Here is a 137,432-nt window from a genome sequence, read left to right as displayed (position 1 = left end):
TCGCCAAACCTGTAAGGTAGTGTACTGTACTGTTTATATGTTGGTTGAAATTAAAGATATGTGTAGTTTTGGTTTTCCAAATGTGCAAGGTGTTGTAATTAATGCAGTGCTTACTCTGAATCAACACTACAGGGATACGGAATAAGAGTTTTTCAAATAAAAATAAAGTAACTAAAAAAGTAACTTTAAAAGTAAAATAACTTTAAAGGTAAAGTAACTAAAAAAGTAACTTTAAAAGTAAAGTAACTAAAAAAGTAACTTTAAAAGTAAAGTAACTAAAAAAGTAACTAAAAAAGTAAAGTAACTTTAAAAGTAACTAAAAAAGTAAAGTAACTACAAAAGTAACTTTAAAAGTAAAGTAACTAAAAAAGTAACTAAAAAAGTAAAGTAACTAAAAAAGTAACTAAAAAAGTAAAGTAACTAAAAAAGTAACTTTAAAAGTATTAAAAGTAAAGTAACTAAAAAGTAACTTTAAAAGTAAAGTAACTATAAAAGTAACTTTAAAAGTAAAGTAACTAAAAAAGTAACTTTAAAAGTAAAGTAACTTTAAAAGTAACTAAAAAAGTAAATTAACTAAAAAAGTAACTTTAAAAGTAAAGTAACTAAAAAAGCAACTTTAAAAATAAAGTAACTTAAGTAAAGTTATGACTTTTCGACATGGTACACTGACTTTTTCATGACTTTTTTCGATATCCTATACTATGCTGTTTATAACTCCGCAGCAACTCCCTTCATCAATATCGATTGTCTTCCTTCAGGATGGAGTCCAATCGCCAAAGACGTTGCACTATTCACATTTGTACAATGTGTAATAAATTATTGTGAAATTCTAATGAAGTCTCTCCTGATTGAATGACTTTTTTGACTGTTTTTCGACTTTAACCCCAGTAGAACAAACTGAAAAAACACAATTGGGTTTCATCATTAAATTCTTTTCTTTACTGCATTTGCACATAATTCACTGAACACACAGAAGTCCAGAAGCATCCAATACATAAACTGACCGATGAAAACAAGGTAAAAACAATACGTCTGTAATAAAATACACTTTCATGTTCTTATATGCATAATATAAAAACAATAAAGGAAAATATTTAAATTGCAGTAATTACTATTTACAAAAGGCATTTTCTTTTAAAAGGAACTTTTACAACTTCAGTACCTAAAATAAATCAAACTATATGCAGGTCAGGTGCAGTAGTACAAAAAGGCTTTGATATCAGGAGAGTAAGGTGACAGTTTTACAGCAGGACAGAAAGGCGGGATAAGGCCTGATGAACATTAGGTAGCCTGGAGGAGTTCACCAATGAGGAGCGAGTGCTTTTCCTCCGTTTCGTCTCTGGCCGGTCCAGGTTGCCTTCCAACCCAGCTGATATCACGCAGAAGTTCCAAATCATCAAGGTTGATAGGGTGAGGTCATCGCTAACGGAAATAACGAGCCTGTTGACGAGGGCAAACATATCAATAGTACAAACTACTAAACTTTTTCCCCCAATCATGTCCTACAGCCCGTCAACGGCCTCCCTACTGCACAGACCTGCTTCTTCCTGTTTCGCCTGCCCCCTTACACGAGCCAGGTCATCCTCGCTGAGCGTCTGCGTTACTCCATCCACAACTGCCCCTCCATCGACAACTACATGCTGACCCACAACACCGACGCAGCAGACAGCTCCGACACATAGGAGTGAAGCGGCCAGCTGTGGTCAACCTGGTGATGAATGTATCTTCTCCCATGCCATGCACATTATGCACTGAACACAGACTTCTATTCGCCAAACCTGTAAGGTAGTGTACTGTACTGTTTATATGTTGGTTGAAATTAAAGATATGTGTAGTTTTGGTTTTCCAAATGTGCAAGGTGTTGTAATTAATGCAGTGCTTACTCTGAATCAACACTACAGGGATACGGAATAAGAGTTTTTCAAATAAAAATAAAGTAACTAAAAAAGTAACTTTAAAAGTAAAATAACTTTAAAGGTAAAGTAACTAAAAAAGTAACTTTAAAAGTAAAGTAACTAAAAAAGTAACTTTAAAAGTAAAGTAACTAAAAAAGTAACTAAAAAAGTAAAGTAACTAAAAAAGTAACTAAAAAAGTAAAGTAACTAAAAAAGTAACTTTAAAAGTAAAGTAACTAAAAAAGTAACTAAAAAAGTAAAGTAACTAAAAAAGTAAAGTAACTAAAAAAGTAACTAAAAAAGTAAAGTATCTAAAAAAGTAACTAAAAAAGTAAAGTAACTAAAAAAGTAACTTTAAAAGTAAAGTAACTAAAAAAGTAACTAAAAAAGTAAAGTAACTAAAAAAGTAAAGTAACTAAAAAGTAACTTTAAAAGTAAAGTAACTATAAAAGTAACTTTAAAAGTAAAGTAACTAAAAAAGTAACTTTAAAAGTAAAGTAACTAAAAAAGTAACTAAAAAAGTAAAGTAACTTTAAAAGTAACTAAAAAAGTAAAGTAACTAAAAAAGTAACTTTAAAAGTAAAGTAACTAAAAAAGTAACTAAAAAAGTAAAGTAACTAAAAAAGTAACTTTAAAATTAAAGTAACTAAAAAAGTAACTTTAAAAGTAAAGTAACTAAAAAAGTAACTTTAAAAGTAAAGTAACTATAAAAGTAACTTTAAAAGTAAAGTAACTAAAAAAGTAACTTTAAAAGTAAAGTAACTTTAAAAGTAACTAAAAAAGTAAAGTAACTAAAAAAGTAACTTTAAAAGTAAAGTAACTAAAAAAGCAACTTTAAAAATAAAGTAACTTAAGTAAAGTTATGACTTTTCGACATGGTACACTGACTTTTTCATGACTTTTTTTGACATCCTATACTATGCTGTTTATAACTCCGCAGCAACTCCCTTCATCAACATCGATTGTCTTCCTTCAGGATGGAGTCCAATCGCCAAAGACGTTGCACTATTCACATTTGTACAATGTGTAATAAATTATTGTGAAATTCTAATGAAGTCTCTCCTGATTGAATGACTTTTTTGACTGTTTTTCGACTTTAACCCCAGTAGAACAAACTGAAAAAACACAATTGGGTTTCATCATTAAATTCTTTTCTTTACTGCATTTGCACATAATTCACTGAACACACAGAAGTCCAGAAGCATCCAATACATACACTGACCGATGAAAACAAGGTAAAAACAATACGTCTGTAATAAAATACACTTTCATGTTCTTATATGCATAATATAAAAACAATAAAGGAAAATATTTAAATTGCAGTAATTACTATTTACAAAAGGCATTTTCTTTTAAACAGGAACTTTTACAACTTCAGTACCTAAAATAAATCAAACTATATGCAGGTCAGGTGCAGTAGTACAAAAAGGCTTTGATATCAGGAGAGTAAGGTGACAGTTTTACAGCAGGACAGAAAGGCGGGATAAGGCCTGATGAACATTAGGTAGCCTGGAGGAGTTCACCAATGAGGAGCGAGTGCTTTTCCTCCGTTTCGTCTCTGGCCGGTCCAGGTTGCCTTCCAACCCAGCTGATATCACGCAGAAGTTCCAAATCATCAAGGTTGATAGGGTGAGGTCATCGCTAACGGAAATAACGAGCCTGTTGACGAGGGCAAACATATCAATAGTACAAACTACTAAACTTTTTCCCCCTATCATGTCCTACAGCCCGTGAATGGCCTCCCTACTGCACAGACCTGCTTCTTCCTGTTTCGCCTGCCCCCTTACACGAGCCAGGTCATCCTCGCTGAGCGTCTGCGTTACTCCATCCACAACTGCCCCTCCATCGACAACTACATGCTGACCCACAACACCGACGCAGCAGACAGCTCCGACACATAGGAGTGAAGCGGCCAGCTGTGGTCAACCTGGTGATGAATGTATCTTCTCCCATGCCATGCACATTATGCACTGAACACAGACTTCTATTCGCCAAACCTGTAAGGTAGTGTACTGTACTGTTTATATGTTGGTTGAAATTAAAGATATGTGTAGTTTTGGTTTTCCAAATGTGCAAGGTGTTGTAATTAATGCAGTGCTTACTCTGAATCAACACTACAGGGATACGGAATAAGAGTTTTTCAAATAAAAATAAAGTAACTAAAAAAGTAACTTTAAAAGTAAAATAACTTTAAAGGTAAAGTAACTAAAAAAGTAACTTTAAAGGTAAAGTAACTAAAAAAGTAACTTTAAAAGTAAAGTAACTAAAAAAGTAACTAAAAAAGTAAAGTAACTAAAAAAGTAACTAAAAAAGTAACTTTAAAAGTAAAGTAACTAAAAAAGTAACTAAAAAAGTAAAGTAACTAAAAAAGTAACTAAAAAAGTAAAGTAACTAAAAAAGTAACTAAAAAAGTAAAGTAACTAAAAAAGTAACTTTAAAAGTAAAGTAACTAAAAAAGTAACTAAAAAAGTAAAGTAGCTAAAAAAGTAACTAAAAAAGTAAAGTAACTAAAAAAGTAACTTTAAAAGTAAAGTAACTAAAAAAGTAACTTTAAAAGTAAAGTAACTATAAAAGTAACTTTAAAAGTAAAGTAACTAAAAAAGTAACTTTAAAAGTAAAGTAACTTTAAAAGTAACTAAAAAAGTAAAGTAACTAAAAAAGTAACTTTAAAAGTAAAGTAACTAAAAAGGCAACTTTAAAAATAAAGTAACTAAAGAAGTAACTAAAAAAGTAAAGTAACTTTAAAAGTAAAGTAACTTTGAAAGTAACTAAAAAAGTAAAGTAACTAAAAAAGTAACTAAAAAAGTAAAGTAACTTTAAAAGTAACTAAAAAAGTAAAGTAACTAAAAAAGTAACTTTAAAAGTAAAGTAACTAAAAAAGTAACTAAAAATGTAAAGTAACTAAAAAAGTAACTTTAAAATTAAAGTAACTATAAAAGTAACTTTAAAAGTAAAGTAACTAAAAAAGTAACTTTAAAAGTAAAGTAACTTTAAAAGTAACTAAAAAAGTAAAGTAACTAAAAAAGTAACTTTAAAAGTAAAGTAACTAAAAAAGCAACTTTAAAAATAAAGTAACTTAAGTAAAGTTATGACTTTTCGACATGGTACACTGACTTTTTCATGACTTTTTTCGACATCCTATACTATGCTGTTTATAACTCCGCAGCAACTCCCTTCATCAACATCGATTGTCTTCCTTCAGGATGGAGTCCAATCGCCAAAGACGTTGCACTATTCACATTTGTACAATGTGTAATAAATTATTGTGAAATTCTAATGAAGTCTCTCCTGATTGAATGACTTTTTTGACTGTTTTTCGACTTTAACCCCAGTAGAACAAACTGAAAAAACACAATTGGGTTTCATCATTAAATTCTTTTCTTTACTGCATTTGCACATAATTCACTGAACACACAGAAGTCCAGAAGCATCCAATACATAAACTGACCGATGAAAACAAGGTAAAAACAATACGTCTGTAATAAAATACACTTTCATGTTCTTATATGCATAATATAAAAACAATAAAGGAAAATATTTAAATTGCAGTAATTACTATTTACAAAAGGCATTTTCTTTTAAAAGGAACTTTTACAACTTCAGTACCTAAAATAAATCAAACTATATGCAGGTCAGGTGCAGTAGTACAAAAAGGCTTTGATATCAGGAGAGTAAGGTGACAGTTTTACAGCAGGACAGAAAGGCGGGATAAGGCCTGATGAACATTAGGTAGCCTGGAGGAGTTCACCAATGAGGAGCGAGTGCTTTTCCTCCGTTTCGTCTCTGGCCGGTCCAGGTTGCCTTCCAACCCAGCTGATATCACGCAGAAGTTCCAAATCATCAAGGTTGATAGGGTGAGGTCATCGCTAACGGAAATAACGAGCATGTTGACGAGGGCAAACATATCAATAGTACAAACTACTAAACTTTTTCCCCCTATCATGTCCTACAGCCCGTCAACGGCTTCCCTACTGCACAGACCTGCTTCTTCCTGTTTCGCCTGCCCCCTTACACGAGCCAGGTCATCCTCGCTGAGCGTCTGCGTTACTCCATCCACAACTGCCCCTCCATCGACAACTACATGCTGACCCACAACACCGACGCAGCAGACAGCTCCGACACATAGGAGTGAAGCGGACAGCTGTGGTCAACCTGGTGATGAATGTATCTTCTCCCATGCCATGCACATTATGCACTGAACACAGACTTCTATTCGCCAAACCTGTAAGGTAGTGTACTGTGCTGTTTATATGTTGGTTGAAATTAAAGATATGTGTAGTTTTGGTTTTCCAAATGTGCAAGGTGTTGTAATTAATGCAGTGCTTACTCTGAAGCAACACTACAGGGATACGGAATAAGAGTTTTTCAATAGAAATAAAGTAACTAAAAAAGTAACTTTAAAAGTAAAGTAACTTTAAAAGTAAAGTAACTAAAAAAGTAACTTTAAAAGTAAAGTAACTAAAGAAGTAACTCTAAAAGTAAAGTAACTTTAAAAGTAAAGTAACTTTAAAAGTAACTAAAAAAGTAAAGTAACTAAAAAAGTAACTTTAAAAGTAAAGTAACTAAAAAAGTAACTTTAAAAGTAAAGTAACTAAAGAAGTAACTAAAAAAGTAAAGTAACTTTAAAAGTAAAGTAACTTTGAAAGTAACTAAAAAAGTAAAGTAACTAAAAAAGTAACTTTAAAAGTAAAGTAACTAAAAAAGTAACTTTAAAAGTAAAGTAACTTTAAAAGTAACTAAAAAAGTAAAGTAAAGTAAAGCTTTGTTTTTCCTCATCACACCGGTGATCGCTGTGGTTTGGACCTATCATCAACCTGTTGGGTATAAACAGTACGTGTCATGTCGCTGCTGTGGCAAAGCTACAGTCCAGTGTTACCTGATCAGAGGGACACTTCTTGCAGTGGAGGTAAATGGCCGTAATAAGCCGCCGGAGCGACATACGAGCCGTGGGGAAGATCGGTGAATAAGAGGAGTGAATAAGAGTCTTTAATGATGGGGATTGGTGGGCACTCTGGTCGCCTTGGCATTCACATTCGGACACATCGAGGCACACAGCAGTAATTGGCAGAGGAGGAAACAGGGCTGCCGAGGGCCTGGGAACAGCTGCCCCCCGGGAGAACACACACACTTTTAGCTAATAATTGTAACAAGAATGGGATTAGATTAATCAAAGGGTAAAGAAATAACTTGCACACACATTTGAACGCTTTCTGCTGGTGTTCTTGAATCAAAAAGCATAGAAATATATTTTACCAAATAAGCAAAGTTAATCAAATTCATATCATCGAGAGACTCGAGGAAAAAAGGCTGCAAATCCAATCAGACATGTAATCGTCATTTAAAAGTGAAATTGTGTTGCTGCAGTAGGAACTGAAATATCTGCCTCTACCACAGTCAGTGAGGGAGAAGTAGTGCTTTGTTTTTGCACAAATTAGTTCATTTTCTTTCCATAACACCTGCCGGGCTCCATGAAAACCTGTGTAAATACAGCAGTGTCGTAACCTGACACCTATGCAGTTAGGCTGCAGGTTTGGGAATTTATGTCTTTTCTTCAAAACTGACTCCAAGATGTTTCTGTTTGGGTTGAAGTTCAACCCTCACCTGTTAAATGCTTTTCTGTGTTTATGATTAAAACAAACAAGACTAAATCAACAAAGCCTCTTTTTAAGGCTGCAGTATTTATCACACCAAAAACAGCCCACTCGGCAGGACATTTTTTTTTTTTGCATTTGGTCCTAGGAAGTGATGTTATATATTGAGCAACCGTTATTGAATGACACGTTGGAAGTTACATGGTGTAACGAACGATAGAGTCCACTAAGGAGTAATGGACGGGTCAAACTAACACAGGACTGTCACCCAGTAGACTGTTGATCTCGTCCCATGTGAAACCAAAAGTAAACGTTGACTTTACGCTTTTTACGCAACGTTGTTACGCTTGTTGCATAACATTACACAAGAAGGTCTGGTTGGGGGCGGTTATTGTTTATTTACGGTAGGCATGTTTTGTTGTTATGGTTGTTACATTGTTGTGTTACGTTATTATGTTATGTGTTACTTTGTTACGTTACGTTGTTACATTACGTTGTTATGTTACGTATCGTTACGTATCGTTGTTACGTTGTTACGTTATGTACAATTGTTTACATATCGTTACTTATTGTTGTTACATTAATGTTGTTACTTATCGTTGTTGCGTTACATTGTTGCGTTACATTGTTGCGTTACATTGTTGCGTTACATTGTTGCGTTACATTGTTGCGTTACATTGTTGCGTTACGTTGTTACGTTATGTTGTTGCGTTACATTGTTGCATCACGTTGTTGCGTTACATTAGTACATTAATATTTGTACACAAACCATGATCTTTTTTCTCAACTTAACCAAGTAGTTTTGCAGTCTAAACCTAACCAATCATTTCACAACATGAACCACATGTCATTGTGTGTTTCTGCAAGCGTGATACGAGATATGAAACATATTTATGACATTTTTTGGGGGGTTCAGAAACTTTGACATTCATGAATCCATATCAACAGAGATTGCTAACATGTCTTTCAGTTCATCTCATGGTCATTCAGTTCCCAATCATACAATTTTCAATTCAATACTTTATTAATAACTGGTGCAATTGAAAAGACAAAAAATAAAAAAATCAAGTAAGAATACATTTGCATATTATATCATCAAATCAAAATATTCAAAGTGTTCTAATACAGAATAGAAATGGTACGTTGTTGTTTTTTTCAAACTGGAATGAGAAAAATGATGCACAGCTCTGAAGGCCACTAGTGTAAGTTTGTCCAAACTTCCCTTAAATAAAACCTAAGAACATCAAAACGTGTTTTCTGACCCCAAAAAGCTGCTGTCAATGAACTCACACAAAGCTGTTCGTAATATCCGATCTCCACGTTTGGAAAGACATTTTATTTCTCAAAGTGTGACGGTTGCATTTACACAAGAGCAGCAGAGATGATGTTGAACATTGCTCTCTCCACGTTTTTCTTCACATCTTCCTGTAGAAAGAACCCTATCGTCTGTGAGGTTATAAAGGAGCCATCAATCAACTTTAAACTGTGCAGCAAATCTTGTGCTTTTTTGATGTTGTGCAGGTTTTTCGTTTAGCTTGCTTTGACAGGCTAATATCATCGGCTAGTTTAAGTTATGGTTAAACGCTTTCTTCAGTTTAAAGGTTTTTGGCACATTTTCAAGTTGCTTTCTACCGTTTGGAGAGCTGTGCTTTGATCCAGACAAAAGAAAACTTACCACATTACCACTGACATTTATGATTGCGCAATTGACTAAAAATAGGCCTTTCAACATAAATACATATATTCTCAACAGTATATCGTGTAGTTAACTACATTTGTCTAGTCAGGTGTTTTTATTATGGTTTATTGAATATGTTTAGTAGTTTTAACAAACACTTGCCCAACTGTCCTGACTGACGTGGGTTAAACGTGTCACCATCTTGACATATCGAGGCAAATCCAATGGCTAGCTATGAACATGGATTTATTTGTTGATTTGGTTTTTTTAGCAGATTATTAAAAACTTGGACCTAGAAGTTGGGTTGATCATGTAAAAAGGAGAAACTGCTAGCGCACACGCCCAACACACCGCTATGCTATCATGATAGCTGTAGATTTTTCTTAATGATAACAAATCAGAAAGGGTTACAATTCATAACAAGTGCGATATTTATCTTGATATGGAGAGCCAACCTGAGGGTTGTCGTCGGGTCATTTTCTCATAGACTTCTATAGAACCAGAAGAAGTCGCCCCCTGATGGACACTAGAGAGAATGCAAGTTTAAGTCACTTTCACATTGGCTTCCCTTTTCAGAACTGTTGCTTTCCGCCTGCCTACATGCCAACCTTTCTGGAAATATGCTGCGTCAGATGAGAGTTTGGAAATGAACTTCGCCTCTGTGTGTGTGTGCAGAGCAGCGATAGGTCAAGGCCGCGTTTAGCCTAGCTTAGCACAAAGACTGGAAGCTAGGGGAAGCAGCTAGCCGAGCTCCATCAAAAGAGACAAAAACACACCTGAAAACGTCACACGTCCAATGTAAACATGTCAGATGGCTATTTTTGTCCGTGTAAATGCAGCCTTCAACATGGATATTACAAGAAGCTTTGTGCTGCGTTCCGACAGCCGTAGCAAGAAAAGCATGACCAGAAATAAAATAAATACATTAAAAAGAACTGTACTGTAAAAGGCCAAGGCACAAATAATTTGTAGCAATTAAGATGTCTATAAAATTACAGGTTATGTAGAATGTGTGGATCAGTGCATTGCTTGGTGTGCGATTACAATGAGTGCAACCAGACTTAACAGAATAATCACAGCCAGCACTGTCGCCCCCTTTTGACTACACGGGTGCCATAAAGTGCTCCTTTCAGAATGGATTTCACATACAGACGAGTTCACTCAGAGAGCTGACGAAGGTCACGGACGTGTAGGTACACACACGGAAGTACACACGAAGGAGCGCACAAATGTGTTGAAAATGCTCGTTTTAAACACATACATGCTTCATGTGAGGACCAGACGGGGGTAGGATTCTTTTTTATTTAATCCATCAAGAAAAAGAAGAAATGTTTTGAGCTTGTTTCTACATTCAGAAGAGAATTTCCTGCCGGAAAGCTGCTGAAGGATAAAAAGTGTGAACGTCGGCTACAACAACTGCAACTTCGAACCAGTGTTTCCTCCGTGAAATTCACTAAAATATCGTCAAGCACAGGTACCACAGGTTCAACATATACACTCCCTGATTTAAATGTAGTGTCCCAAGAAAACAGGAGAACCCCAACATTTCATTTAAACTCAATGTGGCTTATATTTGTGTTCCAAACAACACCAGTAAACAAAGAGAAGCTTTGGGGACAATGGGCTCTTTTGGGCTCTTATGGGCTTTTATGGGCTCTTTTGGGCTCTTTGGGGCTCTTTGGGGCGCTACAACCAAAATCAGGGAGTGTCGTCTTTAACCCAGTTCTTTACAGTAAGTATTTAAGAACAGGTTTCTGGTTGTAATGGTGACAGGAACAAAAAAAGAAAACCATCAAATCATGTCAGACTATTACAGTCAGGTTTAGAAATGACCACCCAACAACCATCGCTGCAAAACAAGGAGACAAAACACCACCGGAGACCCAAAGATAATCTTTCATCATTCACTGTAGCACCTATATAAAAAAAAATCAACAGGTTGAAATGTCATGATATGATATTTTTTAAATGGGAAGCCAAATTCTTGAATTCCTCCAGTGGTGGTTGGAGGAGATTCTGAAGAATTCAAACTGGCAGACGAAAGACATTGTAAAGACAAAAAAACAGCTAAATGCTGATTGTCAAATTAAGAGTTAAAGGGTTTGTTTGCTACGTACTGATGCACGGGGAGACGTTTGAGTTACTCAACAACAAAGAGTGTTTAAATCCTCCAGTGACCTCATCGGCCGATTGAAACCTCTCCAGCAGAAAATAGACGTCGGTAAAGAAAACAGATATTTTGTGGACAAAACTAAATCTTCCTGGGAGGAGAAAAGTATTCCCAGAGCTGCTAAAACCTTTTAATGTTCTCACCTTTAGAATAACAAAAACTTGATAAACTGTATGCTAAAATGTTTAGTCCGTCGGTCACGTTGAGAAAATCTGACGTAAAGTGAATCTGTGTGTGTCTGGTCTCTCATACACTACATTAAGTGAAGCACAGTGATGATCTTATTGTATCTAATGATAATTGTATCTTTGTTCTTTTGTTCTGCCTGTAGAGGAGAGGTTTGATGTGAGGACGTCACTGGAGAAACACGTGGTCACAAATATGAAGCGATGAGACGGTACGATGTCGGCCATATTTGTTCGTAAAACACAAAATGTTATCTCTTTCACAAAACCCATGTGGACCAACTGGAATCATGTTTACACTATAAAAAGTAATGCTAGCACTTCATGAGTGAATGGTTTGTGCACACTTAAAAAAAAATTCCCCCAAAAAAATGTCCTCGTCTCAGTTTCCATCATTGGAAGAAATGTCCAAACAAAAAGTAAACGGGATTCTTGAAAATCAAATAATTGATGTCGTGCGATTTCCAGGTTGTTTTCACGTGTTATGAGAGAAAACGTATTTTCGGAGTCAGTGATAAAACGAGTCCTTGTGCTGTTTTTCTATGTTAATTAATCGATACCGGTTCTGAATTCCTGAGAAGAAGCTTCAGGTTTACGGAAGTAATAAATTATAATCTGCTAAATATTTTCGTCAACTGTCTTTGCTAGCATCACTTTTTGTTTCCAGTGCATCTTCGAGTCATGGAAGACAATTTATTCATAACAATTCTCAAAATATTAGGTTGTTAAATGTAACAGTAACGTGCCGATGCTGCTGTAGTTCTTTCCAGTGATTGTTCTTTAACTGTGAGTTTAGAAAGGAATCAATACGAGTTCATGTGAACGGACACACCGGCTCAACCCGACGTAACAAACACAGAAAGAAAAGGAGAAGTGAAACGTTAAAACCTTTTTACATTTCTGTGCGGCTGAAATCATGTCGAGTCTGAATTTCAGCGAACGAGCCAAAAAGCATCACGAAGCTACAAAACAGCATTTTACAAAAGCAAGAGTGCACCGTGTTCTGGTTTAATAAAAAACACAAAATAATACAAAATAAAAAGGACAAACCACAGCAGAAGGTAAACAGAGTTCACATTCATAGATCCTGTGTTGTGTTGTGAGATGAGGCGGCGCTGAAACACTAAATACAGAACGACGAGTCGTTCTCAGAGATGATTCTCGCTTCAGAGGCACAATGAATGAACGTCTACGGGGAATATATCGTCATGTCGTTTCTATATGTGGTGACAATTTGTGTCCGCATCGCAAGATCATTCATTTTTAGAATATATATATTTGAACGGGCTTCAGTAGCAGAAGTTATATCGACTGTAATACAATAAGATAAATAGATAATTGATAATAATATTAAGTGTTTGGTTCACCTTCATTTCACAGACTGTAGCCGCGTCCACACCAGGCTTCAATCTGAGCTGCTGAACGACAGTAGAGCGCTTGTTTTAACCTGCTTGGAGCGCCAGGCGGGTGGAGTTAGTCAGGTAAGAGTCACGGAAGTTTGTTTGATGTTGGCTGAATTTGGTGAAATGATCTCGGTCTTAACCTCTGAGCACGTCTGATATTTGCACAACAGAACTGATGAGATTTACACATAACACCCAAATATGAATGTGTAGTTTTGTGTGGAGTTTAAAAGTATTAAATTAATTTTAATTATTGTATGAATAACAGATACAGAAGTACTTTGAGTAAAAAAACAGTAAATGACTGTAATGTCAAACAGACTGTTCAGTATTTGTTTTAAACTAAATAAATAGAAGTCAACCAAAATAAAAACGAGGATATTTTGAAGTTAAAAAATGTAAGTTTGATGAAATGAACAAAATAATTAGAAGAAGAGAAAAGCTGGTGAATTCTTGTCTTCCTCTTTCAGATTATTATTCCAGTTCTTTATACTTTAAAACTCAACTAAGCGCGGAGAAAGAAAATAAAATCGTCTTTGAGAAGTCAACGTTTTTTTGTCCTTTTATAGTTTTCCGGTCTAGAAACACTGATTTTCCTGCCATGTAATCGTTTATAACTATCGTTTAGTCCCTAACCCTAAACTCAACAAACAGCAGCAAACAGAAAACCATGGAAGCGGTTGAAGTTGCTCTTGAAGCCCGGCGAGGACGCTCCTCATCAACGCTCCCCGGACTCTGAAGGTGCTTTAACATGCTATAGATATAGGTGGTCGTCAGATATTACATTCGGTATCATGGTGGCCCTAAATCTAAAGTATAAATGCTGTTTCAGGCCTATATGTGATCTCCTGGAGAGGTTTTTTTCTGTTGCAGCAAGTGGTGCTCAGACTCGTCTCAAAGTCGCGATGCAGTAGTTTGTGTTTGTTGATGCGTGTTATGAAGTTCCATATAGTAAAGATGTGTTTTTAGATTTTAGAGGAAGTAAATTCACTTTTGTGAAAAGCTCTTCTGCCAAAATTGTACGTTTCTAACTGATTTTTGGGCGTCTGTCGCTGATATTGAGCAACGTTGGCAAGCGTGACAAACACTCAAGGACACACTTATTGCAAAACGTCTCAGATTTTACTGCATCAGGACGATAACTAGCTGGAGTGATTTAGGAATTCCTTCTTCAAATCAGAGGATTATACACCGTAAATAACCAAACATAAATACTCAACGTCTTTTTCTGAATTTCCTGCGCAGAAATAAAAAGTCCAGAATTTGTATTTTGCCAGATTTCAAACTTAAAAACACAGATGGCCTCTACGATCATTACAAACCTCTGCAGGTAATAATCATCCAGTACAGACAGAGCTTTAGAGATTCTAACTCCAGTGTTCAACAGGTCAGCAGGTTGAGATTTAATAGAGAACAAAAAGCAGCTCTGTGCAGAATTTAGAAAATTGTTTTAAAGAAAACATCAGATTTGTTTAAAAACAATAAGAAGACTTTGAGTGACTTCTTCAGCTAATATACAGAATGTATTGAATCTTTGCAGAAGATCTTATTTATTCCTCGTATTTAAAAACCTCTTAATAACCTCTGATGACTCCAAGGCTTTGGTTTCATCATGCGTTCTCTTTGCAGTGTTAATGTTTAATCAAAGCTATTTGTTCTGAGTTTTAATCAAATATTCAAACGCAGGTTTTTTGTTGTGGCCGTATTTTTCTATTCAGGTGTGAGTTTAACACATGGAGCCGTGTGATCCGATATGTGAGATCATTTCATTTCAAATGTTCTACTGTGAGGAACTTCAGCCACTACTCGGCTCCGATAGTATAAATCTTTGATCGTCAGGTCAAATCCTCCAGGAGCGATGAAGACGCTAAACTAAAGACGTACAGGTTCATGTCCCTGAATTCATGTGCCAACAAAAAGCAGCAGAGATTTAGTGTTTCAAATTCTGTCCAATTCTCTCACTAGAAGGTTTGTATGCATAAAGTTGGTGACGTACAACTCAAGAGCACAGTGGTGTGAAACAAAGTGACGGATCAGAGAAGAAGAGATCCTCAGTCAGGATTTACACGACGGGAGAAAAGCAAACAACGGTAAAACTCGACTGTCAGCAACCAACCACTGTTTGTATCCCACATGTCCTTCTTTCCTCTCTCTCTCTCTCTCACACACACACACACACACACACACACACACACACACACACACACACACACATCAAACACACAAAACACAGAGACAGGAGACATTTTGGTTCCGTTGTCGTCCCTCCTACCGTCACCTCTAGAATGGTGCATTATCATGCAAACCATGCAAAAAAACATGAAAATGTATTCATATAAAAAAATAAGTGTTACAAAATGGCATAGCAAGTATATGTATCCATTCAATCGCTTTCTCCGTTTCCTGATATCCTGAACTTTGCAGTGTCTACACTAGAAATCGCATGCGTTACATGCAGTGCGGTTGGCTTTGCAGCGATAAAGCTTTTGGGTGTATATAGTATGTATATTAATGTTCTTTTTTTATTTGAGCTAAATTTTTGCGAAGAGTGCGCTGTACAGAGTTTCACTTTACAAACTGTCTGTTTATTTGTATTAATTGTTTCTGGGCAGACGTGATGCCATGGCTCTCTGTCTGGACGGCGGTCGGTGGAGGAGATCGGCCTCTGAAGGTCGACGACCTCGCAGCATCAAGGCGGATTCGACCCCCCCCCCGCCCGCATGGTTGGGTCCAGAGGTGTGGCTTTCGACCCAAGCTGATTTGGGTTTAGAGGCATGGTTTGGATTCAAGGTCTTAACTTAAGTGTTGCGGTATTTCGGTGCGGTAACGCAAACACCTCTCAGGGTGGCGTGTTCCACACAGCGTCACCAAACCCCTCCCCGGTGGAGGAGAGGGGCAGGGGCCCCCCACTGGGCGTGAAGGGGTCCGTGTCCGTGTCCGTCTCCCCCTCCGCCAGGTAGCTCGGTCTGGGTCTCGTCCAGCTGGCGTCTCCGCCGGTCGCCACCCCGGCCCCCGTCGACAAGTCCCCCGCTTCCTCCCGCTCCCCGGAGATGCTGAACCCGCTCAGCGAGCGCTCCAGCTCCTCGTGGTTCACCGACAGCATGGAGAGCGGCGAGTCGGCCCCCCGCCCCCCTGTGGTCCTGCCCGACCCCGCCGACGAGTCCTGCAGGGAGCTGATGGGCAACACTGTGGGACGCTCGGCGTAGGTGGGGATGGCAGCGGGAGGGTGGCGTTGGTGGAGGTGCGACGGCGGAGGTTGATGGTGCGGAGGAACGTGGCTTCCACCGGCCGACCCGGTCCCCTCTACGGCCCCTCGTCCTCGGCCACAGTACGGAGTCACCTTGCCGACGGGCGTCTGGTACGACATGTGCGGAAACGCCTCGGCGTAGTTGAAGAAAACCCGCCGGATCTCCCCGTTCCCCGTCGGGTTGCAGGTCTCCAGGGTCATGTGGGCGGCGCCGGCGGAGTCCACCTGCAGGTGCTCAGTGTGCTGGATGTGCATGTCCACCAGGAAGTCCAACTTCTTCTCCATGTCCTCCACCTGAGACAGAGACACGTTACACCAGATGATTGACCGGTTCCTACAGGCGTCCCGAGACCTGCATCTGAATCTGACTAAGCTGATATTCCTACAGTTCTCTTTGGTTCAGTGTTAGAAACTAGTATTTATCTCACGAGGTTGCGTTGCGGTTCTCACTCCTCACCTGTCGCTCCACCCGGACAAATCTTCCCATCATGCTTAGGTCTTCAACATCTGGCATGGAGGCGGCTTTGGATAGGTAGGACTCATGTCTGGAACACAGGGACACTGAGTAGACGTGGAACTGCACAGACATTTGTTAAAACAAATTCACCCGCGCAAAAGCAACTGCCTTTAGAAATACAGCGTCACTTCTCGTTGGAACTGTTTACAGACAACCACAAAGTCTGATGTACGACATGATAAGAGAAACATAAACTAGGCTTTACTGTACATTAAGTACAGTAAAGTAAATATAATACGTAAAGTTAATGCTTGAGTGACTGTACCTGGGCGACTGGTTGGACGGGTAGGTAAAGGGCGTTTTCGGAGTTTTCTTTTGTTTGGGGGTGAGGGGGGGTCCAGGGGCCAGAATCATGTCGATCCTTAAAAGGAAGAGAAAGAGGATGAGCTCGAGGAAGAGGAGATTTCTGCTTCACTCAAACAGAGTCCCTCCTCTGCAGTGCAGCTGCTGACCTTGTCTGGAGGTATTTGATCCGACAGAGCATGTCCAGGTGTCCAGCAGAGTACTGCTCGATCACGTCTTTGACGTCGTAAGGCCTCAGAGTTTCCTTAAACCGCTTCTTGTTCAAGAGGAATTGCATGATCCTATGAGACAAAGAGTTTCATATCAACAGTTTGGACATAGAAATGTTTATCAAACTTGGAAAGCAATAGCACTCTCTCTCTGTGATACTATGTATTCAAACAAAGCCGTGAGACCTGAGTCACCGCTCCGCCATGTTCTGAGTCCTCAGAAAACCTTTAAACTTAACTAGGATGCATTCTAACCAGGGGCCAAACCAACTCCACTGGTTCCTGTCCATGGAAGGATTACTGAACGGGCCTAAACCAGGTTCAGGTCCAGGGGCCCACAGTGTCCGGTGGCTCCTGGCCTTCCCTCGCAAAATGTAATTTGAAGAGACACATCTACCGACCAGGAAGAGACTCAAAACGACAACAAAGGAACATTAAACGACTACAAAGAGACAAAAAAAAGACTCCACAGAGACTTTAACGACTATGAAAAGGGGGCAGCATAAACACAAAGAGACACAAAACAACTACAAAGGGATGCAAAACAGCTGCAACGAGACACAAAACAACTACAAAGAGTCGACAGAAAACGACTACAAAGAGACACAAAACAACTACAAAGAGACACAAAACAACTACAAAGAGACACAAAACAACTACAAAGAGACACAAAACAACTACAGCGAGACACAGAACAACTACAAAGAGATGCAAAACAGCTGCAACGAGACACGGAGACTTGCTACGATGATGAAAGTAAATAATCACAAAGAATGAACATAAAATGACTACAAAGAGATGTTAAAAAAACACAAAATTAGCAAAACAACAACAGACCAAAAATAATGACAAAATTACCAAAACAACTACAAAGAGAAAAGAAAAAGAAAAGGAGGCTTTACAACTCCAAAGTCTTTGTGTCTTGCTCCTGTGTAGGAGAGGTGGTGGGGCCCATTGTCTCACAATCCACCGACGTTCACTTCTAAACGAAGAGGCAGCTGCTCATAAAGACTTTGATTTGGATGTCTAAGCTTCTCACCTGGTCTCTGGGTGAACCCAACCACCCTTCGATCTGTGATCTCATTCTTTCGTTGACGACCAAAAGCTCGTGAGAAAGGCTCGAGGGTTGAAACGAGAGCATTGCCTTCCTCCTTAGCTCCACCACAACAGGCAAAGCCAGTAATTGCTGCTGATGAAGCACAGACGATCTCGTGCTCTCTTACAATGAACAAGACACACAAACTCATTCACTCGGGGCAACCTGGTCTCAGATCTGGAGCAGCTGACCGTCATCTCATGGGCGGCAAAATCTATCTTTTGTTAAACCAGCAAGATCGGCCCTCTATCTGACATTTGTCAACCAGAGTCTTTTTCACACTTTACATACTTGTACCTGGGATCAAAGACCAGGAACACAACACTTGTTGAATGTACGTTGGATCAAACCCAACATCTTTCAGTTCGTTGAAGTCGTCTCCCACCTTGAGCCCACCCTGCCGCCCACTGAGCTCCCTCTTTTGTCCCACTTTGAGCTGACTTGAACACGACTCTTCCCAGAGTCGGCGGCGGCTGCTGCAGGGGCTTCAGTGTTTGGCAGAAAGTCTTGGGTCCTGAAACTGAAACCCCGCCAGGTCTGAGCATCCCATTCAGACCCATTCAGACCCATTCAGACCCAAAATAATGGTGTGGAAGGAAGCAGCACTTTCACAGGGTTAATCACTCATCTCACAGGCCCTCACGCGAGATTGAATTCCTGCATTATGTCAACGGTGTGGCCTATAGATTTACCAGCACACAGTAACACGCTCTGGCTTCCTCTGCTCACCCGGCACCAGCCATCCATGCTTTCTGAACACCGGTCGTATTTTGTATCGGCATATTACTTTGGCAAATTATTTTCCTCAAATATTGTTGATCCTGATTTGAATAAACATCTTTAAAATGATTCTATGTGCTGTATTCTTTGTTTGAGGTGTACTGACACATCACTACAGCATATAAAGAAAGCTGGAGTTCAGTGTTAAAATACAATAACTAATTACATCAAAAGTTCTTAGACGAACCCATCGACCCATCCGATCATGCAGCTGTATCTTTTTCTCTTATAAAATAATATCACTTTACATTTCAAGGATTCATGGACCAAAAGAAAAGCTCTAAATGCTGTTTCACTGGGACTTTGCTGGAGGACAGACCATCATGAAATGCACATTTAAAGCTCCTGACCTCACTGCCCTGATGACCAGTTTCAGTGTGGGGATCATCTCCTCCATGAGGATGTCTGGGGGGAAGCCCCGCTCCTCTAAGGCTGTTTCTGCCAGGGCTCCGCCATCTGACCAAGAAAAAAACACACGAAGATGCAAATCCACGGACAGTTAATATGATGATGACCTAAACGACCTAAATCTAATAAACCAAACTCAAACTTTCCACTAACGCTGGTCGTGGCATTTATTCGTATCACCTTCGGAGCTCTGGCGGAGCGTGGAGGCCTTCATGCGGAAGGCGGTGCGGAAGCGTTCCCGGTTACTGAAGCCGGCGGGTTTGGGCTCCTTGGAGGGACTTTCCTCGATGGAGTCGGTGTGACCCGTGAGTCTCTTGCCCGTCCCGATCGACGTCCGCGCATTGGGAAGGCGAACGCGCTCGAGTAAACTCAGTTTCTGGCTGAAATAGGACAAAAAAAGGGGAAAAGAGATAGAGTATGGTAAAGTCATTTCTTTTAACATGTGTCTGTAACTCTTGGAAATAAAGATGCTAACTAGAACCATATCGGGTTCTTTGGCCTTTTGTAAGGTTTCCTCCTGGAACACATTCAGAGTGTTCTTCCTATAACCCAACATTAAGGGTTATAAAGAACCTTCTGTGAAGGTTTGTCCCCAGAATGTCCTTTGAGAGCTTTTATCCGAAACCTTTCCACCTTCTACGGTTCTCAAAAGAAGAACCCGGCCAGGGGGTTCTACCCAGGACATGATTTTATTCCAAGGGTTTCATCTACAACCCACCCAGGGGGTTGACAAGTTATTTAGGCTTCTAAGGTTTTGAGCAGCTTTTTAGGGACCATCTTCTCACATGTAGTATGATGTTGAACGTTGTCATTGAAATCTGCTGAAACCACCGAGAGATCCAAAGTAAACAAACCAAAGCTCAGCCTGTTTGATTGGTTGTGGGTCTTCCTACAGGTTCTAGGGGCATATTTGTGTTCTGGCATTCTGAAGAAGAACCAAATAACACCAGCGTCTTCTAAAGGAATTCCTCTACGAGTCTTTCTAGTCTCTCTAGTCTTTCCTCTCACAGAGGAGCTAAAGTCGTCATGGTCTGCATAACGTAGCTATGCTGCTCTCCTGGCATAAGGAAGCCTCAGAGAGCTGCGAGGTACCGGGGTCCTTTATCGTCCAATAGCTGACAATATTTGGCAGCACAAAGACGAGAGCTCCCTGGGTAAAATAAGACTCCTGTGTGCCTTGGAAGAGGCAGAGAGGCGGGGTAACCGGAGCTGACAACAGCCTGAACGGGGCCTCTGAAACGTGAAGCGCTCTCAGCGACTTTGCTCCCACAGCAGACACACAATATGAGCCTCTTTGTGGCGTCCGGGGCAGAATAGGGACAGCAGATTACGGCGCTGAGAGGCTGCAGAATGGGAAGGTTTGAAGGAAGAGAGAATCTCTTTCTGACCGCTTCTCCACCAAATAAAGAGAAAGAAAATGACATGCGATTATCCCGGTGCTCTCTGCAGACGAGGCGACACAACGGGGAAAAAATAACGCTCCTCAACTCCCACAGCGCCGCCGTCCCAAGACCTGAACGAACCCACAGTGACAATATTAAAAGATAAATTCCACTTTAGTCCACTTTCGTAGTTCTTTTCCCAATCGTTTCAAACTGTTACGATAAAATGGTTTTCACCAAGTTAAATGCTGAGTTCAGACGATCAGACGTCAGACGATCAGAAACACGTTAGAAACAAACCATCAAGTTCTACAGATGATTCTGAACAACGGGGCCGGGAGCACCAGAGCGCCATCCAGTGGGCCTCCGGGGCACTGCCAAGTGGTTTGATTCAATGCTAGTTCTTTTATATGTGTGTTTGGTTAACAGAACTACAGTACACACATTACTGAGCACCTCTCGGCCGATCTGCGGCTCACTTGCAACTAACAGCTAACAGCTAATAGCTAACAGCTAACAGCTAGCAGCTAACGGAACTACTATACACACTGCTGAGCACCTCACCGTCCACTCGGCTCGTTGAGTTTACCTCTGTGTTTGTATTAAGTGTATTATACGAGGACTTTGAGCCCATTGCTTGTGTGTCTGACAACGCTTTACAGCACTGGTTGTATTCAGTCACACAATGCAGCAGCGGTCACACAACTAGAGACAGTCATAGTTCTGGTAACTCCTGCACTGTAAAGATGTAAAGATCCTGAGCCAACCCTGAGAGGAAAGGACGGCCGACTGCACTGACTCTGGTCCACATGTCCTCACGCCAAAAGGTCGGAAACGTGAACACAATGGCAGCAAAACGAGAACACACAAAATTCACTCAGATGGGATATAACTTTCTCTCAGTGCTGTGTTGAGTAGACCACACAAAAGCACCGGATAACTCAGATGAAAGGTCTCATATCGCTCAGTGCAGTGAAACACACACACACACACACACACACACACACACACACACACACACACAGTAAGTGGCTTATCGCCCTCTTGTCGGAGCTGGCAGCTCTGTTGTAGTTTCTGGCCGTCGTCCACGTCTTCGCTCAGAGCAACAAGATAATGTCAGACTGCTAATTTCCCAGCCGCTGATCCTACAAGTTATAACTCTGTCTGCCTCTGTGTGTGTCTCCATACGTCAGTGTGTATATAATACACACCGCTGGTCCTTCCCTTTTGCTTTCTTTTTGTTTCCCTCACTTTCTTTTCCAACTTCTACCTCTTCATCTGTCTGTCTCCCGTTTTCTCTCCATGGTTTCTTAACAGTACGATGGTTTCTCTACGTTGTTAATATATTGTCTAGCAGCTGTGGTAATTCAGAAATCTATGCACCGCGCCTCAAGATTAACTGTCGATGTCACAATCCACATCACATTTCCCACCATCGCACAAAAAACTGGGACAAATGATCCCAGAACAATATGTTTGGACTGAGACCACTAACTGACCCTTTAAGTTCAGCCTCCAAAACAAACACTATCAGCCGGTGGATCAGGGCTCCTGTTGTTGCTGCTCTGAAGCTTTCAGCAGCAGTAACTTAATCCAGCATGTTGAACACGGCGGCTCAGTGGAGGCAGCGAGGCGTCGGAGCAGAACGCTCCAGTGAAACGAGAATGTGATCAAATCAGTGCGACGGGGACGGAGAGAGACGCTGTATGTACGTATGTATGAACGTATGTATGAACGTATGTATGAACGTATGTATGAACGTATGTATGAACGTATGTATGAACGTATGTATGAACGTATGTACGTACGTATGTATGTACGTATGTACGTACGTATGTATAAACGTATGTATGAACGCTAACGGCTTCATGTGGATCAGCCGGCACCTGAACCGGGATGTTTGTCCTCTTTCCAGGTTGTGGCACACTGACGATGACCTTTGATTTACAATGTACGTACATCACGATACAATGTTTACATGCTAAACATTGTATCGTTGTAGCTGGTATCATCTCAGCTTTTCCCAAAATATAGTGGACAGCAGCAGAGTTGTTTTAACTCTCAGGTCACACTTTTGATCCCCACAACCCCAAATAAAATGTGTCCTAATCCAAGAGCGTCTGCTGACTCTGTGAAACACGGAGGATAGATGTGCAGGCATGTCGTTACGCCGAGGTCAGCAGAAACGACATCGTTTCAGCGGCTCATGAAGATGACGAACATCTATTTCACAAATCAAACCTCAGCGCAGAGACTCATTAATGTCCCTCCACGTGATGAAGACAAAGGAACATCATCAAACCTAAAGACCCGTCTCAGCCACTAACTACTCGATCTGCTGTCGTTCATGAATGAAACATAACCGACGGTCTCACTAATCGCTTCCTAAAAGGATCTCTCTGCCTAAATGTCATCAGAGCAGCTGATGTGGAAGGCGGGGCTGTTAGCGGGTCGAGTGGGAGTTTTATATCACCGTCACATATTTACCAAATGAGATCGGAGAGTTATTTGACTCGTGAATTATTAGGAAGCTATTTAAAAGAGGACGGGGGTATTCTGGGACGCCTTCATTAGTCTTTCCAGCGTGTACTGTATGAGGCTCATTAAAGCGCCTTCAGGAAGACCCTCTGTGTGATTCACAGTACAGACGAGACAACAGTCACCCACCTCGCTATGGCCTCCAGGTGATCCTTCCTGTGGACGGAGAGAGAAAGACACGTTTAGAACAACTTTAAACACGCTTCAAATGACTTTTATCTCTTTCAGGTCAAAAGTTACATGAATTCTTTTGTACTTTTGTACTAAAATATAAATATTACATATTACATATATTGTTTATTTGTGTATATTTAACCACTGGGTGCGTAGGACAAAGATGCTAAAGTAGTATTTGATAACAAGGAGCCAATCGTTCCTCAACACGTGACGTCAGACCGGCTCTGAGTATTTGCTGGGAGCGTTCCCTCCATACGAGGCTGTCTAAAGAGACATACGTTACTGATATCACCCTTTAAGTCAGACATTAAATATCTCTACAAATGTGTGATTTGGTTCACATAGTGCGGCCTTAAATGAACTTGAAATGTGGCGAGAGCATCTTTTACGTCCCGACACCGAACGTAAAAACAAAACAAAAACACCAGAGTTAAAAACAAACGTGTTAAACTGATCATAATTCATCTCTAATATCTAATATATATGAAAAAAATCTGCTTCAAACAACTGGATTTATCCAAGTTTCTCACCAAAAACTACATTTTATTAGCTCACATTGGAACACGGATCTTTACTGAGTGGAGCTTGAACGCATCATGATGTAACTCAGTGAAACCTCCGTTAACGTTAGCTGTTATTCATGAATGTGACCTCTGAAACAGGCCCGTGTGGAATATTAGAGGCATTGTTTCACATTTGGTGTTACTGACCTGAAACAGGGGAGAGAGATGATGGTTTCATAAAATCTCCACGTGGCAATGAGGTCGTCCCTGATTGGATTGGTGGAATAGTATCGCCAGGCAGACTTGAGTGAAACAGGAAATAATGTCACGGTTAAACAGCTGTGACCTTGACCTTGACTGATGCAGTCAAACAGCTGATGTCAGGTCTCACCTGGATGAGCCCGGCGGCTGGATGTCTGCGCTTCTCAAAGTGCTTCTGTCTGTGCTGCTCCTGGACCTTCAGGGCCAAGCCTGAACCCAGGATCCCCTGCAGCCACAACACACAGTCAGCAACACGGCTGCCTCTGGATCTGTCTACTGTGAATGAATACTAGCAGGCATGGATGGACTACTGAGCCGGCCCAACGGGCACTCGGTCAAAGAGACTCGTACTCAAAATGTCCACAAAGAGATATAAAATGACGGCAAAGAGATGCAAAAGAGCGACAAAGAGACAATTCAAAGACACTCAAAACGGCTATGAAAAGGGTCAAAAACACCACAAAGACTTGACTTCAAAGAGACCAAAATAACCAAAAAGAGATGCAAAATAGCGACAAAAAACTGACACAAAGACAACACAAAGACACTCAAAATGTCCAAGAAAAGTGGAAAAACCACAACAAAGAGGCTCAAAATAACTACAAAGACACACAAAAAGACAAAATGCAAAACATCTGCAAAGAGACACAAAGAGTCTTACAATGTCTACGAAAAAGATGCAAAACAACCACAAAGATACACAAAACAACTACAAAGAGACACAAAACAACTACAAAGAGACACAAAACATCTACAAAGAGACACAAAACAACTACAAAAAGACACAAAACATCTGCAAAGAGACACAAAGAGTCTCACAATGTCTACGAAAAAGTTTCAAAACAACTACAAAGAGACACAAAACAACCACAAAGAGACATAAAATAACTGCAAAGAGATGCAAAAATGAAATGTATTATGTTTTGTGCTACTGTATTGATTCTCTTAAACACTATATGTATTGTTAATGATTAGTGACGGACAGGAGCTCAGATTGCTAAAGGAGCACCGCTATGATGTTGGACGTCACGGGGACTCTGATGAATGCGTTGGTTTTACTCTGACTTTGATCATGTGGCGATGTGTTCTTCATGCAGTTGTTCTGCTGCTATGAACATGCACTACACAGGAGAGAGAGTACCCACTGCAGGCAAAGCGAAGAAGGACACTCCGATCAGAGCAAAAGTGCCGGCCAACAGTCTCCCGGCCCAGGTCTTTGGGGTCTTGTCCCCGTAACCGATGGTGGTGAGCGTGATCTGAAAAAAAAGAAGAAAGAAGACAAATAAATACGTTTCTAAAAGTTACTTTTCTAAATGTCTGCGTTGACTGTTTGACAGGAGATATTTGTAACAGCAGGAACACAGCGAGAACATACAGCAGTGCTGTAGAGGAACCGTGACCTCTGAATGGATCCGGTTCAGAGTTTCAAAGGGTTCACAACATCGTTTAGCTGTTGACGTTTGAGTATCTTGCTCAAGGACACTTCAGATTTCTGCTGTCATGGAACTTGAACTCTGCCCCCCCCCCGGTTGAAGGACGGTCGCCTTAATGAGGCCGTGCTGCTGGGAGTGCTTCCCCGACTGGAAGGCATTCACTGGAGCATGAAGCTAACAGCTAACAGCTAACAGCTAACAGTTTGTATGTTTTTTATTTTCCAACAGAATATCAAGTTTTTAAGCAGCTGAATGTTGAAGGTAGAGCTTCTCTGCTGGCATTGTTTTTGGCAGATATCATAGTTGTTTCACAGCCAAAATGCTTTTGTCCTCCAAGCTGCAGCCAAATCCACACCGAACTCTGAGGATCTCTAACCGACGAGCCAAGAAGAGGAAATACAACCTCAGAGCAAAACTCATCGATTTAACATCTAACATATAAGATTTAATAAGTTCACTTGTTCTTCAGTTTCAATTGAGGTTGTTTACGGAATGTGTCAGTATGAAAGCATCTAAAACCAAATGATTGTTGGTATTTGTGAGATAATTTCACCCCAATGGAAGATTTGGTCACTTTAATCAAGATACAAACATTTTGCACCATCTGCTTCCAGAGTGTTCAGCAGAAAGACTGCATGGATCTAAATCCAGGTTATTTCGTCATATTGTCCTACATAGAAGAAGACTACACGTCCAATCAGAGCGAGCGGTCTTCCATGAAATGTGCATTTAAAGCTACGGTACACAAAAATAAAAAACGTTTGTCACGTAAGTGTCACGATATGCAGACGGTAGAACATGAGACGGATAAATCAGGTTCCTCTGCCTCCTTCTACAGCTCCTAGTTTGGATTTAAGGAATGTTGCCAGTTAGAAAAAAGTGGATTAAAATGTAGTACGGTAGATAATGTGATGTACGTACCAGCCCCCACCACAGAGCGTCGGCGTAGGTGTCGAAGTCCTGCGGCGTGGGCCGAGCGGTGGGGTTGTCGTGGTTGGGCACGTCCATGGAGACGTCGTCCTTCTCCACCAGGTAGACCAGGAAAGACGCCAGGATCAGAGACAGGAAGCCGATGTACCAGGCTGTGATCAGCTCCTACACACGGACATGATCACACATGTATTTACATCAGTTATCTTCACGCAGCGTTCAGGCGCTTTGTTGGACGTTAGCGGGGTTTGATGAGAAAACACAAAAATGGAGAAAACTCTTTAAGAAGATAAAAGCATTTATGAAACACTGAATCAAAGCTAATGAAGGTAACTGACTTTGTAAACTATCTTCAGGTGGACTAAACAGATTCTCATCCGAGTGAGACTTGTCTGTCTCACATACTCTATAATTACCATGTGCAGTGAACATTTCACTTTGTGTCCATACGAACTAAATGTACAGACACGTTGAACAAAACCGTCTCGCACTCAACCTAAAAGAAAAGCTCAGGATTCACTACTGTGTAGTTCAGTCTTTTCACAGGTTTTCAGCATTTATTGTATAATGTGTGTAATGTGCTTAGAAACAAATCTCAGATTTAACTAAACCCAGACTTTAACTTTAATCCGTCTACTACTTCAGCACCTCGGACAGCGCCGTGGATTTATCAACACACAGAGACTAGAGACTAACTTACTGATGTCTGAGAGACTAGACTCTAACTTACTGATGTCTGAGAGACTAGAGACTCTAACTTACTGATATCTCAGAGACTAGAGACTAACTTACTGATATCTCAGAGACTAGAGACTCTAACTTACTGATGTCTCAGAGACTAGAGACTAACTTACTGATGTCTCAGAGACTAGAGACTAACTTACTGATATCTCAGAGACTAGAGACTAACTTACTGATGTCTCAGAGACTAGAGACTCTAACTTACTGATGTCTCAGAGACTAGAGACTAACTTAATGATGTCTCAGAGACTAGAGACTAACTTACTGATATCTCAGAGACTAGAGACTCTAACTTACTGATATCTCAGAGACTAGAGACTAACTTACTGATGTCTCAGAGACTAGAGACTCTAACTTACTGATGTCTCAGAGACTAGAGACTCTAACTTACTGATGACTCAGAGACTAGAGACTAACTTACTGATATCTCAGATGTTTCACTTTGCGACTCCTTTCAGTGCTTTCACTTCAGCTCCTTTCATTCCTCTTCACCCAGTTTAAACGGTTTCACGCTGAATCCTCCAGCTCGTGAGCACCAGTATGATCGAGCAGAGTTTCGGGTCCGTTCCTACCTTACTGTGAGCGTAGATGGCGGACCCCAGCAGCTTCCAGGTCCCTCCTCTCCGGTCCATGCGCAGCATCCGCAGGATCTGCAGGAAGCGCAGGCTGCGCAGCGACGTGGCCAACACGTTGCCCTGGTTCCGCACCGCCACCACCGGCACCGAGGCAATCAGCACGAAGATGTCTGAGACAGACGACAGGCGGCACAGAGAGATTCACAAAAGGTTCTCCGTGTGTGAGGCTTTTGTCCCGGTCTCTAATGAGTCTGACCCGACACGGTCCTCAGTCCTCTTTGTGGACTTGATGAATGCGTTTCGGTGGAGCTCCTAATTGGCTCCTAATGAGCTGATTGAACATAAAAGACGTTAATAAGATTTAGTTTGTCAGACGTCAGCAGCAATAATTAAGATAACACGTATCCCCCTCAGTGTGTTAATAATGTTAATACTCAAGTTATCGTTGTCTTAATACATTAATCACATTAAACTCTCTCTTTACATTCCAGATCCCAACGTTTCCAAAGAGAGCAAATAAGAGATTATTCTTTATGTTCTTTATGTTGATTCTTGCCTTTCGTTTGTGTTCATGGACCAACAGGAAAACCAACGACCGCTAAAGAGGCTTTTATAATCAATAATCAATAATGTAAATCCTGTGCTGTGTTCGCATGGAGCAGACATGATGTTAGTACAAGCAGCTACTTCTCATTCTCTGTACTTAGAGACGCTGCTCGTCATTATTTTAGGATTGCACACGTTTACCTAGAATACACAGAGGCTTGCGGGCGAACTTCAGCCTCCCCCTCCAGCCTTTGTAGCGACAGCAGCATCCCGCCGCCCAGACCCTCAGACCGAACTCCGCTCCGAAGATGAAGATGGCGAAGGTTTCCTGGACGGGAAGGGAGGAAAAGAGGAAAAGAGGAAAAGAGGAAAAGAGGAAAGGAGGAAAGGAGGAAAGGAGGAAAAGGTCGGTGTTTCGGTTAAACATCAGAATCACAGAGAAGAAGGTTTTACATTTTGTGACATTTTATTTTAGTTTCATGTGAAACTCTTGGAGGAAAGAAAAGGTGCAAAACAAGTTAACTTTATTAATTCAAGTTAAACTATTATCCTTTTTTTGTAAATGTATGTTTTAAAGATTTTTGTCAAATTTGCCTCAGAAATGACAAATGTAAATCAACGATATGGTGCAATATTACACCTTTAGCTGCGTAACTAAACTCTTCATCTACAGTCGAGAGATGAGTTTGAAATGATGCAGCAGACGTCTTCAACATTTCCAATTTGTGGAATAAAAACTTTAGTCAAACATGAGCTGGATCAACATGATGCACAGAATGATATTTTAGACATAACAGGAAAAGATTAAAGTTCAAAGATTAAAGGTTCAACAGAAGGAAAGACGAGCTCGTCGTCCTACCAGGATGACGAGCCAGTGAGCCGACACGTTCTCGTGTTCCTTGAATGTCGTCAGAATGGCCAGAATCAAACATCCCAGAACGATCAGAAACCTGCAGAGACACAAAACAAACCAACAGGGCAGTGAGACACACATGAAGCACATCAATATGTGCTCACTTTGTCCTGACAGGAGGCGATGTCTTCATGCTGCCACTAGAGGGAGCTACATCTCCGCCGCTCACTTCAAAAGTCAAGAACGAGCACTTTTATGTATTTAGTGCTTTCTCTCTTTCAGCTCAGCAATGAGAGCAGAAGCACTTATTTATGAATAAATCACACATTTATGAATGACCTTTCTCTGTAAGACGTGTCGTCAAACGGATATCTGTGACTGAAACCCTCAGAAAAGCTTTTAGCAGAATCATTCATCAGCGTGACTCTGTATTAAATATAATGTGTTTGATACGAGCTGTGTGTGTGTGTGTGTGTGTGTGGCTACGTATCAGAGGATCGAATGAACAACAAGTCATGAAACCCGTTCATCAGATTTCACAAGACAAAACGTAACATGTGTGAACACGTGAAGCACGTCAGAGGATCCACGATGAGGTCATCTCTTCAACATGTCAGAAGGTTAAAGAGACGTTTAGTTCATTACACACATTCAGAGACTCTACAGGTGAAGAGGGTCAACACATGAACTCATAGATATGAACCTTCACCACTTCATCACTCACTTTAACACGCTTATTCATAGGATTACAAGTGTTCTGAAATGTCATGTTTAAATATGCAAATGAGGCTTTATGTAACGGTAACTTATGGTGAATAAAAGAAATGTTTTCTTTCCATCCGTTTGAAAGAAGACGAGTTATGGAAGCGGAATTGAAAGCGATGTAGTTCCTCCTTTCCTTCTTCCTCCTCTGTGCTCCATCGACCCAAATATTCAGTTTCACACGGTTTAATCCTCAATATTAAAAAGATGAATGAGCTACTAAAGCCCCTTTTTAACATCTAAATGTAGCCCTTTCAGAGCTGGATTTAATTGGATGCACACATAGAAGTGGCCATTTCAACGTCCCCGTACGCTGGAGCTCACCCTGGCTGTTAACCGCCCTGCTGTGATATACGACGTGGAGCAGCACTAAATAAACTCAACCAGCTGCACAAAAACGCACAGAAACCACAACGATTAATATTCATCTATAGCGCCGCGTGTCCAATATTCTCCACCATCACCTCCGTGTGAAAAGGTTATGTTCTGTTTGAGCTCGCCTAACTCGGGCCTAGTGCAGCTGCTGCAGAGCGACTCGTGACCACACTGGTGCATTCTGGGAAACAGGAGTTTATGGTGGCGAGCGGTTCACTTATCGATTGTCCCACAGCGGTCAAGCACCGGAAAACTTAACAACGCGTTTGTTACAATGTGTTAACCTGCAGCGCAGAGAATGCCATAAGATAAGATAAGATAAGATAATATGATATGATATGATATGATATGATATGATATGATATGAGATGAGATGAGATGAGATGAGATGAGATGAGATGAGATGAGATATGATATATGATATGATATGATATGATATGATATGATATGATATGATATGATATGATATGATATGATATGATATGATATGATAAGATAAGATAAGATAAGATAAGATAAGATATGATATGATATGATATGATATGATATGATATGATATGATATGATAAGATAAGATAAGATAAGATAAGATATGATATGATATGATATGATATGATATGATATGATGAGATAAGATAAGATAAGATAAGATATGATGAAATAAAAGAATCCTTTCTTAGTCCCACAGCGGGGACATTTGCAGGATTACAGCAGCAAAGTGGACAAAACAAGAAACAAGAGAATAGAAGGTAAACATAAAGGTGTAATAAATAAGTAAATCACAAAAAACAGAACAACAAAAGCTACAAATATAATATAATATAACACACATTATATTGAGTCATATTGAGAAATGTGTCAACATTCTATTTAGAATCGACATTTTCATATAAATACGTGTTTATTTTGCTACAAGAGACGTCCGGCTAACGTCCGGTCATGTTCAGAGTATTCTCTAATGTTCCGGCCGACAGACAGAAGTGATGCTTTTTCAATCTCACTGTGAAAGAAGCGAGCAGAGAAATGAGACTTAGTTCTGAGAAAAGCTGCATTAAAACAACTCATTGCTTGTTGTATTTGTCTGCAATATTCCCAAATATCAGTTATGGACAATAGCTTGTCCATGCTGTATTAAACAGGGCACAAGTTTCAGTTGGTTGAAAGCAGCAGCTGCATTAAAGCTGGCTACACTCCTCCCATCACCTGAACCCTGAACCCTGAACCCTGAACCCTGAACCCTGAACCCTGAACCCTGAACCCTGAACCCAGCACCTCTCCGACATCAGAGGAAGACACACAGACGCATTGTTTAGCTCCTTTTTGTCGTCCTTTTATCTCTCGGTGTGGTCGTGTTGTGTCTCTTTCTAGTTGTGTCACTTTGTAATGGTTTTGGTACGTTTGTGAATAATGTTTGTGTCTGTGGTTGTTCTGCCCTGTTTGTAGTCCCGTTGTGTCTCTTTGCAGCTGTTAAGCACCCGTTTGTTGTTCTTTGTATTCGTGGTCGTGTTGTGTCTACGTAGTTGTTCTGTGAGTGAGTTTGAGGTCTGTTTGTGTCTTTGTGTTTGAGCTGATGTTGTATCTCTTCGTGGTAGTATTGTGTCACTTTGTAGTTATTTCTGTGGTTGTCCTGCGTCTATTTGTGGTCGTGTTGAGACTCTTTGTAGTCGTTTTGGTCTTTTTGTAAATCATTTTTTGTCTGTTTGTTCAGCCTCTTTTTATATTTGATGTGTGTCTCTTTACAGCTTTTCTCCATCTCTTTGTAGTAGTTTTGGTCTCTTTGTAGTCTCTTACAGGTTGGTACGTGTCAGTGAAGGCATAGGGCCCCCGAGAACTTGACCGGTAGGACCATTCAGTGATCCGTCCACGTCTTAATGTCTCAAAAACAAATGAAATACGTTATCAGTGAACATGCTCTTTATAATAAACAACATTTCCTCATCGCGTTAAAAGAGAACGTGATCCTGTCAGCGTTAAGCTGTGTGACCACATGGTCTCCTAACGGGAGCCGCCCTGCAGGACTTCACTGTACATCGGCTCGTTTGCTTCGTCAGATGGAGTCGGACGGTCACGAGTTCTCCGAGGTGCCATCGAGGTGTCGGACCTCTTTTATTTAGAGAGCGAGTTTGGTGTCTGCAGCTATCAGATTAAGAATAAATCCCACTTTGTCTTTTCATAACTGTAATCTTTCATTTATGCACATAAAAGCAACAGTGGAGGATTGATTGCTGTACCTGTTTCTAAATCATTCATGGCCTGTTGCTTTGCCATTAGCCAGCGTCACCGTCTCTGAGAAGTGCTGCACAACCATAACAACATGAATATTTTACAGCCAAACAGAGAGTTTGACATCATTCACCAGAAGGAAACGATAGTCGAGTCTGAGCGCCGCGTGGTGGTCGTCTGTGTGCGTTTCGCCGTACTTCTTCCTGAATTAAATCGGAGCATTTCTCCTCAAAGTTATCCAGAGGACAGAGGTCGATGTTAACTCGATACGATCCGACGGATACTGATCTGCAGCGCAGACGGCTTCCTTTTCAGCTTCAAACAGTTTGTTCAATGAAGGCACACAGAGCGACGTGGACGCCCATCAGACCCGACACGTCGAGAGGAGTCAGTCAAAAAACTCAGAGGAATAAAAGTACAAATTAGTATTGATGACATTTTTTTTAAAGCTTTTACAGGAATTTAATTTGTAGCTTCTTGTGTGACAGAGAACAGACCGTGTCTGGTCAACCTCTTCATTATGTTTCCATTGAAACTAGGCTGAGCGCTTCCTGCTTCACAGCTGCACTCATGCAACACACACAGAGCTTCTTCTTAAGGCTTAAGTCTGATCAAGTCTCAAGTCTGGATGGGACATTGTTAGGATTGTATTTATACTAGAACTCCTATCGATACTCGCTTTGCTTCTATTTAAATATTTTTAAAGAATTAATGAAGAAAAGAATCCACATTTCTTTATTATTCTTGTATGTAAACAAAGTCTTTCTTGAGCAGCGAGACGAGAAGATCCTAAATCTTTAGAATACATTCTCAGCTGAACAATTAGAGATCATATTTTATTGATTATTCTGTTATTCAAACTCTGTATGGCATCGATAACGTTACCTGCAGTAGACCTTATCGATACTACTCTGTTTTACAAATTTGGAACCGGTTCCTGTTTCAGGGTTTCCTGCATCCCTACTCACAAGGCACCCTTTAGTGTCTGTATGAATCCACCTGCTTCTTTATTAGACGCTCAGAGAAACGGACGTACTATAAAGAGCGAAAAGTCCTCTCGGAGTTCGGGGGAGGGGTCAGCCAAACACCGGTTGTTTTATTTAGAGGACCGACGTTCATGTCTGGTGTGAAAGCAAAAGTTGAGTCTTCTGGGATTACTTCTTGAATATATAAACTATATAAACTTACTAAATATAATGCGCCGTAGTTCATAGGTATCCCACAAAATCATTTTTGTATGTTATGCACGTAATCACGAACGAGGAAGTACAAAGATCGCAAAAGACCGGACATGTGGGAGGGAGGTGAGCTGGATGAGTCCAACAAACACGGATCTTTCAGCCAAGAGACGGCTGTTTATTCCTCATGTGAAACAAGAAGTCAATGTTGATCGATTTGTCTTTTATTTTGTGTACTTCAGCGACAACACGTCTCTCACTATTTTAACCCAAACCACGATCTTTTCCTAACAAACTTGTTTCTTGTGCAAACGGAAGTTCATTTTGAAAGGACTGTATTCGTGTAACGAGCGGAAATTGACACGTGTTGCTGGACTTTTGTAGGAAAATGCAGAAAAAATGAGGAGAAACTTTTAGTAAGATATCATACGAACCGTTGTGTGAGGATACCTTTTGAAAAGTGATGGAGCTTTTTACCAAAGTGGTAGATTTTAAATTGGACAGACACTTAATGGGGAAATGGTTCTTTGCTTGCAGAAGGTTATCGATCATGTTTGGTGTTGGTTATTTCCACATCAACAAGAAGGCTCTAATAGAAACAAATCAGGGACAGTGCAGAGGAGCCTGGAGTATTCAATTTAAAGTCTGAAAGCAAAGTTTAACCATAAATATGTTGATATCCTCAAGACTACTGAGACACACCAACTTTACACCAATGCACACAACTCAAATGAAAAATTAACAACTTACAGCACTAATATTGTCTGCTCTGACATCAGTCACATGTTTATGAAACAATATGAATATTTAATTTCAATAATTACAAAAATATTTCAAAATCACTGAAAACTCGATAATAAGTTGAGCTGAACTCAGATCTGATATTTCAATCAGTTCAACTTGAATCCAGCTCTGTGAGATTATTTTTTTTTAAATGTGTTATTAAAGGTTATGTGTTGGTAATGATGAGAGCAGCACAACCTCACAGTCTCTCTCTCTCTCTCTCTCTCTCTCTCTCTCTCCATTAATCCACTTTATATCCATCCCCCCAGCGGAGGCTCGGCCCTGCCGGGCTCCCCGGAGCTGATACCACCCCCGAGGATTCCTAACAACCAATTTGCTGGCGAGATTCAATAAAGGGAGTGCAGACGATGCAATTCTGACAGTTAATTTGCTCGGCGATATGCAAACAGCGGTGGGAAAAGGACAGCGGCGGCATGCGCGGCGTTAATGACTGCAGTCACAAGGACGAGATGAGAGACGGCGATCTTTATGAGAAGAAGTTTGGAAGCAGCTTCACACCGCGGTGACAATCATGGATGATAGCTTCAGTTTGATTCACCGGAGTGTGACGGAGGGTTTTAGGAATGCAGAGGTTGTTGAGTTCAAATATCAAAAACTCTTTCTCCAGAACCCCCGACTCCACCTTTGAGTCCAGAGAGGCAACGCTGTTGCTGTGAAATTAAACCATGAAGCCTAACTATACCTTCAGACCAACTAATGTGGCTGCAACAAAATAGATCTCTGAAAATGTCTCCTGCATATTTTATTTAAAACTTAATTTACTGACATTATAACCGTCGGAGGATGAAAACAACAGCTGTGATCTGAGCCCAATTTCTCCGTTCGTTGATGCATTCTGGGATACTTGGAGACCCAAAGTCCACAGACAAACGCAAGTATTCCTGTACTTCTAAACTCAATGCCTAAAACCGACCCCAACTCTAAACCTAAAAATAATTCTATCCTGAACCTTAAACCTTAAATAAAGTGAGGACCAGCCAAAATGTCCTCATTATCCAAATGAGTCCTCACTCTGTGGTTAAAAATGTTCAGTCCTCACTATGTAGCAAGTACAAGAACACACACACACAGACACACATTCACGTCCTCAACCATCGTCAATGAAAATCGTCTCACTTCCTGTTCTTTTCTATAAGCTACCGTCCTCCTCATCCACGAAGAAGAAGACGTCCTGCACTCTGTTTGACACCGCGAGCCGCTCAAAACCGGCCTTTAGCTTCATTAGCAACAACTTGACACTTGGATTATTTACTATGATGTATTAATGTACGGACAGAGTGCAGCCTTGTAAGCTCTCATGTGATGCTCATGAGTGGCCCCGACGCCACCCCTCACTCTCAACAGGAGGTCAGATTTGTCTGCGTTTGCAACGATCCCGACAGGAGAGCATGCTGGGAGTGATGGATTCCTCCTCCGGGGGGGGGGGGGACACACTCATGGTGCTGATCATGCAGAACCTTGTGTTTGACGAGGAATATCCTTAACCCTGCATGTAGTGTGTGTGTGTGTGTGTGTGTGTGTGTGTGTGGTGGGGGGTGTTCCACACATCAGCAGCCGGACAGCTGACAGCTACCTTGAAGTCCTGCATGCTGAGCTGCAGAATCATCCTGACAACTTAGTTTATGGAGAAGGGGTCAATTATTTCATGGTGTTGTTTTTATTGTATATAAATGTGTCTTTGTATATTGTCTTTTAGAGATGGCCACATGACGCAATTCAGTTTGGATTTACCTTTTTATATTTAGCAATTCAAGATCAATGCAATGTTCTTAAATTTTTCTTAAAGGTCCTACAAACATGGCTTTTTCCTCGAGCACACGGCTGTTTGTTCCTTGTGTGAAACGAAAAGTCAACGTGGATTTTATTTATTTTGTCACACAACCTCTCTACTTCAGTAACGGCACTTCCGTAGTTATTTTGACCAAAACCAGCTTCCTTTTCTAAACCTAACTAAGTAGTTTTGTTGCTTAATCCTAAATTTGTTGTTTCCTGTGAAGACGGAAGTTTATTTTGAAAATACTGTATTCTTGTAAGGAGCATGTAAAGACATACATGAGAATAATATGAGAGTTAATGTAAAAACATCAGTAAACACAGGTTTACTCTCTCCCTGACTGATGTTTGAACAGTACAAACAAAGTAATTAGGCCCACTAATCTGATAATGGAACATTTGTTAATTTAGGCCTCGCAGCACAGAGAAAAACGCCACGGCTAGAAAATCCACATCAGAGAGTTTAGGAGAGAGAACGTAGGAATACGGTCGAGCTCTCACTGAAACGTCTAACTCGGTGGAGTTTGAGCAGCCGGTGGAGCAGCTTTCCCCGTCCTCGGAACGAGCCAATCAAAATGACTCGTGCGGTCCCACCGTGAAGTCATCTGTGGCCCCTCGGCCTCATGGGAGCAAACTCAGCGGTTGGAAGAGATCAATGAAGATCTGGTTTAATCTCTCCTTCTGTGTCTGCTCAATAAAGATGTATGCTGTTCTCTGTGATGTCAACACGGACGTCACTCTGCAGTTTGTTTTTAGCAGCAGTCACGTTTTCACGCTGCTCTCGGTTGTGAAGAGATTTAGTGAGCTGATCGGTCCGACGAGGTCATTACATCATCGACAGGGAGGCTTGACTTTATTTAAGAAAGTCATTGAAATGAAAAATGTATTTCATATATCGAAAGACAAAATATGTCTTCACTACTCAAATGGCAATGAAGTTACAGTGAGGTGTTCTGGGAAAGAAGGAAAGCAGAAAGCAGGTTCACCAAAGATTTTAAAACGCTTTACTGAAAAAAAAATTCTTGTAAATTTTATAGATTATGGACACTTTGAGTTTGCCCTCATTAAGTCGATTAACACAACAAGCTAATGTTGTAAACTTCAGACAAGAACATCTCAGGTCTATCAACAGTCTTTGTAACTGTTTTCCCCCAGTTTCCTCCTCGGGCGAACTGACGCACTTGGATGACCTCATCTTTGAAGAGTTAAGGGCCAAATCTCAAATCCTGAGTGCTAATTATCTTAGATTTCCTGACCGTGTAATTAGGGTCATTCCAAAGGAAATGAGGTTCAGCAACGCCTCTGCAAATATGGCGGCCACAGTCACACTTCAGCCAAATCAGAATGTTTGTGAACCGAAGCAGAACGAGATTAGGTGAGAAAGGAAAAGAAGGGCGGAGGAGGGAAGAAAGGATAGAAAGGACGGCAAGCCAGAAAAGGAAAAGGAAAGATGGGAAAAAAGGATGGGGAGCAATGTTGAAGGATAGAAGGAAAGAAAGAAATGAAAAACAAGTGCCAAAAGAAAGGAGGAAAGGAAGAAGGGTGAATGAAAGGACGATAGAAAGAAAGGAGAAAAAAGTACAGAAACGCCAAACGAAAGAGGAAAAGGAGAGACACAGAAGAGGAGGAGAGGAAGAAGTGTCGAAGGAAAAAAGGACAGAAAAGGAAATGGGGGGGATTTAACAACAGCGAATAATTATTATTATTATTATATATTTTATTATTTCATGTCTGGGGCAGGCGGCAACTTCCGGTTCTGTTGAGTGAAGCAGATGCGGACGTGTCTAATAACTTGCATTCTCTCTAGTGTCCACCAGGGGGCGACTCCTCTGGTTGTATAGAAGTCTATGAGAAAATGACTCTACTTCTCTCTTGATTTATTACCTCAGTAAACATTGTAAACATGAGTTTATGGTCTCAATCTCTAGTTTCAAGTCTTCTTCAATACAGCATGATGTTCATTTAGTAAATGATGGTCCATTTAGAGTCAAACAGACCATAAAGCAGGGGATGCTTTAGGGGCGGGGCTACAGGGTGATTGACAGGTCTCTACCGTGGTACTTAGATGGCCAAAAACCAAAATGGCAAATATTGCTGAACTGGAGGCTTCAAACCTGATTTCTTTAGTTAAATACAAATAAAACGGATAATAGTATGTAAGGCAGCAGGCTTTTATTGTGAAAGGTAGGAAGAGAAGGAGTGGATCTGCTTTTGTCAAGTTTGAGTGAAAGTACAAACAACAGTTTGAAAAAATATACTGACACTTTAAAAAAATGTGTGTAATAACCTTATGAGTTTGAAGAATGTTGAAATCACTGGTCAGTCTTAAAGGAACATGGACATTTCTTTGAGTGAACTGCAGTACAATACATGAGACGTAGAAGCAGATTCGATTGATGAAATATAAATGATCAGATCGGGAATGTGGGCTCCTGAAGAAAGGAAGGACACGAGAGAAATCTGAGCGAACAAAGTAAATGAACCAGACTCCCTGTGGTGTTATGGGCTCTGTGTTTGTGATCCATTCTTCCTAAAGGGCATCGCTCACTCGTCGATCAATACCGTCCCTCTGACACTGTTTCATTCATCAATCAGCCGCGGCCTGCTGTCACACTCGTGGCCTGTTTACAAGTTATTAACGGCGTGATGAAGAAAAATCACGGTATTAAGCGTCCCGGAGGGAAGCGGAGAGACGCTCTCGCTCGTTCATGCAGCGTTTTTTAGATAATGAGCAGCCATTACAGTTTGTTTACCGAAGTTATGAAAACCAGATTTTATTGACCCAAATTACAAAGCCATGAATTATCATCGTGGTCGTCCGCAGAGTGAGCGAGCGTCACTAAGACCAGCTGTCTCTGAGTGGAGGAGAGGGAAATGGAAACAAATGGGATGTCGATCGGTAAATGATGAGGGGAGGCGTTTTATGGTCGGTGCTCACAAGGATATATATATACATATGTGTGTGTGTGTGTGTGTGTGTGTTTTATTTTCTTAAATAACCAGGTACCAGGGTAAGGTTCATGGGAGTTGTAGTTGTTGAATTATATCAAAATAAAGGTCTTTCTGTCTTTGTTTACATGGAGGACGTTCATTTATTTATCCTAATATTGATAATACTTTACAGTGACAGAACCTCAGTATTCGTTTTAGTTTTTCAGAAGGATCGGTGAATTAAACCCTCCATGAAAAAATGCATTGCTAGTATTTCCTCTCTATTTATCTGCCTTTGTCAGTCGTGTGACGGGGTCAAATCACACGATGATTGTGCATCATGTCGGATGTCAGATGTTGGGCTGAGACACTACATACAGTCCACAGCTGTGTAATTCAGCAGGGCCTCCAATGAGCCACAACCTTTTCACTGAAGCGCATGTGATCGGGCCCTGCGAGGGGTTTCGCCCGCCAAGGGCAGCAATTTGTCACCCGAGCGCCCTTGAGGCCGGGGAAGCCATTACTGGACCGGCAGGACGAGATACAAGCAATCAGTGTCAGTATCACACACACACACACACACCTCGGCTCAGTAACTCTCTTCTTTGTCTGAAGGGAAAGAGGAACGTCGCACAATCACAGCAGGCAGAACTTCCAGCGTTCCACCAAAAAGCTCCAGACGCCAACAGGACACACACATGAATAAAAAGTCAGAATTTGGTCCAATGAGTTTAGCAGCTAGCCCGCAACTGAGACAGCGTTTGATGCTACTGCCCCCTACTGGCCAGGAGTACAAACGCCAATAATAACGGCTCCAACAACTCTGACAACACGATGTCGACACTTTGTCAAAACATTAGTAGCTGCACATAATTAAAAGAGTAATTCACAAAGAGTTCCCGTCCTGTATCCTGTAGTTATGTTGTTGTAATTTATGTATGAGTTCGCTTGAGATGTATCTGTGTTTTATTTTGTCTTCTATCAATAATAATACTAATAACTTCATTTATGCAGCACCTTTAAAAACAGAGTTTACAAAGTGCTTTGACAAAAGCAGCAAAAAGAAGACGACAAGAACAACAGAAAGCTCAACAGTGAGGCCCGACGAAGACAAACCAAGGAAAGAGTTAAACACGGATAAAACAATAGATGAAACAATAAAACGATCGATACGATAAAAATAAACTAAGAAATTAGGGAGGGAGAAGTGGTGGATGAGCTCAACAAAATGTGAAGTCAACGTTGATTTATTTGTCACGTAACGTGCACTTAAGTAACAGCACTTCCGTCATTATTTGAACATTATTTTAACCCTAACGTGTAAGTATGTAACGATATTTACCTAAACTTAGTTAAGTAGTTTCCTCTGAAGACGGAAGTTTATTTTGAAAAGACACGTGTCGCTGGACTTTTGTTGGAAAACGCATAAAAAATGAGGAACTTTTGTGACAAAATCCTACGAAGTTGCTAGTTTACTGATGCTCCACCTGGCTCTGGTTTATCTGGAATGTTGAATGGAAAAATGGGAATAAAGAGCAAAAAAAATAAACATATATCTCCATTAAAACGTGGTTGGTTGTGACCGGTAGTGTGTGAGCTGACAATACATATTATATAATAAGTATTTAAATCTTTAAAATGGTCATTTATCTTTAATATATCACAGATGTGAACACAGCCAGCGGGCGCTCATCTGATGAGCATAAATGTTATGTGTGGTTTATTACATTGTTATAAGAGTTGCATTGAGATTGAAAATGCTTCCACTTCTTTTATTTCCAGGTGCATCAGAGCGACTGCAGCAGGACGGATGATGATGTGTTTCTCTACTCGACATTGATTTCTCTCTGACCTCCAGAGATCAATCGGAGCCTCGCGTCGGTCGCTACGCTTAGTTAGCTTCTAATTGAACATGTCGACAAAGTGCTGGAACAAACCTGCAGCCGGCGGTGAGGTCACCGTGAGACACACTGACTGAGTTCATCAGAGCCGTTCAGTCTGCAGATGAAGCTCAGAACACAGAGACTAGTTCTCACGGTAACTAGAAAGTCTCCTTCACTAGAGAGTGATCGTTAAAATATTCTCAAGAGTTTGTCGCAAAAGTACGGATGTCTAAACGTGAAGACGTCGTGCTAGCAGTAAATAAGATGAAGCAGTGAGCGGACGTCCTCTGAGGCGTGTGAGGTTATTATCAAAAACACAGGTTGGTTCATTAATTAACCGTGGGTCCACTACGGTCCGGATCCTTGACCGGCTGGTGGCTCTCGGTTCAAAGCAGAGGCTTGTTACAGAGGACCGAAGCCTCGAGTCCGACCTGACAGCGCCGGGATTCACTGCGCTCCGACCTTGGCCGGGTCAGGGTGGAGACGCCCGGAGGCGCACTCATTAATCCTGGAACATAGTGGACAAGCAGCTCCGTCCCGGCAGAGACGGATGACTTGGAGGGACAGGAAGCAGCAGGACGTTTAAAAAGAGGATGAGGCTGGTATGAGCAGAGCCAGAGATGAAGGTGTGAACAGAAAAAAAAAGAAATAAACTGCTAGAGCTGAAAACAGGAAGATTCTTCTAATCCTGTAATTCAATACAGAGAAAAAACGATGAAAACTGGCGAGCTCGTCAAATGTGAGCGGGATGGATGTATGTGGACAACATGGGCGTTCTGTGACATTACAGCTCACACGTCCTGACAACCGTCCCACACTCGGGCCTCGACCTCGGCGTTCACTCAGCACATTAAAGCTGCAGCCGTACGCGACGCATTTCACGTCTGTGAACGACGGCGTAGCTTCAGGAAAATCTGTCAAATCAGCTTTTTGTGATCCGATGAAATGCAAAAAAAAAAACCTTGTTCTTGGGTTTATTTTGACTCTTTTTTTTTTGTCGAGTCTCTCTTTTGTTTGGTCTCTTTGGTTCCAATGAAGCATCAAATGATATTTTCCGACATGTTTGGAATGAAGTTGAAGTTTAGGAAAAGTACGGACGGAAATTAACCTCAAAGTCTGAACGTTGACTTCAAGACACAAACAGAGGTTAAGAGTTAAAGTCTCGTCTCTCTGTGACGTCTCCGTCACTCATCCTCTCCTTTTTCTTTTGTTCCTTCTCTTTTCTCTCTAAAGTGATCACTGAACTACGACATGAACTTGACTTCTGGAACGAGACGGAACACGATCAGCGGACGTTTCTCATTTTTTGTTTGACATCGTTATCTTGCAGAGTAATCAATGCAGCTCATGAAGGTGCTGTATCAGTGCAGCAATGATCCCCCCCCCCCCCCCCACACTTCATTTCACCAAGCCGTGGATGACATGCATTGTGTGTCTCCATGGCAACAGCTGCTCATTCCACTTCTCTGTGGAGAATCCCTCAGTCTCCAAATCACCATGGCGACACCTGCTCGCAATCCCCCCCCCCCCCCCCCGTCAGCCCTGCAAGGGATCACCAGTCATACTGTGTGTGTGTGTGTGTGCAGTGCGATGCGATTGGTCGGTTTCGGGAGTCTTATTGTGGCGGGTTGTCGGAGCGTTTCCTCTGCAGGCGGTTGAGGAGAGCGAACAGAATCCTCTCTGACTCACCGACGTTCAGTCTGCCGTCAACAACCGTCTTCAATCTGCATTTATAACCGCCAGCTGATCAGACTCTCTGTGAAACCACGCCGCCTCTTTAATGCCCAATTTAATGCTCCATTTTTCATTGTTGCTAGGCAAACATCGAATAAGTGCTAAAGTTAGCTCAACACAAACCACGAACTGTACGCTACCGAACTGTTTAAATGAATGAAAATGACATTTTTTTAGCTCTGAGTTAAAGCTGCATTCTCTCTAGTGTCCACCAGGGGGCGACTCCTCTGGTCGTATAGAAGTCTATGAGAAAATGACTCTACTTCTCTCTTGATTTATTACCTCAGTAAACATTGTAAACATGAGTTTATGGTCTCAATCTCTAGTTTCAAGTCTTCTTCAATACAGCATGATGTTCATTTAGTAAATGATGGTCCATTTAGAGTCACACAGACCATAAAGCAGGGGATGCTTTAGGGGCGGGGCTACACAGTGATTGACAGGTCTCTACTAGAGACGTATACGGCGTCTATACGTCACTCCTCCTCAGTCCAGATATGGTCACTTCCTGTTCACTGGCTGCAAAAAGCCAAGATGGCGACGGACAAATCAACTTGGGATATAAGAGATAAATAAAGGCTTCATAATATTGTGTGAATTTTAAATATACAAACACTGATTTATTCTTGCAGCAGAATGACCTTTCCTCTGGATTGCTGCTGTATTTGCTGCTAACGGGTTCAGATGTCGAGACGCCGCCGGTACAAACTCCTGAATGTTTATCGTCACTGCTTCGTGTCCTGACAGACGTACAAAGGTTCATATCTGCAGATGCGTCAGACACAGTCTGGGCTTCTGCTTCTCTCCGTCTCAGTCTGTCGGGTTATTGAACGGTGGGAGAATGAGGTGAGAGGTGCTGAATCTCTACGTCGGCGCTGCCTTCAGCTGCACTGAGGTTCACTTAGAAACATTCGGAGGATTCTCAGTTTGTGAAATTGCCTCTTTTTCTAATCGTCCTCATAGACTCGGAGGACGCTGTACTCTCCGCTGTATGAGGACACGGCCTGGAGGCGTCTGGAGCAGCAGGGATCTGTTTTCCTGCATCGATGGAGACGCTCTCTGCTGGGAAGCCCCGAGGTCATCCTGGGACACGACCTGCCACAACTCTATCTGTTCTCATATTATATTTATATATATATATAAGTGCCAATTCATCACAACACAAATCCTCCTTTTTCTGTTCAGCCTGAGAGCGTGAGGATACATTAAAGCCACATATTTAGTTTCCTGGAGGTGTGCTGGTCCAGCGTCCAACATGTGAAGCCAGTAAAACACAACCCCGGGTCATCCTGAGAGTCCTGGGTTATCAACAACACGAGGAGATGCATCAACACAGACAAAACCAGATGAGCATCACACAGAGACACTGACCCGACAGGTCAAAGGTCTCTTTGCATTTGGTCCCGTTGCTCTTCTGTATTTAACCGTATAAAATATGAATATATGTTCATAATGCTCTGTTGTCCTTTGTTGCTGTTCTTGCACATTTAACACACACACACACACACACACCTATTGATGATTGAGCTCTGCTCCTTCAACGAAGCAGCAGAAATAATTTAGTAAAAATAAAAGCCGTGTTATTGATACGGATGCGTTCGTCGTGGCGATGGGATGACCATCGATCGAGCTGACACAGTGAAAGAGGAACTCGTGAGGTCAACTGACTCTAAAGTTTCCTCAAAGCAGCTGTGACGTTACTTTACACGTCTGTTACTTCATGTCGACAGTCAACTCAGGCGGCCTATCAGCTGTGCACCACGTACCCTCCTACGTATCCTCCTACGTTTGCTCTTTTTAAACAGAAAACACGATTTTTATTGTGATGTTTACTCGAAATAACGTACAATACAACCAACGGCAAGGAGGGAACTTTCAGGCAGTCTCCCCTCAGCACGCTGACACTATATTTATATATATATTTAGTGCTTTTTAAGAGAAATGAGGAGTTATCGTGTCGATAATAAAGCTGCAGACGACAAGCTCAAGTCCACACAGCCCAGAAGCTCCGCCCCCCTGCAGCTACACAGAGGGCTGTTCCCTCATTTAGTTTATTAATAATGAATGAATGTCAACATTTCTCAGAATTCCACAAAGTGCTGCACGAGGTCCCCAAAAAAACACCCGCCAAGTGTGAAATAGATCAGATGAACTTCATAAAATAAAGATTAAAACTGTTCACAGGGAAACAGCAGAACGGATTCACCTCACGAGTCTCACAGACAAAAGTGCTAACAAGACAAAAGTCATTATTTAATCATGTAAACAAAGACAGGATGAAAGAAATGCACATGAGGGATAAAAAATGCTCATGTGGGATAAAAAAAAGAAAGTTAAGGAGTCGAATGGCTCGGGGAAGGAAGCTGTTGGTAGTTCTACTCCGTGTGATAGAGACTCACAGAGACTCAGTGTAGTTGGATGGAGTGCTGATCAGGGATCTAAATCTAAAGCTGTGTAACTGTCACCTCTCATGTGCTGCTGCTGCGCTCTGTTCGGCCGGTCAGGACGTTGCGTTAGCGTCTGATGCGTAAATACGTTTGCTGCTGTCCGTGGTGCTGATCAGAGGCCGCTTTGCATGATGGGAGTCGGGGCCAATCACAAGGATGCTACGCTGCCGTCTGACAGCGATCACATGGTGAAGTACGTTTCCCTCGCTGAGATACACACAGCACCGCTAACGTACTTCCTTTGTGTGTAAACCATGCAGCCTCTCTTCTTCTTCTATCTCTGCTATAAAAAGACAAATCAAATCTCCTTTTCTTTTCTCCACATGCCTGTGCAGAAATATATTTCCTTCCAGATTATTCCTCCTATCGCCAGGAGAGGAGACCCCCCCCCCCCCCACACACACACACACACACTCCATCCAAACACACACAAACCCACACCGGCGGCTGGGCGAGTGTGATATATGCGCCTGGTTATCTTGGGAAATAAACTGTTCAAAGCGGCAGAAACAGCTTTTTTTCCTTCACAGTCTGGATGTGGAGTCATAAATCTGAGCGAGACGGCGGCGAAGGCGTCTCTGGGTTCGTCAGCTGAGGTCTCAGCACGGCGGGAACAGTTGGGTTTATTGATGTGTGATTACACCCAGAATCCATCTGGCCAGAACCAGCCGGGCTGAGTCTGACAGCGACATGTGATCTTTTACTGCCTGACTGAAATGACTTCATGTTGGTGTGTGGTGTACATACATACGTGTGATGTACATACAGTACATACATGTGATGTACATACATACGTGTGATGTGCATACATACATGTGATGATCATGCATACGTGTAGTGTACATACATGTGATGTGCATACATACATGTGATGTACATACATACATGTGATGTACATACATACGTGTAGTGTACATACATACGTGTAGTGTACATACATGTGATGTACATACATACATGTGTTCTCAGGGAGATTTAGAGGCGTCACGTTAGAGCTGCTTCTACATCGACCTGTATAAAGGTTTACTTTAAATATATTTAACTATGGAGCGCGGTATGGGTCAACATTTCTCATAAATTGCTTTGTCAAATTAGTGATTTCTTCCATAAATAATTCACTCAATGTGTTCATCTATACCCTCAAATCACCTCATTGGTTGAACTCGAATGTTCTTGATTTGAAGACGGATTTGAGTAACGAGCCGTAACTGACTCGTGTTGCTGGACTAACATAGACAAACACATGGCTCAACTCTGGCTAAAAACAAACAAAATGACATTTTTATTTGCACAAAATTATTATTATTATTATATTTATTATTATTATTATTATTATTATTATTTTATTGATATTGCTACTTCAATAAAAGTAAAGTTGGCTCTTATTTCTACTCTGTTCAGCCTTTCATGACAGACGACGGTTTGGAAAACACAACTTTGCATCATGGGTAACGGTGGCTCACATACAACAATAAAGACAAAAGCTTAGCTGAAGACGATGTAGTCTGGGTGCAAAAGGTCAAAATAACTCTGATGATGCTGAAAGTCTTTACTTAGTCTGCAGAAATCTCAGAGCAGAGACGAAACATCACAGCTGTCACGTTCCCTCTCTCTGTGTTCAAACTACTGTTCAAACATCTGGAGCTGTCGATTCTTTTAAAGATTGAGCTTTTAAATCGGCAGCAGGTAAACATTCCTGTGAGTCTGACTGAGCAGCAGAACGCCAACGTGACTCGGCGGAGCAGGTGGAACGCTCGATGTGTCAATAAATCCTCCGCTCAATGAGCCGCCGTCGATTCGGGAGAAAAACAACGCTGACGACGTTTGATTTGTTGTGGTCCAAAGCTTGTATTTGCTAACAGTCAGAGTAAAGGTCATGTATTACCGATCCGGTAATGTGTGTGTGTGTGTGTGTGTGTGTGTGTGTGTGTGTGTGTGTGTGTGTGTGTGTGTGTGTGTGTGTGTGTGTGTGTGTGAGGGTTTTACAACAAAAAGGTCAATATGTTAAATGACTTTAGCAGCTCTAGGATGTAAGTGAGGATGTACGGAGGACTTTTACGGCTGTTTTAGGGCCATAAAGCGTGAACATGTCTTGTTAATGCTCCAGACATGTGATTCAGCTCAAACAATGATCCATCGTTATCAACAGGAAACTTCCACAGTTCATAACTTATACTGAGATTATTTCTGGTGAACTGTTATGTTTAAATATGCAAATGAGGAATGATCTAATGCTAATGCTAAAGCTAATGCTGCCTGGGTGTCACTTTAAACTATTTACACTAAATATAATGTTTTATCTTCAGTTCATGTTGCAGCGGTTCCATCATGTTTGTCTTTGGACTCCAGAGATATTTCCTGTTATTGGTGTCAGTGACGTGAACTCGTCAAGGCACGAGATGAACAAAGTCAAAGTCATTGACACGCTGCCTTGGAGCTATAAATACCACGTGTGTGTGTGTGTGTGTACTAGTTGAGATGTTACGCTGGATAATAAGTAACAAAGTGTTGACCTGCTGGTGTTTTGGTGTGACTTCACACAATCAGTCACTAACACAGGGAGGTTAAGGACCAGCCACATGTTACTGCGAACATACCGGAGGACGGTGGACTCTCTTATTATTCCTATTTAAATCAGATACAAACTAGCTTTCATCTCTGTCCCCGTTTAATCTCATCTCATTTATTTTTACCCCAGAAGACCTTTCTTCTTCTTCTTCTTCTTCTTCTTCTGTGTAACCTGTGAAGAACATCCTGTTCCTCATTTCACTAATTCCCTCCCAGAGGAGACAGGAACACGCTGTTTACGTCTTTAAACCGTTCTAAATGGAGCGCTGGGCTGAGACTCATTCAGCAGAAAGGGAAACTTTACTTCCTTTACTGGAAGCACACGCAGCAGCGCAGCTGAACCTCGTGGTTCTCACGAAGACAAAGGTGTTGCTCAGCTATTGTTGCACATTTAACTTTTATTTCTTAAAGAAACGGTTTCTGTCATCTGGAAGTAGTCTGGCGTCCAAATGCACGGTTTCATGTCTTTGTCTCAAAAGATTGGAGAACTGTTTGATTTCTTGTTACAATTACAAATGTTTTATAAGTGAGTTATGAGTTTTGTTGTGGAGGTGAAGGTCTGAACGTTGTGTTAAAGCTTCTACGAGGATCTTTAACGTTGAGCTCCATGTGGACTAACGCGGTCGTGTTTCTGAGCAACAGGCCGCTGAGAAAACCTGCAATTTGACTGAATCTGGTTGGTATGAATGTGTAGTGGAAGCTCATGCTGGCTGACTCGTCCACCTCAACCTCCCACCCGCCCTGTGTGGGGTCATATACTTCCTGGTTCATGGTTAACATACACAAGGATTTCGTGGGTAATCTACAACATTGCAACGCTTTGTTTTTCCTACAGCTTTGAATGCTGGACGAGAACAGCCTGCATCGTGTCAGGTAGCAGCTCTATTTTCACCCTTCTCCGTTCAAAAGACCAATTTAGGAATCCGGTGTGTCCTCGGGGTGCGTTTAGTCTCCTGTGAAAGCTTCCTAAGATGAATCAATGGGCTCCGTTGGAAGCAGGAAGCCATTATGGAACAACTGACAGGCATTGAGCAGAACCTGAGAGTGCTAGTTAAGGTGCTGCTGAATCAGGAAAGTGACACCAGGAACTGATGCTCAGCACTGCGTCCGCTGCTTCAGAGTCTTCGGTCACGAACAGCTAACCAGAGGAAGCGTGTGCTGTGTGTGTTCCTACGTCACTATTATCAGGAGTAAAGGGCGGAGCGGAGACTTTTTATTTTGAAATGTTGCAAAAAAACGAAATGTAAATCAGGCGTGAGTCCATCGCCTGGTTTGTAGCAGATAAACATCCCATAATAAACATTGTGTTATAGCAGTATGTAACACGTAGAACAGGAAGTAGTTTTTAATCCAATCTGAAGGGCAAAATCAGTCCAGAACCGGCTGCTCACACGGCTTCATGATATGTAATGTAATTTAATGCAACTTATGAACCAAATCAACGTTTTCTCTCTTCTGGATTTTGCAGCTGAATCGTCGAAGGACAACAGTGAAATCAATGAAACCGAGATGGCAAATTAAAACAAAGTGAATCCACTTTATTGATTTGCTGTTGCTTTCCGTGACACATATGAAGAGGCCGGGTCCAGTGTTTGTTCTCCGATCAATGAGGAAACACTGGGAGGAGGGAAAGGAACCAAACGTAGCCGCGAACACAAAGACTCAGGACCAGTGGTTCTTTTAATGTCAAAGTAAAAAAAGGAAAAAGGTTTTGTTTAAATGTCATCCTCGTTTGACCCGACTAATCACACGAGAGAGATAAAGATCAGTTCATGTTCCGACTGTGAATCATTCCGTCATCAGTGACCTGCATCGGATACATCTCAGACCCAAAACTAAAGACAAGCCGCCGTGATCACAGCTTTAAATTCTGCCACAAAAAAACATCACGTTTAGAAAACGTCAACACGAGGAAGAACAGAGAGCGGCCTGCAGGTTTCTCTCTGCAGAGAAACTAATTCCTCATCACGCTGTGGTTGAAGTCCTCTGAGTTCTTCAAAGAGAATTACTAAACGTTGATGACGGCAGCAGTTCATCACGTCATCACCTCCTCCTCCTCCTCCTCCTCCTCCTCCACCTCCTCCTCCTCCTCCTCCTCCTCCTCCTCCTCCTCTTCCTCCTCCTCCTCCTCCTCAAGCATCGAGCTCCTGCTCTCGTCTCCACGTCTTCTGCTCATGCGTCATCTACATGGATGTTTGTAAAAAATCAGGTCGCAGTAATCAGATTAATGTGTGTCGAGCACAACACTTTATAAAACGATGGAAAGTACAACAAAACGTCAATCTTCCGCATATAAAGCTACATTTCTTTAAGAGTCTTTAAAACGGTCAACTATTGAAGTTCATTGGGACAAATGTCAGGTGAGCAGTGCAGCAGCAGCACGACGGAGCAAAAGGAGCGTAAATACACCGTACAAGGGTACAGGCAGACAACAACACCAACAACGACGACACTTCACACAGAGAGGAAATCAACGATCACCGTCAGTGAAACCAAGGAGCTGAGGCGAACACACATCGATGGAGCTGAGGTGGAGCAAGTGAACAGTTTGAAGTTCTTGAGGATTAACGTCACAAACAACCTGACGTGGTCGTCACACATCTCCATCCTGGTGCAGAAAGCTCAGAGGCAGCTGTGTGTCTTAGTTTAAAAAGGACAACATTCCCATGCCGAGTTCTTGTTAACTTTTACAGTAAAAAGCATCCTGACTGGAGAAAAAACTGGCACGAGATGTGCACGGCTCATAACAGGAGGGCAGCGTGTGATTATAACATCTACTGAGCATCAGGGATATTGGTGACAAGAGGTGCCTGCAAAGAACCCAAAACCCACCCAGAACATATCGTCTGCTCGACCTGCTGCCGTCTGCAAAGCGGTACAGAAGCACCACATTTAACTAAGTGAAAGCGAGTCTGTTCACAGTGGTTGACATCAGTGAGATAACTGGACGGTGAATGTTCCTGAGGCTGCGTATTCCCTTCCTGCTGTCTGCTGCTTTATTCATTTACTACTTCTGGAAAACTTCCCCACAAACCTTTCAGTTTAGCTTCCGCTGAACAAAAAGCTGAACCCTAAAACCCCGACAGTGTCAGCGCTCAGTCCTACGTTACAAATCTCAAAAAGCTTTGATTTCACTTTTCATTTCAAATGCACGATGTTTCTTTTTCTAACGACTGCATGCTTAAATGAAGGCCAGAGCCGAGAACATTTCCTTTAAAGATTAGACGTGTGGTCCATTAACTACGCAGCTCCCTAAGCTGTTGCCTCGGATCAGACATGTCTGAGCGAACATCACTTCTTAATGCACAAGTCTTGTCGTCGACTGAGAGCTTCGGCGGTGACGCGGCAGAAAGATCGAGACGGAGACGAAGCGACGAGGCTCCGCACGATGACGAAGCTCACGGCGGAGCACGAGACCGAGGACGGACCGATGAGGACGGAGGAGGGAACGGCATCATGACGACAGGGGAACTGGTCCTCGTACTTTACTGCTGCTTCTACTTCTCACTCAAATAAAAGAAGGTTCCTCAGCGGGAAGCGTTGAGTCGACAACACCACTGAGCTTTTCCTCCAGCAGGTGTTTTAAGGGTTAAACAGTAAAAGCAGTGACACCCAAAGAGGAAAATATTCCATTCAAAGTAGATTGAATCATTCAAAATGCACCAGAGGTCAAGTACTCAACTAGTATTTCACCTTCTCTCACATTTTGCAACATTGCCAAAGGGTTTTTTTATTTTTTATTCTAAAAAACCAATTCATGTCTACATGTATCAGCCTCCACTTCATCTCAGAGTGGAGCTCATTAAGGCCTCAGGTCTTTTTTGGGAACATGAATGAAACAAACACCAAGGAGAGCGGCTCGTAGGTTTGGAGCACCACGGAGCTGCTGCCTGAAAGCCGTTGACAGAACAAAAGAAGGAACTAGTTTAACTGGTATTCACAGGTCCGGGGTCAGATCTCCTAAATGTGAAAGGGCAAAATGTCCAAATAAGGGCGAAGCTGAAACATTAGGACGTTTAGGTCTAGTGTTCCTGTTTATATGGGAACAAAAGTAGGGGGCAGCTTTAAGGTCTTGATCAGACTGTCAGCCCAAAGCAAAGAAACACACGAGGTGATTTTTGCAAATCGGATCCAAAACCACATTTGGAAGATGTTTGACGTCAGTCCGGACGCTCTGCTGAGCAGAATGCTGCTGCTGCCAGCAGAGGCTTTGGACACCAATCCGTGGACAGAGGCTGAAACAACTCGTCTCACGGCAGTTTCGGCAGTTTCCTCCCCGAAACATCACAAAGCGTCACAATCTTCGCTAGAGACGTGGCGCTAGAAACGAGTCGGTTAGTATCGCCTAGCTTGGGCTCCTCTCTTGCATTGAGTTTTTTTCTAGCAACGTTCTCTCTGTAGTATGTGTATGTGAGAATGAAGGGGGGGGAGTATAGTATAGAGTATAGTTCCATGTCGGCTACAGCGAGCGAGCGAGCGCAGTATCCATCGTCGGTTAATCGTGATCGAGCGCTGCTCTGCCGAGGTGTGTTTGAAGCGCCTGCAGCAACGTGTTCGAGGTGCGATCGGCTCCTGAGACGTCCTCGTCCTCGGACTCACGCTATCCATCCGCTGTCATCAGGAACCCTTCAGGGCTAACCTGAACCCTCCACCGTTTCTTCACGATGCGACCCCCCAACAACCGGCCTCAAGCCCTGCAGGCTGTCCACCATCAGGGTCTTCAGGCTCTGACTCCGCCTCCAGCACAGCCTCAGCTCCTCCAGTCCACACACACTTTAAACTAGACCGCCTGCTACTCTTCATGGGCTTAATAGTTCAGTCCAATGAAAGCACTAAAGGGCATTAAGACGAGGTCACTCAACATACTTAATATCAGATGTTCAGCGTTCACACGTCCTTTAGCTTTCCACACACATTGAATCCTTCAAACACCCTCTCGTGTACGCTTACACAGCTACAGGATATTTATTACACACTTCATCACTGTGAGTTCTCGAGGCCGGCCCAGTCAAACCCTCGTGACTCATCAGGGTCAACGCAGGTCAACGAAGGCGCACATATTAGTCATTTATTAATCATTTAGTCTCAATGCTGTGGCTTCATTGTGAAAGTCCTGCCAAATAACTAACGAGCTTAGATTTATAGATGTATTCATAAAAAAAGTGTAATGCCCGTAACTATAAAGACACTTTAATTTGATGAGTTCAGACCTCATTGGCTGAGTTCAGTCATCTCATCTTTATGTGTCGTACTGATGAGTGATGCTCTACTGTATTAGTGGGGATCGCTCTGTGACCCTGCAGAGACACCAATTCATCACCGCCGCCGCCGCCGCCGCCGCCCCGGAGGGAGAAGATAGATTTTGTTGTTGTGTCCTCGGGGTGAGGAGAGGAACACTATCTGGATGTTTTAGGTATCGGGGGGGGGGGGGGGGTGGTAGTTTCCCCTCAGCCGTAGTAGAGCCATAAAACACAGCAGCTCCACAATCTGGAGTAAAGAAGCTGAGACACGACCATCTACTGCAGCTCTCAGCTGATAACTGATCTCTAAAACACAGCAGGTTAACACTGAGGTGAGACCTTATGACTTCACCAGATAGAGCCGTCGGCCACGACGGCAAACAGAGAAGCTTTGCACCTAATTCATAAATTCAAAAGATTTCCAGCGTCCCTGAATACAGCTTTGTATAAACCAGGTCATTTGATACCGGTCTACAGCCAGCGCTGTGTCGATCACCACCCTTGTTTAGTCCGGTTGAACCAGAACCCCTGGAGACCCTCTTTGTGCGTAAACCTCCTCTCTCTAGTCCGCCTCAAAGGTGGTGGAGTTGGACCGCCGTCAGGTGAAGTCTGGAGTGGTTCATTCTCTGGTGTGAACACCATTTGAACCAATCACAGGAAGCGTTTTATGTTTCAGTTCAATGGTTGAACATTTTTTTTTGCTTTTCCTGTTTTGATGACTGGTGACCGAGAGGCCTGTTCGTGTGATTATCAGACCACAAGTGAAACACTACATGAGCGAGCTAGAGGAGTAACGGACGAACCGTTCAGACTCATGTTCTGTAACCAGAGCAGCATGAAAGCATGGTGGGATTAGCACGCTAGCTAGCTAACTAGCCAGCGCTAGAAGAGGTAAACCATTGGAATCCCTTAAACTGCAGACAAGATACACCAACATGTCTAAAACACAGCAGCACGCTCTGCAACACGGCTGTGATTTGTGATAAATGAGCTAAAAGCACTGGATTGGTTCTTTAACCTTGACTGCACGACATCATGATGCACACGTGGCCTCAGATACATGGAACTGTAATACATCATATATTAATATGCAGACTCAAACAAAGACCCCGACCTGCTGCTTAATGCCATTCATCCAATGAATCCGCTGCTGCAGTCTTCACATCTTTGGGTCATTTTAGTTTCAGTTTCACTTTTGGCTCTGAAACATGAACCATTGAATTAGATTAGTGTTTCAGAGGATTGTTTCATCGCGTTTCTTCTTTTCTTGGAGAGGAATTCCTCTGCACACAGCTTTGTTCATGCTCAAGACTCAAACATCAATCACTGAAATGTAAAATCTGTATTAATTAAATCTGTGACAGCATCAAAAGTACGAGTGGAAAAGTTGTCCTTCCGTCTACTAAAGACCAGATGACAATGACGGGATGAATGCCTCATGTGAGGAATACCACAAAGTAAAAGACACGACAGCAGAAAAGTGTTAATGTCAGGCTGTCGCACAAAATAACACTTTTTGCTTTCTTCTGTTATTTGCACTGAGCTGTTGCTGCTCAGCTGCTGTGAGACGCGGATCTGACAAAGACGCCTTTCAGCCACATCACAACACTCAGAGCATCGGTTTGAAGCAGAGAGAAGTTTGCATCCTCCATCACGCAAACATCAATCGAACCCACATCTGATTGGACGAACGCAGCATTCGCCGTCATTGGTCCTTGCTTCCACATGTCAAACTTTAACAATATGGATGCAAAACAAACCTGAAGTAAGGATCCAATACAACACAATACATTGTTATTATGCAAAGCTGATCATAGTATATGTAGCAAGGAGACTCTCCTCCAATGTTAGATAAAAACAATAATCCTTCAGTGGAAGATTGGTCCAATGGTGTTAAAACAGTATTACCTTTGTAAAGGTTAACCTTCATGTAACACGGTGATATAAAAGGACTCATTAACATGCGATGCTGCAGTGGATCCCTGGGCATCTCTGTTCTACTGTATGTTTTATGGTTATTGCACGTCTGATACGAGTGGACGCGTTTCATTCTCGCTGTGCATTCAGTGCGTTTCTACTGTGATTTCTTGTTCAATAATTACTTAAAACGTATAGAAATATGTAATTAGCGATGTAATCAACTTTTAATGACGCATCGCAGCGGCTCAGTTATCAATGTTGCCTTCAGTCGGGTTTTAATTGGTTTCTGCTCTTTAGTTGCAGCTGCTCTGATAAACAGACGTCTACGACTCTGACCACACACGCAGCCTCGCTCACTATCAATTAACTCCTCCGTGAAAAGTCTGCACACCAGAGATTGCTACTTTAATTTCACAACCTTTAATTAGTGTGGGATTATATTGTGTTGTACAATCCTCCCCGTGTTGATCCTGTATTAATGCGTCGGGGGAGCAGCCCGGTTAATCCACCGCACAGCGTTCCCTCAGCGCGTTCTGTTAGCGTTTAAACCAATCAGCATGAGACAGAGAGAGAAACAGGGAAGCATGGAGGCTGTTCTTCACGTATTTAAACGTGTATTTATAAACCTCACACATTCAAATATACTCCTGGCAGCTTTGTTATAACATCAGGTCTGGTGATCGCTACAGAAATAATAAGCAGCGAACTGGCAGCAGCACGTTATTGTTGTTGTTGTTCCTCGAACAACGAAGTCATGACCCTCCCTGTGAACGACTCTAATAATGTTCTGTATATAATGTGACTATTTATAGACCAACAGGCCTTTTTCTGCTAGTTCCCATAAGATAAACACTTATTATGTTCACACATCTTTTAATGTTCGCGTCCGAAAGTTATTTGCATGAAAACAGACAGAAGGAAAAGCAACATAAGGATTTATGGATGATTGAGCACCATAGCTGTGTGTTTCTTTGTGCTTTATAACGACGTTTAGTGACTGTTGATCTTAATTAACCCGTAAAAAGCCGGTTGAATGTGTGTTATAACGGTGTGTTGTGCTAATGCTAGCTTTATAGCTTTTCATGTGCTTTTGATCAAAACGTTGGTTGATGCCAACATGTGTCGTTAAATTGGTCGGGTTTAGAAACAAGGAGCGTGATTGGTTAAGGTCAGAATATCAGGCTGAGCCAATCAGAGGCAGATTCAGAGAGTGAATATCACTAAAGGTCCATTCAGCAGCTGTTCCAGAGCTTTCAATCACATCACTTGAACTTCCTCAGCAGATGGAGTTTACATAACTTTATGTTATGTCATAATAATAATATTATATTTGTATACATTGAAGAGCTGTAACGAAGAATACATTCATCGATCGACAAACATTTAATAACTATTTAGATTATAAATCATCATAAATCATAAATCAAGCATTTTTCTGAACCTCTTTGACAGCTGGTCAGAAAAAAACAAGACATTTGAAGACAAAAGCTTTACATTAAATTAAATGTTTCACCATTTTCTGACTGTTAATAAGCCAAACAAGAAAATATTGAATAACTTCTAATGTAAGATAGTGTCTGCTATAAGCCTGTAAGTGAAGGGCGTGGAGGAGTTTAAAGGGTTAATAAACTACGCATTAGAGTCTTATTAGTTCATCACCTTCAGCTGTGATTCTCTGTAAGAGCAGACGTCTGCTGGCGTCATCGTTACATCACCCCAGACTCTCACTAAAGCTGAGTTAAACCCGAATCCTCTGGGAGGTTCACATCAAGAGCTTCCCCAAAATGTTTGACCTCAATAGATAAAAATTCAACGAGCCCCTCAGCGTTGACTAAAAATAATAAGTCTTATTCTGGGATTTAAAAAAAACAAGATCTACTTCATTAAAAAGAATCAAGCGGAAGCTCTGAAAAGCTTCATCTGCTGTTTCACATCAGAGTTCATCTTCACGTGGAGATCGCATCTCTAAATGGACCATAGTTTACTGAACGAACGTCATGCTGTAGTGAAGAAGACTTGAAACTAGAGATTGAGACCATAAACTCATGTTTACAATGTTTACTGAGGTAATAAATCAAGAGAGAAGTAGAGTCAGTTTCTCATAGACTTCTATACAACCAGAGGAGTCGCCCCCTGGTGGACACTAGAGAGAATGCAGCTTTAACACATGAAGCTTTGGCTTCACCTTTTCAGATCCGGAGGTTAACGTCTGGTTTGTACAATATTCAATATCTTCCCAAAAGTTTTTCCTCATTTCTTCATGCGTTTTCTTACTAAAGTCTACACAGGAAACAACTTGATAAAAATAGCTGCTGAAGTTACGTGACAAATAAATCAACGATGACTTCTCGTTTCACACGAGGCAGAAACAGCGTTCTCCCGGAGCACAGACCGGAGTTTGCTACTTCCTGGTTAAAGATCAAACGGATCACATACGAACGGCTTTCGTGGGATATCTACGAACTACAGCTCGTTCATTTTTTTTTCATAGCTAAAGTTACGAAACGCTGTTTGAGAACGTCCTGCGGGGAACACGGCTACGAAAAAGGACGAATGAACGACTGAAGCGGAAAAAGCAGACGCGTCCATCGTCTGTGTGAACATGTGATGTTTCTGTTATTCTGTCTCAGGTGTGTGTGTGGCTGCTGCTGTTATTCTGCAGAGTCACAGCTCTGACACAGCATGAGAGCATCAAACAATGCTCCTTTTAGTTTCCATGGTGACTGAAACACGGCAGGGTGAGAGAAAGGAAAAGCATTTTGGCCATTACCCCCCCCCCCCCCCCCCCCCCTTTTAGGAGCACAGAGCCGCTCACCACGCGGAGATAAACATGCTAATTACTTCTTTTATTCGACTGGAAGCAGACGTGCACTCTGACTTTCTGAAGGAAACTGCAGCAAACAACAGAATCTGTGCGTCTGAATCTTTATTTGAGGAGAAAAACAACATTCTGATTCCCTGCTGATGGTTTTTATGCCTTTTTGATGATCACAACACTCAGGTAAACGCTGCAGGCTAAACATCTCAGCTGATCTGCTGATCTGCACGGAGATGAACGCGTCGTCCTCTCGGCGTAAAGTGTGTAAAGCAGGAATAGACAGAAGAGCTCGATGAGCTGCTCGCATCAACAACTACGAAGAGAAGACGTTCATGCAGAGACGTGTGGAGGACTGCAGAGTGTTAACCAGGCAGGAAGTCAAACCGCAGAGACAGAAATGTGTCCAAAACAATGAAACGTCCAAAAACAGATTTATAATCCATCGGAAAAAACAAAGACTCAAACATTAAAAACAAACTGAAATATTCATTTCTCATACAAAAGAGAGAAAACTGTGTAAGTAACACTTTGTTGCTTCCAGGAAATAAACTACGCAACTTCCTGATTTTAGGGAAATAAATAAAAATTTATGTCAAAATTTACAAATTTAATCAGCAGTTGTTGATTTGGGGAAATATTATCTTAAAATAAGTGATTCATTTAAAGTTTGTTTTGCATTTTTTTGTCATAATTTAGTCATTATTTTGAACTTTATCTTATAAAAGTTGAATCCAATGACAATTAAAGAATATATATATTATAGTGATCTGATCTGCTCACGACGAGAATACTAAATGTGAACGAATTGACTGGAAGAACAAATCTCTCTCTTTCCACAGCACCAGATCACATCATTCTCTCCACAACACACAGTTCCATCTCTGTGAAGTCCTGCAAACCCGAGAGAACCTCCTCCTCCGCCTCTGTGTAACTCTGCAGCACGATGTCTCAGGACGGCTGTAAACCCCGACGCTTCACTTGATTCACAGACAAGAAATAAAATTTAAAAAGCCTTCAAGGTCGTTCAGCGAGTCCGAGAGAACCCGGAGGACCACAAAGCCCTCGTTTTCAGACCGCGGACTCATTGCAGAGGGATTGTGGGACGCGTCGTGACAGGCGGGAGGCTTTTTAAACCCACGAGAGACTGAATCACTATTTTATTTATTCCATATGTTCTCAGCTGCAGGGTGTATTTCATGGCTTCGGTTCACTTGTTGCGTCCTCGGTGCAGCAGGAATAAATCTATCTGCTTCCTCGTTTGGCTCTGAAGCTTCTGTAAAGTGTCGTTCCGGTGCGTTAGATGAACCGCGGCGGCGTCATCGTCACGCACGTGTGGAACTGATCGACGTCCGGCAGCAGAGCCCCCGTTGTTCCATCGACTTCCTGTCACCCCTTCGACCAGATTGGGCCTCGGCCGACAGATTTGTCATTGGGGATCTATGTGCTCTGAGCCGTCTGATGGATTGATGAGCTCCGTCCCGGTGCAGTCTGGTTTAACTTCACGTCTGTTGTCTCGGACGGTAGTTTGTACTTGAAGTCATCACAGCTCTGTCACGTGCAGAGTCAACGCAAAGACACGACGAAAACTCAATTTTAAAAGATAACTTTTGAACCATAGACTGTAAACACATCAGTTTGTGGACTACAGTTTTGAAGCCTTGTTATTCTTTAGCAACCAATAAACAGGAAGTGACCATATATGGACTGAGGAGGAGTCACGTAGAGACGCCGTATACGTCTCTGGTAGAGACCTGTCAATCACTGTGTAGCCCCGCCCCTAAAGCATCCCCTGCTTTATGGTCTGTTTGACTCTAAATGGACCATCATTTACTAAATGAACATCATGCTGTATTGAAGAAGACTTGAAACTAGAGATTGAGACCATAAACTCATGTTTACAATGTTTACTGAGGTAATAAATCAAGAGAGAAGTAGAGTCATTTTCTCATAGACTTCTATACAACCAGAGGAGTCGCCCCCTGGTGGACACTAGAGAGAATGTAGGTTTAACACATGAAGCGTCGGCTTCACTTTTTAGAACCGGAGGTTGCCGCCTGATTTGAACACATCACAATAAAGTTATACTTTACCTTAATAACACAATAGTAATGTTTACTGAGTAGAGCTTGAACAAATCACAATGTAACTCAATGCAACCTTTGTATGTTAGCTGTTAGCTAACGTTAGCATTGTCAGGAAAAATAATAAGGTTCTCAAGTGTTTAACCGCAGGTGTGTGGTACTAGTTTGCACATGTGCAGTATAGCGATCAGGCAGGATGTACAGATCGGGTATCGAGTGACACATGTTGTTGTTGTTGTTCCTGTGTAACATAAACGATCTGACAAATGATCCGACAGCGTGATATTGGATAGGGATCGGTACATAGACTGTGTGGAAGGCGTTTCTAATGATACGTCAGTCAGGGATTCACAGAGAAGATATCTGAGATAGAAACCAGCTTCTTCTTTCCATAATCAAAGAGAAGTCATCTTTCCGTTTGAGTTCGCAACATAGGATTCATAGAAATGTGTGTTTTCTATGTACACAATAATTATATATTATTACAGTGTAATTATGGTGTTTGTGCTGTTAAATGGAGCCTATAGGTTCCACGGTAAACACATATTTCTGTGGTAGTAGCAGTAAGAACTGGATCTGGTGAGTTAATGTGTGGATCATTAATGCTAATGCTATTCTGGGCTAAGTGGGTATTTTCTGCTTTCTCTCTCGTCCCTCCAACAGCTTCTTTCTTAGTTTTTCTCTCGGTCTCATCAACCAAAGCTGAGCAAAGGTTGACTTTTGTGTTCCTCAGAGAAGAAACATGAACACATGTAGACTGTATCAGGGTGAAAGTGAGACTGATTAGCGACCACACTGACGGTCAGAGGACGTCTGTCTGGGGACGAATGGCTTCTCGAGGCGGTTTGAGATGATTTGTGTTTTTGGGGGTTTGGAGCGGAAACCAGAAAGCCGGCGTTCTCCACCAGGGAGTCCTCTGGGCTTTAATGATGTGGCTCACTCGCAGTCATTCCCACCGACCGCTGTGTTCTTGCTCTGTTTTATTGGTGAAATTTGCTTCTCGGCGAGAGAAAAATACATAAAAGAAGAAATTAAACAGCAGAAAGAAGGCAGCTGTAAGTAAATGAGCAGGAAGTGGGAGTGTAGGACGGGGGGGTCACCTGGTTTCATGCCGAGAGAAAGAGAGGAGATGACTTTGATGACATTTCATCATTTAAATCAGTTTTAAGGAGACAGCAGCCTCCGGAGAGACTCTCAAACTGCTAAACGAGATGCACGGACACGCTCCGTCCTCACAGCGGTGCGTCAGATCTGCTCATCTAAAAACTTTTATATGCAAAGTTTAGAGTCCTTAAACAGCTTAAAATGACTTCATACATCAGGGGGGTGTAACAACTTTTCTTCTCCTTTCAGCCTCGCCAAAGGCAGCGCAGATCAAGAGGGATGAAACTAACCTTCATCTGCATGTTGCTTACATTCTTATAGAAAACATGCAAACAAGAGCAGCTACAACCAAGAGTTAAAGCTGCTTTAGCTGATTCAGGAGTCTCCTCCATCAGAGGACACGTTCTACAAAAGGTGCGTCCTTCAGGACACTGAGGACCACCTCCCCGAGTTAGACCCTCTGCAGAGGATTCATTGAGAACAGCGGCCCCCTGATCTACCAGGGACGAAACCAATGGTGCGTTCAAGAGCTACAGACGGAGCCAAAAAAGCGACTCTGAACACACAGACGTGATCTTCTTTTATTGATTCTAGGTTCAGTTCTGAAGGTATCGTGATCTCTGATGTCCGACTCAAGTCAACAAACCAGAAAACCTGCCTGAAGTCACACCAGAAGAAAGACGCTCCTCATAACTGCAGAACCTGCCTGAGAATCTTCACATTTTTAGGTTTTCTTCGGTGTCAAAGGGATCCAGTGACAGCTGTCTGTGCCTGCGTAAGTCCACTGCTAACAGGAGCTGCTGAGAGACAATTCGGCACACTTTTAACGGTGTCACTCTGTTAACTTACGTTTGTTCAGAGCAGTCTCAGAGAACAAAGCACCGCTGCTGTCTACATCCTGCAGCAGTCACTTTAGAATGGATTCTGGGACACTGAAGGTCTCAACAGATCGGGGAAAATAAATACGTATCTCCTCCACCAAACCTCCCGGCAACTCACATTTCATCGGAACTATCGGTCCCACAATCCGTGAACCAGAAGCTCAGCTCCTCACTAAAGTCCCAGAATGCACTGGGACAGTTTGACTGAAAGTCTTTCCACAGAGTCACAGCTGCTGCTCGTTACATTAATTACAAAGAGGTCTGATGAGGGTTCTCCAATAAACAGCATTGATAATAATAATAATAATAAGACTGAGGGCTGATTATATTCACCAGCTGCAGCTGTGTGAACGCTGCTGTCACACATCTGTGGCTTCATACTAAAACATAAATACTGTCTCGTCTTCATAGATTAACGTGTATTTGTTGCTGTACATGACTTACAGTATATACTGGAGCTCACCCACCAGAGATCGTCTTCTGGGTTGAAATAACTGAGGAAGTGGAGTTAAATAAAGTTAATAAAGATAAGTGACGAGGAGGACAGACGTTGGTTTGACCCTGTGTGTGTTCCTGTGCTCTCAATGCTTCATCATTATGTGGTTTAGATACAAATTACAGCGCTTTACTGCTCGTAGGTGAAAAAGAACATTTTCTAGACTGATTCTTGCGGAGACGCAATCGCAACGATGAACTCTGTCCACAGACAGACAGACAGACAGACAGACAGACAGACAGACAGACAGACAGAGAGACAGACAGACAGAGAGACAGACAGACAGAGAGAGACACAGAGAGACAGACAGAGAGACAGACAGACAGACAGAGAGACAGACAGAGAGACAGACAGACAGACAGAGAGACAGACAGAGAGACAGACAGCAGGCATCACATCATTAACAGACTCACAGGATGAAGACTGAACCTTCACCGTGTTCATAAATCAGCACGTTGGAGGAGAAGCTGTGATCAGATGTTTGTTGTCCTGATCGTCTCGTGAGTTCATCACATTTCCCTTCATGCCTCTAAACGTCTAAAGACCCGAGTAGAGACGTCTTTACCCCCAAACACTCACACACACACACACACACACACACACACACACACACACAGGCAGCACTTCCCTCTGAACAAAGTCACAACAGAATAAATGAACACAGGAGCGATAACACAGGAACACCAGCTACAGCATGAAGAAGAGCCGACTCTCTAAGCTGCTGAGGAAAAAGATTAAATTCACCGTCGTAGTTTTTATATGAAACCATCTGATCAGAAAATAAACGAGTCCTTCAGAGCGTCAGAATGTCTTCTCTTCATAGTTCTACTGACAGATTTCTTCATTTTTGTACTAATAAAAGTGACGACGCGGCTATTTACAGAACGATATTCCAGCCTGACATCACACGACGTTACTGATTATCTGGGACGGTTTGTGTGTGAGAAGCTCCTCAGGGACGAGTCAGCATGACGCCGTCAGCAGCTTAACACTTCTTCTTCTCTTTGTTTCTCCCATCGAGGCGAATCGCTCAGCGTCTCCCGTCAGACACGACACGCCGCCGATAATCAGCTCCGGTGTCACCAGAGCTGCTCGCTGTCCAGCACGAGAGTGGACATGTTGGATGAGAATGTGTGTGTGTGTGTGTGTGTGGCCCTGAGGGAGATGCAGACCGGTGGAAATACCACAGTGAGTGAGACAGAATGAGGAAAATGTCTGGAAACGGAGATCAGCTGGACACAAGCGGCTGCACAGGTCCTCATCATGACGTTTCCACCTGAAGTCATTTACGCGATCAGCTTGAAACACAAAGGGGAACGTTGGGCGCCGCGTTCTTATATCCGGGCGAGTATAGTGCATTCAAACATATTCCTCGTTTACACTCGGTGTGTGACATGCAGAAGGAACGAGCAGACCCTGGTCAAAGTTTATGATATAAGATAATACAAGTGATTTCATATTCTGATAACAATAAATATCATATGTTGTGTTTTCTGGTAGTTCAATACCAGGCAGCTGTAAGTGTTACATCAGAGCAACTCTAGATAGACCATAGTTCACTAAATGAACATCATGCTGTATTGAAGAAGACTTGAAACTAGAGATTGAGACCATAAACTCATGTTTACAATGTTTACTGAGGTAATAAATCAAGAGAGAAGTAGAGTCATTTTCTCATAGACTTCTATACAACCAGAGGAGTCGCCCCCTGGTGGACATTAGAGAGAATGCAGCTTTAACACATGAAGCTCTGGACTCACTTTTCAAACCTTGACTGGTTTTGTTTGCTTCCGCCAACTAGTCAAGTAGCAGTTTACATCCATTTATGTCGAAAAGTGTCATTACTTTACATTTGATCATGTTAGACGTTAATTGGAAAGCGTCATAACTAGCGTGTGAATTCTGTAGCGTGTCTCCTGAAATCTCGTTATTTCAGTGGCTACATGATTACAAACTTGTCTTCTTCTAGTTTCACTCAGTTTCAGAGAGTTCAATGTAGATTCAAAGACTGAACACGCTCTACGTATATAATGTCGGTAGATCTGAAAACAAGAGAACCAGAGAGTGAGTCACGTCGTTAGAGAAGCAGAGCACATCACGGAGGTGGACACCTGCGTGGGTTCAGAGACGCTGCTCAAGTTCTGGACCTCGGGAGACTCTCGTCGTCTGGTCTGAGCCGGACAGAAATACCAACGCTGCAAGGAATTCTGGGCCGTTTTGTTTCATCGTATTTAAGAGGCAGAGAGAAGAAGTGTTGCGGACGGATCGAGGATCAGCACAGCTGACCTGAAATAACTCAAATACAATCCGGAAGCTGTGAACAGCTTTACTAGCAGTAAGGAACGAAAACTAATGTAAATGTGCGGCTTAAATGTGCGGTAGGTAAAACTACTGAAATACAGCCAAAGAACCGTCAACGACAAAAAAACACACAAAAAAGTACTCTTTCGTTCAGCTCTCGTCCTAGTCTGCTGACCTGGACTCTTTGTCTCCCGGTCCTCCACCGAGTCGCTTCAATGCAATTTCCCACTAAGCTGCTGGTCTTCAAACATCCACTGAATGTGTCCTGAATTTCTCTCAAACCCTCTAGAAACATAATGACTCTATCTACAGAGAGGACCAAGAAAAGCTTCCACTGCTTCACTATGTAAAACTTTCCTCTTTGAACCGACACTTTTAAAAAGAAAAAGGCTGACTCGTCAGTATTCAGAGGATGATATCTGACCTCCCTGCTGTCGTCAAACGCCCGTCAAAAACTCAGCCCGGAGACATTTTTTTAACTAAAAGTGCTTCTTCTGAGACCAGATCAGCACTGTGAAGCTTCGGACAGACACTTTGTGTGCTGCTCTGCTCTCAGTGATGTAATTAGACAAGGTCGTCCTCCACCGACTAATTACTCAACTTGGCTCAAACCGCAGTGCAGAGAGGAACTGGAAGGCTTAAACTTGAACTGCTGCCACCGACCTCCGGAGGTCAGCGAGGGACAGTTTCATCTCCGGAAAGTTCAATGTGACGCCAGAACAAGTACTCGGTTAGGTTTAGGTAACAAAACTAGAGATTGAGACCATAAACTCATGTTTACAATGTTTACTGAGGTAATAAATCAAGAGAGAAGTAGAGTCATTTTCTCATAGACTTCTATACAACCAGAGGAGTCGCCCCCTGGTGGTCACTAGAGAGAATGCAGCTTTAACACGTGAAGCATCAGCTTCTCTTTAGAGAAGAGGATGCTGCCTGGAATCAACGCAGAGGTTTTGGCATCCTGCTCCAGGAGTTCAATAGTTTCTTTAAAAGGTTACACAAATCAGCAAGATGGTGGTCCGTGATAACTGTCTCTGCGTCATTTTAAAGAAAAGGAGGTACCTCTTAAGAAATACAGGAGGACAGGAGATACTACGATTTAAAAAAAAGTCCAAAAAGATGTCGCCATTGAAAATGAAGGAAATCTTTGGGGTGTGGCATTAGAAAGACTAGAGTTCAGCAGACCTCTGTCGCTGGCTGCTTGTCTCTGCTGCAGCCTAGAGGCTCACTGGAGGCTCACTGGAGGCTCACTGGAGGCTCACCGGAGGCTCACCGGAGACTCACCGGAGGCTCACCGGAGGCCCACCGGAGGCTCACTGCTCACTGGAGGCTCACTGGAGGCTCACCGGAGGCTCACTGGAGGCCCACCGGAGGCTCACTGGAGGCCCACCGGAGGCTCACCGGAGGCTCACTGGAGGCCCACCGGAGGCTCACTGCTCACTGGAGGCTCACTGGAGGCTCACCGGAGGCTCACCGGAGGCCCACCGGAGGCTCACTGGAGGCCCACCGGAGGCTCACTGCTCACTGGAGGCTCACTGGAGGCTCACTGCTCACTGGAGGCTCACTGGAGGCTCACTGGAGGCTCCGGTTGGTTCAGAGCGTCGGAGGCTAACCGCTACAGCACCGCCCCGCCCGGTAACAAAAAATATCCCAAAATGCATAATCATAATAATCATAATTTGCGTAATATAGCGATGAAGATGATGAACCTGTTTATTGAATGCTCTCTCACTGTGAAAAACCATAACGTCGGTGATGAGGGATTGTGTTCAGAGACGAAGCTTCTCTCCTCTGAAGCACTCACAACTCCTCCAGCTGAGAACCTGCTGCTGCTGCTGCATACACACTATATTTTGGTTAGCGAGTGTTTTTAGATGGGGTTGCCTAGCAACTGGGACTCTTTGTTGTTACATGTCCGTGTCATCGTGCTGTAGCAGACGCACACACACACACACACACACAGACACACACACACTTCCTAATCCGAACAAGCACGCCCACCAACATGCTAAATATAGCCGGCGGTTGATGGAGTCAGCATCCTTGTGTTGTCTCCTCACGGGTTCCTCACGGGTTCCTCACGGGTTCCTCTCGGGTTCCTCTCGGGTTCCTCCGGTGTTTGACCGTCTGCAGCAGCAGCCCGGTAGACACACACCCTCCTACAGCTGCGATGCTGCTGAGTGCATCGTCAACAGAGAGAACAGAGAGAACAGAAAGCGCTGCAGAGACTCAGCAAAGCAGATGCAGATTTAAAAAAAAACGACTTCAAACGCAGAGACGAAAAACACAAAAGTGAGTGAAGGACTGAAGCAACACACAGCCCCCCCCCCCCCCTCCCTTTGTGTGCCCATCCAGAGGGGTTACTATGGCAACGAGTCACATGGTTACCCTTGGTAACCGGTGCAACTGGTCCAGATGCCAGCAGGGAGTTTAGAGAGTTCGGGGGGGGGGGCAGCAGAAGAGCAGCAGACGGAGGTGAAGGGAGATCAAAGTGTGTTTTGTTATCTTTTGTTCGCAGGTAGAAGCTTCAGAGACGAGATATCACGACGAGGCTCCTCTGCTGAATGTTCTTCTAACGGTTCTGAATTCATAATGTGGTTCGTTTGTTTGAAGTTAAACACAACGTAGAAGCTGCTGGACGGACACCAACAAGAAACCTTCTAACGATTACATGTGAATTGAACTATAACATTAAATGACATATTGATTAGAAGGTGATGAGGGTTAAAGGTGGTTTGTTGAGAAAATACTAATTTAACATCAAAAACAATATGTTAGAAATTAGTCGATGTTCCCAACTTGTTGCTCATCATTCCAGTTGAGGTTTGAGCTCTTATTTCTTTCTTAGCTTATTACGATCGATATTCACGCTCACTGTTGGGCGGCGACCTCTAGTGGTCGTAGTAATTATGAGCAAAGGAGGAAGTCAGGTGACGTATAGCTTAAAGAGCAAAATGTTCTGCTTATCGGGGATAGAAGGCTCAAACAAACACAGGACTTTCACCAAGGACGCTGCTGTTAGTGTCCCCTGTGAAACTCAAAATAACTCTGGACTCTGCTCCCATCTGCTCTCCCACATGTGCTTCAGTTTTATCTCCTCAACATTAATGATCCTGCAGCTTGTGTCTCAGCGTGAGCGATGTTCTGTCTCTGCTCCATTTCTCCTCCATCTTCTTCTTATCCGTTAAATCATCTGGTTCTTTATAAGCAGCAGCCCGTTCTTCCTTTGTGTGTTAAAGCTTCTGTGCTAACGTTGCTGTTGTAGCGCTGGAGGCTACTGTGTGTTATTATAAGAGCATGTTTATTGGGAAAGCAGCAACGTTGAGTCAAAACCAACACAAATAGTCACAACATGCAATATGATTGTGTAGAGCGACTCAAAATGTCCGGGTTCTTTTGTGTTCCTCTGCAACGAAATGATGTTAAAACCAAAAGTTAGATTAATGCAAATAAACCGATTAGTTAGGTTTAAAAACACATCATGGCTGTCCTTAAAATAACTACATACAGTTAAGTTTAGACAACAACTCCAACAGTTAGGTTTAGACAACTAAACCAACAGTTAGGTTTAGACAACTAAACCAACAGTTAGCTTTAGACAACAACTCCAACAGTTAGCTTTAGACAACTAAACCAACAGTTAGGTTTAGACAACTAAACCAACAGTTAGCTTTAGACAACAACTCCAACAGTTAGCTTTAGACAACTAAACCAACAGTTAGGTTTAGACAACTAAACCAACAGTTAGGTTTAGACAACACCACCAACAGTTAGGTTTAGACAACTAAACCAACAGTTAGCTTTAGACAACAACACCAACAGTTAGGTTTAGACAACTAAACCAACAGTTAGCTTTAGACAACTAAACCAACAGTTAGCTTTAGACAACTAAACCAACAGTTAGCTTTAGACAACAACACCAACAGTTAGCTTTAGACAACAACACCAACAGTTAGCTTTAGACAACTAAACCAACAGTTAGCTTTAGACAACAACACCAACAGTTAGGTTTAGACAACTAAACCAACAGTTAGCTTTAGACAACTAAACCAACAGTTAGCTTTAGACAACTAAACCAACAGTTAGCTTTAGACAACAACACCAACAGTTAGCTTTAGACAACTAAACCAACAGTTAGCTTTAGACAACTAAACCAACAGTTAGCTTTAGACAACAACTCCAACAGTTAGGTTTAGACAACTAAACCAACAGTTAGCTTTAGACAACAACTCCAACAGTTAGCTTTAGACAACTAAACCAACAGTTAGCTTTAGACAATAACACCAACAGTTAGGTTTAGACAACAACACCAACAGTTAGGTTTAGACAACAACACCAACAGTTAGGTTTAGACAACAACACCAACAGTTAGGTTTAGACAACAACACCAACAGTTAGCTTTAGACAACAACACCAACAGTTAGCTTTAGACAACAACACCAACAGTTAGCTTTAGACAACAACACCAACAGTTAGGTTTAGACAACAACACCAACAGTTAGCTTTAGATAACAACACCAACAGTTAGCTTTAGGCAACTAAACCAACAGTTAGCTTTAGACAACAACACCAACAGTTAGCTTTAGATAACAACACCAACAGTTAGCTTTAGGCAACTAAACCAACAGTTAGCTTTAGGCAACTAAACCAACAGGTCCACTTCATATTTACAGTCTGTGTTCTGGGACATGTTCTCCGGCCACTGACAGCAGGACAAACCCTCTGGCTGAGGTCACAGGTCACAGTTACGGCCTCTTACTGTCTTTACAAGCACAGCTGAGGAAGAGCGACCGCAGAGGAGAGAGTTGGAATAAGAGAGCGGGGGGATGGAGTTCATCTCTGACGGCTACTGACAGGAAACAAAGACAGAAGTAGACGGAGAGAGGGGATTTGGGGAGATGAGGGAAGAGTCACCAGAGAAATAAAGAAGGGAAAACAAACAGAGAGAAAGGAAAGAAGAGACATCTGACAGCTGGTGCAAGAAACTGAGCGAGCGGCGACAGAGAATGATTAAAGAGACGCTGAGAACTTTACCTCCAGAGGACCAGGCTTTCATTTGAGACAGACTCATATTATAGACGCAATTTACACATTTTAATATAAATATATCAGTTAGACTTTGTTTCTTAGGGTTCATATCACTCTGCTGCTCTCGCTTTCTTTCTGTTTTCACTCTGTTATTGTTTCCAGTAGCTTCTAATTGGACCCTTTTTCAAAATTCAGAGTTAATCTACTTTTAATGAAACATCGTATCAGAACAACACCAGAGAGAAAGTCCACTCAGCAGGAGGTCCGGAACATGGATATTCAACCTTTGTTTCATTGTAATGTATCTCATTCTTGACTTGTTTCTTCACAGGGTTTGTATAAAGGTAATAAAGTAGTGCATGAATATGAGATATACGTTTATAGATAATATAGTCCCTCTTCATCGTTGAGGGAGTTTTGCCGGTTTCACTCGTCTCCTTGATTTTTCAGTTCAACAGGCCAGTTATGAAACCAAATGTTTTTATTTGAAGTGTACACTTTTAAATTTCAGAATTCAGTTTTTCAGTTCACACTGGCCTGTTGTGCGTTTCGGAGAATAATGCAACAAACAGCGTATTGAGCGTGTTGACGCCTCTGTAACTATTATAATAATGGAAACATGATAAACATGGAGGTTACAATAGTGATACTTTCAGGAAACTAAATGTCAGGATTTAAAAAAGAAAAAATAGTTTCTTCATCCCGAATAAAAGAGAAGATAACATCCTGATATCATCATTATTTAAAATGATTTTAGACGCTAACGTTATATAAAGACTAGCTGGTATTTGAGGATTCATGGTTCAGTACAACCTTTGAAAAGTTCTGAGAAATAAAGAAATAAAAAACGAGTGAATAAAGGAAACGCAGAGACTGACGGACCGAAGGAGGAGCTGAGCGAGCGTTTGAGGGCAACTAACAAACACTCAACGAAGTGAAGCCTGTGATCAATTATTCACAAGGCTGCAAAATGTCAGCGGGCTCTGCACATGCTCAGACCACACACACACACACACACACACACACACACACACACACACACACAGAACCCGTCAGGCTGCATGCTGCACATTAGAGCATCTTCCCTCTCGAGTTTATGAGGAATCACTGCGATGTTGTGGCGCCGGTGACGTCACGCTCTGCTGACAGCGCTCAGAGGAAATGCATGTCGAGGAATGTGTCGGTGAAGAGACGTGAAACGTAAAAAGATGCAAAAAACAAACAAAGACATGCAGGATTATCATTCAGGAAGAAGCGGTGCTTTTCTGTAATGCAACTCATCTTAACCAACAGGAGGTTACAGGATCTGGTCTTTAGTGGACGTGGAGATCCTGCAGGATGTGGACAGAAGACAAACACCTCCAGGTGTTCTCCTTTGAATGTCCAGCAACACGAGTAAATAACAGTCTTTTCAAAATAAACTGCCGTGTTGACAGGAAACAGCTTAGTTAGGTTCAGGCAACAGAACGACGTGGTTGGGTTTGGCTTTAAATGATGTATAATGCTTCTTTGTTATGTTTAATATGAGTACATAAGTTACGCATGAGCTCAAATAAGTTGATGTTTCACATGGGACACGAACAGCAATCTCCTGGGTGAAAGTCCTGTGTTATGGTCTGTAATTTGCAGTGGAATATTTACTTGAGAAGATTCACATGGGATTAAGATCACAGACAACCTCTTATTAATGATTATTACAAAACACTAGAGGTCTCCAGGTAACACTCGTCCTGTGAGAAACAAATGAAGCCGGTTCCTCTGCTTCACCTGAAACAGGAAACCAGCGTTGGCATTCTCCTAAAACCAGATTACATCAGCAATAATCAGATTACTTGGAGCTCGAGACGCCTCTGCTGTTAATTGACCAATCAGAGGTCAGCGAGACTGTTCTGTGATCGTACCGGAACAAAGAGATTTAACAGCAGATGAATAGACGGAGATGTTTAGAGGAACATGTTTCTACTGGAGGCCTTCGGCTCAGGGTGTGGTCTTCCTCGGTGCCATCTGTTCTGCAGATTCCATTACGCCGCGAGGAAGAAGACACGTGCACGTCGTCCCAGAGCCCAAATGTTTTCCAGATCTAATTATCCCTTAAAGGCTACGGAGCGAGAGGAGTCCTCAGCCCCGTCTCGTCCCGAGCTCCTCGTCTATCATGTGGGGAGAGACGGCAGCAAACACCAGGAGCCATCGGGAGGAGGAGGAGGAGGAGGAGGAGGAGGAGGAGGAGGAGTTGACTCTGCTGTGTTTCTTTAATAAGAAGGTTGTGTCTCGTGTCACGACGTCTGTTCATTTTAAGACGAGAGATCGTTTATGACGCAGATCTTCATGCTCTCAATGAATAACATGTAAGAGGTGATTAATTATACGACACAAGAACTATTGGACGAAACATTTAACCAAAAATTAAAAAATGAATAATAAAACCACAGATATGAATCAAGACTCTGTCTCCAATGTTTTCTGAAACTATGTTTTAGTGAATGTTCAGCAGTAACAATGAGAAAGTCTGGACCCAGCCAGGCATCGTGTGCACGGACACGGGTTGTATTTCGTGACGCTAAGCACAAAAACAAAACCGATGAAAAGTCAATGAGGATCCTTTAGATGTGGAGACACACAGTCAGAAGCAGTGACGTAGTATTAAACAAGTCTGCTGCTGGTGGAGGAGAGTGGAGGTGGACGTGTCCAACACACATTCAGGACTTTCAACCACCAGACCGGTGTCCAACACCGCGTGTCCAACACGTCCAACACCACGTGTCCCACCGCGTGTCCAACACCGCGTGTCCAACACCGCGTGTCCAACACCGCGTGTCCAACACGTCCAACACCACGTGTCCCACCGCGTGTCCAACACCACGTGTCCAACACCGCGTGTCCAACACCACGTGTCCAACACCGCGTGTCCCAAAATGTTGAGACAGTTTTTCTAAAACAAACTAAATAGTTTTGTTAAACCTTACTTTTGTTTTGGTCGCTCTGAAAAATAAATAGTCCCAGATAATATGAAAGAAACTTTTTTGTGTCCCGGTACAGAAAACTATTTTACAAACTGCCACATTGTTATAAGAAAATAACTAAATCTTTTCTACAAAGAGAAGTGTAACCGCATCACTCTGTTCCAGCGAAGCTCAAACACAGAACTCTGGAGGTTCAGTCAGACCTCTCGTATCTCACTTTGTCCTCGACCCGTAAACAAAGTGATTCCAACCAACAAGACGCAGTGAAAAAGTCATTGTCCTCTCAAACAGGAACTGCTGCTGCCCTTTAGAAACGTTTGGAATTGGAAAATCCAATCCGTCAAGTCAGCAGCCCCCCCCCCCCCCCCCCCCGCTGTGTCCTCTCCCGCCCTTCAACCGCCCCCCGTGGGGCGGCATCTTTGCCAGCGATTTGGCTTCAATATGTGTTAAACACAAGCGGATAAAACCTCCGCTGCCTCGGTTCATTCAGTTAAGACCTCATTACCATGTTAACGTGAACCCCCCCCCCCCCCCCCCCACACACACACACACACACACACACACACACACACACACACACACACACACACACACACACACACACCTCTGAGGTGAAACCAGGCCGGATCGTAACCTCTACGGAGAGGAAAAATATCTCGTGGACTTCATTATGCAAAGATTAAAAAACCTTTAAAATACTCTCAAAACTTAATCCAGCGCTTAAATTAAACCAGAAGAAATATTATATATTATATATTATATATATGTTTCTAGCTTCATACAATTCTGGACTGATGTTTTGAAGCCTCGACTTTGGTGATTTCACCGTCGCCATCTTGGATTACGGCCGTCGCCATGTTGCTTTTCTTTGCAGCCAGTGAACAGGAAGTGAATTTAAAATGAATTTTATTTTCTCTCCGAAAACTACATTTTTTAAAAGTTTACATTAGAACACGTCATGATAACGTCATGATAACGTCATGATCTACCATCACTCAACAGTCGTTTTTACTGAACGGAGCTTGAACGCATCATAAAGCAAGTCAACGCACCTCCGATGACGTGAGCGCCGCTGTTTTGTTTTAGCTCTAGTATCGTGTCACACGTGACCAAAATGTCGATTTTTTTCTCCAAAGCTTAATTGTAAAAAAAAAAAGAAAAAACCCGTCTCCGACTCCGACTTCCCAAAAGAACCGAGGAAGAAACAAACTCTGTGGACGCAGCCGATCACCCCGAGGCCTAATCGCCGGCCTTCAGGAAGCAGGAAGCATTACGGGGGTCAGTCGTGCATCAGGACGAGCCTCGGAGGCTTTGGAAGCCATGCGCTGTTACGGAAGGGGAGGTGGGGGGGGGGGGGGGGGGGGGGGGGGTTAGAACAAATGGTTCCTGGTGCAAAATAAAGTATGAATAAATGATGAGAGCGTAGTTTCACACTGGAGCTAAGTGCTCTGTCGCCTGTAGGGAGGGTGAGCTGGAGGGGGGGGGGGGGGGGTCTGCAGTCTGATGCCGTCTCACTCTTTACTGTGAGACCAGCGTCTGGAAGGAAAACTCACACAGGGAGAGAGAAGTCTGGACTTCCTGCTAACATGAACTATTTCACGTTTGAGGACATATTTACCAATAAAAACAATGTATCTGTCAGTGATGGGCCCCACGGTACGATATTATCACAATACAACGTTAATATGCTGAGTGTTGCGATATCAAACATTGTTTAACGTCCCGCCTCCCACTCGCTCTGTGTGGGTTTTTGCAGTCTTTATACTTCGTGGAAGAAATTGATTTAATGGGATATCTGTGAGCTACAGCGCGTTGATTTTAATCGGTAGAGTAAGAACAGCCTGGAAACTGACACCAGACGTTAATGTGAACCATAACAGGACGCTCTTCTGCGTTCCAGACCACGCTGTAGTGATTCAGGCTGAGGAGACGGGTGGATTTCTACATAAAGATGTCAAAGTAAAAAAATGAAAACCCTCCAATGAGCCTCATCTACCACAAAAAAGAAAAGCAGCTTTTGCAGCAGGTCTGGGAGCTGCAGCCTGGTTAAATAACGTCTGCTTCAAACCGCAGGCTGTCACTTTCCAAAATGGATCCCAGGGAGGCGAACAGCACACAAACACACCGACAGGAAGCTGCTGCTGCTGAACGGGCTGCAGGAGACTGTGTGTGTGTGTGTGTTCAAGTGTGTGAGGATGGAGGGGAGGCTGGATGTGTGTGTGTGGCGGCTCTAGTGGATGGATGCATGAATACAAAAAGCTGCAATGATTAGTCGAATCAAAAGATTGATATTTTGTTGTTTGGCGACAAAGAAAAAGACATTAGCGGCGTCGCTTTGTGCTCAAAGTCAGAGGATCGTCACTGCGGTTCATCCTGAGGGGAACACGAACGACGGACACACATTTCATCACAAGCAGAAGCTGAACGTCAGAGAGAAGAAGAGAAGTGTCTGCAGAGCTTCCTGTCAGGCTGTCGGCTCACAGCACCAACACGTCCTGCAGCGGCTTCACGGGTCAAACGTTCCAGCAAAGACAGCTGATTGTGGGGTTTTTATTGTGAAGTTGCTGACGGCAGGAAGTGGTGAATCTCTGACACTTTTATTCAGCTTTTCTTCCAACGCTGGTGCAGTTTGAGATGATCCACTACAGAGCACAACATGCTCACACATTCATCCTCCCGTCACCAGGAAATGAACTCCTGCAACGTGCACGAACACAGAAAAAAAACATCTGTCTGCGCAAATTAACTGCAAATTCATTGTTAACACACACAGCGTCAAAGCTTCCCCCAGAACACACACACACACACACACACACACACACACAGTGTTGTTCCTCAGGACAGAGAGAGATGCTAACACGGTTAGCATGGTTGAGCAAGGCCAGCACCTCACTAATGTCTCTAAGCAGCTCGGGCCTCGCTGTAATTGCTACGAGCTCTCCGATTGGAGCAGCCGGCCGTACATCATCGGCTAATGAAGAGGAAGCTCTCGAGCTGGACCTGCAGAGTAATGACCCCCCCGACGGGATTCAGAGGACACGCTGCTGATGATCTAAACCAGAGCTCCAGTACGAGGAGTGACTGTTATGCTGCTCCGAATGCAGCCCAACGCAGTCACGACATGCAATCTGTCGTTTATTTAACAAAGTCAACGAGGATCCTTATTGTTGGTGGAGACATGAATGCATGCAGTGGTTTTTGAGATGATATCATACTTTATTATTGATGAAAATAAAACTATGTCACTGGTCTGACACGGTCACATGGGACCCGACAACCACAAGCGTCATCTTTGGAACAACGGGAGGAAATGTGTGCTTCACTGGAACAGGAACCCGCTGGTTTCACTTTCATCCAACGCAGTTTGAAAATGAACATTCGGAGACACGAAACAGCATCGTCCTCCAAAGTAAATAACTATTACTATAACTAAATAACTAAATAAGTCAACAACAGCATCACTACTTCAAGTCTTCATCATCGGTGCAAACACAGATTTCACCGTTTCCTCCCACTTCTCCTGTATTTCTTCCCCATTTATGACAAATCTTCTGGAACTGTACAGCGAGTAACGAGCCCTACTGTTCCCACCAGACAACAGTACAGCTGCACCAGATGTTGCTGCGTTAGTCGACGCTGGATTCAGCCGAGCCGTTAGAAATAATGTGTTTCAGAAACGCAGTTCAGTGGCTCTGAAAAGAAGAGAAACACTCAAAATGGACGGACGAATGCAAGAGATTCATGCCAGAGGGCTGAATCATTCTCTCTTCTCTGCTGTGAAGTATTGAATATAAAGACACCGTAGCAGTGTGCTCATTACAGAAGCAGGTTTTAAATTCTTTAAAAGTCACCAGAAGGCAGAACACAAAGTCTCTGACACTCAAAGACGTCCTCACTATTCCTCAGGTCTTCATCAGTGAAGACGTGTTTTCACATTTACAATTTGCACATAAAAAGAAACCTGAGTGGAACTGCTGGAAGAAACTAAATATGTATTTATGGTGAAAAAGGTTTGTGAGTCTGACTGAGGTGTAAAAAATGAAACCCAAAGATCAAGAATAAACCTCCGAACTCAAAGAGACCAAATAACAAACATCAGCATGAATCAGTGGCAGAAAATGAATCCGTCTCTTCACACTGAGGGATCGATCAGAGATCAATCTCATTCATAATTATTAGTTGTGCAGCACTTTAATCTCCACTTGTTATTTCACACCGTTTGGGTGAAATCTCGACGTGTAATGAAAGCTGCTGCTTTCAAGTGCAAACAGATTTCCCAAAACACCATCATGCAGCGATTCACAAGCAGCGAGAGAGACGTCGGCCCGGACGGGAGCCGCTTGTTTTCACCGTCGTCTTACAGGAAGTAGAAGAGAATCGCTGACAGGGCCGATTCAGAAGGGACTGAAATTACAGACTTAAGAGCGTGTAACACACACACACACACACACACACACACACACACACACACACAGGGTCTGAGAGCCGTGGCTGAGGTTTGGTGTTCAGCGCCGGCAGAGCAGAAAGGGATTGTGGGATTGGAGAGAGGGGGGGTTTCCCTTCACAAAGGCCAGATCTCCTTTCTCCTCCCGGTAAGATCATCCTCCTCAGGGTCTGACTGCTCCTCCTGCACCATCGATCCCTGTCTGTGTGTGTGTGTGTGTGTCTGTGTGTGTGTGTGTGTGTGTGTGTCGGATCAAATCAACCCATCAGTGAAGGTGAGAATATGTTTGCCAGAGAAATCCTACTAGAACGACTAGAACCAGTACTACTACTACTGAAATGTTAGTACTACTACTACGACTACTACTACTGCTGCTGCTGGTACCACTAATGAATCTAGTACTTGTACTGCGTTTAATACTATCATTATTACAACACCAATCAAATGAATTAACGCCACAATGCGGTGAAATACATTTGAAGATTTGAAGTTAAATCACAGAATACGTAACACCGTTTTTTAGCAACTCAAGCAAATACCTGACAAGTAACAGCACAAACGTCATCCAATATTATATTATTGTGTGTGTATATATATGTGTATATATATACACATATATATAGCGACTCAGACGCTAAAGATTACACTGAAACAAAATTGAACCCGCTGCAGTTGAAGCCGATCCTCAGAGGTTTTATTCGGGCTGTTCCTTTAAGATGTTGTGTAATAAAGAGGAGTCGTTCTAATTAGACCTTTCGAGTGTTCGACACCGCTTGTTTCTCTGATAACAATAGAATGATGAACCCGGTCAGAGCCCTCGTCTCCCATCATCCGTCCTCTGGTCCTCTGGTCCTCTGGTCCTGTGTTGATTATCGGTCTTAAAACTCATAACAATAAAACTATGAGCGAGGCTCCGTGTGATCACTTACTACTGTGATTCCCAGCATCCGTCCTTCGAGCCGTAAACATCCTCTGAGACGAAACGAGCGAGAATCGTCGTTAGCCAGATGTTAAACTGCAGCTGTGCAGCTCCACCAAACCACCCCGGAGCAGGAGATTTGTGCACTTATCTGTTAAACTTGTCACTTTGAGGATCCACTTAAAACAAACTTATCAAATCACTCACTAACAGGGTCTACGTGCACTTTGTGGGGAGCAATTTCAGGACTTTAAGCATTTTTAGTCACCACAGTTTAATATAATTTATGTAAATCTGTGCTCATCTTTCAGGACCAGTGATGGGACATTTTTGACCAACTGTCCTGTCTTTGAGGGGAGACAGTCTGATGATTCAGGGCTCCATTAGTTTCATCACAACATCCACTTTCTGTTTAAGCTTTAACTTCTCTAAAGAAGAAGCCTGGTGTGCAGACAGTTGTAGATCGAATGCAAATACATCCATTTCCTAACTGACCAGCTAGCTTGCGGCTAGTTAGCACTATCATGTCCCCAGCTAGCTTGCGGCTAGTTAGCACTATCATGTCCCCAGCTAGCTTGCGGCTAGTTAGCACTATCATCTCCCCAGCTAGCTTGCGGCTAGTTAGCACTATCATGTCCCCCAGCTAGCTTGCGGCTAGTTAGCACTATCATGTCCCCCAGCTAGCTTGCGGCTAGTTAGCACTATCATGTCCCCAGCTGGCTAGCATGCTAGTGGTTAGCTCACCAGCTACAGTGGTTTACAGAAGAACCACTGAAACCAAACAGGTTGCTTTTGGGTTAAAACAACAAGGGAGGACACGTGGTCTCCTGTATGAAATGACATGTTTATCAGAAAAAGGTTGAACACGGCGCCTTAAACGAGTAAAAGATTTCAAAATGTCACTTTAGAATTTTGGCAAATCCCCAAAAACATAAAAAAACACTTGTCTTTAGATTCACAAATAGACTTTCTCTGTGTAGAAATGACCCAAACGTTTGAATTTCTGCCGGCACAGAACTCCAGTCTGGTGCTTCGACCTTCTGAATGAGAAGAAATAACAGCTTCACACGTTTTAAATCATGAGTGTGCGACTCTTCATTCCAGCTCGCTGACTCACACCTGAAGATTACACACAACCCGACGTAAACCAAAAGCTGACGGCGTCGTTCTGCAGCAGGCCGAGGCCTCGGGGGAGGTTGGAGGTTGGAGGTCGGAGCCTCTGGGCGCCGCGAACGTTACAGTCGTCTGGATCCGGGGGAGGAAGAGAGGGAGGGAGGAAAAAGCAAGCAGGGCGTGGAGGAGAGGATGGAGGGAGGCCGAGGGAGGAATGTACAAATAATGATGACGGCAGGACGATTGAATTTCTGCTTCTGGTGTTTTCTGGTGATGGAGCTCAAGAGAAAGACAACAGGGTGCGTTCACGATTGTAAAAGCGTGACGCCAACAGAGGATCATCGTCGACGCGACGCAGTACGTTTTCACTGATGGAAACGGCCTTCTAGTTATTCCTGCACAAGATATTTTCCAATATATTCTGATTGTTAGGAGGGTGGTCCACCTTGAATCCCCTCCTGCTACATTCTTTGTTTCTTTCTGCAGGTTTGATCGGGTGTGCAGCACCGAGTCAACCCTCACCTCCTCTCCAGCGTTCTCATGCCCAACGAACGACACCTGACGGCTCATGAACTCCTGATCCAGCCTCGTGAAAGCCTTTTGACTTTCACAGATAAGTGCTCCGGCAGAGCGGAGCAACGTCTCAACAACAAGACGCTGGATAATCACCTCCATCGATTCAGCAATTAAACACACTTGTATTCTTTAAATAAACGCAGGGTGAGCCCACACCACGTCAGGCCGGAAACGGCTACAAGAAGAAGAAGAATGTGTTTGAAACCAGGCGGATGAGCAGCGACTGATTCAGATGAGGCCGGTGTGTGACGTGGAGGTTTTGGATGCAGGATCTGGCAGCAGCAGCAGCTCATGAGCTGGGCTCAGAGCCAGCTCAGTGGGAGGGAGTCCTAAATGAACATGTAGCTGCAGACTCAGGAGATAAACCGGACTCGTCACACCTGAAACCTGCAAATCACTTTCTAATCTTAACATCATTATCCAGTTATGTTTTTCTAAAGATAAATACATCATGTTCTTTTTGTGGGGCTTCAAAACGACGGCCGGCCTCTCTGACAAACAACAGCATCGATCAATATTCGCTGTAAATAGTTTGATCGCTGGTCAATCACGAGAGAAGATCAGATGACGAAAAACACTCCGGACAGTTTTCTCTGCGAGACGCTGAAACGTTTTCACTGAGTTGTGTCTCTGAAGCTTTGATTGTACTCGCTCTGGTAGCTGTAGAAGTGTTTACTCTCATTACTCTGTGAAACACCAGCAGACGTACAAACTAAACAAGCTGTGAGGAATCAAAAAGACGACGAGTGGAACCGGCAACGCGCCACAAAGCAGCCTCCTCCACGACGAGGAGGGACTGTGATCATCTGATAACTCACATCTCATATTCATGAACTACTTTAATACCTTTAGACGAGATCTGTGAAGAAACAAGTCAAGAATTAGAAGCATTCTGAAGCAACAAAGGTTGAATATCCTGTAAACTCTTTGATCTGACTGATCAATATTTAAATGTAGATTTTGTTTCTAAAGCTTCTAAGATCTAATTGTCCTTCTTTGTATCGTCCTCAGACGTGTGAATAGTGATTTTGTTAGTGAACTGTTCGACCACTTGATCACTTTTTATTCATTTAAAACATCTCTGAGTAAGTTATAGCAACGTTACAAAGACTCTCTGCTTCTGTCTGCTGCTGCTGCGTTCATCTCTCTGATAAATGTCTCTACGCTCAACGACCACAAACCACAGAGTCCATTAGGACCTGAACCCACCACGGTCCACAGAAGCAGCCTCTGATGAGAGGATCTGTTTCCACTGACGTGATGCTGAGGACGTGATGGTGAACAGACTACGAACCGTCGTCTACAGACCGACAGTCTTTCTTTAACAGTTAAATCAGACTGAAGCGTTTTACTCGCTGCTCATCCTCGTGTTTGGTTCTTTTTCCTGCGAGTTCAGCAACACGCGTCATATCCGGTCTTTTCAAAATAAACTGTCTTCAGAGGAAACAACTTGTGTTTCGGCAACAAAACTACTGAGTTATGTTTTAGAGACGACCATGAAAGACTAAGTAGTACATAAAGAATCACCTTCGCATGGATTACATTTCTCCCGCCGTGTCTTTATTATTTCAACGTTATTTCATCTTCGCAGGAAACAAAAGGTCTGAAGAGAAGAGAAGAGGAGTTCATCTGATCACAGCTCACTGGAGCTGCAGGAGGAAAATGGTGAGTCTACAAAATAAAAGCGTTTCAGGAAGAACAGAACGACGAATGCAGCTTTTTTCATTCCTGCAGCTTTTGTTGACGACGATCAAACGTCTGGACAACAAGCTGAGACGTGAACCTGTCAGCATGTTCCACAAAGATTCATCCTTTCATTCAAATATTAAAGATAATCCCCAAAACTGCAATCTGATTGCTGGTTTTTTTCCGGAGCAGAGACTTTAAATGTTCTTCTTTTTTTGAGTCATCTGAGCTCAACTAGCTCCTCGGCTGTGGAGCGACGTGCCGTTCAGAGGTCCTCATCGCTGAAGAGCCTCATGATGAGCTGCAGGCGACAACTCTACGTCTGTTTCATCGTGTCCGTCCGAACAAAACTGTTGAAAACGTTCAGCGTCGGGAAGAATAAAGAGAAGAGTGGTTTGACAGAACGTCCTCTAGCCAGCCTTCAGATGGTGAAGAGTTATTCTAGAACTGGTCTCTGATGTCTAATAATCAAACTGATGAAACATCTCTGACGTGTGAGCCCAGCGTCTCCGTCCTGAGAACTGAGAATCCTTTGAGATTCTCATGAAATCAAAACTCATTTTTGAACAATATTCCATCCATCCATCCATCCATCTATCCATCTATCATCCATCTATCCATCTATCATCCATCCATCCATCCATCCATCTATCTATCATCCATCCATCCATCCATCCATCTATCTATCATCCATCCATCCATCCATCCATCTATCTATCATCCATCCATCCATCCATCCATCCATCCATCTATCTATCATCCATCCATCCATCCATCCATCCATCTATCTATCATCCATCCATCCATCCATCCATCCATCTATCTATCATCCATCCATCCATCCATCCATCCATCTATCCATCCATCCATCCATCTATCCATCCATCCTTCCATCCATCCATCCATCCATCCATCCATCCATCTATCTATCATCTATCCATCTATTCATCCATCCATCTATTCATCCATCCATCCATCAATCCATCCATCTATCCATCCATCCATCCATCTATCCATCCATCTATCTATCATCCATCCATCTATTCATCCATCCATCTATCTATCATCCATCTATCTATTCATCCATCCATCCATCCATCCATCCATCCATCTATCCATCCATCTATCTATCATCCATCCATCTATTCATCCATCCATCTATCTATCATCCATCCATCTATTCATCCATCCATCCATCCATCCATCCATCCATCCATCCATCCATCTAATATCTTTGTGACCGAACTTCTAACCCACAGCTGGTGGACTGAGACACTAGGAGGCAGTGAGGAAACACAGCATTACCCAGAAAAGGCGTCTTGACAGCGATTGAAGATGTAAAGAGCTTCACAGACACCAGAGCTCACATCTGAAGTCCTAAACATCAGCAGGATGCAGGTTTGTTAAATGCATCAGCACCCAAACTCCTCAGAAACAAAGACACAAAGACACATTTCTTATCCTGCAGAGACCAGACGTCCGTCTCCGCTGATACGAAGGCAACAACACGAGCACGCTGGATGTCTGCTGAGCGATGTGCTGCTCCGAGAGACGAGGAGGACGACGTCTGGAGAGACGGATGTGACATTTAGGTGCGACATTAATCTCGTTCAGCCTGGATTCAGACGGTAATTTGCTGGTTAGAGGTAATTATGTGCACCGAGGTTCCTCTGTGGAGGTAAAAATAGCTTTTTGTTGGCTCAGCAAACTCAGAGCGGATTCAGAGTGAAATGGAGACTCAGAAGGATGTTAAATCTGTCCGGTACATCCAGTACAAGCAGCATAACAGCGTCTACATTATACTTTGTGCTGCAACTTATAGTCTTCTCATTATTGTGAGGAACTCAACGTCCAGTTACAAACCTCACAGTTGAAAGCTCCGGAATAAACAACAGAAAAAGCTTTTTCTTGTTGTTTCCAAGTTAAAAGAATTCATTTACTCTTAAAATTCTCTTAATCGAGAAATACTTTCTTTACTTTTTGATTCATAGATTTGTCGCTTGAAATTGGGGGAAAATGAGTCGAAAGAAAAACCAAAGATGTTAAACTTTCAAAGATACAAACAGAAGAAAAAGTGAATCCTTAGACTTCAGCAGGTGGAACCAGCGAACGTGTTTCATAATCTGATGAAGATGTGTCGATATATTCTGACATCAATGACTAATAACGTCATCAGTATAGCAGCAACACTACACAGAACAATCTGTAGTATTCTTAATGAAGTGTGGTGCTGTGTCTCTGTCCCAGCGGAGTCCGTCTTCCCTCAAAAAGCTTTCAACATAATGAAACGTCGTTTTCCGCATCACATTTATTCATTACTTTCTTTAAGCGCTGGTTGTGGCTTCGTATCGCAGCTTCATCACACTTTAACTGTCGTGTTACACTCCGCATCATCTCACACACGTGTTTGGAATATTTGACCTGAAATATTCTGTGATCGGCTTATTAACCCCTTCAGACCCGGAGCGTTAAATATATTTACCGGATTCGGCCGATGGAGACGCTCTGGCCTCGTTACCAAGCAGACGCTAATCAACCAACAGATGTGTTTTACTTTAAAGTGACAGAAAACCAGCAAAACAGACATTTACACCTTTTAAATAAGAATTCATAGACACGTTCTAGAACTGGATATAATTTAAACACAGGATTCTTTCAGTGAATGTCCGTCTTCATCAGGTCCACAGATCAATGTCATCATTACTGATGGGAATGATCATGACACAAGTGCAAATATAAGTTGTAATGAACCAGAATTAAGGGGGAAATACAGTGTGTTTGATAGCTGAATTACAACCTGGAATTTAAACTTTTATGTCATGGACCTGCAGAAATAGACAAAAAACTAACTTTTACAATTCTAAGAAATGAAAGTGAGATGAACCCCCTTTTAAAGCAACTACATTAGCTCTGTTGCTACAAAGTATCTCCAGAGGACACATAATTAGTTAATTAATGTCAACCTGTGAGCAATCTAAGCGTCACATGATCTGCCGGAGCACCATTAAAGCCGTTATCACACGATGGGATAATGGAGCAGACGGGAGCGCATTAATCAGAGAGGCAGCAAAGAGGAACAGATAACTGGAGAGTCTGTCTCTTTAAGAGCCGGGCTTCATAGAAGAGAGGCCAGAGAACAATATATAGAAAGAAAACATAAGAAAACACATCTGGGGTCTCATACATGCTTTTTGGTAAACAAGTGTTTTTAGTGTAGGTCCAATTAATACATTGAATCCAAATAAAATCCATCTTAATTACTGGTTGTAATCAGGCGGCAACCTCCTGCTCTTCAAGCTGCATTCTCTCTAGTGTCCACCAGGGGGCGACTCCTCTGGTTGTATAGAAGTCTATGAGAAAATGACTCTACTTCTCTCTTGATTTATTACCTCAGTAAACATTGTAAACATGAGTTTATGGTCTCAATCTCTAGTTTCAAGTCTTCTTCAATACAGCATGATGTTCATTTAGTACATGATGGTCCATTTAGAGTCACACAGACCATAAAGCAGGGGATGCTTTAGGGGCGGGGCTACACAGTGATTGACAGGTCGACACCAGAGACGTATATACGGCGTCGCACTGTATGTGCAAAATGCAACCAGCATCAAACACAACCTCTGATCTAACGTGTGTGTTTAAAGCTGCTGCAGAACGTTGAACCGGTCGGAGCAGCACCACCCTCGTCTCATGTGTTTGTGACTTTAATCCGGTGAGGCGGTGGAGAACGTCCTCCACCTGCAGAGTCTGATCCGTGAACATCACCCACACTGACAGCTTGTTATCTTTGCACCCACAGCTGCTGCTGTTTGCTGCTGTTGCATTCTGGTTAATAAACAAACAAACAAACATCAACATTCTGCAGAAGTGAGGGGAGGGGCATCAAACAGCCGTGCATTCTGGGAACTAAGTCCGCCTGTCAGGCTCGTCTGGATGAGAGGACGAGGCCAAGGTTCACCACGAAGAACTGCTGATGAGCAACATCTCGTGTTTCTCTCTCTCTCTCTCTCTCTCTCTCTCTCTCTCTCTCTCTCTATGTCTCTCTCTCTCTGTCTCTCTCTCTCTCTCTCTCTGTCTCCCTCTCTCTCTCTCTCTCTCTCTCTCTCTCTCGCTCTCTCTCTCTCTCTCTCTCTCTCTCTGATTTCACTCCCTCCAACAGTGTTGTTATGGTAACTAACATGATGTCACCGTTCTGTAACGGCCGCTTGAGTTTGATACTTGTGCAAACTGACATTCCCTCACACACACACACACCCACACACACACACACACACACACACACACACACACACACACACACACACACACACTCTGTGGGAACCAGTACAGCTACAGTTCAGAGACAATTTGTATTCAAGTTGAAATCAGTTTCTGTAACTCGGTTAAACTGAAGTTTAACTTTAAATCGCTGGTAAAACTTCATCGACGAGCAAATAGTTCCACTAACGGAGTTCAGGCTCCTCGGTGTGTTACAGACACACGTTAGTTTCATTCGTTCACAGATCAAACGACAGATTACATGAGTTACAGAAGCAGGAAGAGACGACTTCATCTCTTGGTTCTTTAAATGGTGTGAGGTCATTAGTCCTGTTGGTGCTTCTTCATCTCTGAACATGTGATTGTGTTTCCGGTTGATGAACTGCTCCGTTCTAACTCTATTCTGCTTTATATCAAAGAGGACTGAACGAACCCGGCAGCATCGGAGCAGCCGGGACCGTTATCGATCACAACGGGAATAATCAATTAACAAAACTACTTATTCATTTCCTGTCAGCCGGCTGATCAATTCATCCTCTAATGTGTTTCAGCTCTCTGAGGTCAGTCTGATATAAATACATTTGATTATTTTCATAATAAATAATAATAAAGACTTCTCTGCAGACCTTTAGTCATCATGTGAATATCGTTTCAATCGTTTCACTTCATCTAAATCCTCTGAAACTGAAGTGATCCAAAGTCTGTCAGCTGACGTTAGAAGAAGTGAACAAAAGAAACGTCGGCTTGAGTTCAATTATTTGGGCTGTCAGTCAAACCGTCAGAGGAAATGACGAACGACGAGTCTGAAAAGCATGTTTTTTAAAATGTTAGTAAGATTTTACAAGTTAGATTTATTGATTCCAGTGTTTTCCAATTTTTGTAAAATAAATTATCAAACAAATTAAATTTACGTTTATTTATTTTTTTAATGATTAAAGTCTAACGAGTGCCGGTGGTGTTGTGCACTAAAGACATGTTGTAGTTCTCTTCTAGTCATGGCGGTTCTATAGAGCAGCAGGACTTCATGTTACAGAGAAACGAGTATACGTGAGGAAGCAACGCCCTGAAGCAGCCGGAGCTTCAGAGGTTCATATTCTGGATTATTTCACTTTAAACACGATGTTTTTGTGTTGTTGAGTAACTCCAGGTCAGACCCTGATGAAGATGAAGATGATTTAGAGGTGTGTCTGTGAACTCTTCATGTTGATTTTGTTCAAATAAAGAGTTTCAAACATCCCCCCCCCCCCCCCTTCTTTCTGTATCTACTTCTAGCTCTTTAATCCTCTGCTTCCTCTACGTGTGTCACGTTGAAGTGTCGGCTGTGCATCATCATCAGCGGGTGAAGAGCGTGAGTAACGCTTCCCCTGCTGTCACCAGCACGCCGCCGAAGTGCCCTCGAGCAAGACGCTTCACACCCAAAGAGCCGGAGAGGAGCTCAGCGCTGGTTGAAAGCTGCAGAAGATGTGCTGCGTGAACATCTGGGATGGATTCATCTTCAGTCTCATCTCTGGTTTTACAATTATTATTTACATTTAAGGATCGGTTCACCCGAATTACCATTCAGAGAGTTTCTAATGTTTACCGACGTCGAGCATAGTTCTACTGTAAAATGACTGTTTTTATCAATGGAGTCTGGTGTATTTGGTCCAACAAACAGCGATCTTTCAGTGAGGACACCGCCGTTTGTTCTTCGTGTGAAACGACGTAAACGTTGGACGTTTTTGTCACGTGACTTGTGTACTTCAACTACGACACTTCCACAGTTACTTTAACCTGAACGACGATCTTTTCCTGAACCTCACTGAGTAGTTTTGTTGCCTAAAGCTCGCTGAGTTTCCTGTGAAGACGGACGTGTATTTAGAAAAGACTGTGTTCATGTCACGAGTGTACATCGACACGTGTTGCTGGACTCTCGTAGGAAAACACAAAGAACGAGGAATACATTTCACACGAAGCCTTGTATGAGGATACTTTGGCCAATCACAGACTGTCTATAAGAAGAGGATGTAGTCATCATGACATCACTCATTGGTTTGTCATCTTGGGATTTTTGCAACCAGTGAACAGGAAGTTACCATAGTTGGACTGCGGTGAAGTGACGTAAGCCTAAAGCATCCCCTGCTTTATGGTCTGTGTGACTCTAAATGGACCATCATTTACTAAATGAACATCATCCTGTATTGAAGAAGACTTGAAACTAGAGATTGAGACCATAAACTCATGTTTACAATGTTTACTGAGGTAATAAATCAAGAGAGAAGTAGAGTCATTTTCTCATAGACTTCTATACAACCAGGTTTCCTCTCTGGGTAACGAGTATCACTACGTTTAATCACGATGAACTCCAAATCCACTAAAGCAGCCTGAACATGAAGAACATCTGGAACCATTCATGTCTATGGAGCAGAGACGGATGGTTACTGGTCAGAGCTGGATGACGCTACGCTGTCTGCTTGATGACATCATACGTTACGAGACAAAAAAACGATCTGTGATTTCGTCACTTCCTGTGCTACCGAGAGGATTTCACACCAAACCCAGCAGGAGATGAATTTGGCTCTCTAACTTGTTTTGTGTGTGATATCAGCTGATCAGAGGCAGAATGTGCACATGTGATCTGAGTGCAGCTCTGACACCTGCAGCCCATATGGAGCGGCCATATTGGAAGTTGCATATGTTGTGTTGCAGGGAAACGTGCGTGCTGAGGGTGAAGGATGAGTCAGCCTCTTCGCTGCCTTTCCTCTCTCGTCTCTCGCTCCAGTTATTGAGTGTTGCGTCGGTCAGCAGGTGAGAAGAAGTAAGTAAGTAAGTCACAAAGTGCTTTAGGGCAGAACTACAAACATGAAAAACACAATGTGACCACAGGGCCAATCATTTACACAGACAACACAAAGTTAAAACATGGTTTAAAAGCAGCTCTGGGACATAGACGCCGGTCTAAAGAGGAGAGTTTTGAGCTGATTTCTGAATGTGTAGCGGTGCAGCAGAGCATCCACCGCCTCGGTGCTACGGCCTCGACCGCTCGGTCACCACGGGGTCGGAAGGCGAGTGCGTGGGACGGACGGAAGACCGAAAACGTTTGACCTGAGAGCGCGGTGCGGGTGAATAGGGGTGAAGTAGATCAGTTACATACAAAAGAAGGAGGAGGAGTCTTTAGGTACTTAAAGTTCCACGTTACCCCGAAACACAAAGCAGGTCTAAAGAAGTGACGACACAGAATTTACTGAATTTCTACCAATACTTGAGCTGATGAAATACTTTAAACTGGTTTATTCTCAGTTTTTCTGAAAAGTGTATATTTGGAGAAAGATATTGATGTTTGTAAATCTATGAGCTGATGTACGTTTCTTTAATAAGAAAACAGGACGAGAGAGAGCGTCTCGTTATCGTCTCCGCCGGGAGATGATGTGATCTGAGGTGTTTGTGCGTGATAGAGCTCGTCTCCCACACCGCTGCACACACACCGCATCATGTTTTAGGCGCTCATTCACGGCCGCATGCTGAAGGACCTCTCGTGGTTTTTTTCTCAAAAATGCATTTTATTCGCCTGTTTATAAAATACTAGAATATTATACTTTGTTCTTTTTTTCTGATCTGGCCCGTGAGTTTTAGTTGCACCTCTATGGCTCAGTGGTAAAAAGAAGAGAGAAGAAGAAGCAGGAAGCCACTAAATGTCTGTTGATCTCGACTCTAGATGATCGGTTTGCAGCTTCAACATGAAAACAAAGAAACTAAAAAGGTGTTTTCCTGCCCGCCGGTCTCCACCGTCCTATTAATACACAACGCTCATGAGACAGGAGAAAAGAAAAAGGTCGACAGTTATGAGATACCGGCTGAGAATATTCATTTCTGCTCCGTGACACGACGTCCTCATCGTCAGAGAGGAAGAGAGAAGTGACAACCAGAGATACCTTTACCTGCTTTATTACAGTAAGATGGACGTTATGATCATCAATAACTGCTGATTGGAAGCTGCTGATGTGGAGAAACCAACAAAGATAAAATCATCCAAACTGAAAACCCAGGAAAGTGAGAGCAGCACCGGCTCCAACCGGAGGATCTGATTCAGCTTCAGTCGGGATGTAAAGAAAAGAAAAGCTTCATTTTCATTTTCCCGCCATTAATAAACTGAGTTAACTACAGACGGATTGAAACAAGTCAAAGTTCATGTTGCTACTGATGAAACACTTTGTAAACATGTTGTTTTTTACTAAATACGATGACGGACAGAAACAGAAAACTATTTCCTTTCATATCTCAGGAGCTGAAGACGTTTCTTTGACCTCTGGGAATTATTTATCAAACGGTGAATAAAGCAAATAACAAAGCAGATAACAACCACATTCTGCTGAGTTCTGAACTAAACTCTGCACTCAACCAGAGCTACAGCCAGGACCAGGACCAGGACCAGGACCAGGACCAGGACCAACCTCCTCCTCTGAGCCCACCGTTTTGTAACCTATAAGCCTACTTCACCCAAACATATCTCACTGATCACGCACCACGACCAGCCATCTGCTGGAGCTCCACTTATGTAACTCTGCTGGTTTAAGAGGAGGCTGAGTCTCCATCCAGCCTCGCAGACAGGTGAGCTGTGCGCGCGCTGAGCCAGCTGCATAACCAATGAGCCTCGGTGACATTCGGGAGGAAACTATTCATTCCGCATCAATATTAGATTCCAGCCTAACTGGATTCCACATCAGCCCCCGTTAATGGACTAGAAACTGCTGCAACCAGAAGTGAGACCGCTGGCTCCTGCAGCGATCAGCTGTTTCTTTACTGAACAAAGTGATCGATGTACTCACACGAACGCGTGGTAGAGCAGCGCCCATCCTCTCGGCCTCTCCAGCGCGTCGTACAGCAGGTTCTGGATCCTCCTCCTGCGGATGTTATTCCTCTTGGCCGGCCGGGTGTAGTTCAGGGGGGTCTTGGCCAGCAGCCCGATGCCGATGCCGATGCCCTGCGAGCCCCGCTTGAAGTCCTCCCGGCCCGAGGCCACCAGCAGCAGGGCGCCGTCCTTATCCGCTCCTCCGCCGCCTTGGTCCAGTAAGTCCCCGGGAGGAGCGCCGGAGGTCTGCTTCTTCTGCTCCTCCGAGCCGCTAGCGACGGTCCTGGACCGGAGCCCCATGGTCAGTGCAGGATGATGCCCCGTGTGGGCAGCATGCCATGATCCGGGGTGGGGGGGGCGCTGGATCCCGGAGACACCCCCTTTTTCTCAGCCGCGGGTCATTTAAGGATGTGGTCCCCGGAGCGAAGGGAGCTGCTCAGCGGTCTGACTGGAAGAGAGAGAGAGAGAGGGAGGATGGAGGGAGACAGAGAGAGAGAGAGAGGGAGGATGGAGGGAGACAGAGAGAGAGAGGGAGGATGGAGGGAGGCAGAGAGAGAGAGAGGGAGGATGGAGGGAGGCAGAGAGAGAGAGGGAGAGAGAGAGAGAGAGCGTTACATCCTTTATTTTGCAGACTATCGGCATCTGGTACATTTTGAGGTGAACAGAGCAGAAATCCGACGAGACGTTTGGAAGAATTGCGCGTAAAATCCCGCAAAAAGAGCCGCACGCGCTGATTATAAAACCACTGAATATCACAGTGACACAACACGGGAGGTGAGATCACCACTAAAGTGGGATAAACTCACTGGAGAGCACACACGCGTTTATTATTATTATTATTATTATTATTATTATTATTATAGAGAATATTATAAAGAATTCACGAGACATAAATCACCTGATCCCTGCGAGACTGAATCCTGTCAATCAATCAATTTAAAATCCAAAAGGCAGCGAGCAACAACTGCTCACTTGCCAAACAGCCCTCACACACGCACACAAACACACACACACACACTCACATGTACACACACACACACACACACACACACACTCACATGTACACACACACACACACACACACAAACACACACACACACACACTCACATGTACACACACACACACACACACACACACACACGGGGGAGACAAAGACCTGGCATCACGCTGCATCCCCTCACACACAAACACGCCACATAAAGAGACACGGGAGGAAACAAAAGACACGAACAAGCTCCAAGCAGCCGAACCGAGCCGAACCGAACCGAGCCGAGCCCTACCGGCAGCGGTTCCCGTGCATGGCTCGTGTCTCCGGTGCTTCCAGCCTCCATCCACCTGCAGAGGAAGAGGCGCTGAGGCGGCAACGGAGAGGAGGAGGAGGAGGAGGAGGAGGAGGAGGAGGAGGAGGAGGGTGGAGGCGGAGAGATGCTGCGTGAAGGAGGTCGATACTGAAACTGTAACGGAGGAAAAGCAGAATGAGGGAGAGAGAGAGAGAGAGAGAGACATACACACACACACACACACACACACACACATATATATATACATATACTATATTTGCACACACATAAATATACACACACATGTATAAATATAACAAGTTGTACTATGAGTCATAAAGTACAAGAAGAATATAACTGAATCATGAATCTTCAGTAAAAGTCACCATGAAGTCAAAACACACGTCTGTGTTTCATCAACTCACTGATTTAATATCTTCACTCAATAAAAGGAGGAGGAGCGTCAGACAGACACACACAGTGTGTGTTCACCATCTTCATGCTGCAGGTCTGATGGAACACAAGCTGTCATGTACTGTGGGCTACTTAAGTACAACTTAGAGGTACTTTTACTCTGGAGTATTTCAAATCCATGCTGCTTTGTACTTCAACAGCTGGAGTTACTTTGCAGATTAATATTGTACAAACACAACATCATCTATAAAATATGATTTGACCAGAATATGCTGAATAAACAAGATATAAAATAAGTTAGAGCTCCTCCTCCTCCAGCTGGAACTATAAACATGCTTCAAATAAATCAAAGTATATTTGTATTAATATAACTTTCTGAACAACAATGCTGTTACTTTAATGCTTTAAGAACTCTTTGATGTTTTTAATCATTGCAGAATTGCAACTTTTATTTATGCAGAATATATATGAGTAGTACAAGTATCTCTGCATGTATGTGTATTACATTATAGTTTTTGTATTATTAAAGTTAAGTGATAAACTTCACAATAAGACTAAATCTGACGTCACACATTCTACCAGTGGCTATTATTATATTTTATATTTTATATTTGATCAAATCCCCCAAAACACCAAACACACATATCAGAATGCACTTTGTGTGACATCTGAATTAAATATAACAGCTGGAGCTCGAGACGCTGACGTGAAGACACGACAGGTGAACTGTTACGTTCAAGTGCTGCGATCATAAAATCGGAAATTCCAGCGCACAAACACTCGAATCGTTCATTGTGTATTACATATTAAATATGATTCAGTGGGTTTTTTAAATGTAAACGTTGTGTTCCTGCTGCTCCACCTGTCCACTGACTCACCTGGTAACAGCGTCACTTCCGGTAGAGCCGAACGACGCGGGTAGTGACGTCATCGACAGGGTCAGAGGTCACGCAGGGAAAATATATTTATTTGTAAAAGAGTTCCTCCAAAATGTGCACAAGAGAAATATTCAATCCAAAGAACAAAGACACAAATATCCAGAATTAAAAGGCTTTATGTCAATGTTGAGCATCAAAGAAACAGGTTTACAATAATAATGTTAGTAATAATAATAACAATAATACAATACATGTATTATTATTATTATATATGTATCTCTGGAGTTTTATTGAAGCATTCTTCATCTGTGTGTTGTAATAATTAAACTTTACTTCTGTCTATGATTCCTCTGGGTTTTAATTGTTTATTTTCCATTTCTCCACTTTTTAAAATGTGTTTATAAATATATTTTGAATATATTATAATAATATATTATACAAATATACATTTAAATATATTTTAAATGTCGTTAAAATAGTCTGCTCTTTTCTTTTCTTTGTTTAAAAAAACTTTTACCTTCATTTTACGTTAAAAAGGTGCAAATAACACGTATTATCATTATTATCATAACCATAATTATCAAAGTTATTATATAAAATAAGATCAGTCTGTAAAATATGATGCTGTGCTGTAGATTCAACCAGAATATGCTGAATAAACACAATATAAAGTAGTTAAAACAAGCTCCTCCTCCTCCTGGAACTTTAAAAATGTGTCGTTAAACTCCAATAAAGTTATATTTATATTCATATAACTTTCTGAACATGATTGTGTCCAACAAGTGCTTTAATGCTTTAAGAACCTTTTGCTGTTTTAATCATTTTGTAGAGCACGACTTCCACATAACTGTGTTAAGTTTAAGCAACAAAACTATTTAGTTCGGTTCAAGAGAAGATCCTCGTTTGGGTTCAAATGAGTAGAAACGTGCTGCTGCTGAGGTACGAACGTCACTTCTTGTCTGCAGGCTTGTCGTTGGACCCGCTGACCTGTGTGACCTTCTGCATTCTTTATGCTACCAACGCTGAACGAGACCAGCCCGATACCAACACACACACAACACATGGAGCACACGTGCACAATCACTAATTAAAATACAATAAACACTGATTCAATCACTGCTTTCCAGGAACTAAAATCCTCGATGTGACACACACACACACACACACACACTCTCGCACACACACACACACACACACACACACACACACACACACTCTCACACACACACACACACACACACACACTCTCGCACACACACACACACACACACACACACACCCACACACACACACACACACACACACACACACACACACACACACACACACTCTCACACACACACACACACACACAGAGAGGATTTGAAGCACAGAACAGAGTGATCTTAAAATAGATTGATGGCGTGTCTCCGCGGCCTTTAGCAGCTCTTCTTAATCGTCGGCGGTGGAGGATTGGACTAATTATCTGGATGAGAAACGGGCAGAACGAGTCCGTAATTGAAAAAGCAATAATTTGACTGCAGCCGTCTGCTGCTCTGCTTCACAGCAGCTCCGACACGGTTCACGTGGACGAGCTGCTCTCTGCTGCTTAGTGAGGTTTTATCATAAAGTTTCTTTTTTTTTTAAGCTTCCAACTCCATTAAATCTGCATCGTGAACTTCAAGCGTTCCGTTCACAGAACACAGAGAAGAGTGTTCGGATACGAGACAAATGTTGATTTCAAGCAACTAAAAACAAGCAACTAAAGAGAGCAACTCAACCAGCGTTCTGTATATTCTTTACATTTTAGTGCGAAGTACTCGAATTCTACATATTAAGTTATAAATATACATAGTTTATAGGAATAGATCGCTCACTCACAAGACACAGACGCTACAGACTCATGATGAGCTCATAGAATCTGATGCATTGATGTAGATGTTACAATGCAACATACACATTAATGCAGCAGGAACATCAGATATAGTTGCGCAACATTCTACTGATCAATCAATCAATACTTTCACTTTCACTACATTTAGCCGATACATACTTTTACTAGTCGTGGAGTCTTTTCACAGTGTGGTAGTAGTACTTCTACTGCGATACAGGATGTAAATACTGTGCTGCAGTGTGAGGTGTGTAGAGCAGATTGATGGAGGTCGGCGGAACACCTCAGAGTGCTCCGTGTCACCGTGTTGGTGTAGAGAGATTGGTGCGATCGATACTCCCGTCCATGAGATGGAACCGAATCCATCATCCGTGTAACTTCACTGGCCGAGGGGAACGTGTCCTCTCCTGCAGGCAGCCGGACGTCACACGTGCTGCTGCTGGGACCGGAACGCCGCACCGCGGTCACGGGTTCGACTCCCACTGTGGGAACGTCCTGAAGCACCAACACAAACACACGGTGTGACAAAAAAACTGCATCCAGGGCTTTCTGAAAGGTTCTACCAACAGCTGCACATAAATCAGAGATTTAACACGTCTCTTCTGAGACAAACTGCATGTGTTGATGACTTCTTTTGGTTGAACTAATTATAAACATACATGGACAGGACGACGGATAAAAAACAGTTCATAATGTAGCATTCAAAACGTTGGACGATACTTGTGTCTGGAATAGAACCAGGAGCAGGAATGTTGGTCATGTGAGCACTACAGCGGTGGATTAAAGGTGTGTGAGTGTTTCCTGTGGAGCAGAAGGGTCTTTGTCAAGAGCTCCAGCCGGTGAATAATTGAACGCGTTTACAGGCGTCGTGTTATATCTGCATGATGTGGCCGACTCCTCGGAGGCACAGGACGCATCTTTTATTCACGCGCTTCACCCGACGTTCAGACTACGAGGGGAAAAGACACAAAGGGAGGAGCAGCCGACGCTGAACCGTGATGAAGAAAAGGAGCAAAAAACAACAAGAATCACAACTTTCATTCATCCAGGACGGGACGCTTCAATTCATAATCACTGCTGGGAGGAAATACACACACTATACATCACAACTATTCCATAGGAAACTATGATGAAACAACACCATGCAATAAGAAAAGAGATTCAGTTTCAACAAAACGAGCAGAAGAAAAGAAGAATCGCTGACATCAGCACTCCATTTGTGTAAAAGCGTCTTCAGGCCGGCGTGGTTCCTGTTACAGGACGTCTCCTCAGCGCGCTGCACTCTTCCTGAGATGAATCCCAATAAACGTGATGCTGATCACGTTTATTGAACCGTTCACTACCTGCTCAGCAGCTAACAGCAGACACTCAGTCAGAGACCAGCTGGTGAACACAGTGCAGCGTTTAGCAGCTAAAGGGACGGATATGTCCGTCAAGAGGTGGTGGAGACCAAACACGGAGCTAAACGAGGAAATACTGGACTTACAAAGTCTCCGAGTGAGACAGAATGCCACACACTCCCGTCGGTCGTCAGTGTCGTTCGTCACACGTACGTCGTCGAGTTAACGTCACCGCGCTCTTTTCTTAAACCTAACCGAGTAGCTTTGTTGCCTGAACCCTAACTTCCCGCAAAGACGGAGGTTCATTCTGAAAAGACGCGACGCATGTTACGAGAATCAGCTGATATGATGTGGTGGGCGTGTCACTTAAGTAGAGAGTGTCTTTTCAAAATAAACTTCCAAAGTAGATTTAGGGCCTGTGTACGTTTCTATTATTACATATTATCTTGACAACATATCATGAACGTTGGGCTTTAAGCAACAAAGACTTCCTGGAGAATCCCAGTGTGTGACTGTGGTTGGATAACAGGTGGAAGCATCACCGTGTGTGTGTGTGTGTGTGTGTGTGTGTGTGTGTGTGTGTGTGTGTGTGTGTGTGTGTGTGTGTGTGTGTGTTAACCTTCACTAGGCGAACACGTGAGGCCGTCCTGCGGTTCGTCCGTCATGAATCAAGCCGCTCGCGTCTCCGTCGGCTCCCGGAGGACGAAGCTGCTGCTGAACTCACAGCTCACCAGAGACAACGATTCAGTGTGAACGCTGAAATAAACATATCAATCTCACGGATCGGCGTAAATCACCATGTGACCTCGCCGGAGCGGGGGGGGGGGGGGGGGCAACGATGAAACCAGGACATACACAGCACCCACAGGACGGTCGAGGGGAAGCAGAAATCTTTTAGAAATTGATACCAAATCAGATTCCAAAAGCTGCAAAGTGATGTTTGTGAAGGCAGCTCTGGAGCAGCTGCTGCATGGATTATTGATTTTCTGAACCGCACACAGACCTTCACACCCTGTGAAGGGTTCACCTGAGAAGGTCGCTCTGCAAGCAGCTTCCATGATTCTATGATATGATATCCAGTGAGCTCGGTTTGGGTTGAAGACGTTGATTGATTGACTTCATCAGCGGAGAGTTCATCTCGCCAGATGAGCGACCGCCGGGTCGTCTGACTGACAGGTTTGATGACGGCGTGACGGGAAGAAGGAGCAGCTCTCCAACAGTCTCACGGCAGAGCTGCTGCTTAAACCTAAGAGATCAAATCTGTTATTCTTTCTTTTAAATGAGGCGTCCATCACAGCACAGGACGCCTGGTACAGAGAGAGAGAGAGAGAGAGAGAGAGAGAGAGAGAGAGAGAGAGAGAGAGAGAGAGAGAGAGAGAGAGAGAGAGAGAGAGAGAGAGAGAGAGAGACAGAGACAGAGACAGAGAGAGAGAGAGAGAGAGAGACAGAGACAGAGAGAGAGAGAGAGACAGAGACAGAGAGAGAGACAGAGAGAGAGAGAGAGGGGGGGTGAAGAGAACGGCTGAATAATTCATCCCAGAGAGAAGAGAGAGGATGAAGATGGAGAACCCCTCAGGAAACATGTCTCTGGATTTCCCTCCTTTGCACCGTTGAAGTCTCCTCTTTGATGAGAATCAAACATTTAATCTGAAAGTTCTTCCCCAGCAGGGGTCCAATCTCCCCGACATCGTTCGCAGGTATCTGCTCGGAGCCTCGCAGGACGTAAACCTCCTGCAGAGCGCCGGCGTGGCGTTGATTAATCCGGGCTGCAGCTTCTCCCGTCGGACGTTACTCTGAACACCTCAACACATGCTGACATTGATATCAGGCCACAGAGCAGCAGCGCTATTCATCACGCAGACGGTTCTGCTAACGCCGCTCAGCAGGGCTGTGATTCAGAGGTCAGAGGTCACGTAAACGAGACCTGAGCGAATGCTGCTGATAAATGTCGAGACGTCAGCGGACCAAACAAACCACCGTGTAGATTTATGAAGTGAAAACGGTGAAACGCTGGTGTTTTTACAGCCCAAAACTGCAAAAATCTCATCTTTTATCCTTAACTCAGTTAAATACGGTTGTTGTTTTTTTGTCCTTTTAACACATTTAGAATAATTATCCAACATCAGGAGTAAAATCAAATATAAGATAAAAGATTTAAATGTCTGGTTCTTTCTCTAGAACAGCTGCTCTGTGAGGCTGCACTTAGTTCGTGTGGCTTTGAGCTAAATGCTAACATTAGCATGCTAACACGCTCACAAAGATAACGCCAGTACGTTGACGCTAATGTTCACCATCTTAGTTTTAGCTTGTTAGCATATTAACAAAGTGAACAGGTGACCTCGTCACGCTTTTACTTTGACTTCACACTGTCGAGGCTAAAAATACATTTAAATACATTTAAATACATTTAAATACAGAGCCGGGGGGCGGGGTTAGATCCGAAAAACAAACTCAGAATTTAGGTGATAAACTTTAAAAAGCCTCTTGGATCAGATGTAAAATGCTTCGTTTGTTCTTTTTAGAGATACGAGGTTCTGATGAACACATGATGATCTTGTAGAATATGAAGCGTTGATGTAGATTAAACTAACCAACCAGATATAACGGAGTTAGCGTGCAACAAACATTAATGCAGCATCAGTAACATTTTACTCATCGATCAGTACTTTTACTTTAATTAATATAGGTTTTAATGCAGAACTTTTACTTGTAGTGGAGTATTTACAAAGTGTGTATTAGTACTTTTACTGCAGTAAAGGATGTGAATACTTCTTCCAGCACAGCTGTCACACTGAAACAATAAACAAGGTTCCAACCAACCAGAAGCTTCTGATTTGTGAACCAGTGAACCATGAAACCACATAATGGTCCCGGAGAGACAATAAATGGGAGTTGAATGAATTGTTAAATACCACTAATGAAGCGTCGTCGGCATATTTCAGCGTTGATGTTTGGCCTGTCTCATTACACGGAGGGTTCAGTTAAATACGTGACGTGTGTTATCTACACCGTCCACACGACGGAGCAGGAAGATTACTCATGAATAATTAATGAGGCAGAGCAGTATGTGCCGTCAACAGACCACAGATCAGATTTAACCGTCAACTCACCGACCTCAGATCTGACTGAACGTCTGAAAATAAGCCGTTGTTCTTTTGTAGCGCTGGAAAAGTGTAAAACACATTTCAGTGTTTAAACGTGAGCGATGAAAACCATCAGACAGCAGATGTTGAACGGAAGACAGGGATTGGTTGGATGGAAACCACTTCACTAATATTCATGTTTTCACTTGTGACCAGAAGGCAACCTCCGGTTCTGACGACTGAAACTGATGCTTCATGTGTTAAAGCTGCATTCTCTCTAGTGTCCACCAGGGGGCGACTCCTCTGGTTGTATAGAAGTCTATGAGAAAATGACTCTACTTCTCTCTTGATTTATTACCTCAGTAAACATTGTAAACATGAGTTTATGGTCTCAATCTCTAGTTTCAAGTCTTCTTCAATACAGCATGATGTTCATTTAGTAAATGATGGTCCATTTAGAGTCACACAGACCATAAAGCAGGGGATGCTTTAGGGGCGGGGCTACGCTGTGATTGACAGGTCTCTACCAGAGACGTATACGGCGTCTCTGGCAGAGGAACAGTGTTGTTCTTGTTGGTTCACGTTTACACTGCTATGTGATGCTATACTCACACTACATTATATCCACGATACAACACAGAATATACATTTTACATTAAAAAAGCAGGCTCAAATCTAACTGACTGAATTTGGATCCACTGTTGGACGAGCCATTTTTCGAACATCAAAATCTGAATCTCCTGGACGATATGAGCCACGCAGTCCAAATATAGAACTCTGGGATGAGGAGAGCGGAGAGGAGCCGTCAGGAGGGAAAATGGTCCGAAGCCAAGAACGCTCTCTGGAGGCTCTGCGGCTGCAACGGCGCTCGGAGCTGCTCGAGGAGGAAGTCGTGACCTCCAAGCTTGTTTGGGTGACAGCTCCAAAAGCAAAGCAAAGAGCGAGGAGACCTCAGCGGAGCTTCAGAACCTCTGGGCCTCTCCCATCAAAAGCCTGGCAGGATACCAGCGTCTGAGCTTTTGAGGAAGATGCTCGAGAGGAGCGAGAGAAAACTCAACGGGACGAAAGTACAACGGCTTCCAAAACACAGGAATGGGATTTTACAGCTTTCTGCAGCAAAAACAAAAACATCTGCACAAAGAAAGAAAGAAAAGTTTGATTTTCTCCATGAAGATTTGATTTATTGTCGTGTTGAAAAAGAAAACTGGCAAGATGGTCTCCAGTCCATCTTTAATTTATTAAGGATATTGTTCCACAACAATAACTCACTATACACGTGAGATAAACACATAAACAAGATCCCAGGAGGCAACATTGATATTTACAGTTTCTTTGAATGGAGGTTGCAATATTTTCCGGAGCTGGTTATCAGTAAATACATTTTCTAAGATGGGAAATCAGTGGAAGCTAAACGCTGGGAAACATCGTCCGTGGTTTGGAGGTTTGGTAGCGTCTCTAGAACTCTTTCTCCTCTCGGGAGTTTGAACATTGCTGAACTCGGTTGCTGTGGTGAAGGCAGCCTACTTACCACTGAACTTGAAAGGCTACGGGTTTGAAGAACCTCACAAACAAAAGGCTGAGAGAACAGACGAGTCTTATACCAGCGGGGGGACGTCGGGGTCGTCCACGAACCCGTCAGAGAAGCTGCAGTGACCGGCGGCGGTGGGCGGAGCCGTCCTGGACGCCTCCAGCGGTCCTTCTTCGGCGCTCTGGCGTCGCACGATGTTGGCGAAGTCTACGGCCGCGTGCTTGCCGGGGTCCACCTCCAGCCTCCCAGGTCTTCTGTTCAGACATCAGGGAAGACTAAAGTTAGAGACGACGACGGCTTCGTCTTCTTCTTTCAAGACTTAAGGAAGCAAAATGACTCGGCACGCGTCTGGATGGAAGTCGTCTGTACAGAGACTGTGTATCAGTGAAACTTATCCTCATGCAGCAGTTCTTATATCTTCAAACTAAAATATAATTTTGTCTTTTCCGTCTTATTTTCCGTCTCGTCAGTCATCATTCTGTATTAAAGGTACAAATGAAAGTTTGAATCCATTGATTGAATGATTCGGAAAATGGGCCGTTCCCCATATACAGTAATGGGTACTTTTACTTTACGTATATTTAAATGCTAATACTTTTATACTTTTAAGAAAGCTTGCAGGACTTGCAGGGCTTTTGTAAAAGAGTATTTCTACACTGTGGTATTCCTACTTTTTTACTTGAACTTCTTCCATAATTTCCAACGTTGATGCTGAATCTGTTTACGAGTAAACTCCACCAGGAAACCAGAGCGTTGATGTCGAGCAGAGATTAAAACGTCTGACCGGCGTTTCATCTCCATGTTTACCTGCCAGCCAATCAGAAGCAAGTATTTCCGTGGCCTCGGTATAAAAAAACACAAATCAAACGACCCCGACAATTGCATGTCGTTTTCATGGAAAGACTGGCGAGGGGATGAAGGGACCTGTGAGGAGATCGTCACTGAAGCGCATGCACACTTCTAATCTCTTTTGCTAGCAAAAAAAAACAACCATCATAATCTTTTTTTTTTTTTTTTTTTATACTTTTTTCCGGCTACAAAAAAAAAAAAAAAAAAATTCTGGGTGGATATATATATTATTTATTTTTTGGGTGGATTTTTTTATTTTATTTTGCTGGCGGTAATGGGCTTCCATACATTTCCGTTAAAAACCTAAGACGTGGCGTTCACGACAGTCATCGAGATTCATCGTCGATATCACAGGGCCCCAAAAAAAAAAACCTTCACCACGTAGGATTACATTTTGAAAGAGCCGTCTGTGACTCAGCTGTTTCTTTAGGTGCATCAACTTCCGAGCAGGAACACGTGGCTGTAACCAGAACTCCTCATACATCAATGGTGAAAACACACTTCTAGTGAAACTACATGCTGGTTTTAAGGTGTGCAAAGAGGTTTTAGTGATGAAGAGATCCGTGAGCATGAAGGAGACGAAGCGTACACAGTGTCTAATTAAAGAAATAAACCAAACCACAGTAATTACAGAGCACGAAGCAGCACCTGAAGCTATTTAAAGGAATATGTGGACGCTATTCCATGTTTACCTGACGGACTCTCCCGAGTATCTAACGACATCATACGATGGAGAATCACAACATCTTTAAACCGGCCCGGAGTGTAACTGAGCGTCAGCTTTCAGTCTCCAGAGGTGAGACGATATTAATGAAATGTGCTGATTTTCCAGGAAAGAGCGAAGGCAATTATAAAGTCCTCTCCTGCAGAGCGGCAGCGGGGAGGAGCCGCTTCATTACTCGGAGCTTCCTGACACTTTGTTTATTGAGAGGGGAATAAAGCTGCCGGAGGACGAGCGCGGACCTCCGGCAGCTCTCCGGTCAGCGCGGTGAGAGTCCCTCTGCAGCAGCATTACCGGCTCGGCGGGAGAAAAGTGTGAAAGTGACATCACCTGCTGCTAGAGGAGGAAGCCAGCGTCTATTCTTAGTGATGGATACGTTGAGTGAAACAGCGTTTTAACTGCTGCTGCAGCTTAAAGACAAGAAAGAACATTCAGGACACGACGAGGAGGTCTCAACAGCTGCTGGATTCCTTTCAATGTCAACGTACGATTCACCGATTATCAGCTGGTTAATAAAATGTCAGTTAATAGTCAAATAAATCTTGTTTTGTTCTGTTTTGTCCGACCAACAGTCCGAAACCCAAAGATATTCAGATCACTGTGTTATATAACCGAGAGCAGAAGAATCTTCACATTGGAGACGGAATCGGGTATTTGGCTTCAGAACTGATGGAGAAATGTGTTCATTGACTCTGTGCTGGAAATCATTGGATTACACACTAAACTAACTAAATCACTGATATGTTCCCTTTAATTACACATCGACCTTTTAAAGTAGATTAAATCATTGGGTGACTACAGAGACGTTTTATTCTCCAACATTCTGAATTATGTATCTCTGTAGTTGACCTCTGTTGACCTTAAGGTGGCTCCATTGAGATATCCTCAGTTCAAAATACTGGAATCTAAAAAACAAACAAATGTAGCTCCATCTCTGAGAAGCTTCACCCCTCTGTGTCTTAACTCCTAAAACCTCTCAGTTCCCCGTTGAAATGATGCGTTCAGGGCTACTTATTCTCCCAGAGCAGGTCTCATGATGAACGTCTGATGGACGGGAAGACAGAGGACAGGACGACGGAGGACGGGAGGACAGGATGACGGAGGACTAAATAAAACAGATTTATTGACAAAAATAACAGTTTTAAGTTCTGCAGGAACTATATACAGTTGACCTCTGACCTCTGACCTCATGAGACATCCTCTCAGGACACGTTTCGTTTTATATTTCATGATCCAGCTCACACACACTGCCCTGCCTCGTGTCATCAAGTAAATACATGTTAGACCGCGATCAAGGCCCTCAGATCCAGAAGCTGCATATAGAACATCATGTTGGTGAGCCTGGGGTCAGGGGTCAGAGGTCAGAGGTCGCTCTTAATCACGTCCAAACGATGCAACAACTCACCCGTCACCTCGCCGCGGAGCAGAGAGCAGCGTAGCGTTCGTCTCCGTGTGTTTAATTTGAGGTTAGTGAGGATTGAACCGGTGGCTATTCGCTGTGTTTGATGGTCTGAAGGACGAGAAGCGGCTCCTGCCTCATGAAATGGTAATGATGACGATGATGATGATGATGATAGCGTGGTGAAGAGCCCGTCTCCAGGCGAGGACACGGAGCAGAGCTCTGTGGACTGATGTCGTGTCGCCGAGAGGTGAAGCTGCTCTGAGCTGTAAATATTCCATCGTGTTGAGTCATTAAATCTCACAGTAAACGACGTCCTGCAGGACCGAGCAGCTTCAACCATTAAAACGCACCCGCAGGAGCGAAGAAGAGCAACGGGACTGAACTCTTCTTCAACAACAATCACCTCGCCCGTCTGCGTTGCGTGGAGGGATAATTCATTTGTGATCAATAAACTTTTGTGTTTTCTTGTGGCTGTTTATTATGTTCATGAAGCTTTTAGGGTACATCATCTGAGAACCATGAACGTCTGGACGACACTCAGACACACTGGTTTGGTCCAATGAGGTCACCTTCTTATCGCTTATCCTCCTTTTCCTCCTTTGTGCGACTCCGATCGGATCAGGTTTAGTGCTTTTCTTTAACCACACAGACAAGAGGACCAGGACCTGAATGCAGCTATTACGTTGTTGTCTTGTTGAAATGTTGTTTGAAGCAGAATTACCCCGTACATCCCATAGTGGGACCCAGCTCCCTCACTGGGATACGGGTCACATTCAAGAATAGATATGAAGCCTCGTCCCCCCCAAAAGAAAATCAATCACAGCAGCGAGAGCCTGAAGCTGAGCGTGAGGATCAGCTCTGGTCGAGGTCATCAGCGTTCAGAGCGCATCGGCCGATGCACAGATATTCATGCAGAGCGTTGAATATACAACAGCATCTGTAATTAGGACAACAGGGACCCGATGAGCCGGAGGACTTAATGTAAGAACATTCAACTCAAGGCCAAACAAAGACCAGCGGCTCGGCTAAACCAGAGACCGACACACACACACCCGGCTGTCTGCCGGTCGCTCTTTATGCCTCAATAATATCACAAACTTACTGTTTTATCTCCTCATAAAACTTATATAATCACCAGAAACAGTTTAACTTCAGACTGTTTCGTGGGAAGACGTATCTTATGTTAGGTTCAAGTCTTTACCTTCATTGTTTTTGTTGTTAGAATAGATATTTTTGTATAAATGCTCGCTGTATTATAATAGAATAAAGACGGTAAAATGAGGACTAAAAGAAACCATATGAGACGAGAGCCTTGACTCACATCATTACAGGCTGAGATGAGGAAGCTGTGCATGAGGGTTGATGAAGTCAACGTGTTAATTGTCCTTCCTGTCCACACGTTATGAGGTTTGTCTTTACCGTTTACTGTCCCAAGGCGAGCTGCCGCCGCCGCCGCCGCCGCCACCGCCGCCACCGCCGCCACCGCCGCCACCGCCGCCACCGCCGCCACCGCCGCGTCGGGTTTGACTTCCTCCGGGCGGACGTGAGACGGTCTTCGTCACTTTGATTTCACCTTCAGCCTGAACAGACACATCAGAGGAGGAAACGTTGTTCTTCAGTCTCTGCTCTCAAACGTTGACCTGTGAGCCGTTCGCCGTTCGCTCGTGTCGGAGGCCGTGTGGAGGATTAACGGCAGCAGCTCTGACTCTGCAGCAGCAGCACCGGAGTCTCTTTATTGACGCCATAAATAGTTCCTTCATTAAACCTCAGAGCACCAACGGGCCCGTTCTCGCTGGAGGGAACAAAACAATCACAAGAAAACCAGCAACAGCCTGAAGTTCATGAGCTGATCTGAAATGTAACGTTAATGAGATCTTTAACGTTTTGCTTCAAAGAAAATCATCAAGTCTTCACTACGTCCCCTTACAGGATGCTGTTGGACAGGAATTGAGGGACAGATGCCACAAATGTCCCCAAACTGGACTCAAACCAGGCTGGTTGCTGTGTTTTAACCTCGGGGCCTGAACTGAAGGTGATCTGGCTGCTTTGAGAGGTTTTCTAGACGGACTCTGGTGCTCAGAGACCAACACGATCAACACAACTTCCTATTATCTTAACCTTTCGAAGTAGTGCTGATCGCTTGTGTTTTTTAGGAAAATAACTTTTCGTAAGATATACAACCGGAGCACCAGACATCACCATCTTTAAATTCATGCTGCAAGTGTGGCTTAAAGTTCAGTTTGCATTCAAACAAACTGCACTAGCTGAACGTTGTGTGCAGCCGTGCAGCCGTGCAGCCGTGCAGCTGTGCAGCTGTGCAGCCGTGCAGCGTGTGCAGCTGAGCAGCTGTGCAGCTGTGCAGCTGTGCAGCTGTGCAGCTGTGCAACTGTGCAGCTGTGCAGCTGTGCAGCCGTGCAGCGTGTGCAGCCGTACAGCCGTGCAGCTGTAGTTGTACGTACTCTGGGCATGGTGAGGACCAGGTGTCCCGTGGTTTGGGACCTCTGAGCCGTCGAGCTGTCGGGCTTCACTTCGGCCGGCAGGACCATCTGAAAGATCTGCAGAGTAAATTATTCACAACTTTAATTAGCGAGATTAATGCGCTGATCCGGCACAGTGTGTCAGACGGCTTTAATCATCAGCGAGGTCTTTTTTTTTTTAGGAACACTTTCCAGAAAAGTCGTGCAGAGAGAGACGAGAATAGCTCCGACTGAGAAACGGCGTCCATCAATCACCGGAGCGAATCCTAACGATCCACGCGGGACGAGTAATGTGCATTCAAAAGATTCATTCTATCATCTACTTCCATTAGATTATGAGAGTGAATCTGGGGGAAACCGGGCTAACAGCAGGAGGAGGAGGAGGAGGAGGAGGAGGAGGAGGAGGAGGAGGAGGAGGAGGATGAGCCCCCCCCCCCCTCTAAATGACTTCATATTCAGGAGGAACTTTAAGGCCTGAGTTGATGTATGACTGCGTCAGGCTGAGCCGCTGGCATAAAACATCCTACGCTAGCAGCCTGAAGTGGAGCCACTCAGGACTCCAAAAGAAACGATCACACCTGTTGGATTAATGTGCGGCTGAATACCGGTTTAATCCGGCTTTAACGGTCTCTGAGGTCCGTTTGTGGGATTCAAATTCTCCACACACGTGTGTGTGTGCGGACTGACTGGGGTCAGACGTATAACAGACGAGCACGCACACGAACAACGCGTACGCCGTTTCCTCTGTAGCTCTCAAGAGCCAGCAGCAGGCGACACGATGAGGACAAGATTACGTTTAACGCGAGACACACGAGGCCGCTTTCCCTCCATGCTGTCGCTGTAAAAGGTGAGACGAGACTGTAAACAGAGACGAACAGCACAAAGGTGATTCAGGGCTGGTTTCCGTCTTTGTGCGGACACACAGTGTTGGTGGAGAACCTACAGAGTTGTGTGGTCACGACATGCAGGACTGAGACTCAGTCAGACTCACGCAGAGCGGGAAACCAACACCTGACACCAAACAAACACTAACTCCACTCCTGCCGACACTGAATCGTTCCACTTGTGACAGGAAGCCGGTTCATCTTCAGCTGCTCAGTTCTTGGAGTCACCAGGCTTAAAGAAACACAGAGCGGCCCTCTCGCCCTGCTGGACAGCTGACATTTTGGGGTAAAAATAAAACAAATGACTTGGCAGCAGGTGTAATAAACTCCCTCCATGAACGTGTCAGAAACACGTCTGATGACTCAGCAGCTTCTCGCAGCCGTTTATTTGCTCTAAGTCTGACTCGTCATCCATCACACTTCTCTCTGCCCCCCCCCCCCCCCCAAACACCAGTCACTGCTAATACTGCTGACACGTGAATATGTGAGGAAGCAGAGAGTGACACTACAAAAGGTAGACGAAGGAGTTTTAGCCAAAAGTACAGTTTTTGTTTCACCACATATTGAATTATTTAGTGTGTTAATAGTTCATTTAGAGCATGATTCCATATATATTCAAATATAAGTGGACGGATGCACATCGTGTTGGAGCGGCATTGGAACGAAGATAAAGACAAATTCACGCATTTCACAAAGAGACAAACACACCCATCCGCTGAACCTTCAGGCCGATAAGCCACGCCCCCTCTCCGGAGCGTCCAGCGCGATGCACCGCGAATGAACACAAATAGTTCACAAATAGTTCATCGCGTTTGGTGTGAACACACTTAAACACACTTAAGGTGTGTTCACACCAAACGCGATGAACTATCTGTGTTCATTCGTGAATAGTCGCCGGCGATACCGAAGGATGTGAATCGCGTTCATCGCGTCATTCACGATGAACGCGATTCTTTTCTCTGGGGACGTTTCCTGAAGAAATACACGTTCAAATAAAACTAAAAGTTATTCCATCTCCATTCTCCACCGGATGACTTATTAGCAAAGTGAAGACTTGAAGCGGTTTTGTCTTTGCGTTCAAGAATTGAAGGTACAAACTCCATCAGGAGTAAGAAGTCTCATCCTAAAAGGTTCTAACGTGATGCAGTAGGACCTCCACAGCGTACCTTTCCTTTGACTTTGACTCTGGCGTACGTCGGCTGGACGTCCACGTCGATCAAGGAGGTGTCCATGTGTCTGAGGGGAGAGGTGGAGGTCATTTAGATAAAGAGGTGGAGCAGTGAGGTCTGCAGGAATCCGCTGTCACACGTTCTACACCTGAACTTCAACCAACACGACGGGTTTGATGTTTCCAGCTCGAGTTATTATCATCCATCATTTACATCAAATGCAAATAAAGAAGAAACCGACATCGACATGAAGCTAAACAGAAACAACCAGCTGTTAGCCGTTACGTACAGCAAGCAGCTGTTTGACATGAACACAGCTGGATGAGCCACAACTTCATCAAATAAACCTGATGAAGAGCAGAGATATGGTTAGAGACCTCTAACATAAAGCCTGTTGTGCTGTTATATCATATCCATTGTTTCCGTACCTGTACACTTCCAGGTTTAACACAATGGTGTTGTTGTCTTCATCTTCAGTGAGAGAGAAGTCCAGCCTGTAGAAGAGAGGAACAAACACAACGAGCCTTTAAACTAACAGATAGCATCACAGACCTGATGATGTAACGAGATGAATCAAATACACGTCCTCAGATCACAACATGAGATGTGCTTTAAGGCCTCGACCCTGTGGCCTCGCTCTGGATATCAACCTCTGAGGGAGGAGACTGGGGGGGGGGGCTGTCTGAGCTGTTCCTCCAGGAAGGAGGTGACGGAGGTCTCAGGTATGAAGGACGGAGAGAGGAAACGGTTCTCTTCATCGCTTTGTGTTTTTCACCAAAACAACACTGAAGCGTTGAAGTTATTGGATGTTTTCTGCTGCTGCAGCCGAGCGGATTGTTTCCTTCAGTCAATCACAGCTGGTACTACTGTTACTGCAGTACAAGTACTAATACCACAGAGTAAACATACTGCAGTACAAGTACTAATACCACAGAGTAAACATACTGCAGTACAAGTACTAATACCACAGAGTAAACATACTGTTACTGTCTCTGAGTTCTTACTTGGGCTCGTTGACGTTGAGGACTCGTCCTTCAGCAGTGATCAGCGTCCTCGGGGCCTTCGGCTTCTTCTCCTTCACCCTGCAGGGAAACAGCAAAGCACAGAGTGCAGACTGTAGTGAGAGTGTATATATATATATATATATATATATATATATATATACATATACCTCTAACAGACACATGATTCACAGTCTTCTCTTCACCAGCAGCAGCGGCTCCGTCAGCCACACGACAGCAGGTAAACGCTTCACCTCCGTCCTTCTACTGAAGCCGCTGAGCAGCGGAGGGGCGGCCATGTTGGAAGAGCCTTCGATCTGCCGAGGACATTAAGTCGGTGTTCTCGTTGGAGCAGAGGGACCTGTGGTCACTTCCTGGTTTAACAGGTCCAGTACACCACTGAGGTCATCTCTCTTATTTCACTTTTCATGCAAAGAAACAAACAAATCTATTCGTTCCTAAAGGAACCATGAATAGAGGCCGAATCACCTTTTAGTTCATCAAAAGATGTTTTATTTCCCCGGATACAATTCAAGGTTTATTACAACATGTTGGTCTCATTCTGAAGTGTCTTTGTGGCGACTCAGATCAGTGATTTGGATCTACAGACGACTGACACGATTAAAGGGTTAAATGACGATTCAAATGTATTTGCTGAACACGTTGTGGCAGATTTTGGAGTGACGCGTTAGACAGCGCTGTCCACCATCATCACCATCACCATCATCATCACCACCATCACCAACATCATCACCATCATCATCATCATCAAAAGAGGGAATATCTCTATAGCATCAATTCTGTTCTCTCATCTGCGCTCTTTTAGCAGCCGGTTGGATTTAATGGACTCAATAACGATGGACACCGGTTTCATTTTGTGGAATACATGTGAAGCCTGTCAGCCATTGAGGTGTATGTGTGTGTGTGTGTGTGTGTGTGTGTGTGCGTGCGTGCGTGCGTGTGTGCGTGCGTGCGTGTGTGTGTGTTGGGGTGAGACAGAGGGCAAGTATCCACTTTGAAATATCAAACCACACGGATCACCTCCATCACTCTGCCTCCCGGTTCAAACGGCACAACGTTGACTCTTGGAGGTCAGCAGCTCCATAAAGCCTCTCCTGTAACTCCTCTTTCCTCGTTTCCTCCCAGAAGAGGGGGGGGGGGGGGGCAGGGCGTCTATCAAACAGCTGAGTCATGGAGACGTCGGTGGTGACAGCCTCTGCTTCTGAGTCCAGAGCTGAGGACGATCTGTTCGGACGGCTTTGAGGAGCTTTAATCCTGCAGGACTACGATCACCGGAGAGAAGGACCGTCGGGGTGCAGAGAGAGCCGTCTGCAGAGCCTCTGTTCGGTGTTTGGTGGTGATAAACATGAGGACCGAGCTCACACCGCGTTTCACCCGGACTCAGCTTCAGCTGCAATGCAACGTGACTTAAAGCTGCAAGAATCCCCGAACATGAAAGCAGACGTTTCTGTAACGTGAACGCTGTGTTTCTACTCACAGATGCTTTCCGTAGGTGTAAGATCCCGTAGAGTCATTTTCTCATAGACTTCTACACAACCAGAGGAGTCGCCCCCTGGTGGACACTAGAGAGAATGCAGCTTTAACACGTGAAGCATCGGCTTCACTTTACATAACTGGAGGTTGCCGCCTGGTTTAAACATTCAACAACATACCACACGTTATCTCCCGTCATTGTTAACCTCCACCCGTCACATCTCATAAATGAACTGCACCCATTTATCATCCGTCAGCTTTCCTCGACCTCAAAGCTTCTGCTGCGTTTTCTTTCTTTCTTGTTTTCTGGGGTTCAGCTGTTGCAGACTGCAGGCTGGATCTGCTGCTCGTCCTCTCAGAGGAGCCGAGCGGCCGTTAAACACGAGGCGTCTCCCGGCTGCCCGTATCACGGGATCCACCTCGAGGGCACGAATACAAATTCATCTTTCTGATAATCCAGCGACTGCACGACTGCATGCATCGAGTCAGCAGCGCTGTGACAGGTTTAATGCGTGGACCGCGTGCAGGCCTGGACGTGCTGTGATGTGGATTAGGAAGCGGACCGTCGCCGCTTAGCTTTCACATTGTGACATCTGACTTCTTATCAACACAAAGGAGGTTTATTTTGCTCCTTAGTGAGGTTTTTTTCTGCAATTCCATTTAAAGTAAGGACGCTGGATGAAAGAAATATGAAGAAACAGATATTGGATGAAGTATTTTCACCGTGTACATTTACTAAAGTACTATTTATTTTACTCTACAAGTGTTTGCAACGGCGGTTCGTGCCGGTAGCTGCCTTGTATTTCGCTTCATTTCTGTCTTTATGTGTTTATTGTTTCCCTGTTCATCACTAATAACAGCTGACAGAACACAATGAAGTGTGAGGACCAACCAGACAGACCTGCCGGACCAAACGCCACCAAACCGCCCCAGAGAGGAGAGGGAGGAGAGCCCAGATGGATGCTAAGCTAACCCAGCTAGGACCTGAGGCTACTCCACTACCCAGCATGCTCCTGGGTCTGTCTGGTTGGTCGGCTGCTTAATCCTCACGCTTCCTTTATAGATGTTGATGAATGTATTCTGTCATATGTCGTTAGTGATGAACATGGAAGTGTGGCTAACTTCCTGGGAGCAGCAGGTTGATGCTAAAGTCTGAACCGACCCTGAAGTCTCAGAGGAGCTGGATCAGTGCTGGAGGCTTCATGGTTTTATTGCTCCACAGATGTGTCACACGTCAGGTCTATTTCTCTGGTCTTTTATCAGCGTTACGGTCCCGGCTTCATCTACAGAGGCTGGGCACTAAATCAAGAGCGATGCTCACAAAACCCTCAGACCAATTAAAAAACTTCTTTTTCAATGACAACAACTGCAAACAACAAAAAAGTTAAGGTCAAAAAAGACAGCAGCCATCAGAGAGATCCGTCCAGCACACCGAAACACACTCATTCAGGATCGTCGGGCTCCTCCAACGTCACAGACGTAGAAACCAACCTCGATCCCCTCCGACCCTCTGAACCTGCTCACGTCTCCTCTCACAGAACAGTTTGTTCTGAGCCTGAAAGCTTCTCATTAACCCGACAGATGAACCCGGACTGAACGTCCCGTCATCTGTTCCTGCTGACGGTCCTGTAGAAACGTCACACCGGCAGCCTCCGGTGAAGCCGACGCTTCACGTGTTAAAGCTGCATTCTCTCTAGTGTCCACCAGGGGGCGACTCCTCTGGTTGTATAGAAGTCTATGAGAAAATGACTCTACTTCTCTCTTGATTTATTACCTCAGTAAACATTGTAAACATGAGTTTATGGTCTCAATCTCTAGTTTCAAGTCTTCTTCAATACAGCATGATGTTCATTTAGTAAATGATGGTCCATTTAGAGTCACACAGACCATAAAGCAGGGGATGCTTTAGGGGCGGGGCTACACAGTGATTGACAGGTCTCTACCAGAGACGTATACGGCGTCTCTACGTCGCTCCTCCTCAGTCCAGATACGATCACTTCCTGTTCACTGGTTGCAAAAAAAACCAAGATGGCGACGGCCAAATTGCCCTAAAACATCAGTCCATAAACCAATGAGAGACGTCACGACGACTACGTTCTCTTCTTATCTACAGTCTTGTGGTTTTTACAAATATCCAATATCCAACATGTCTCAAGTCTAAAATCAAACATTAGCGTTCACAGCTATCCAGTCAGGAAAACTCACTTTATTTAACATCTACGGAAGTGCTGAGTCAGTCAGATTAGCTTTAAACGTGTCACTTTATCTTATTATGTGTTTTTATTATGAGGGTAGATTGTTCCTCACGTTTGTTTTGGAGCATGAGCGCCGGGGTTGTGGTGAAACTGATCCTGAGTCAGTGTGGGAGGCCGCCTGATCGGCTGGTGTTGTAGCGACACCAAGTGGCCAAGAGAGGAAACTACAACACTCCGCCTCAAGTCTCTGATCGATCGAGAAACAGATTTTGTATCATGTTGGTTGAAGCTGAGGCCTTAAACACAGCGAGCACTCACTTCTCCTTCGTCTTCTTCTTCTCCTCCAGGTGGCGGTGAGCCTCCAGACGAGACTCGGGCGTGAACGGACACGGCGTGTGCCAGAACTCCTTCTCCCGCCGCTCCTCGTCCAGGTTCTCCTCCACCTCCTGGTTCTCCTGGTTCTCCTGGTTCTCCTGGTTCTCCACCAACGCTGGGCTGCAGAGACGGAGATCCATCAGTGATGGTTTAACCCTCACCTGTATCAGGTCCGTGTGGGTTATTTCAACTCCTTATGGGGCAGTTTAATACATAAAAATACTAAAATTACACCAATATTTCTATTTATTTTTCTAAAGTTTTCACTTTGGACTCTAAGAAAAGTAGTTTTTTAGTTCAATGATACAACGACCTTTGAATAAACTGAGCTTTAGAGACCTGACTTTACCTCAACGAGACTCTTTCCTCCTCCTCTCTGTCCTCTTGTGTTTATTTCTATCGAACTTTCTCTTTTCACCTGAACTCAAACTGGATGTAGTGACAACGTGAGAGGTTTCCACCGACTTTTCTTTGCTATTAATAGTTTTTCATAGTTTTTTTGTTCCTCAAATTTGTTCACTTTCCCAAGTTATCATCTCAAACATATTAGATGTGTTTCTATAAAAGGCTTTCTTTGTCTTTTTACTCTCAGCTGCTCTCAAAGAGAACAGCCTTCGTCACAACATCACACCTTGACCCTCTTATGAACATCGTGGTCTGTAGCGCGAGCCGTCAGTGGGCTGTCTGTGACTTCTGCTGTGCAAAGGATTGTGGGTATTTTGGCATGCTATGTATTAAGACATACTGAATACATAGTATGGTAGTATTGTAGGATGGAACGCACCCTGAGACTTTAAGTCTCTAGTACGAGTCAAGAGCCCCCCACAAAAAAAAAAAGACATCCTACATTTCCCAGAATGCAACAGGATAGCGCCTCTCTTTAGCGACGCTTGTACTCACGCGGCCGCGTTGATGTCAGTGTACCAGCGGCCGTCGGAGCCCGGCTTCCTCTCCTCGTCTCCTTTCTCCCTCAGCGCCTCCTCTTTCTCCTCTCCTCTCCTCTTCAGGTACTCCTCCTCCTGCTCCCACACTCGTCTCCTCGCCTCCTCGAGGCCCCGAGAGGCCCGAATCCTCTCCGACCGGCTGATCTCCGTCCCGTCCAGCCACTGAGGACGGAGACAAAGACCCATATAATGTGATCCAGGTTGTAATAAAAACAATTATCCCGTTTCTCCTCTTCCTAATGTTCTCCTCTTCCTCATCATCTTCAACACTTTTAAACAACTGTGTCTGTAGACTAACGTCCATCAGCCTGTTCTGTCTCTACCTTGTGAATCTTAAACATTTTGTCTTTGTGGATTCTTCCGGTTTAAACTCGGGCGGTTTAGTTAAACTCACCTTGAGCTGAGGCAGAGCGGCCACCACGTACTGCCGGTAGCCCTCGAACTGAGCGCAGGGGTTCCCCACCAGGAAGAGCTCCGTGAGGAGGACGTTGTGCCGCAGAGACTCAACGCTGCTCAGGAGGCCCACGAAGTTCACCGTCAGGTCCAGCTTCTGGAGACTCTCACAGCCTGAAGACAGGACGCAACACACACACACACACACAACCACACACGCACACGCGCACGCGCACGCGCGCACACACACACACACACACACACACACACGCACACACACGACTCAATGAATAGTTAGTTGCAGCCCTGGTTGGAACCCTCCAGCCAAAACATACCTTCGAGGTTTTCAATGACTTCAATGTTGTTCAAGGCCAGATTCAAATACTGCAGCTTCTTCAGACGGCCGACGTTCTCTGGATGAACCGATGAGATGAAGGAGATGTTAAACGAATGATTGGAATGTGTCAGTGTGTATTAAAGCTGTGTCATAGCTGCTCGTGTGTTCCCTCACCGATCCTCGGAATGAGGTTGCTCTGCAGGTAGAGGATCCTCAGCTCTCTGCACCACCGGTCCAGGTGCTGCATCCTCTCGATGTCCTGCTGGTGCAGAGAGACCTCCTCCAGGGAGAAGATCTCACACTCGTTGTGCTCGGCCCGCCGGCGGACCAGGTCCTCTGTGACTGGACGGACGCAAACGTGACATAATAAGAGAGAAGAAGATATTTAATACGCATGAAACCACGAGGAGGGTCGCTCTGTTTCTACAGCAGCACTACCGTTGTATTCACTGACGTTGTTACTGATTATTTTGACACAAATGAGTCACTTATTTTGGTTGAAGTCCAACATAATCTCTCCAACATTAATCATTGTTCACTTTTTATCACATACATCTACAACATGAATCTGATTCAACGCTCAGCTTTTGTAAACTGAAGTTTGAAACTTTGACTATTTGCCACGTCTCTTATTTGATTAAAATATATATATATATATATAAATATATATATTTATATATATATACACTTCAAAGAGACACAAACTACCACAGAGACACGACTACAAAGAGAGACAACAAGACTACAAAGAGACACAACAGTTCCACAAAGACACAAAACAACAACAAAACAAAGAAAACGAGAAAAAGCTTCTTATATTAGTAATAATAGTAGTTACGTCATCACTAACTAGACCTACTAACTCATATTATTTAGGAAATATAAAGTTAAAGGCATCATTTAAACATAACGGTGGTTAACAATATAAAAGCAGAATAACGATAAACTCACTGAAGACCATCTTCTTCTTCTTCTTCTTCTGTTGTTAAAAGCGTTACTGTAGAAACCGACCTGGTGCTGCGTTCATGGACTGTGGTAAATAATACAACTACAGGTTAGTTCAACTTTTACTCAACTTTTGTATTTCCCCACAACCTGTAAGTAGCGTTCGGTGTGTTTTAACTACACTACAGAACATATGATCAGTCGTAATGCGTCACGTTTTACCAACTGATCAGCTGCTTAGCATTAAAATATATAATATGCTAAATATGCAATTATCTATAGATGTCAAACAAATACAGTGGAGCAAAAGAAGATAATGAAATAGAATAATATTAAATCTAACTAAACAGTAGTGCAAAGATTTAACCAAACAAACAACAGAGTAACATAAAATAGTAAAATAAATATGGTTTAACATAGAAATCGAATATATAGTTTACGAAGCGCACTCGAAGGCAGCACCCCGGCGATCCTCTCTGAAGCTTTTGTTTTGAAGGTGGCATTGCGGAAGTTGTTCCGTTAACCCACTTTTAGAGGAGACAGAAGAAGATGACGGTCTACAAGGCGCTCCACTGTCAGTTAACGTCCATCATGGAGGCGCTGACCGGCGCCGCGGTGTCGGAGATCTGCGAGCTGGTGGACGAAGGCTACGCGGTGTTGAGGCTCGAGATCAGCCGGAGCCACAAGGAGAACCAGGACCTGAGGAGGAAGCTGGGGCTGATGGAGAGCCTCGTCGACCACCGGGAGCACCGCCGGAGGACCGTCGGGAGGTTGGGCTACGGAGGGCTGGAGGACGGGGGGAGCTGTGTGGACTTCACTCCCGGTGGGTTTTAGTTTGTTTACCCCACAAACACTCAAGTGTGTCCGGCATTTACATTTCGGTGACACACAGACCTGTCAGTGAACGCACCACCGTTTTAAACGAACTATTCTTAAATTGTTACTTCACTGAACCAAGTTCATAGAAGATAAACTCGTATCAATAAGCGTCACATTGCTCACACACAGTACAGTATGTGTACAATTACTGTATCATAAGTAACATGTGTACTTATACACAGCAGTAAGTACTCTTCTTCATCCAACATGAAATAAATCAATATTAATGTTGTTTCTCATGCAGAGCGTTCCTCAGCAGCAGCGGGGCCCAAACAGATGAAAGTAAATCTCAGAAGAAGTGGACGAGTCCCCGTGTCAGAGGTCACGACTGAGCCGACCTCGACCTCACAGGTTGGTTCTCTCAAACACCTCGTCTGCTTCAACACGTTCTCTCTGTGTGAGGAAGGGCCGCCGAACGAGACCACCAGGCTCAGGGGCCAAAGGGTCAGAGACCCCCCTGACCAACACCTACAAGAGGTCACTCAAACAGACCCGAACCAGCGAGGAAGAGACTCAAAGATGAACACAAAGAGACTACAGAGAGTACAACGCAACTACAAAGAGATGCAAAGCAGCGTACAACAACAGAAGGGGCAAAACAACCACAAAGACACACATTGACCTCAAAGAAACACAAAACAACTGCAAAGAGACACAGTATGACTACAAAGAGACACAGTATGACTACAAAGAGACTCAAAGAGACACAGTATGACTACAAAGAGACACAGTATGACTACAAAGAGACACAGTATGACTACAAAGAGACTCAAAGAGACACAGTATGACTACAAAGAGACACAGTATGACTACAAAGAGACACAGTATGACTACAAAGAGAGAGAGTTGGTTCTTTTGTTTAATAATTGTTGAGTTGGTTGTTTGAGGGAAGGTCAACAGTAATTAGCTTTTGGTGAACGAACGTATAAAAGAGTTCAGTGTTTATTTTCAGCTGACTGTCAATAAAACTACGATGATATAAATAAGATATTCGTCTGTATGACCTGGAACTGTTTTTATGGATTAACGGGACATTTCTTGTGTTATTTCTGCTGGTTTGAAAGCATCACCGCAGCCTTTAGTCAGCGTGAAGCTTTCTGCTGGAGTTTGGTGAATGAATGTTACTCTTTACGTGACGTCGAGGTGTAACGTCTGTAATCATTGAAGTCTATCAGAGGTTGATGATTACGTTCTTCTCTACCTTCAGGACTCTTCAGCAGCAGCAGAGGAGCTGAAGGACCAGGATGTAGTTCTGATAAAGGAGGAGTCGGAGAAAGAGGAGGTGAACGAGGAGGACGAGGAGGAGCTGCTGCTCAACGAGGACGGTGAGAGAGGAGCGACTGTAAAGTGAACGTTTATTTATGAACCGGCTACGATGTGAAGATAACGTCTTTATTCACCACAGCGTCCTCTCTTTGAAGGTTGTTCACCGTCATCTCAGTGGAAGCTACGGTCACTTTACTTCTGTTTTATTTCAAGTCTTTGATCTTTTATATGAAATTTCATGCACCGCAGTTGCAATACCAACTAGTGTCCACCAGGGGGCGACTCCTCTGGTTGTATAGAAGTCTATGAGAAAATGACTCTACTTCTCTCTTGATTTATTACCTCAGTAAACATTGTAAACATGAGTTTATGGTCTCAATCTCTAGTTTCAAGTCTTCTTCAATACAGCATGATGTTCATTTAGTAAATGATGGTCCATTTAGAGTCAAACAGACCATAAAGCAGGGGATGCTTTAGGGCGTCTCTACGTCGCTCCTCCTCAGTCCAGATATGGTCACTTCCTGTTCAGTGGTTGCAAAAAACCAAGATGGCGACGGCCAAATTGCCACTTGAGGCTTCAATTTGAAATGTACAAACCAATGAGCGACGTCACGACGACTGCGTCCACTTCTTATCGACAGTCTGTGGTTTCTATGTGAAAACAGAGTGTTTGTCTCACTGTGTTTGTGTTTGTTTGTTTGTGTGTCTGAAGGAACAGAGGTGCAGCTGTCGGACAGCGACGACAGTGAAGAAGGGCCCTCTGGGATGACGGTCCACTCCGCAGCCGCCACCCTGAGGCTGTGGGACCAGAACAGCGACGGGCCGTCGGAGCACCGGGGGACCCACAGTGCACCGGGGTCTCCGGGCCCCGCGGGCGCCGCCGAGAGCCTCTCCTCAGACGTGGCGTTCGACCTGGCCTCGGAGTCGGACTGCGAGACTCCGTCTGCGGTCCGGACGAGGAGGCCCTTCCTGTCTGGGTCCAGGGGAAGCCCCGCCTCAGAGCTCAAACGGGGCGCAACCCTGATCAGCTCCCTCCCCTACGACACAGACCTGGATCTGTGCTCCTCGTGGACCAATCAGGGCCCGCTGGGCATGGCGCCCATCCACCACCGGTCCACGCTGCCGGACAATGTGTCGGACCTGAACGTCGCCGGTTTCCCCGCGGCGTTTGGCCTCGGCGTCTCCCAGCTGGACCCGCTGGAGCTGAACCGGTTCTGCAGGGACGGCAGGCGCTTCATCTGCAGCTACTGCGGGAAGTGCTTCACGTCGTCCCGCAGCCTGGAGACGCACGTGCGCGTTCACACGGGCGAGCGGCCGTACAGCTGCGCCCAGTGCGGCAAGCGCTTCACGCAGTCGGGACACCTGAAGACGCACCAGAGCGTCCACACCGGGGAGCGGCCGTTCGCCTGCCAGCACTGCGGGAAGAGGTTCGCCGGGAAGCAGAACCTGAGGATCCATCAGCAGAAGCACCACACGGCAGGGCCCAACACTGTGGTGTGACCCGCTGTTATATTTATATATATATATATATATATATATATATATGGTACTGTAAAGAATCCACTCTGACAGACCAGAGCCTCACTGCTGTTACTGAACTAATCCTTTAAATAGATCTTTTTTTATGTGGAAGGCCTTTTAAAGAACTCAAATAGCTGTGACTGTTGTAACCGTCTGAACTTTGGTAGAAACCTGAGACGACGCTCAACAGGACGACCACGTGACGCAGATTCTAACTCTTACCTCAAACAGAGCGACGGCACAGAGTTCCTGTAGAGAACCGACCGCCTGTAAGAAGCGTGTGAAGGTTTTATTTGGTTGGTTGTAAATCTGGAATTAAAAGCGTGCGATGTTGGATGAACAGTTTGCGTCATTCGCGCGCGCGCGTGTGTGTGTGTGTGTGTGCGTGACTCGTTTCATCTTCTCAAATATGAAGAATTGCTATTTTTCTATCTTTGTAAACTGAATCTTTGACTTTTTTTGATATTTCTGGGACTTTTTGTCTTTATTAGTCGAACATTCACATTCAAATCAACGTAGCATGATGGTCAGAGTAGCGGCCATTTTTTTATTTGCACCGTTGCCATTGCGACCGCTGTAGCGGGCTAACGTCTGTATCAACTCAGCAGACTTACTGCGACTAAAACGAGCAGTAGAGTTTTAACGTTATGAAGCGTAGCGAGTGGAGTTAGCAAGCTAGCTAGTGTACCGTTGGTTTGCTAGCTAGTTTGCTAATTCCGCCATGTATGCTAGTTATCTAGCTAGCATGCTAATGCCACCATGCTTTAATGCTACACTGATTACATACATTTACAAGAAACTGATAAAAAAAAAAAAAAAATAGTTTAAAAAGTATGAATATTTTCTGTGTGAATTATAAAAGAAAACCTGAAATCTAAGTACTGGAATGGGCCTAAAACATCCAGTACTATTCATCAGCTCACTGAGGCTGTGCGTCCTGTGTGAGTCTGTGTGCGTCCTGTGTGTCACTAAACAAGAGAATCACAGACGAAGGCCTTTCACACAATAGAAGCTCAGAGAAACACCAGCCGACTGGTCCCACTAACAAATACACTCACACACTGAGAACAGAAACAGCTGTTCACTGTTCATTCAGCAGAAAAACACCGAGTACACAAAGGACTTACAACACAAACACACACCTTCAAATATACAAAGGCTTCACTCAAATCAAGTTATTTTGCTTGAATTTCTTGATTTCTTTGGTATTAGATTATCAATATCTTCCTAAATAGATCCGGTATTAGAGCCGATAGGCATCAATCAGACACACGAGAGAATAGATTAAATAAACACTGGGTGTGTTTGTTTGTTGTTGCTCTGACAACAGCTTTAAAGAACCCAAAAACATCCCGACTCATGTTGGTCACAACAATAACAACAAGCTCTTATTCTGAAGTCGGAAGTGTTATACCGGAAGTGCGAGTGAGAAGGAAGTTGTAAAAAAAAAAAAAAAGAAGAAAAAAACGTTGGTCGTCTTTGTAACGAGCGACGGGAGCAGAACTTTAACATCTTAACGGGTTTATAGTCGGCGGCTCCGGTACCGACGTCATTCCAGAGCCTCCTCGGAGCTCCGTGTTGCCCGTTAAGAGGGGTCCCGGTTGTCATGGCCGTCCTAAGCAGCAGAGCTCTTCACGAGCAGCTCTCCATCATCATGGGCGCCCTGACCAAGGCGGCGGTGGCGGAGATCTGCGAGGTGCTGGACGAAGGCTACGCGGTGCTGCAGATGGAGATCAGCCGGAGCCACAAGGAGAACGAGGATCTGAGGAAGAAGCTGCACCTCATCGAGTCCATCGTGGTCCGGGGGAGCCTCGGCGGGGTAAAGGCGGCGGTGGAACCGGAGCTCGGACCGGTCGCGGAGGGCGAACAACAGCGGGCGGAAACACCGCAGCAGCACCGGGACGGTGACGGAGGAGACACCGCTGATTCTACCGGAGGAGTCGTGGTGGTGGTGCGGGAGGAGGTAACGTAGACATCGTTTATCTTTACCTTCGTTAACATCTCTTATTAATTACTTTAACCAGAAGTCCACTAAATGTGCAAGTTCATTTCTGACAGTTAAAGAAAAACAATAAGATAAAAACTGGATAAAGCCTCCTGTAGAAATAACAGACCCGGTCAGCTTTTCAAAATAATGACTTGGTTTTTCAAAATAATGACTTATCTCAAAATAATGATTTGATATTTAAAAATAATGACTTATCACAAAATAATGAAAAGCTTTCTCAAAAATATTGAATTGCGAAAGTTTGATTATTTTTAGTGGAAGTTATTTTTAGTGACCAAGTTGTTATAAAACTTTACAATAAAGTGGTAAATGGTAAAAAAAAAGAAAAGCCTATCACATAAATGAAACCCAAAATATAATATTTACAATCACGTAAGACAAAGAGCAGCAAGCCGTTTGACTGGAGCATAAACATGATTAATAAATGATCAAAATAGTTGCTAATTACTTTTCTTTTGATCATTCAATCGATTGATCGTTTCGTCTCTCAGCTGAATGTCTGGAGGAAAAATAAAAATAATATTAAATATACCACTTAGGATCATCAACAAGATCAAGTTAATATGTAAACAAGTGAATGCAGACATTGTTCCCTCATTAATACAATTTACAGATTTTCCTCAAGATGGAAAAACTCGATGGCCACCGTACATTTAACTTCTGTCTTGATAATATTTCAGATTTATTTTTAAAGTAGAATGAAGTCACTTCATATCGTGTCATTATTCCCTGATCTCGTTATCTTGAGCTGAAGGTCAGAGATTCCTGATGTTATCTTGAGAAACCTAAAGGTCTTTTGTTCTTTTTTGATAATTAAAGTGAGATTTTGAGATTAAAACAACAACAACAACAACAACAACAACAGCTCTCAAGTTTCCAGACAAAGGTGCAGATGTTTTAAATTCATCTCAGAGGCTGGAGCTCGATCTTAGAATATAATCCAGTGTTATAACCGTCCCTGATGTCTTTTTAATTAAACCTTAATTTAACTTGCTAATCACGTCTCAAGGGACATTTTATCGTGATGAGTTTGCATGTTATCCATATTTCCTGCGTTATTTGTTATTTGTAGTTAATTAACTGAAGATTATGATTAATCGAACGTGAGTATTGTTGCTCATAAAGTCTCGTTACATCGTTTCCAGCTTCCAGACGTGGTGTTGATCAAAGACGAAGACTCCGACAGCAACGACACCTTTGAGGAAGGTGAGTGTTTGTCGACGCGTTGCTGGACGGGTTCATTGCTGCGATGCACATCTGTTCATCCCAAATATTACAGACTTGAACTGGTCTTGCAGGAAGTAGATTTTTCAGCGTTTCTTCTTTTCTTCCAGATAATAAACCGGCGGCTGCAGCCAGAGAGAGCGTCACGTCGCCGCCCGGCGGCCGGAGCACCAAGAGACGCTGGCCGGGAGGAGAAGAGGCCGACAGGAAGTCGTCCTCCGAGCCGCTCGCCGAGAAGAAGACCGTGACCGTCTACAGTCTGGACTCTCCTCGCAGCGAGCCGGGCTTCTCCGGACAGCTCGGCGGCGGCGACTACGACGACATGGAGGCCGGCGAGTCGGTGTGTTCCTACTCCTCACACGTGGACCCGGACGTCCAGCTGGTCCACCAGGACTGCTCGCTGGTCCCCCCGAGCTCCAACAGACAGACGTATTTCGGTAACAACTCTCTGACCGAGTCCCCCACAAACAGAGAGCTGGACCTCAGCCTCACGTGGACCAAACAGTCGAAAGGCCACGTGACCTTTTCTCAGTTTCACCAAAGCGAGAACCTGGACGGCGACGCCTTCGGGCTCAAGATGGTCAGCGTCACGGGCTCCATCTCCACGGACTGCCAGCTGTCGGAGAGCAGCGGCTCCGCGTTCGAGTACGACGACGACGTGATGAACTTTGGCCACTACGGCGACGGGCAGCCGGGCGCCCGGGGGCGGCGCTTCGTGTGCGCCGTGTGCGCCAAGACGTATGCCACCACCCAGAACCTGGAGGTGCACATGCGCATCCACACGGGCGAGAGGCCGTTCTGCTGCAGCCAGTGCGGCAAGAAGTTCACGCAGTCGGCTCACCTGAAGTCGCACCTGAGCGTCCACTCCGGGGAGCGGCCGTACGGCTGCACGCTGTGCTCCAGGAGCTTCATCGTCAAATACAGCCTCAAGCTACACATGAAGAAGTGTCACGACACCGTCCTGAGCGACTGAACGCTCTGTAAATAAAAAGGTTTTAACATATTTATAGAGATATTTAAAGTGTGTTCTGCGTATTCATCAGTTTTTAATCAGACATTTAAAAAATCCAAACATGATTCTTTTAGCTTCTGACATTTGATGACTTGCTGTGAACAGAACAGAACATTTAAGGACGTCACAATTCTTAAAAATCAAAAATGGAATCTAATTTATCCAACGACAGGTTTCCTGATTCTGGAATCAAAACATTCTCTTGAGCTCCGTCTCTGCTGTTGATACGTCTTCAGTGTAAAAAGCACAAACACTGTACGAGTCACGCGTCTTTCTTGGTTAATAAAACTAATCGTGAAACTGTTTTTGTATCCGTTATTTCTTGTAAAACAACAGATTGTAACATGTGTTTATGGTTATTTAATCCCAAAGTTTTAAGGATAAAGATCAGCTGTAGCAGTAAATGGTATTTTCTCGTTAACTCAGCATCAGTCTAAAGATATAGTTATGTATCTGTGTGCATCTTTTAAACAACGCTTCCTCTCTGATCATACGGTTTGATGCTCATTGTTTGAAATGATGAAACACGAATGGTCACACGGTCAGAACAGGGAGCATCGCACGCGCATACTAATGAGGTGGGTCCGCCATACGTCAACCAGTTTAAATACTTTAGCCGGCTGAGTGCAGACACCACGTCCAACTGGGTCCGTTTGGATTAAGGTCAGAGGTCAGGCCTTGGATGTAGTACTGAACAGACTTAAGGGGCTCAGGGGCCCAACGGTTTAGAGGGGCCTCTGTTTGAGGTGTCTAACAAGTGTTGTTGGAAAATCAATCACAGACTAAATTAAATGGCCACAAAAGAGACTCAACACAACTACATAGAGACACAAAGTGACTACAAACAGACAAACTAACTACAAGGAGATGCCAGCTGACTACTGGGAGACGCAAAGTGGCTGCAAAAGGATGTAAAGTGACAAAAAGAGAAACTAAGCAACTAAAAAAGGGTGTAAAGCAGCTACAATAAGTAGCAACGTGACTTTCTAATGATTTAGAATAGTAGTCATTAAGCAAACACACTCTGGTCCCAGCTCCTAATGAGAGGATTTGTGGGTTTTTGTAGTTTTTAGCGGTAGCTAAACGTGTGGGTTTTGGACTGATGGTTGGAAAAAACTAAACATTATGAACACTTTAGAGACCAGTAGATTAAACAGTTAATAACAATAATAAGTTACTTAAGTCTAAATACAATCAGTCAATAAAGTATTTGATCTACTCTTATAAAGTCTAATCTTAAATCTACATGCTCTAAATTAAGGACCTGAGGGTGAACGTTCACATGCTTTATTTGTCATACTGGAATATTTGTAAGATGACACTTCGCACATGCGCAGTGTGGGTCGTGTCGTCGTTCGTGCCCCCGCATCACTTCCTGGTTTGTGTCGGTACTGTTTACATCAGGTGAGAGAGATCGACACCAGACAAACGGAGCGGGGCCGCACGTGCGTTTCTGTCGTTTGGGCCACGGTGACCGGGGCCGTCCTTGTTTGTCAACAGGTGGATTTTATTTTATTTCATTTATTATAAACATGTCTCCGGCCGCTACCTTCCACGAGCAGCTCGCCTCCATCATGGAGGTGCTGGCCAACACGGCGGTGGCGGAGATCTGCGAGCTCGTGGACAGCGCATACTCGGTGCTGCAGCTCGAGATCTCGCGGAGCCGCAAAGAGAACGAGGTGCTGCGGAGGAAGCTGCGGCTCACGGAGCTCAGAGCCGCACGGGCGACCGCCCTGCGAGCCGCGGTCACCGCTGCTGCCGCTGCCGCCGGAAGCGGAGGAGGCGGAAACGCGCTGCTGCTTGCGAGCGGCCGAGCTCGAGCTCAGCTGCCTGCTCATCACCCGGGCAACGGGCCAAGGAGAAGCGGAACACCGAGAGGTAAAGCGTTAAAAACTGACGTAAATAAGCAGCGATGGAGGAAGTGCCATTCAAAGAGCTTGATTAAAAAATAGACATATATATATATATTTTTTTTTTTTTATTTCTTTATAGATATATATATATATATATTTTATATATATATATAAAAAATACACAATATTATTAATTAAGTGTATTTTTTATTTGTATGCTTTGGTAACAGTTTTTTTTTACTTGCATGTCAACAAAGCTACATATAGTGATTTAATATGTAAATCCTATTGTGTTGGTATTTATATTACTGTTGTGTTTTGATGCTTTTGGAAACATTGTTCTTGAAATAAAGCCCCTTTTGAATTATGAATTAATGAAGCATAAAGATAAAACGCTGTGCTTCATCAGAAGACAAATACTCAGTATTGGATCCATAACTTTAAAAGTGTCCTCATGACTCACCTCCTCCAGGCGAGGCGGTGCGCTCCAGAGTGTCCCACCAGGAGACCCAGATCCGGAGCAGAGACCCAGACCCGTCTTCAGACTCTGGACAAGATGCCCCACCGGGGACGGTGAGCAGAGCTCAGAGAACGTAAGACGTTGTTGCTTCTTCTCCTCCCTCTCTCCGTTCTTTATTCTCTCTCTCTGCTCCGATTGCAGCTCGCTGCAGCCGAGTCGACCACAGTGACGGCCGCGGTGATCAAGGTGGAGGACGACGAGGAGTCCTGGTCCCAACCTGAGCAGGAGAGTAAGTACAGTTTCAGTAATTCAACACTATTCAGCAGCTACACCCCACACAGCCGGGATTGTCTCCACACAGCTCTCAACATGGAGACGGCTGAAGCGTGATTCATGCTTACCCAAGAGGGAAACTTCTGAAAAGTGAAATCAGAGCTAAAGCTGCATTCTCTCTAGTGTCCACCAGGGGGCGACTCCTCTGGTTGTATAGAAGTCTATGAGAAAATGACTCTACTTCTCTCTTGATTTATTACCTCAGTAAACATTGTAAACATGAGTTTATGGTCTCAATCTCTAGTTTCAAGTCTTCTTCAATACAGCATGATGTTCATTTAGTACATGATGGTCCATTTAGAGTCAAACAGACCATAAAGCAGGGGATGCTATACGGCGTCTCTATGTCACTCTTCTTCAGTCCAGATATGGTCACTTCCTGTTCACTGGTTGCAAAAAAACAAGATGGCGACGACCAAAATCGCAAATACTGAACTCGGAGCTTCAAAACGTCCACAAACCAACGTGTGATGTGGCTGTAAAAAGGTGACGTTCTGCTTTTCTTTCTCTGCAGAAGAGTTTTGCCGCGTCGTTGACGGACACGCACCGGAGACAGAAGCCCCGCCCCCGCTGACCAAACAGGAAGTAGCGGACGAAGGCGGCGGTTCGTCTCGGTCCTGGACGAGCGGGGAAGTCGGCTCCGCCTCCATGTCCGTCCAAACAACCCTCAGCGCCGGCCAGAGGTCAGAAACCAGCAGCTACGACTGCCTGATGTACGAGCCGCAGCTCCAACACGCCGCCCTCAGTACCCAGAATCCTTTGAGTGAGGATCCCGGATGCTCCTACGCGTTGGACACCGGTGCGAGCGTCTGCGCTGCGTCCGACGCGGTCAGCGGCGTCGGCGACGACTTCACCTTCACCGTCAGCGAGGTGGTGAGTCTATCTGCGGCGGAGCACCAGCAGCCTGCAGATCTACACGGCAACCAGCAGAGGGCGCCGCCGCCGCCGCCACCCGCGGAGAAACCTCGGCATCCTGCGAGGAAGGAGATGCCAGAGAGACTCCATGCCTTCGTGAGAAGGGACAGGTGGAGACCTCAGGACGACGACGGCGGCGGCGGGAAGACGTTCAGCTGCACCTTCTGCGGTAAGACTCTGGCCTGCCTGAAGAACCTGAAGACCCACATGAGGGTCCACACGGGCGAGAAGCCGTTCGTCTGCTCGCTCTGCGGAAAACGCTTCTCCGACTCCAGCAACCTGAAGCGCCACCAGAGCGTCCACACCGGCGAGAAGCGCTACGGCTGCGTCCACTGCGGGAAGCGCTTCGCCCAGTCGGGGTCCCTGAAGGTCCACATGACGGTCCACACGGACTGCAAACAGTTCAGGTGCGCCTACTGCGGCAAAACCTTCATCTCCGGCGGCCACCTGCGGCGCCACGTCACTGTGCACGCCGGGGAGAAACGCTTCGCGCCGACGTTTCAGTGACGAGGATTATGGGATCGTAGAACTTGCGGTTCAGAGTCAGATCGGATCGGCACAAAAGACGAGAAGGGGAGCAAATCTAACCTTCATTGATCACGTTGGTTTGCCATCGATGCCGACGATAAAAACATCAGAGTACGAGGAGTTTCCTCTGAAACAACACTTCACTGTTTGTCACCTCACCTTTGGGCCATCGACTGCCATGTCGGCTGTTTTTAATCTTTTAAAGATTTGATCGTTTCCACATTTGCGTGTAAATGTGTCACTAAAGTACAATATCAACCAAAGTGTTTAAGAGCTTTATTCATTTAGTTGATGTTGCATACGCTGGTAGTACCGGTCGGGGCAAATACTGAGGCGGTGGGCTGTGTTGTCTGGACTTAACGGGAGCCTGAAGGGTACAACACAACACAACACAACACAACACAACACAACACACTGATCATCAGTGAGACACACAGCTGAGACGACATCTGGTTCTGTCCGATCAGTCTGAACACTTTCTCACTTGTGATAAATTAGTAAATTATTACAAATATAAAACTTCATAATTGAAATGATTGACCAACTGTTCCAGTTGTTTGAGCTACAATCACACACACACACACACACACACACACACACACACACACACACAGCGTGTTGGTGAGGAAACAGCTGAATTCAGCCATGAAGACGTGATGCAACTTGTTCATCACCTGCAGCAGGAGCTTGTTTTTCTAAATCTGTTCGAGGGGAAACAAACCAGCGGTGTTTAGGTTTTGGGCCCCTCTGGCCCTCAGACAGAAACCTACCAGGAAGAGACTCCAAATGACTCAAAAGAATGATAAAATGAGTACAAAGAGACACAAAACCACCACAGGAGGCGGCGGTACACCTCTAAGGTCCTGTGTAGGAGAGGTGGTGGAGTCTGTCCAGAGGACAGTTGTCTCATCCTCCTCCACTTCCTCTTTGCTAACAGTTTGTCATGTGACTTCTTTTCTGCCTCGTGACATCATTCTGTCCTTTTTTAATAACTGTAAGTTCACCTCCGTTGCCTCAGAAGCTGCCTCGTGAAAGCAGTAACAGTTTAAAGTTTGATATTTCAGTTTGAGCTTCGCGTGTAACTCACACACACTTTGGTTTTGCTTTGCGTGCTGAGAACGTGCGCTCACCTCATCAGCTGTTCCAGGTGTTTTTAACTGACGACTTCCTGTCCTCCACGTCAGTGGGCGGAGTCTTAGATCGGCGTTAAGACCCGCAGACCCGTTCTCTGCAGGTCTGATATCAGTCCCATCAGCAGCAGCCGGTCTCTCCGGTGGTTACACGTTGAGAGGAAACACGTCATCTTCACGTTCACATTCAGTCATTGGCGGGTTTTTGTGTCGTCATTTTGTAATAAAAAGCATCTTCATCTGAACTGTGTTTTTTAATCGTCACCATTTTAATCTTTTGATAAATGTATTTATTCATTTTACAGGAACAATGGAAATCTGTTTACACATAAAAAAAGTATGATCAAAATAATGAATAAAAAAATGAATTCACTATCGTGTCCTCGAGCCGTAAACGCTGCAGAACATCCACAACAGAAGAAGAGTAAGATGTTAATACGTTCAATGAAATCTGAGTAAACATCTAACTAACAAAACATGAATTAAGACTTTTTACAAACCTGCATCATTATGCAGTTATTTCAGCATCATTTGATCTGTTTATTCTCGTTAAATCACAGTGAAATGGTTTATGTTGTGTTCACGCAGCTGCAGTAAACCAGCTGGACTCTGAATAAACCTCCAGACTTAGTGACGTCACTACTTTACGGAAGTGAGAGCACGAATTCAAACGAGCAGTTTCAGGCAGTTTGGGAAGCAGGAGTGTCTGTGGAGGAGGGTAGCTCCACTTCCGGCTTCTTCTTCTTCTTCTTCTTATTTACGGCAGACTAGACAGAGGTCTAGCGCCTTGCTGCCTCCCACAGGTGTAGACTCGTCATTGTTGTAGCCTTGGAAAGGGCTTGATGGTGTAAATATGAGCGTGACATCACGTGGTATCAGTGTTTATTTGGTGTTTCTTTTCCTCTCTGATTTGAACGTGTTCCTGACTCTTTTCCTCACGAGACGAGACGTGATTGTCGAAACAGCTTCAATAACAAAAATTAAATGTTGAATGAATAAATAAATAATTATCCTGATTTCATGTTTTTATGTTCCACCTTTAATCCTTAATGTTTCAGAGTAGATGTAAATCCTCTTTGTTTACCTTTATTATTATGTTCTACTGGTAACTGTGTTTAACGTCACATTGCTATGAATTGTGGGTGAAACTATCTGACTCCATAATGCCAAGCACCCGTCATCAGAGGACCATCCAGTCAGGCATCCCATAATGTTCATGACCTTCTCACACTCACTGTCCTCATGTACTCTACATGTACATTTATCCTACAGCATCAGGACCGTACAGACCTTTTACATACAAATACAACAAGCTACAGAAACACAGAAATACACAGTTTGTCTTTATATTTAATGATTTATTGGATGATAAATATTCATTTTGACTTCACATGAAACAAAACACTTTGCAAAATACTGTAAAAAAATTGATCTTGAAACGCAGCGCCACCAACAGGCCGAAAAGGGGGAGGAGTCATCATCCAAAGCACTGAACACAGTTTGTGAATTTAGACAATTTAGTGATTTAACACTGTGAGAAAAAGGACGTTTGCCATTGATTCATACATCATTTGTTCACGAGGCCAACGATCTTCTTCACGTCACAATTTCAAAATTAAATCTACTCGAGGCGTCGTTTAAAGTTACAGTTTTTCTACAGTTTTCAGACTTTAATAAAACAAAATCTACAGTGGAACAAATAAAGAGATACAACCAGAGGATCAGATTTACATCGTTGGAAACAAGTGCAGTCAATAAAAGAAATATACATATACATATATATATATATATATATATATATATGTGTGTGCGTGTGTGTGTGTGCTGTAGCTGCATTACTTCACAAATAAGAGCTTATCTAAAGGTTTGATTCATTCAAGAAAATTCATATTAAATGTGTTTTCACAACAGAAACTTTCCGTCATTTGCAGAAAACTTAATATTTCACAACATCTCATAAATGTCTATTATACATAAAGAAAACTGTCAAAACGTGATCCTCACTCGACTTCATTTAAAGCTGCATGTTTCTGGCCACCAGGGGGCAGAATAACCTGCATGTTATTCACACATCCAGCAACATGATCGCTTGTGTCCACGCGATGAATAGAAGTCCAATATTCACGCTCTTTTAGCTCCACTGACCAATATGTGGCTCCTATCTTCAGCCATTAAACCAAAACCCGGAGCTGAAAGAGGCTAAAAACGCTTCTTAGAGCTCAGAGTTCAGGACCGCTCACGTTACACGGTGTGATCTACTAACTACAGACAAGTGCAGCTTTAAATGCAAAGTAATAAGTCGTGCAGAGTATTACAAATATTAGTAATATATATATTGATTTTCTTCCCTTCAATTCCTGAATCGTCCACACATTTGGCACTTTGAGTGAATAAAAAAACAGACGATTCAGAAACTCCTGATTCACACAGAAAGAGACGTTTCAAAAGGGAGCGAAGTTCTGCAGCAAAGTCAACTGTTTTCAATGGAATCAGTTGATTTTCCCGACGTTAACCCTTCATGTTACACATTGTGATGCCACGTTCACGTCAGATAAGCATCCCCTGCTTTATGGTCTGTGTGACTCTAAATGGACCATCATTTACTAAATGAACATCATGCTGTATTGAAGAAGACTTGAAACTAGAGATTGAGACCATAAACTCATGTTTACAATGTTTACTGAGGTAATAAATCAAGAGAGAAGTAGAGTCATTTTCTCATAGACTTCTATACAACCAGAGGAGTCGCCCCCTGGTGGACATTAGAGAGAATGCAGCTTTAACACGTGAAGCGTCGGCTTCACTCGGCGAGTCCTTTAACTCACAAACTGGTAATCACGGTGATTCCTACATGACATGAACGTGGCATGATTATCACAACTAATTTATGTTTGCTTGATCCAATCAGACGATCTGGATAAAACAAACTTCAGTTCACAAAAACACACGTTAAAAACATTTACACTCAGAAAGAGTTGATTTGTGAATCAGAAGCACAGCTCATCTCTTCCTGCTTCAGCTTTTCTAAAAGTCTTGGCTTAGTTTGAGGCCCAAACATGATTGAAAAGAATAAAACTTTATAAAGTGGAACACCTTATAAAGCCATACAGGTCTTGTTTTTCTTTAGCATTTCTGAGCCACGCTTCTTTTTCCTGATGCAAACATCGATTTCTCTTTTCCTCCGACAGGAGTCAGAGCGATCACAGCAACATGTTTAGTTTCTTTAAAGTTTAATCCCTGTTTCAAAATAAGAGTGAACTATGCCTGAAGAAGCATCAACCCTCACGTGGAAGCAGACCCGACTCACACCGGAGTTTGTACGTCTTTTAATGCCCAGACATTAAAAATGCGTTACGAATTACGTTTCTCAGAGGAAACTGAATTTTGTCGTGGGTTACGTTTGCTTTGGACGATAAGGGAGGAGTGTGGAGGGAGCATCAGTTTAACCAACACACTCTCTCAATGCTAAGCTAAGCTAAGCTAAGCTAAGCTAAGCTAAGCACGTCCTGACTCTAGCTCCACAGACATGAGATTAATATCCATCTCAACACCAACTTTCACAAAAAGGTAATTGTTTTTCAAAAGACATGAAAACTCTCCTTTAAAGTTGGATGTTTCCAGGACCTGTGGCTTTAAACGTGTTAAATATTCCACCAGCATTGTTTTTGAAACAGTGTAATCTGCTTTATATTCGTCCTCACAGTAACAACGTGTTAGCAGCCAAATATATTAGAAGTTTCTCTCCAAACGCAGTAAACTCCACCCGTCTGCTGCACCCTGCAGGAGAAATCAAACGCGTCCCTGTACTATTATTATTATTCTGTCTGCGCTGCTGGCTGATATAAAAGGCACTTAATTAACAGATGAAGAGTTTTACTCCAAAGTGCTGCAGAGAACAGAACTCTCTACCTGAATGAGATGATGTCATGATGTCATGAGGCTCGTTACCTGCTGCTCTAAAGCTGCTGGAACTGGACTTTTTATTAAAGTTTATTCAAGCTAAACATTCGATTCGTTTTAACTCTCAGTATTAGTTCATCTAAATGAGGAAGGACTATGACACGCCGTAGAAACAACAGTCCTTGGCCCCGCCCACCGACGTGTCAATCAGGTGACGTCAACAAACTCAACGCCTCCTTCTTATGATGCCGTTTAAAGACACCATGTGCGTTACAGCTCTATCCAGGAAGCCACAGTTCAGATTTTCACAATAAAACCGGAGCTATTGCAGCTTCACTGTACAGTTACTGTGTTCTTGTTTAATTTTGGAATAAAACTCTTCATTCAGATTCCTCAGGGGGAAGAAATGGCATTTATCTTCCTGTGGCAACAACTTATTGTCACAGCTCTTATTTTGAAAATAAGCGGGGCGTCACAGCGACGCTGCTGTTGGACCTGAATTTGTTCTCCAGACGAGTTCAGTCTGTCGTTTGGTCACTTTGGACAGCTCAAAAAAGCCAAGTTCAACTATCAACAATAGAATATACTTTTACATTATTTAACAAAAACATCAGGTACATTTAGATGTTTTATATTTGAGACTTTTTAAATGTTTTTATAGCTAAACTACAGGAGCGCGTGTCACCATGTTAATGAGCTCCGTCAGCATTTTAACAGCAAGCACATCGTCTGATTTTCATACTTTTTATACTCCGGGAAAATCCCAACATGGTTTTAGTGAAAAGTTAACACACGAGAGAAAAGAGCCTCAGTTTGAGGTTTAACCTCGATGGATGCGTCGGCACGCTAGCACGCTAGCACGCTAGCATTCCGGGAGTTTTTCGCTAAGGATTTAATTTGAATTTCAAACCGTTTATAAAACTTCAGCCCTCGTGTTCGACGCTTCTCGTCGGTTTTACATTCAAAAAGGTTTTTTCATCTGCAGTCATCAAACTGTTTCTTTTGCTGTCAAACGTGTTCCGGAGCTCGGTGTAGCTCTTTAAGTACTGTGCATGCAAACAGCTCGTAAAACAAACGTGGAATACTTCTACTGAGTCCCTGCAGACACTTCTCTGTCACGCTTCCAGTCTCACGCTGCAGACTTTGGAAACTGTCTCCTGACGCTTCTTTTACTCGTTTCTTGATGTGATGTCCTGTAAAAAACACAAACAGAATCATGAGAAGCTGTCGTCGTTGTCGTTGTTGTTGTTGTTGTTGTCGTTGTTGTTGTTGTTGTTTCTTAGCTGCCGGTCGACAGAATTAAAGAAAAACAGGAGTTTGGACTCACCTCCGTCTTCGCCTTCCTCCACTCGCCCATCGGCCCCGACTTCGTCAGGACTGAAAGAGACGGAATCAAGAGAGACGTTTTAACACAAAGATAACAAGAGAACGAGAGAAACTTCCTGAAATGAAAGATTCTGTGTTTGAGAAGTTAAAATCTGTTTTAATTTCCCCTGAAAGTCTCTGAAACGAGCATTCAGAGCATCGCGACACACGAGACGTCGGGTAAACAATAATTCATCGAGAAGGATCCAAAATACACGCAGAACACATTTTCTCTCCGTCACAATCGGAGAATAATTCCTCTTAACGTTTGACCTCCACGGTCTCGTTTCACTCTAATTCTATTCGTGATACTTACACATAAACGCCGCGATCACCGAGAACGCGGTCGATGAGACGGTCGCGCTCCACAAAAGACACCTGCAGGAAAACCACAGAACTTCAGTTCAGACGCATCGACCGTCAGGCGTTAAACAACGTTGAAGTCAATCACCTTCTTTCGGTCGCTAAATACTTCAGTTTATTTACACGTAATTTGGTGGAGATGTTAAAAGTCATTGTTCCCTAAAGATGGTATGAACCAAACTGAAAAAGTGAATAAATAAGAAGTTTTACCCCGAGTATAGAGCAGTGAAGATGAAGATGGTGAAGATGAAAAGAAGAAGAGCCTTCATCGTTAACCCTGAAACACAAATACAAACAAACAGTCATCCTCTGTGATGTCACCACTAAAACAACAAGTTCTGACTAAAGCTGATATTCAGAGCGTCGCTCACCTGCGTGCTCAGGTGAGGCCTGACAGCAGCTGTTGGTGTAGTACGGCGAGGGAGGCGGGACTTCAGAGAGGCCGCCCAGCGACTGGGTGAACCGCTCCTTTGAGTGACAGATCTCGGAACAAATCTCCTCCCGGATGAGCAGCTTCGGGGGCGGGGCCACTTTGTCAGGAGGGGGCGGGATCTCGGTGTGGTCTGAAAGAGAAGAAAAGTATTTATAGATATGTATTTTCAGTAACACCGGTTCTGAAAAGTGAAGCCATTAAAGTGTGTTAAACCTGCATTCTCTCTAATGTCCACCAGGGGGCGACTCCTCTGGTTGTATAGAAGTCTATGAGAAAATGACTCTACTTCTCTCTTGATTTATTACCTCAGTAAACATTGTAAACATGAGTTTATGGTCTCAATCTCTAGTTTCAAGTCTTCTTCAATACAGCATGATGTTCATTTAGTAAATGATGGTCCATTTAGAGTCACACAGACCATAAAGCAGGGGATGCTTTAGGGCAATTAAAGTTAATTGTAACATTTAGGTAGCATGTAAATGTCTCATTCAGCGCTCAGTTGTACTTAGATTCACCCTCTTTTGTGACTTCTGGTTTCAAAAACCAAGATGGCGACGGTCAAAATGGTTTAATCACTTTGTGACTCATCTTGGGGCTCCTCCCTCCGTTACCCACCGTAAGTGAAGCTGCGGCTGTCGTCCAGCTCGGTGCTGTTAAATCCAGACCAGGTTGACTCGTCCAACGAGGCCGGGCCTTCCTGGCCGGCCCAGTCCCGGTCCCGGTCTTGGTCCCGGTCCTGGTTTTGGTTCTGCCACGTCCCGAACACGCCTCTGAAGACTTTTTCGTCCAGCCAGGACTGGCAGCTCTCCGTCACGTCGCTCAGCAGGCGAGCCAGAGAGCGGCGAGGCCGCCGCCTGCGCCGGAAAACCCTGAGAGAAGAAGAAGAAACAGAAAACGGTTGTTGTGACTCATCTGATATTAACGGTGCTTCTTCTTCTGCTGTTGGACTCCTTTCTCATGATCCTCACCGTTAAGTTCCTTAAATATCAGCTGATGTTCCAACAGTAACTCTAGACCAACCTTCTGTTTCTACTGAAGAAGAGCTTTGATAGAGTTAACTCCAGCTTTTATTGTGAAACTCGTTGACACAGAAACAGGAAGCTGGTCCTGTTTAAATCTAAGCTTCCTGTTTCTTTGACCAATGACTTCTGATTTCTTCTCTTCTTCTTCAGCTGTTGTTCAGAAGATCTTTGTCTCTTTTATCAGAGTTCAGTTAGAACATCTACTTAACTAAATCTATTAAAGAGATTAGAGAGATTTCAAAATAAAAGCATCAAACAACATGTCAATAAACCGCCCTGCCTGTTTGGACGGTTCCTTTTGGACTGTGTCAACTTGAACTGTGAGTAGATTTTAGGGGAGCCGCTCTCACCGGACGAGGTTCTCCTTGTAGGACACGCTGGCCTCGCAGGGAGTCAGCAACACGTTGCCGTGGTCGTCCCAGGAGAAGCTGTCCTCGGTCACGCTGTAGTAGCCGTTGGTGAGGAGGCGCGGCGAGCGGCGGCAGCAGCACGGCTCGCCGCCGCCCGCGGACGGGTAGCAGACGTAGGAGGAGTCGGGGGAGAGGAGTGAGGCGTCCAGGCTGAGGGAGGTTAAATGACAGACACTTTGAATTGACCAATAGATGAACTAATAGATATCACCATGAGTTCTGCCCGCGACGCCTAAAACTATTTACTAGATCAGTAAATAAGTGAAAATACAAGAAGAAACCGTTTTACCTCCGACAGTGATTGGCCCGCAACCTCCGTTTGATTGGTGAGCCTGAAACACAGATCACAGAACATAGAAGCAGGTTAAACATAAACTCCACACACGTTTGTTCTGAGCTGCGTTTCTAATTAAAGACCACGAGACTTTTATCAGTTTGAAGAGCTGCAGACATTCCTGAGGGCGTCCTGGGAAACCGCT

At 43.6% G+C, this 137,432-nt stretch overlaps 6 protein-coding genes across 7 annotated transcripts in view; 3 read left to right on the top strand and 3 right to left on the bottom strand.

The window, feature by feature from the left end:
- Positions 1-15,761: 15,761 nt before the first annotated feature.
- kcnq3 (potassium voltage-gated channel, KQT-like subfamily, member 3) lies at positions 15,762-91,051 on the bottom strand (the record flags this gene model as incomplete). The annotated part of the gene is made up of 15 exons (XM_079173621.1): positions 15,762-16,463; positions 16,627-16,714; positions 16,952-17,047; positions 17,139-17,270; positions 19,425-19,530; positions 19,663-19,862; positions 23,532-23,558; positions 24,290-24,384; positions 24,474-24,569; positions 25,489-25,599; positions 26,698-26,871; positions 28,020-28,192; positions 28,770-28,896; positions 29,428-29,518; positions 90,729-91,051. The coding sequence occupies 15 exons, from the start codon at positions 91,049-91,051 to the stop codon at positions 15,762-15,764; spliced, it is 2,541 nt and encodes an 846-aa protein (XP_079029747.1).
- A 10,051-nt stretch (positions 91,052-101,102) lies between these two features.
- dnaaf11 (dynein axonemal assembly factor 11) lies at positions 101,103-116,413 on the bottom strand (the record flags this gene model as incomplete). Its single annotated transcript, XM_079172907.1, is given in 14 exon segments — positions 101,103-101,399; positions 105,537-105,578; positions 105,628-105,655; positions 105,658-105,697; positions 106,577-106,672; positions 108,645-108,714; positions 109,076-109,141; positions 109,652-109,729; positions 113,656-113,832; positions 114,613-114,818; positions 115,051-115,223; positions 115,385-115,462; positions 115,561-115,728; positions 116,398-116,413. Coding segments are annotated over 14 exon segments (1,425 nt in total). The 3' UTR covers positions 101,103-101,212.
- A 467-nt stretch (positions 116,414-116,880) lies between these two features.
- On the top strand, positions 116,881-120,224 carry LOC306706527 (uncharacterized protein; the record flags this gene model as incomplete). Its single annotated transcript, XM_079173651.1, has 4 exons — positions 116,881-117,154; positions 117,455-117,561; positions 118,418-118,535; positions 119,189-120,224. The coding sequence occupies 4 exons, from the start codon at positions 116,881-116,883 to the stop codon at positions 119,974-119,976; spliced, it is 1,287 nt and encodes a 428-aa protein (XP_079029777.1). The 3' UTR covers positions 119,977-120,224.
- A 1,229-nt stretch (positions 120,225-121,453) lies between these two features.
- Positions 121,454-124,544, top strand: LOC306705913 (uncharacterized protein). The gene is made up of 3 exons (XM_079172789.1): positions 121,454-121,960; positions 123,151-123,211; positions 123,340-124,544. The coding sequence occupies exons 1-3, from the start codon at positions 121,604-121,606 to the stop codon at positions 124,200-124,202; spliced, it is 1,281 nt and encodes a 426-aa protein (XP_079028915.1). The 5' UTR covers positions 121,454-121,603; the 3' UTR covers positions 124,203-124,544.
- Positions 124,545-125,633: 1,089 nt separating this feature from the next.
- Positions 125,634-129,720, top strand: LOC306705735 (uncharacterized protein). Its single transcript, XM_079172564.1, has 4 exons — positions 125,634-126,119; positions 126,567-126,667; positions 126,756-126,843; positions 127,402-129,720. Exons 1-4 carry the CDS (start codon positions 125,774-125,776, stop codon positions 128,307-128,309), a joined length of 1,443 nt encoding a protein of 480 aa, XP_079028690.1. The 5' UTR covers positions 125,634-125,773; the 3' UTR covers positions 128,310-129,720.
- Positions 129,721-130,805: 1,085 nt separating this feature from the next.
- tmem71 (transmembrane protein 71) overlaps positions 130,806-137,432 on the bottom strand; it is a 9,105-nt gene continuing 2,478 nt past the window's right edge. For both annotated transcript variants that reach the window (XM_079172637.1, XM_079172638.1), the window contains 8 exons: positions 137,243-137,285; positions 136,894-137,103; positions 136,137-136,390; positions 135,460-135,651; positions 135,299-135,365; positions 135,042-135,103; positions 134,688-134,737; positions 130,806-134,553 (listed from right to left, as the gene is read on the bottom strand). In XM_079172637.1, the coding sequence (XP_079028763.1) occupies positions 134,530-134,553; positions 134,688-134,737; positions 135,042-135,103; positions 135,299-135,365; positions 135,460-135,651; positions 136,137-136,390; positions 136,894-137,103; positions 137,243-137,285 (902 nt within the window). In that variant the 3' untranslated portion in view covers positions 130,806-134,529. The remainder of the gene's footprint in view (positions 134,554-134,687; positions 134,738-135,041; positions 135,104-135,298; positions 135,366-135,459; positions 135,652-136,136; positions 136,391-136,893; positions 137,104-137,242; positions 137,286-137,432) is intronic.

Source organism: Pholis gunnellus (assembly GCF_910591455.1).
Source record: "Pholis gunnellus genome assembly, chromosome: 14".
Taxonomy (NCBI): Eukaryota; Metazoa; Chordata; class Actinopteri; order Perciformes; family Pholidae; genus Pholis; species Pholis gunnellus.
This window is presented reverse-complemented; position numbering and strand designations above follow the sequence as displayed.

Bases quoted from the DNA above. Each gene is read 5' to 3' on its own strand.
- LOC306705913 (XM_079172789.1), top strand. From the start codon at position 121,604: ATGGCCGTCCTAAGCAGCAGAGCTCTTCACGAGCAGCTCTCCATCATC. The intron at 121,961-123,150 runs GTAACGTAGACA...CATCGTTTCCAG, and splicing joins TGGTGGTGGTGCGGGAGGAG to CTTCCAGACGTGGTGTTGAT. The intron at 123,212-123,339 runs GTGAGTGTTTGT...CTTTTCTTCCAG, and splicing joins CAACGACACCTTTGAGGAAG to ATAATAAACCGGCGGCTGCA.
- LOC306705735 (XM_079172564.1), top strand. From the start codon at position 125,774: ATGTCTCCGGCCGCTACCTTCCACGAGCAGCTCGCCTCCATCATGGAG. The intron at 126,668-126,755 runs GTGAGCAGAGCT...CTCCGATTGCAG, and splicing joins AAGATGCCCCACCGGGGACG to CTCGCTGCAGCCGAGTCGAC. The intron at 126,844-127,401 runs GTAAGTACAGTT...CTTTCTCTGCAG, and splicing joins GTCCCAACCTGAGCAGGAGA to AAGAGTTTTGCCGCGTCGTT.